General features: G+C 44.5%; 1 protein-coding gene across 1 annotated transcript; it reads right to left on the bottom strand.

The window, feature by feature from the left end:
* Positions 1-28340: 28340 nt before the first annotated feature.
* Positions 28341-121399, bottom strand: CDON (cell adhesion associated, oncogene regulated). The gene is made up of 20 exons (XM_036277028.1): positions 121315-121399; positions 86272-86408; positions 84495-84767; positions 83156-83302; positions 81925-82068; positions 80993-81280; positions 79027-79296; positions 74410-74763; positions 68641-68927; positions 67180-67354; positions 65301-65429; positions 61040-61243; positions 56946-57127; positions 56390-56495; positions 51919-52041; positions 47713-47934; positions 46346-46626; positions 43666-43745; positions 29419-29690; positions 28341-28835 (listed from the first exon to the last, which is right to left on the bottom strand). Exons 2-20 carry the CDS (start codon positions 86345-86347, stop codon positions 28672-28674), a joined length of 3777 nt encoding a protein of 1258 aa, XP_036132921.1. The 5' UTR covers positions 86348-86408; positions 121315-121399; the 3' UTR covers positions 28341-28671.
* Between the last annotated feature and the right edge of the window lie 12626 nt (positions 121400-134025).

Here is a 134025-nt window from a genome sequence, read left to right as displayed (position 1 = left end):
CTGCTGACCCCGAGGGCACTCGGCCCCAGTGGGTGGGCACATACCAGTGTTCCTGAGGAACTAACGGAAGAGTCGGGTCCTCTTAGATGGCACCCGCCTCACGCCGACCCTCCAGCACTTGGAGGGAACCGTGGAGTGTATTAAAGACCCTCCTGGCGTTGAGCCCGTGGACTAGGAGACACCACAGCCAGGCGCTAAGCTGCTTTTTTCCAACTTTCTGCTCCAGGAAGAGTCCAGAGAACTGAGCATTTTCTGTGCATTGTTTCAGCCACGGCTGGGAGCAGAGGGAACTTCCCCTCCCGCCCCTGTCTGCGCCTCCCTTTTCCCCCAGGGGTGCTGCGCACCTCCCCGGGCTAATGTTCCCATTTCCAGGCTCTGGGCCTCCGACTCCTCCCCAAGGGGGTGGGCAGGCCTGGCGCTGGCCTGAGGTGTGGCCGGAGCCTCTGTCTCCAGACACCGCCCTAGTGTCTCCGTCAGCTCTGGCTGCCATGACAAAATGTCACACACTGGGTGGCTCGACCAACAGAAGTTTATCTTCTCATAGTCCCGGAGGCTGGAAAGTCCAGATCAAGGTCCATCAGGGTTCGTTTCTCAGTGAGGACTCCTGCCTTCTCACTGCGTCCTCACGGGGCAGGGAGCCGACGCTCTCCCTGGTGCGCAGCCCTGTGATCCCACCACGCGGACCCACCCTCACGACCATCGCCCCCAAGTCCTCGCCTCCCAGTCCCATCTCCTGGGTGAGGACATATGCGTGTGGACATGCGCCCCGCCTGCCAAGTAACACTTTGCAAGCTATCATTTTAAGATCGGAGTGGGGCCGAAGTAACAGCATCCGTTTTTTAAAAAATGTTTTTTTAAATTAATTTTTAGACAGAGGAAGTGAGAGGAAGAGAGATAGAAACTTCAATGAGAGAGAACATCGATTGGCTGCCTCTTGCATGCCCCCCACTGGGGATCGGGCCCACAACCTGGGCATGTGCCCTGACCGGGAATCGAACCGGTGACCTCTTGGTGCACAAGTCAACGCTCAACCACTGCGCCACACCAGCTGGACAATAGTACCCATTTTTAATGTGGGTTTTCACCACCTTTAAACATGGAACCTTTAGACTCCCCTCTCTAAGGAAATACAGGAAATACACCCGATGTGGGTGATTCTTGGTTAAGATGCATGAAGGTGTCCTCAAAACCCACGCGAGTCCCACTGCCGTGCCCCCCCCCCCTTCAGCAGCTTACCAGCCTCTCGCTTCTGAGGTCTGAGACAACCAGAATCTCGGGTGTAATAAGAAAGATGAGCCCTGAAAAGATGGCTCTCCTCTCTTGTTCTCAGAGAACTGAAGGAATTTTCTAAAGGAGAATCTTCACAGTCTGCAGTCTCCCGTCTTCGGAGAAGCGTGGCCAGGCTCCCGCGGCATTTCTCTGGGAATTCACCTCTGCCCGTAATTGTTTTCAGTTCGGTAGAACAGCCTATCCAGAAGTGGGTTTCTACGTTCCTGTTTCTCGAATATATGTTTTTTGAATGGGGATCGTCTCTTACGTAGATATTTTTGGTTGGAAAGAGTAATGCAGTCTCACTCCAGTCCCTTCGTTTGTGATCTGTTGCTTGAAATGCCAAGGGAAGGCGGTGACTGACCGGGAAGCCCTGCTTTGTTGAGGTGCAGAGGCGTGATTTGGAAGGCAGAGCCTGAGAAGGCAGCTTTGTGAGGTGGTGAGCTCCCCGTCCATGGGCATAGTCAGGAGCAACCCTTGTACTCACTCACAACGGGTGCTGTAGTTCTCGTTCTTGAATTAGCTGGGAGCTTGGAATAAAACGATCTCTGAGACTCAGCCCATTCTACAGTACCATGTTTCCAAGACCCCACACACCACGGCCGCACACGTGGAAGAAGATGAGCCATAGCTTTGCACACGGGAAGTTCATTTTCTGCAAATGAAAAGAAAATGGGTGATTAGTTCCTAACTGCACCATCTTGACTTAGATTCCCTGGCTTCTTCCCCATGCGGCCACCTCTTTACATCCGTTTTCATCAGCTGATGCAGAAGGTGGATTATTTTTAATTTAATAGTGATGTTATAAAAGTAATAGAACAAGCAAACGTAGTAGTGGAAAATTGTCAAAAGTCTCCCTTCATTACAAGTATCATCTTGATATAGTCCTTTTCATCTTACTACGAACTATTTGTAGTTAAATGTAGTATATGTATATATCATTATGTCTTTTTATTTGAAACAGTCAAGTGTTTTTTCATGTCTTTAGTATTATTAAAAATAATAATTGACCAGATTATTCTACCAGGTAAATGTAACCAATGCATATTACTATCTTGGTTGAACATTTATGTGTTGCTCAGTTTTTCCACATTCTAATTATAAATAATACGGCAGCAAATCTTCTTGCTCATTATTTTGAATTATTTGTTAGAATTGCAGACCTATAGTTTGAGTAATGGTTAAAAAAAAGGAGCATTTTTATGTCTTTTGATGGAGAGCGCCAATTGCTTCCAAAGGCGCTGACTGCATCAGATGACAAACCGCCGATTCCCCCCACTGACCAGCGAAGGCGGCTTTCGTTTAACATGGCTGGGTAACCCGTTCCGGTGGGCATTTCTTTTGATAAAACAAGATTGAATTCTTTTTTCTTTTTTTATATATGGTTCATCCTTTGAAAAACATCTGTGGTGTGTTTTGCTTATTTGTCTTATGAGATCTTAATGTTGTCCTAAGCAAGTTGTGTGAAACACATATGTGAACTATTTTTGCCAAATAAAATATATTAACTTTTTATACTAGAAAACACGTTTTTCCAGTTTGCCTTTTTTATTTATATGTCTTTTACATACAAATTATCTAATCTTTGTAGGAACATATATCAGTAACTATGGGGGTTTTGTCTGCTAGTTCTAGAAGGTCAGCACTGTGCTAGACCACGTTTAACTTTATTCCAAGTATTGTGATTTTGTCTTTAAAAAGATATTTGGCTTGCCCTGGCCGGTTTGGCTCAGCGGTTAGAGCATCGGCCCATGGACCAGAGAGGCCCGGGTTCGGTTCCCGCTAAGGGCATGGACCTCAGTTGCAGTTTGTCCCCGACCCTGTTTGGGGTCATGTGGGTGGCAGCCACTCGATGTGTCTCTCTCATGTCGATGTTTCTCTCTCTTTCTTCTTCCCTCTCTCCCTCCCATTCCATCTCAAAATAAAAATGCAAAAACGTCCTCGGGTGAGGGTAAAAAAAATTTTTTTTAAAGATATTGACTTTAATCCATCAAAAATTTATTCTGCTGTAAGGTACATCACATTGATCACATTTTCTCTTTTAAAAAAGTTAATAATTATATGCCCTGGGTGGTTTGGGTCAGCAGAGTGTCGGCCCACGGACCAAAGAGTCCCGGGTTCGATTCCGGCCAAGGTTGCGGTTTGTCCACAGCCCCAGCTGGGGTCCTGCAAGAGGCAACCAGTCTATGTGTGTGTGTCTCTCACTCTCCCTCCTGCTCTATCTGAAGATAAACAGAAAAATATCCTTGGGTGAGGATTAAAAAATAAAAGTTAATAATTATAACACCATTTATTGAAAACTCTTTTTTTTCACTGTCTTCTGATATCTCCTCTATCATGTTAAGTTCCTCCACACCTAGGCACATGTAACAGGACTCGGGCTCTACCCAACCCCAGCTTGTTCTTGCTCCAGCACCAGGAGCGTAAGTGTCATTGTTACCTAATGCGTATTAAGGACTTCCTCCTCCTCTTGGCTACTTTAATTCTCTCTCGTTTTTTAAAAATTATTATTACCACTTTTATCTTTGTGGGTTTTTTAAAATGTTTTTATTGATTTTTTAGAGAGGAAGAGAGAGAGAAACATCAGTGTATGTCCCCCTCCCCCCTCCGCTGCCACCTCCCTCCTCCTTCCAGAGCTGTCGGGCTTCAGCAGTAGGGAGCAGGGCTTATCTTTAAATAGCCACATGTGGCCCGGCCGGCGTGGCTCAGTGGTTGAGCGTCGACCCATGCACCAAGAGGTCGCTGGTTCAATTCCCGGTCAGGACACATGCCCAGCTTGTGGGCCAAAACCCCAGTGGGGGGCATGCAGGAGGGGGCCAATCGATGTTCTCTCTCATTGATGTTTCTATCACTCTCTCCCTCTCCCTTCCTCTCTCTCTAAAATCAATAAAGTAAAAAAAAAAAATAGTAAAGCAACAATACCCATACATTAAAAATAAATAAATAAATAGTCACATGTGGCCAGGGGCTATCGTATTGGACCACATACATCGATCAGCTGCCTCCCGCACGCCCCGCACTGGGGATGGAGCCCACAACTCGGGCATGTGCCCTGACTGGGAATCGAACCGGGACTGGGACCTCTCAGTCCATGGGATGATGCTCAATCCACTGAGCCACACTGGCTGGGCTATCTTTCAAAGATTAATTTCAGATCCATTTGATCAACTTCCAAAAATCATCTGGCTTTTTACTTGACTGCATCTATTTGGCAGTAAGAATTTGTTCAGTCCGTACGTTGATTTGTGGGGAATTCATTTCTTTACAATATTTAATGACGTGGTAGGTCTCTCCTGACTCAGAAAAGTCAGGAGGCAGGCTGGGCGCAGAGACACGGGGGTAGGCGAGGCCCGGCCGTAGGCGGCGCTCGCTGAGGGGAGGTTTGTGGTAGGGGTCTTGGCTGGGTGCACCAGGTTGGGCCCTGCACACCAGACTCATGTACCAGAGGGAGGGGCAGTGGTGTGTCTTGGAGGGGTCAGGAGACCTGGGTTCCAGCCCCACCTGCGGTGTTGCCAGCCCGGTCTGTGCAGGAACAATGTCAATTCACCTGCCTCGACCTCGTCCCCCAAGGTCCCTTCCAGTTCTGAAATCTTTTTATCTCTGCTCCTTCTTGTGGAAGACACAGCTGCTCCTGCCTCACCTGTAAGGGACCCTGAGTTGGGGAGGCAGAGACCCTTCCTAAATCCTGCTCTCTGCCCCTCCGGCACCTGGCCAGGCCCCGCACCTCAGGTGTCCCCTGCCTGTGGGAAGCGGGCAGGCGGGAAGGAGCGTGAGCCCGGGGCGGAAGGGCTGTGTCCTGCCCTGCGGGTCAGGGCACCCGCCTCAGCCCCGCCTGTGCACAGAAGTGACCTGGGGGTCAAGTCAAACTGCAGCTTTGAGGGAACATGGGTGGCACAGGGCTCGGAGTTAGCAGACCACACTGGGAGCAGCAGTTTCAGAACAGATTCAGCTGAGACTTCTTGGCTGAAGAAAAAGGCAGCTCGGGGCACAGGGGCCAGTAGCGTCCTGGTCACAGTTATGCTCTAAAAGTATGTCCTAGACAAGAAACTCAGAGGCACAGAACCGCTGGACACATTGCAGAGAGTCAGGTGGGTAGAAGAACCGTTGGATACACGACAGAGTCAGCCGGGGTGACTTTCCTCTACTATTCCCTGCTTGACGGTATTTGCGAAGAGTAAACACGTTGAAGAAATGTCTTAGTGAAGGGAAAAAACAGACCCAGTTCTTGTCGGGCAGCCACACGGCTGTGCCACCCCCTCCCGGTCCCTTCTCTGAGGGACTCTGGTTTAGAAGCATCTGCACCCCGTGGTGCACATACCACCTTCAGAGATGTGAGAAAACCCCCGTTCCTCGCCCAGGGTCACCCACAGCCAGGCCAAATGGCCAGGGACGCCCTCCATACCCACCGACTGCACTAAGGAAAACCCCTAAGGTAAAAAGTTTGCCTTTCTTACTGGAAGAATTTTTATTAGGCCAAAGCGTTGACAAGTTTGTCATTCCCAGAATCTGCTAACACCCGCCCCCGCCCCCTCGGATTTTTAGTACTTTCCCCTCCTCGTTTGTCGAGGGGAAGAAAACGGTCCCGAACAGGCAGCGAGTTCTAGCCGAGGTGCTTGGCAGTGTCTGTGCCGAGGAGATTTATGTCCCTGCTCTCTGGCACTGCCTCGGGTGAGCTCACTTAAAACAACCGAATAAATGAGTTCACTTTATCCTGTCGAAATGGAACCGAGGGCGGCACAGTACCCAGCTGGGGTCCGGGGGGACCCTGCGCGGTGCTCATGTCTCCGTCACTTGTGCTGAGCTCAGCCGGTTTTATGTCTGTCTGAGGTCATTCTAACGAGGAGGGCAGGGAGCGGAGGCCCGGGGAGTGGATGTGCCATGGAAACACCGCGTGGAGCCCGCGTTCTCAGTGTGGCCCTGGGCTGCACCGAAAGGGGCCTCTCCCCGGGTTGTCTCTACCAGTCAGTCATCCTGTGGACACCTGCACATCTGGCCTGACCTCCTGGGGGCGGGGCTCTTCCAGACAGGTGCCCCAGGCCCAAGGTCATAGAATATTTGTTTTCCTTTCTGCTTAGGTATAGTTTGTCTCTCCTGCTGCCCCACAACCGTTAAGACAGGCCCATTAAGACAGGGCCTTACTGCTCCAGAAAAAAGAACATGGATTCTGTCCTGGATGGATTTTTCTGGGCCAGCCCGCTCACATGGGTTCGGTCTCAGGATTCACCCAGGCCCTTATTACCTGAAGCGGCATGGTTGGAAAAGTGACAGCACCCCAAGGCCCCAAAGGGAGGGACTGTGCTGCCTGGCGCAGAGCAGAGGGAAGACCTGCGCCTGCCCCCCCTCCCCCCCAGCTAGGACCTTCTTCCTCCTCACAGAGCCTTCGGGCTTCAGCAGCAGGGAGCGGGGATTTATCTTTAAATAGCCACGTGTGGCTGGGGCGACCACACTGAGCCACGTAGCTGTTACAGCACCAACGGCGTGGCCGTCGGCCAGGGTGCTGTTGAGGGAGAGGCTAGGTGGAGAGCGAGCATTCGAGTTTCGAGGACTCCGTAGCTCTAGGAAGAGTGCAGTTGTGGAGAGACGCCTTTTTTTCCTTTTAAATGGTGTCCAGAGGGCTTCTCGAGTAATGGCCGGGAGATGAAAGGAAGGGAAATCGAGGCTGAGCTTGGAGCTGGGGACAGGGAGCCGTGTCCTCTGCAGGGGTGTCTTTTAGAGGCTCGAAGACCAGACAGAGAGACGCGGCTGAGCAGACGAGTGGCCCTTACAGAGCTTACCCAGTCCCGCCTGCCTTCTCCCCTTAGTGTGAGAATGTCCCCCTCTGCCCAGGCTGTCTAAACACCCTTCTGGTCCCTTCGTCTCCCCAGCTCCTGGCCCCTTGCTCTCCAGCTCAGAAAAGACAATCTGATTGCCGGCGCAGGCCCTGCGGACAGTGAGGTCACAGGTCCTGAACCAGGAGGCGCTGGGGCCTGAGGGATGAGAAGCGGGGCTTCTCCCGTCAATGAAGTGTGCGCAGGGTACTGGGACCGCTGTGGGCTTGGCCGGCAGGGCCAGAGCTGTGGAGACCTGGGGTGTGGTGGAGCGAGCACCAGGGCAGGAATCTGAAGGTGCCACCCCACCCCCAAAGCCAAAGGCTGACAAAGCCTAGGAGCACAGTTCAGGGCTCCCTCCTGCCTGAGGCCTGGGCTTGAAGAGAGGGGCGCGCTCTGGGCCAGAGGCCTCGGGGTCACAGCCCAGGCCGGTCTGGGTTACCCAACAGACATTTATTTACATCCTGTCGCTGTTTCACACACACCACTCAGATTTCTCTGCAAATGGCTTTCTCACTTAACATTGTGACAATCCCTCCATTTTATTCTTTTTTCTTAAATTGTAGTAAAAGGTACATAACATAAAATGTACCATCTCAAGCACTTGGGAGTGTGCGGCCGGCAGTGTTCAGGTATCCCCAGAGCACTCTTCACCTTGCAGAATGAAGCTCTACCCACTGAGCCGCTCGGCCCCTGGCAGCCGGTATTCTGTGTCCCGGAGTTTGACTGCTATAGAGGTGTCCCAAGGGAAATCACACAGCCGTCTGCCTTTTTGTAATTTATTCTTTTTTTTTTTTTTTTTTTATCCTCACCTGAGGATATTTTTCCATTTTTTGTACAGGGAGAGAGAGAGGAAGGGAGAGAGAGAGAGAAACATCGACGTGAAGGAACACATCGAGTGGCTGCCACCCGCACGACCAACCAGGGCTGGGGACAAAGTGCAACCGAAGTACATGCCCTTAGCGGGAACTGAACCCGGGTCTCTCCGGACCGCAGGCCGACGCTCCAACCGCTGAGCCAAACCAGCCAGGGCTGTAATTTATTCTTTTTATATGTGCATAACATTATAGTATATATGGATATACGTGTAACATGCCACCCTTACTGGTATTTTTGCCACCACAGGAGAAAAAAAAAGCTATAAATTGTTTTGATGCATATTTTGCTGCTGTTTTGTTTTCTCCCTGACACAGCTGGGTCAAAGCAATGCAAATTCTTAGTTTTCACATGTTACCAGATTCCTTTCTTAAAAGTCCATGGTCATTTCTATATCCAACAGCTGTGATAAAAAGTGCCCCTTCTGCCGCATCTTCTCCATTCCCAGCGAGCATTACTCTTTTTAAGTTTTGCTATTCTGGTCAGTGAAAAGCGGCATCACACTTTATTTCTTTTTTTATCTTCACCCAAGGACATTTTTGCATTTACCTTCAGATAGAGCAGGAGAGAGAGAGGGAGGAAGAAAGAGAGAGAGAAACATCAATATGAGAGAGACACATCGAGTGGTTGCCATCCACACGACCCCAACCAGGGCCGGAGACAAAATACAACCGAGGCACGTGCCCTGAGCAGGAACCGAACCTGGGCCTCTCTAGTCTGCGGGCTGACTCTCTAACCGCTGAGCCAAGTTGGCCAGGGCAGCATCACACTTTCAAAATCTGCATTTCCTTGACAATCAGCGAGGCTGAGCATCTTTCTGTAAATGTATTGGCCGTTCGGGTTTTTCTCTTCCACGGTTCACCTGTTCACTTTTCTATCAGGTGATTTTTCTTACTGTGTGTGGCTGCTCTTCGTTGATGACAGACGTTAACTCTGTCAGTGGTGTGCATCAAAACATTTCCCCCGTCTACAATTTGTCTTTTGACTTTGTGCATGTTATCTTTCTCTTTTTTTTTTTTCTTTATTGATTTTAGAGAGAGAAAGGGAGAGGGAGAGGGGTATAGAAACATCAATGAGATAGAACATCGATTGGCTGCCTCCTGCACACCCCCCACTGGGGATCGGGCCCACAACCTGGGCATGTGCCCTGACCGGGAATCAAACCGGCGTCCTTTTGGTGCATGGGTCGATGCTCCACCACTGAGCAACACCAGCCAGGCTGTGCGTGTTATCTTTCATCTTTCTAAAATTTAAACATTTTCTATCTATCTTTTCCTCCAGGGCTTCTGGATTTTCTGTTTTGTTTAGAAAAATCTCCTCAAACCTAGGCTGTATAAATAGTCTCCTATTTTTTAAATTAAATTATTTTAAATATTTAAATTGTTTTAAATATTGTTTAAAATTGTTTTAAATAGTTCCTTATGAAAGTGTTTAAATATTTAAAACAATATTTAAATTGTTTTAAATATTTAAATTTAAATATATTTAAATCTTTCATCTATTTGAAATTTAGTTTTAATAACTTGTGAGGCGGAGAGCTTAACCTTGTTTTTTTCAGACCGAGAGCCAGTCATGCCTATACCATTTGTTAAATAAACTATTTGTTGAAATACCATTTGTTGAAATACGGCTCTTACTGTAGACTAGACTCCAATCCAATACTGGGATGTGTTTCTGGGCTTGGCTCTAATTCTGTCCCACAGATCTATTTATCTTGTCCTTTACCCTTAATATAGGATTTGATCACAATGATTCATAGTTTTCCTAAGGCCACTCTTACCTAAATATTTCTCCACTGCTATGTTTTCATCATTACCATGATACAAATTCCTTCCAGCTGCTAGGGCCTGGGATCTCCATAACCCTGCAAGAGAAGCCAGAGGAAGTTCGAGAAGGGCTGCCCATATGCTCTTTCAGGACCAACCAAGACAGAGGCTGGACGATGCTATTCGATGAGCACCTACTGTGTGCTGGGCCCAGCTCTTTCCCCGGGAGCTGGGCCTGAGGACAGGGACTAGTACTTTAAGGTTCTTGCTTCTCAGCTCCAGGCTGTCCTCTGCACTGCCTGGCCCTCCAGGTCCACTTTGTCATGTTTCCTACAGATGCTCCCAACAGGGGCCACTAGAGGGAGGCTGCAGGCCGCAGGGGACAGGCTTCTGTTGGCGTCTTTGGGCTCCCTGTGGCCAGCGTCGCCCCGCAGCAGCAGGCCCGCCTCTGAGCGGCAGCTGAATCCAGTTTGCAGTTTTTTCAACACTTGCAGCTTCATCCTCCACCGCCCACCCTCCACCCTGCCCCAGAGACCCCAGCACTGGCTGGCAGGTCTGGGACCAAGCCCTTGCTCAGAGCCTTCTCCTCAGAGGTCTGCGCTCCAGGCTCTGGGTCCCTCCTCAAAGTCCACGGTTGAGTCATCCCGCCCCTAGCGCTGTCTCCCCGGCCCTGGCCATGGGAGCTGCTTCTGCAGCTGTGGCCTCTATGACACCTCAGCTTGCTTCTGTTACCCTTCCCTCACCCGCTTCGCAACTTGATACCTGGTTGTCAATTCTTTATATGAAATTCTTTCTTTTCAAACCACGGGGCTGGTTCCCGTCTCCTGATCGGGCCCTGACTGACAGAGGTAATGAGGAATTACGGGGGCGGAGGGCAGCTTCTCTTGGCCGCCCTGCAGAGAGCTCCCCTCCCTCCTCCATTCCCAGAATTATTTGGCTGCTAGTCGCCAAGGAGACTGCTGACAATTTCCAGTTGCCAAGCCTCCCCCTGGAGCTCTACAGAGACATTCCGGAAACTCCCTACTCCTTCCTGCTCCCCAGCCAGGGAACTTGGAGAATCTAGCCAGGTCGGGGGTGGGGGCAAAGCATCAGGAGTGGGAGAGGGAAGCAGACCAGGCAGGAAGACAGAGAGAGAGACAAGAGGCTTCCCTGGGTCCCGGCCTCCTCCACAGACCCCAAGAGTCCAGCCTGGCTCCTGTCAGCCCTGGGCACAGACACCCATTGGGCCTAGCCCAGGCTGTTCTCCAAGCAGACCCTCCGCCGCAGAAAACCGTCCCGACACTGTCACCTGCACGTGGTGGAGCCCAGTGCCAGCTGGAGCAGGGAGGAGCCTGGGACCTATGCTGAGCGGGACCCCAGCCAGTCCCCAGCACGCCCTCACCCAGGCAGCCTTCCACACACCGAACCCTATCAGTGCCTGGTAGAAAGAACAACAGCACTAATGATAGTAATAGCGGTGTGCCCTGCGCGGTGTGGCGCAGTGGTAAGAGCGTCACCCGCGGACCCGAGAATCCTGGGTTCGATTCCGGCCAAGGGCATGTACCTCAGTTGCAGTTTGTCCCCGGCCCCGATAGGGGTTGTGCGGGTGGCAACCAATCGATGTTTCTCTCTCACACCAATGTTTCTCTCTCTCTCTCTCTCTTCCTCTTTCTTTCTCTCCCTCCAGCTCTATCTAAAGATTAATATAAAAATAACCTCAGGCGAGAATAAAAAATAAATAAAATAAAATAATAGCGGCGAGGCGAACTTCACGAACTCGGGGGTGTGTGTGCCTGCGCCTTGGTTTTCACTAAAATCAAAGTGGACTCCATTACTGGGCCTCTGCCCCTCCCAGGGTCCCAGCAGAATCCAGGAGGCTCATGAGACACCCAAACAGGGAGACGCTCTGACCGTCACACGGTTCGGGCCTTTGGGGGGTCTCTCCACTCCTCTGCCCCATGGGTCACGGGCCTGGCCTTTTGAGGTTCACCCTCTCCCAGGAACCCAGGGACCCGTGGCCCGTCCGCAGACTCGGGGACATCTCTCCCTCTCCACTCTGCCCCCAAAGGCACTCGCCGTTCTCCTGCTCCCTACTTCCACGGAGAACACCGAACACACGTTTCTGTGAGCTCCAGCTTTTACAAAAATGGGGAAATGTTAACTTTGGCGTGAAGCGGGTTCTGCCTCGCCCTGTAAAACCCCGAGGCACGGTGGGACTGAAGACCTGGCTAGAGCTTCCTCTATTTTATTTTGGCAGAACATTTCAAAGGAAAGATGCTGTTACATCGCATCCCTGAATACTGTAGTACTTATTTTAAAAAAATAGAAACATTGTCTTACATAATCTCAATACTATGATCACATAAAATTAACACGTTCCTGATATTATCGAATACAAATTTTGCCTCAATTTAGGGGGTAAAACAGACTTGGTGGGTAAGCAACTTGCTCTGGGCAGCAGAGCCAGGGCCTGAGGCCGATCTGACCCCAGGGTGCACTCTCCCCTCCCCCCTCTGTACAGTGGAATACGGTCCCGGCCCCTCCCACTCACCCCCTCCAGCTCTCACCGCAACCCTGGGAAGCCACGGGGCAGGCGTCACAGTCACCTCGGTAACTGACCGGAAAGCGGAGGCCCAGTGAGCGTCTTGCCCCAGAGCCTTGGAGCGGATGGAAGGAGGGCAGCTACCAGGCAGAGTTGGCACAGAAGCCTGGCCTCCTGCCCTGGGGCCCCAAAGGGGCTCCAGCCTCCACAGTCAGACCTTGGCCTCAGCCTCCCCAGGCTCCCCTCCCTTCCTTCCTCTCCTGATCCTCGGTCTCCCTTTCTTCACCCCTCCACCCAGGACCTCATTCATTTCCTCGCTTCCTCCGAGAGGCAGTTCGCAGAGTGACGCGCAGTGACCCTGCCGGCCCGGCCTCCCCTCCGCCCGCTGCTCCCGGCCAGGCACGCAGTGGGCGCCGGGGCACGGGCTGCGGGGCCTTTGGCCCGTGTCCTCCCGCCCGGCTCATCTCCTGCGGGGGGTCCCGAGGGCCTGTGGTTGGCCTCCAGCAAGGCGCACGTGGACACACGTGGAAAAGCCATTTACTTCCAGGAACATCTGCTTCCTGCGCCTGCCGGCTCCCTCTCCTTCCACACTCTGCTCCTCCCAAGGCCCGGGCGTCCAGAATCAGGACTCAAAATGGTCACCACCGGCCCGAGAGCTGGGGTGAACCACACAGCGTGAAAGGAGGGCCCTGCGGGGGGCTCAGAGAAGCGGGGGTGAGTGCCAGGCAGGAAGAGGCCAGGACAGTCGTTTGACGCCGTCGGCGGCGCCGCTGCCCACAGCCGAGCAGAAGGGTCCCAGACCCCTGGCATCGCTGCTGCCACATCACTACCTGGTGCAAAGACCAGGCCCTGGGCCCCCAGGGCCCCCAGAGCACTGAGGTCTGCCCGGCCTCCTCACCGCCGGCGTGAGGACCCCAGAAAGCAGCAGCAAAGTACCCAGGGGCCAGGAAACCAATGTTAACCAGTTGGATAAACAAACCTCTGACATAGCAGTACCCGAGAGAGTTCGAGCCTCGTCAGAGAGAAGGAGCTAAGCAGTTCTCGGCCCGGCCAGCCCGGAGTGGACACAGCCTCAGGCGGAAGGGGACAGCTGGAGAGTGGCCACGGGGTCAGGGGGGCGACATGCGTCCCTGGGGAGGAGTGCAGGGCTTTGAGCTTTGAGCCTGTGTCTAGCATGGAAGCAGCACCGTCTCGGGAGTGTTGCGTACACCTGGCTCATGTAGCAGGTGTCTGGCAAGAAGTGGCCAGTCACTACTGCCTAGGTGGCGAGGGAAGGGCTGGATCTGCCATTTAAAGTATGGGATGATTTTCCTTTGGAAGAGAGATGTGAATGATGTCATAAAGCTTCAGAAGAAGACTTCAACCCAAAGGGTAAGAGTGTTAGGGTAGCAGGTTCCAGAGAGACGTCAAGAGTGCACAGGGATTGGCCATGTAACAGGCGCTGGGTGCCTGCAAGGTGCTTGGTAGTGTGACTGCTTCCTGCCCGTCCAGTAACCTGATGAGGCAGCTGCTACAGGGAGGGCGATGAGGCTGAGGCGGGCGCTGCTTGCCCAGCCCCTGCAGCGCCCACCGAGCTGGTCCAGGGCAGAGCTGAAGGGCCATCGCTCCAGAAGGCGGCCGAGGGGCCTCCTGTGCCGCAGGGGATGTTCCACGGACCCATTCGGAGCCTCAGCCTGTTTCTCCAAAATGTCACCTCAAACCACTCAAGAAACTGGATCCTCAAGTCCATCCTTATAACCTCCTCTTTTCTGAGTTTAGCTGAGAGACCCCTCAGGGTTGACCCCACGTTGCTCCTGATTCCACACCATCTCCTCTCCCTCTTTCAGGTTTTGCAGAGGAATGAATGCAGGTGCTGACGCGAGCCCTTGGGACCCAGGTAGGCTATGGATGCAGGAGTTTGCGTGGCCTGAGCAGGACGATGAGAAGCACTGAGCATGCCCAGAGCAAAGTGCATTGCAGGTGGCCGACCTGGCTGATGCCCCTTGGGAAAGGGGAGGGGAGAAAGGGCGGTGCCCCACCACAGACAGCACAGTGCCTTGCACTTGGTAGATGCTCAAGAAATGTTTGTTGAATTAATTGCTCACATTCTTCAGGTCAAGGGGTACAAGTAATTTTAATAGGCAGGTGCTATAGATGCATAACCTCATTTATTCTTCTTAAAACAATTATATAAACGAAGAAACGAAAGCTCAGAGGGAACAAGTAACATGCTGAGCTCTCACGGTAATCAGGAGGCAAAGCTGTGTTCTGACCACTGTACTCTCGTGTCTCTCAAAGGTGAAGGACACTTACCTTGTCTCTCCGGCGCCTGAGCTCCCATGGCAGCAGAGCAGGGGCCCTGGGCCTGCCCCCGCCCAGGTCATGTCTCCTCTCCCTTCAAGTGCTGCAGCTCCGCCCAGCAGGGCCAGGCTGCGGGATGGGGGACACCCTCACCCCCAAGATGGTTTATTCATCTCACCTTCATGAGGCCACGGGGCCTGAGTATTTGGTCAAAGATGTGTCTGTTAGTGGGTTTGTGGATGAGATCAACTTTTGAATCCGTGGACCGAGTTAAGCAGATGGCCCCCACCCCACGTGGTGGGCCTCACCCTATTAGTGGAAGGCCTGGATAGAACAAAAAGGTCAACCTTCCCCCAAATAAAAGGAGCCGCCTCGTGCCTGAGCTAGGACGTTGGTGTTTCCCGCCTTTGGACTAGAACTGAAACATCACCTCTTCTTGGGTCTCAAGCTTGCCTGCTTTCGGACCGGAGTTTCCACCGTCGGCCCTCGTGGGCTCCCAGCGTGCCGCCTGCAGGTCAGGGAACCTGCCGGCCCTCTGAGCCGTGTGAGCGAGTCCTTCCAATATGTCTGTTCCTGTGCACACACACCCATCAGCTGTTTGTCTGGAGGATCCTTTCTGATACACCTCCCTCCCTGACTCTCCCGTCCAAGGTCCCCCTGGCTAAGGAGATGGCAGAGTGGGCAGAGAAGCACCTCGCAGGTCTGCTGTTCCCGGGTGGCCCTGGGAAGACGGGGCTAACTCCCCAACAGAAGACATTAGCCCAGGGCCAGCGCCCACGCTCGCCGCAAGCCGGGTGCCCTTCGGTTTCCCAGTTCTCCTGCCTGAACGCTCACACTTGCTCTGGAGACAGGGCTGCTGCACCCTGGGGCAGACGGCAGTGTCAAAGCCCATCTGTGCCCCCACAGGAACACCTAATGGAGTTCTGAAGGTACTCCCAGCTGAGGGCGCGGGATCAAAATAAGTGGGCCATATGGCCTGGACAGGAAGGTCAGTCGAAAGTGTCAGTCCCGCTTCACGGAGCCTGACTCCTAGGGACCATCTGCCATTCTGCGTAAAGCCAGATGGGGACTCAAGACCCTAAGGAGGGCATGGAGGTCCTTGGTCATGGGTTGAGTGACTGAGACGGAGGTCTTAGGGCAAGTGAGAGGCCGAGAATGCCGTGGTGAGCATCTCTGGGCACAGGAGGGGCCGCCTGGCACTCAGCTCTGAGGTCTCCTGTCCCTGCTGAGCCCCAATGAACCTGACACCAGACATCAGATCTCCAGTCTCATCGGGGTCTAGGATTCTCGCCCTCCCCGACCTGCACCCAGAGGATGGAAGACTCTGACCTCATCTCAAGCCATCATGCAAAGACCGCTCGGGACATCGGAGAGAGAGCGAGAGGGAGCGAGAGGGAGCTGGGGGTCTGGAGACCCTGGTCGGGAGGGTTCCAGCCCCAGGGCCCAGGTGGGATCCAGGCAGGAGCAGGCATGGCGTGTGCCAGCCGCATGCTGGTGCTATTCACGTGTGTGCCTGTGTGTGCTTTATCAAGCATATGTAAAAGTGTATAAAAAATAAATGTACAGTTTGGTGAACGGTAAGCCCTGCTCAAGTCAGGAAATAGGACATTACTCACAACCAAGAAGCGCCCCCTATGCTAATCTACATTTTCTCATTTGATATTCACAGTAATCTTTATCAGAAAGCAAGTGTTATTATCTCCGTTTCTCTGTGAAAAAACTAAAACTCCAAGAGGCTTGGAAATACCCTAAAGTTTTGCAGTTCACCCGTCAACCCCCCACTGGAGTTTCCTGATGGCAGAGCCCCTCCCACAGCTCGACCTGCTGCTCTGGACGATGAAGTGAGGCGGGGAAGGGGGAGGGCGCTCACGGGGTGCCAGCCTCGGGTCCCGGGGGCCCGGAGGGCTGCGCCCAGGGCTCTGCGCTGGGCAGGGGGTAGACTTGGTGATGGTGGGCCTTTTTCAAGTTGATCTCAGCAATTCTCTAATTTTGTCACATCGTAGCATAAAAACTTGGGAACCTGAGGTCCTCCCCTGGGTGCGCCTCAGCGAGGCCGTGCCCAGCGTTGCATTGTGGATGGAACCTCCGGCAAATAACTCCCCCATAATCCGAGCAGTGAGGGAACAGCAGGCAGGGCGAAGGGTTGGAAGGCCTGAGGCTGGCACCCTGGGTGGAACCCCGTCCTTCAGGGCTGGCTTTGCTCTGGCAGACAGAGCCCAAGGCAAGCAGGCTCCATCTCGGACAGGCAGCCACCCGGGAGTGGGGCCATGGGGAGGCCACCCAGCCTCCTGCTGCTGACACCCTGCTGTCCTGTATCTGGGGGTCTCAGAGGAGTGATACTCAACCACCACCCGCAGTAGCCCATTCGCGCTCACATCCCGTTACTTCTTCCCCTTCTTCCTCGGGATCCTACTTTCACGTGGCATCGGCCAGCACCAGCGACTGCGACTGTGCGGGGGAGGCGGGCCAGGCCACGCGCTCTGGGCTTCTCCCGAGGACCACCGCGGGCCAGCGCCGGCGATCCCCAGCCACTGACCGCTGCTGGGATCGGACAGGATCAGTTCCTGGTCCTCTTCCTTCTTGGCTAATTGAACTTCAGGATTTTGCCTTCGATCCCTCCCCCCGCTGTCTTTTCTTCTCTCTCTGGAGAACCCGACAGCCGTGGGCAGAGTCTCAGCCGGGGAGCTGGACAGGGCTCCACCGCAGCTCCGCCACCTGTGTGCTTTGGGGCGGTGACGGTGTGTTTTAGTCTCCGGGGATGTCATCACAACAACGATTAAGGTCCGGAGGTAGTGGCGTGGAGTGGGCTGGGCTCGCACTCAGCAGGTGCTCGCTGCTGTGACTTGGTCCTGGGCTTGCTTTCCTCGGAGGCACGGCTCCCGACCCCCACGCGCTGAGGCTGTCAGCACTGTGCAGTGAGCGGACCGCACGGGGCAGGAGAACACGGAGCCTGGCAGGTGCTGGGTTCGTGCCAGGCCTCGGGAGCCTTACCCTGCCACAACTACCTAATGTCTGACTCAGACAGACCGAAGGCTCCGTGGGAGTCACCACGGCGCAGCTCATTTGTCATTGTAATCCCGGTGCCTGGCACAAGGCAGGCACTCTATAATTTGAACAGCTGACAGGGGAAGAGATGCTGGATGGCGGGTGGCGGGCTGGTGCAGGCAGGCGGCGCCTGCCCTTTGCTGGTGGGCCTGGGACGCCCTGGAATTTGCACCGAGGTCTCCCGAGCGGATGGCCAGTGGCCACAGAGCCCTCCCGACTCTCCAGGCGTCATCTGACTGGTCATCAGACTGACTTCTGGCGCTTGTTACAAATACAGAGTGCTCAGCGCTGACGCCCTGGAGGTTCGGATTTAGGAGTCTGGAACAAGGCCCAGGAATCTGTGTTTTTATCAAGCTTTCCAGATGGTCTGATGACCCATGAGGAAGGGAGCCTCCGCTCCAGTCCATTTGCTGATCTCGGGGAGGGATTCCCCAGCCTGCCGCTCCGACAGCACAGCTGAGCAGGAGGCTGCAGGCTCCCCCAGAAACCATCTCTGCCCCCCAACTCCAGAAGGGCTTATGCTGTCTTATCAACCCTGCCCAGTCTGCCCCGACTGCAGGACGGGAACCAAGGCTCCGGGAAAGGGGGGAACAAAAGAACCCAGGACAGCTCAGATGTCCTGCATTGTCACTGTCCCCGGGGCAGCCCGATGAGGATATGGCATCCATCCAGGGAGTGAGGGTGGCTCTGTGGTAGGCCTGTGGCTTCCCGCCTGCCCCCTGGTGGTCTTCTGGAGTTTCACCCCCTGGGCTCGCTGATTCCCTGGCCCGTGGCTGTCACCAAAGGGGCAGAGTTCAAGGTGGAGACAGACCCTCGGCTCTGGGGACTATGAGCCTGTGGAGGAGCAGCCTGGTGCTGGGGGTGCTGCGGGAGGGTGCCCGCGGCCACTTCCTGTGCTAGGCCCTGCCACGACCGGAGGCTGGCTGCACACCGCCTACGCCCCCTTCAGCCTGGCCCAGCAGGGACCTCGGCTTGAGCTGCTGCGCTTCCGCTGTGCTCTGCAGGAAGCCTAGAATGTTCGGGAACCCAATGGGCAGGCCAGCCCCCAGCTAGCATGCGCTGGGCCCCCAGACATAGCCGGGCACGGCCTGGGTCTGCGATGACAAACACAGAGCCTCTTCTTTTCCAGCCAGAGCCTGCGTCGCAGCCTCAGGTGTGGCTGAGTGAGCCGTCCGCAGCGGAGGCGACGTCCGTGGTGTCCACGTGCGTGGCGCAGGAGGGCACGGAGCCCGTGATCTTTGCCTGGAAGCATCAGGCACCCTGAGGCCCGGGGGAGGCCCCGGAGGGGGTCACAGCGCGACTGCTGCAGCTGGACCCCGCCAGTCAGACACACTCGGACTGGTACGTGTGCAGTGCCCACGATGCCGTCAGCAGCTGAGCGCTGAGGAGCCTTCCTGGACAGCATGTGTGAGTCAGACAGCTTGGGGAGAGGTGGGCAGGGCTGGCACCGACCCACGCACTGGTGCGCAGCCTCCTGATGGCCTCAGGGCCCCAGCAGGGCCCCAGCCTCGGGCACTGCACCGCTGTGCCAGCCACGGCTCTAGTACAAGGGTTTTAACCTTGTCAAGGTCATGGGCCCTTCTTCCTAGGAAAATGTGCATAGATTCGTAGTCACAATTTTACCCACAACTCAGGGGTGGCCCAGACAGTGTGCCTTTGGGCTAAGGCTGGAGGAGCCTCCGGGATCACCTGACCATAAGAAAACAGGGAGCACACGGGGGAAGAGAGGCCAGCAAGTTGGTGCCAACAGGGACTTCTGAGGGCCAACAAAGGGTATTTCAGAATATCCAACACAGCCGGTGAGGAGGAAGTCACAGCAAGCTATTCAAAAGTGGGCAAGAGACCAGGATAGTTATTTCAGCCAAGAGGAGAACACCGAATGCTAATGAACTTCTGAAGATGAAGACCGGGATGGTCCAGCACAGCCCTGTCCAGCGTGGTGGCCACGCGTGGCCTCGAGCACTTGAGACGTGGCCGAACCTAATGGAGATGTGCTCGGAGCATAAGGTGCACACTGGGCTCTGAGGACTTAGTCCAAAGAAAGAGTAAAAATAGCTCATCGATAACTTTTATATTGATTATACTCAGACACGATAATATTCTGGATGTATTTGGTTAAATAAAAATACTAACATTATTAAAACCTAATGATGTTTTTTGCTTGGTTGAGTTTGGGCATTTTTTTTTTTTTTGAAGATCTGGCTACTGGAGATTTTAAGCATCTGTGGCTCACGCATGTCTGCTGGACGGGCCTAGAAGACATAGGAGCAGGGACTGCGGTGTCGTCGGGCTCAGGGCTCGTGGGAATTGTGAGTTGAGGACTGTGGAGGAGGTGGATGGACAGGTCTTGGGAAAGATGCGGAAGCAGAATGGGAGCAGGCAAACACGTCCATCCTGTGCAGGAGTCAGGGAGAAAGGACACGGGAGAGGGAAGGTGACAACCCAAGGAAGGGGAAAGAGCTGATCCTGGGACCCTGCTCGGGGCACCTTCCCCCCTGTTCTTGTGCCTCCCCAATCTGGAGGGACCAGCTGAACCGGTCCCAAGAGACCCCTCGATGCCAGGCAGCGTGGGAGGACTGGGGGCCCCACTCTCTTCTTCCTATCAACTCTCCCCTGTGGCCTCCCTCCACCCTGCTCCCCGGCCCTCAGGGAGGCCTCCAAGTGGCAGAGGCCTCCTGGCTGCCCCGGCCTGGGGCCCTGTCCACAGCCCCGGTCTCCTGCACTGGACGGCGTCTGAGACTCCGGGTTCCTTAGGGGCCTGTTGACACAGATGGTGCATCACACGTGGTTGTTGGTGGTGACCAGCTCGGCGATGAGGACACGAGTGGCTGGAGGGACGAAGGCCGGCAGCTCCTTTACCTCTCACTCCCTCGAGCTGTCTTCGCTCAGGTCTCTCTGCCTTCTCTGGCCCTGCCAGGCCCGTTTACTGCCGACTCAAGGAAAAGAGTTAAACGTCGAAGAAAAAACTGTACGAAGAGCAAGCAGAGGAGCCTTTATATATAATAATTGTCACCAAAATGAGTTGCACCTTAGTCTCCAAGGCTTGGGGACCAGCCTGTTTTCAGGGGCTAGGAAGTTCCTCAACCCGAAGCGTCTCCCTGGCTCATTACTCAGGCTCAGGGCTGCAGGGTCCATCGGGGCTCCACGGGCCCTGCCACTCCGGCCTTCAGGGCTCTGCCCACAAAACCGGGCACCTGCTAGGGCCGCCTGCGCCTGGGGGTGACTGAGGGCCCCCTGCAGAGCCAGCCTGGGGCTGGGCGGAGGGGAGCCTGGTGCCATACTGCTGTCATCACTGAACTTGGAGCGGATGAGAGGAGTCTGGCACAGGATGGAAGCCGGAAAGGAGGCAGACTGGCCCAAGACAAGCTTCACTGACAACACCACAGACCTGTCTCCTCTGTCTTCCCACCCCTCCCCCCGGCCAGCACCTTACCCTGGGCGTCCCTCTTGCCCGGCGCAGGGGACATCTCTCAGCCTCACTCTCTGTTCCTGCAGAAGCTCACAGCAGGTGGTGGCTATCCCCAGGTGTCAGTGCTGAGGCAGAAGGGGCCTGGCTGGGGTGCGCCCTCCTGGGGGCACACCGCCGGCTCACGTCTGGCTGGGACCCCAGTGACAGCCATTGGAACCAGGCACTTCCGGACTCATGCTGCACCCTGAGGGCACCGGCTCCGCCTTAGCGTCCGAGGCGCAGACCCAGCTCACCACGGGCACCTCCCAGCTGGCACGCCTGGGCAGCAGCAGTGGTGGCCCCCTGTTGGGGGTCCTGAGTGGGGGTGCGAGCGGGTGCGAGCGGGGTGACCCTCCAGCCCACACAGCCCCGCAGGCGAAGGCACGGACTTCCTGCTCCAGAGCTTGCACAGGTTCAATCCTCAGGCGCAGGCGGGTCCCCGAACACGGGCCCCTGACCGAGTCCACGCGCCCTGGAATACAGGGCTCCACGCGGCAGAATAGCCTCCTTCTCCTCTGTCTATAGATGAGGAGACCAAGGCCTCGCAATGGAAGTCTAGGGTGACACTGACCCCAACTACACAGCTGATCAAGTCTACACGTCTCAGTCCAGGGCCTTTTCCAGCTCCCAAGGAGATGGGGCAGACTTGGGCGCACAAGCACACGGGTGTGCCACACGGTTGTGGGCATGCACAGGCCTGCAGTGTTCCCGCCCTCAGCCCAGGGTCACCAGAGAGGTGCAGCAGCGACGGGCCGTGGCGGGCGGGACCGGGATGGGCTTCCTGGGGCAGCGGACGGCCGGGGCTCCGGGATCAGGAGCTGGAACTTGGGACACAGCAGCTGGTGAGGTCCAGCCAGAGAGCGGCGCTGGGGGCTCGGACCTGGTGCTTTCTGCCTTCCTACCCTGGCTCTGAACCGCACAGCTGGACGGGTGATGCTACCAGGTGCGGGCTAGTGCCAGGCAAGGCTCACCTGTTCCCCACAGAGCTGAGCCCTGGTTCATCTCATCACGGGCACCCCCACTCCACCCCTTTGCCTCCTTCCTGCTGAATTCCTCCATCCCCATCTCTCCTCTTCCCTACCTTCTCACCAGGCACTCTCTTCTCCACCCTGCCTTCCGTCCCTCCCTGGGAGGCCCAGCGCCCCAGGCGGGCGGCCGGGGCCACGGTTCAGCTTGAGTCGGAACAGGGAAGGGGAGGTGGGACAGGGCAAGGCCCAGCTCCGGGACACACAGGTGGGCTCTTGGCTCCGGCTGCTCTCTCCGTCCAGGGACACCCTCACTGTCGGGCCAGCTGCCTAGATCACTGGCCAGCTGCCTTCCGAGCCCAAACCAGGCCCTTGGCTGGGACTCAGACCTCAAGGCACACGGAGCACCTCGTTCCTGGCAGAGACCTGGTCTCCGGGTGCTCCGGGTCCTGCCCTGCTTTTGATCCCACGCAGGCGGGGAGCTGGATGAGCAGGGCCCTGCCTGCTGGGCACCCTGGCAGCCCACTGCTGCCCGCTCAGCCGCGGCTCTGACCTGCCCCGTGCAACCAGCGCGCTCCCCTCCTGGCGGACCCCCTTCAGCACCTTCCCGGCTGTGCTGGGCACTGTACCCCGTGCAACCAGCGCGCTCCCCTCCTGGCGGACCCCCTTCAGCACCTTCCCGGCTGTGCTGGGCACTGTACCCCGTGCAACCAGCGCGCTCCCCTCCTGGCGGACCCCCTTCAGCACCTTCCCAGCTGTGCTGAGCACTGTACCCCATGCAACCAGCATGCTCCCCTCCTGGCGGACCCCCTTCAGCACCTTCCCGGCTGTGCTGGGCGCTGTACCCCGTGCAACCAGCATGCTCCCCTCCTGGCGGACCCCCTTCAGCACCTTCCCAGCTGTGCTGAGCACTGTACCCCATGCAACCAGTGCGCTCCCCTCCTGGCGGACCCCCTTCAGCACCTTCCCAGCTGTGCTGAGCACTGTACCCCATGCAACCAGCATGCTCCCCTCCTGGCGGACCCCCTTCAGCACCTTCCCAGCTGTGCTGGGCGCTGTACCCCATGCAACCAGCGTGCTCCCCTCCTGGCGGACCCCCTTCAGCACCTTCCCAGCTGTGCTGAGCACTGTACCCCATGCAACCAGCATGCTCCCCTCCTGGCGGACCCCCTTCAGCACCTTCCCAGCTGTGCTGAGCACTGTACCCCATGCAACCAGTGCGCTCCCCTCCTGGCGGATCCCCTTCAGCACCTTCCCAGCTGTGCTGGGCACTGTACCCCATGCAACCAGTGCGCTCCCCTCCTGGCGGATCCCCTTCAGCACCTTCCCAGCTGTGCTGAGCACTGTACCCCATGCAACCAGCGTGCTCCCCTCCTGGCGGATCCCCTTCAGCACCTTCCCAGCTGTGCTGAGCACTGTACCCCATGCAACCAGTGCGCTCCCCTCCTGGCAGACCCCCTTCAGCACCTTCCCAGCTGTGCTGAGCGCTGTACCCCATGCAACCAGCGTGCTCCCCTCCTGGCGGACCCCCTTCAGCACCTTCCCGGCTGTGCTGGGCACTGCAGGCATGGAACGGTGGTGGTGGTGGCAACCGTGGCCTCTCTGCTGGTGTTCCAGCATGCTGCCCGGAGCCCGGAGACTTTCCCTCGTGATGGGAAATGGGGTGGTTGTTTGACCCTGGAAGGCAGTCAGCTCTCCACCTATGCCAGGGAGCTGCAGGGAACCCCCGGGCAGGAAATGGGCTCTTCTGTATGTGGCATCTCCTCAATGCAAGATATCCGTGGGGCTCCAACCCCTACCTCAGGCCCCGGGGGCACCCCCTCTGGGTTCCGAGTCACTAGTGCAGAGCCTACGGGCCAGGGCGGCTTCTCCTGTGACTTAGGCTGGGTGCCTCCAGTAACACACTTCCCCTTCTTTCTACGGGCCGGGCCGTGGTCGGCTGCTTGTTCCCACGTGCGCGTGGGGCTCGTCATCCCGGGGCAGGACTTTGCTCTCGCTGGGAGGGAAGGTGTGGCTGTCCCTAACCTCACTCTCTCCCACTTGGCCCTCGGGGAGCAAGGCCACCAGCACAGGCTCAGCGGAAGGCCCAGAGGCACAGGCGGGGAAGCATCTTGTAGCCCACAGGTGACTTGGGGGCAAGGAGAGCAGTCCCGAGTCTCACGCACGATGCTCGGCCTCTCCCGTCCTCTGATTGGGACACCCCCAAGGCCTCTCCTTCGCGCCTGTCGGCTCTTCAGGCACTGATGGTCACCCAACATCCCAGGTTCCGGTCCTGCACAGAATCCACGGGCACGCCAACAAACGTCACCACCACAGTGACGCAACACCGTGAGGCCCCAGGGGGACGGTGCTCAGGGGGGACAGGCGGGGTGGAAAGAGCCCCTCCGTCACGCTGGTCTTAAAAGTGAGGGAGCTAAGGCACCTCCCCTCCCCCACTCAATGCCCAGCCTTTACAACTGGTGCCAGGCTCAGCTGCCTCCAGATGCCTTGGTGAAGTCCCGGCCCCGCCGGGAGAGGTGGAAGGAGAGGACGCAGCTGGAGACAGACCAGCGGTTTCCGAGGGGTGCAGGAGACAGCGCCCTGTGAGCAAGCGCAGCTGCTTTTGACACGTCCAGGGGCCCAGCAACTCCTAAGTCACACTCGTCGCTCACACTAGGGAGGGTCATCGCAGCCCCAACTCCCACAGGGAAAGGCTGCTCCCGGGTTCAGGTGGGTCCCAGAAGGAAGGTAGGAGGGGGCGAGATGTGTAGACACGTTCTCTTCACTCAAACGTGGCGAGAGATGGGGTCTTCCAGCTCTTTCCTCCCCACACCTCAAATCCCCTCCCAAGGACACAAGCTTTCCTGTAGGACCAGCTTGTCAGAACTGGTGGCCGAGCCCGGTGCCAGCGCCAGGGACTTGGTCTCGCTCACCTTTGGGGGAGGAAGGTCACTGGAGTTGTCTGCTGCCAGGTCCAGGTGCCAACCAGGCAGAGCACAGGCAGTGCCGATGCAGCTCCTGCCACCAGCCTGGGCAGCTGGCCGAGAGGGGACCCAGGCTGTTCCAAAGTCACTGTCACCTGCCAGCATGACTCCCTGGCTCCGCGTGTGTGTGTGTGTGTGTGTGTGTGTGTGTGTGTGCACGTGTGTGTCTGAAATCCGGAGAAACACAGACAAATGCTTGTCCGACTGAAGAGTCTAGGCTGGGAGCTGGCTCTGCAGGGGACACAGCCAGAGGGCATCCAGCCGGTCTGCCAGGAATTGAGTAAGGAAAGTGGCACCCGAGGGGAGACGGAAAACGGACAGAACTCCAGCTGCTGCTTAGGTTCTCACAGATTTAGACTTTATTGGAAACAGGGTTTGGGTCCCTTCGGAGCTCTCAGGACTGGGACTAAGTTTTGGAGAAGCCTTATTTAAATACGGGGAATAAAATATAACAATGCCCCACCCCATGCAAAAGACCTTGTTGGCTTTTGGGTCAAAGCAGCTGAGGTACTGATTTTAGGCAGTTGAACAAAGCTGCGTGCGGAGGCCGGATTCTACCCCGGAGCTCCGGAGACACGTGGGGAGCCCACTCCTCCCCCTCCCCCGCACACTCCTCTCCCATGAGCCCCTCCGCCTCGCAAAGGGACACCGAGCTCCTCCGAGGGGGTCTGCTGCTTCCACGCGGCTGCACGGCTCGGGTATTTTCCTAGCCCCCACCCCGAACACATTTGTCCTGGATCCTGTTCCTTCGTGGCCTGGACCTCTGCAGTCAGAATAGTCGGACACACGCACAGGGCGGTTTCCACGGGAGGAAGGGTGAGGCTGCAAAGAATTTCAGAGTAAGACACACCCACCCCAGTCACAAGCTACAAGCAGCTTTCTACAAACCGGGAGTCGCCGAGACCCCCCCTCACTGCCAGTCTACATGAAAGCAGCATTCTCCTTTAATATAAAATCGTATCAACCAAATAAAACCTGTCAAAGCTACATCATTTAAAATATGTACAACTTCAAACATAATATTACAACTTTAAGGAAAACGAAACATACTTTTCAATATGATACAAACACATGCATCTCAAAGTCACTGCTTTAAAAGACAGCAACACAGGTGCAACCGGACGATCAGATTTCTCGGCAGTGCTGCCGCTGGAACGAGACGTGTCACGGCCGCTTGCTGGGGACACCCTGGCCGTCACTCGTGCAACAGAAACGAAGCCAGGACGAAACGCTAGAAAAGACCACTTCGCAAGGCTCAAAACCTTACATCCCGTACACCACCAGACTGTCACCTGTCACCAGATACCCAGTGCATGATCGAAAAAAGGAGACAGTGAAATGATGTAACAGGAATGGGGGAAGTTTAATGTTAAAACAAAGAATCACAGAGTTCTAAGGCAACAAGGAACATGAAGAGGCCTGACCATCTACAGCGTCACTAAGCCAAGCGAAGATCAGATTCTGGTTGTGGGGGTTAAAGGGAGAGATGTGGGCTCTGGGAAGCCCAAGGCACGGCACGGAGCCCTGCCCAGGGGGACAGAGGGCAGCTCTCCCGTCGTGAGTTCCCCAGCAGGAGTCCCGTGGCGGGGCGGGAGCTCTCGGAGCTGGGCCGGCTCATCAGAGTGAACCGCAGTGCCTTTGCAAAGCGCGTGGAAAAACAGAAGGAGCTCAGAGAAGGGCTCCACATCGACTGGGTTCAAAGCCAGGCTCTGCAGCTCAGGGCGGCACTGGTGGACTTCGGCACCTGCTCTGCAGGCTTGCCGAGTGCTGGCGGGACAGCGGCGGCCAGCTCTGAGCCCGCCGCACACACGCCAGCGCCTCGCCACAGTGCCATCAGGCGGAACTAGGTTTGGTGACTGTGCAGGGCGTGACAGTTAGAACATCTCATGGTTAGGAGAACTCATAACTCCTAAACAAAGGCAATCATATATATATTTATATTTATATATCTCCATATATAAAGGCATTTTTCATAAATAAAATACAATAAGAGGGATAACACTTAAAACAGCGTTACTAGTAACATAAATAAAGCAGTCCGCAATGAGGTTGCCCTGCAGTACAGTCGTCTTCTCTTCCTGGTGGGCAGACCCCATATTCAAACTCCATCTTCCGAAGCAGTTTATGACCTAGGCTCATGCTAACACACCTGTGTCCTGAGTCAAAATGGCATCTACACACGGACTCCCCAGTCCTCCAACGCGCGCTGTGACCTGACTGGCAGGCACGGGGTGTACTTGCTCATTCAGTGTCCCAGGACTCGGTCCTTGACAAGCCACAGAAGTCGGGGTGCCGCTATGCGCCTCCAGAGCTGACGGAAGCCACGCGGCACGAAGACGTCCTCCTCGCACAGGCGTGGGCACCTGGAACGGAGAGCCTGACTCTACAGCACCCCTAACTCCTGCCCGCGAAACTGTCTTCACTACACTCTACTTGGAGGGATCCTTGCACAGTGACTCAGCTTCAACAGCGCTTTTCACGAACAGTTCTGCTTATAAATTATATGAACGTGTGGGAATACGGATGCACTTATATAGACAGTTGATTAACATAGTATCCTAGTCTATTTCGCTATAATTTCTGGGAAACTGTAAAATTTCTCCATTTATGCCGAAACTGCTGGACTCTAGAGAGAATCATTTTCAGTTTCTTTCCCCAAAGGGACACACATTCCAAAAAGGAGCAATGACCCACTGGCGCTGGACTCGAGCTATCCACACAGTGCTTGGGGCTTTCAGGCGGAGAAAAGCCTTCCAAGGGCGGCTGCAGGTGCCGTCGCTCCGGGGCGGCGTGACTGTGATTTATGAGCTCTGTCAACCAAAGCTTCAGGTGCCTGTTTCCAGTGACAACGTTCTGAGTGAACGCCAGGAAATTGCAAAGCACACCCTGCTCGCCCTGCAAGCCCCTTTCCTCACAGTCACAATTCCCAGGTGCGGGCCACGCCGGGACTGGGAGAGGGTGACCTTCGGCTGCGGCACCGTGGGCACAGCCCTGCACTAACGCGGCCGCCCGGGGGCTCCCTGAAACCCTCCCCTGCCTCTCCCAGTGGAAACGTTCTCTACAGTCATCAGTTCAACGTCTCAGTTTGGTCCTACTCTTAGAAACAGCTACAGAGAGGCCCACGGTGACTATTTCATACACAAATGCCATTTTGGAACCACAGGACTGGAAGGCGTTCCCTGGCCTTGGCTGCCTTTCTGCAGACTGCGACCGCTCAGCCAGGCCTCAGCCACGCGAGTCATGCGTGTGACTGCGTGTGCCCACGTGCAGCCCGAGAGGGCGGCCACCTCTGTGGAAGGCTCTAGTCAACACCAGGAGCTCTGCGACTGGGAACAGCAGGTTCCGACCGCCTGGTGACAACAGCGAAAGGCAGCTCTCCATCTGCAAACCGCAAGGGCCTGACTCCCGCTTAGCCAGTGAGCCCGCAGGCGGGCGCTGCGGGAGGGCTCTCCCTGCCCCGAGCTCGGGGACATGCGATGCTGAGATGATGGAAGACTGTAAAACTCGGCTGTTTCCTGCTGAGGGGCAGGAAGAAACTGGGAGGAGAAATTTTAAGGCATAAATAATATAAAAGGGCACACATTTTAAGATACATTCATATGACATTACTACTACAAAAATAAATAATGCTTTTCCTCCGATTTGCATTAACGTCCTTCACACAGTCCATTCCCAGGCCTGTTCTGTGCGGTGACTGCTCCAAGTGGGACGTGACTAGTCATGTGCACGTCTCAGGTTTCCTGGGGTTGCTGAAGGACCCCCGAAGGGCTGGCTACAGGAATGCCAGGAGCAGACCAGGCCATCTTCTCAGTACAGTCCTTTGGAGCAGGTGGCAAAATAAGAGGATTCCAACTTAAAATTTTGTTCTCTGTTTCTGAGTGGACACAGCTGTCTCCTGAAAAACACAAACGTTTGGGCGCATTACGAAGTCGTAGGCTATTTCAACGCCTAAGCACATTCCTCCGAGCAGGAGAGAAAGAACCGCGAGTCAAAGCAGAGCCCAGGTACGTTCAGTTTGAATCTGAGGGAGACAAAAGGTAGAAAAGGTTTAAAATGAAGCTGAGCTCTGCTGAACAGTTACACAACTCATCTCAGGGTTGGAGCAAAACCCTTAAAAGCCCTAAAATAACCACTGTAAAGAAAGGCTACAACTCCAGAATCAACCCGAATGAAACAGGCCATGACCACAGAATGCATTCGTCAAGCAAGCCTGCTGTCCAGGTGCACGCTGAGTCTAAGCCTATTTGGATTTCTTTTCCAAGGTGTAATGGGATTCACAGCCTGAGAGGAAGAAGGTGAATAATGACAAAAATTCAAAATCTACCTAGTCAACTGTTAGTGAAGTATCCAACACCCCCACCCTGTCTCTTAAGAAGTATGTGAGTGGTCACAGAGAGAACACACCTGCGTCATCTTCCCTTCTCTCCAGCTAAACGAAGACTGTCTAGACACGCAAAGGTTACAACGTCTCCCTGTACCTCTGCTGCACTCTGCTGCATCTTCTGTGGAGCCAGGGTTGGCCTCATGCCTGTTGTCCTGACAGCAAGTATGTTGAGGTCTCGGTGCCACACCGTCCCTGATGCTCTCGTCAGGTAACTGGCGGCAGTCGGGGGTGGCGGAAGCCTGACACACAGGCACCTTCGTGTGACTGAGGGGCTTCATCTCCAAACCATCCCGAGGACAAGGTGCCACCACGGGGACCACCGAAAGGGGGCTGCTGCTGAAAGTGCCGTTGGTTTTCGTGAAACACCTACAAAGTGTGAACCAAAGGAAACAGTTTTGTCTCGAGGATCGATCATGAAAGTACACTGATTCTGAAATACCATTTGGTATTCTGTACCACTGACTTCTAAGAGAGACCGGTGCTTAAAAATAACGAAGTACTTCACTATGATTCGATACATCAAGAACTCAGAAATTCCAGTTACAGTGGAATACGACAGAAGAAGAAATCAAGAGGCAAAGCACTCAGGGATGACACCTATTCCCACACCCTTCCTTTGCCTTAGTCCATTGCCAAAAGGTGTTTGCTGTTACTAATTAACTGGCTCCTGCACACAGCATACAGAAGGAAAACGCCATTAGCCGTTTGAAGCAATAAGGTGGGGAAAGAGGACAAAGCTGAGACACTGATGTCCACATAAGAGCAACGACCTTATGAAAACCAAGGGAAACATACTTCACAATCAGATAAGAGGTTCCCTCTCACCTTTGGGAGAAACGCTACAAGGATTAGATGTTCAAAATCTAGGTTTTGTTCCTTTTTCAATTTTTTTCTTTGTAGAATTACCAGTATTAGCACTTAGCATTCGCTTTGATTCTGCCATTCTTTTATTGCTGGTCTTTACCTAAAATGTGTGATTTGTTTTTCTTTCCATTCTTCAGACTGCATAATTTTTTTTTTTTTTTTATCCTCACCCGAGGATATTTTTCCATTTTTTTTTTCTTTGTACAGATAGAGTGGGAGGGAGAGAGAGGAAGGGAGAGAGAGAGAGAAACATCGACATGAAGGGACACATCGAGTGGCTGCCACCCTCACGACCATCCAGGGCCGGGGACAAACTGCAACCGAAGTACGTGCCCCTAGCGGGGACCGAACCCGGGTCTCTCCGGACTGCAGGCCGACGCTCTAACCGCTGAGCCAAACCGGCCAGGGCCATAATTTTTTTTTTAAATCCTCACCCAAATTTTTCCATTGATTTTTAGATAAAGTGGGAGGGAGGAAGGGAGAGAAAGAGAGAGAGAGAGACATCAATGTGAGAGAGACACATCAACTGGTTGCCTTCTGTCCAACCCTGACAGGAGCCAGGGATCAAACCTGCAACCAAGGTACGTGCCCTTGACTGGGAATCAAACCCATGACTCTTCGGTCTATTGGCTGATACTCTATCTGCTGAGCAAAACCAGCCAAGGCAGACTGCATGACTTCTACTGATCTTCTAGTTTGTGAATCTTTCTTCTGTTGTTGTCTCCAGTCTGATGTCAAATCCAAATTCAGTAAATTTTCCATTCCAGTTATTGTAGTTTTCAGCTTTGGAATTTCTATTTGGCTTTTTTTTTTTACAGTTTCTATTTCTTAGCTGAAATTCCCCATATGTGAATTCAATGCGTGTATATCTTCCTTGAAATCCTTGAATATATTGTTAATAGCTGCTTTAAAGTCATTGTCTGCTTCTTGCGCCATCTGTTACCTCAGGGACTGCTTCTACTTTTCTCCCTCTTGAGGAAGTACTGCATTTTCCTATTTCTTCAGATGTACAGTAATTTTTTTCTACTGTTTTTTCCTCTCATTTTCTAGTTCTTCTGTTGGCTTTCAACTCCATCCTCCGACACATTCTGTTTGGGTCCTTTCTCCAAGACTGAAGAATGTTCTCAGACAAAACCCATAAATAAATGTCACCCATTGTCTTTGAAGGGTAGGCTTATTCTGCACCTGCCCACTTCTGGTTACTCTCCAATACTTTCAAATTGTCTGTATTTCACATTATTGCCTGTGGATGGTCAAGCTATTCCACCATTAACAAGCTAGAATCTCAGAAATATATTTTTTATTTCTAAAATTGAGAGTAAGAAAAGTTTGGAGAAGACATTTCATCTGGCTTTGATTTGGGCAGGTTAGGTAGGAAACACAGAGAGAGACAACATTAGGGAAGGAAGACAGGGATTCCTCGGATTTCCATCCTTTGAACGTGAGATGGTATGTCTCCAGGACATGCAAACCCGCAGAAGGAAGTCCACGCGACTGCCCCAGTAGCTCTGTGGGTTCAAGCTACTGGAAATGCCAAATGCTGAGCATGAAGGTCTGAACCTGAAAGAGAGCGAGATATCTGTCAGTTAACAAAATCCTTAATTTAAATAAGTCCAAGTTTAAATTAAATGGAGAAATAAACTCACATACATTTAGTGGAATTCAGATACCAGCCATTTGAAATAAAAGCAAAGTAGGTCAGGTATTTGTTCATACAGAATAATTTGAGTATTATCTAATGGGACTGTAATTTTAACCTTTAATACAGCAAAAATATCTACCTGATTCAAATAAAACCTAAGTCTTCCTGTGCACGTCGTAAGCCGATGACAGTAAAGGAAGCACTGCTACAAAATGAAGTGTGTTGGAACCAGAACCAGAGCCCTGGACTAGATGGATCATGAGTCCAGGAGAGTACTGTACTCCTTATTTGTTCTGTTGTACCTTTTACTCAACTCCAAACTTTATATTCAGAGACCCGGGCTATTGGCAAGGTGAGCACGAATCTCCTGATGGCCATTTCTAAATGTCCGTGTTATCCACGTTATCAGTCTCTTCCCTTCTGGTACGTTATCGTCAGTCTCTTCCACTGTCTCAGTACCCAGAGAACCCAAAAGTCCCCTGAATGCATTCACTTCATGGGAATCCAGGGACTCTAAATAGGTTACTCATCTAAAATGTGGGCAACGTCAGGGTGAAAAAAACCTTTCCGAAATCAAACTACTGCTAATGAGAGTTTAAAGGATATTATCCATCTGTGTTAGTAAACTTATCTACAAGAGCCCTTTATTCTAAAAACCTTTTCTAAATACCTTCTAAATGCGGCACTTTGAGGTAGACACTGAACATACGATAGCTATAGCAGAGGAGCTCCCAGTCTAGCAGAGGAGATGGAGAAGTCAACAAACGGTTACTACGTAAGGTAGGAAGTGTTACATACGAAGATATAAAAGACACCAGGAGCACTCAACCTGGAGAAGAGTTACAGATGTGTGGCCACATTACCAACTACAGACCAGTGTACATTCTTCTATTCCAGACTCAACGGTCTCATAATCTAGAAAATTCCACTACCTAGCAATTATGGAATTAGGGGATAAGAAGGATTCTGATTTTAAAATAACAGAAATACCTCTCTGGTCAGGAAAATGTATACGGCTGTCATGATTTCTTGGAAACAATTCTTAAAAATGAAATTCCTGGCTTCTGGCTTTGACTGATTAGTGTGTATCAGAACAACTCTCCTGCCAAGAACAACTCAAAAAGAGAGATTTCATTTTAAATGTGTTGAAGTCATCAAAAAGCTACCAAAGCTCTTCGGCGGCTGGGATTCCAGAGAGAAGGTCAAAGTAACTGAGTCTCCGCACCATTCTCCTTCTTGAAGCATCTGCCCAGTCCGGGCCAGGCCGAAACACTGCGTGTGAAGCGCAGAGCGGCAGGGAAGAAGCTAAGCGGAGCTTCTGCCAGTTTCACGGGGTGGGGAAGGGAGAAACTGGAATTCAGAGCTCACCAGAGAGAAAAGGCCCAGTAAACACTCAAGGCTTTTAACTGAGACCCTTGAAGGGTTATGGTTGTGAAGATAAAGGGGAAACAGGATTTTACAAAGACGGAGGCTCAGCATTAAATGAACTCAATGCCTGATTGGGTTAAAGTGATCTGCCCCTTACCTAACTGTCTGCCAAAAGCAAAATACATTATTTCTAGAAGAAAACATCTTCCAGAGCCCCTGTGAGTTTTTGTATACGATGTCCAGAATATAATAAAAAAAATTACCAGACATATCAGGTTACAGGAACAACAGAAAAAACTAGTAATACAGATACTGAGTTTAGGAGACACAGATTTTAAAATAACTATATGAATAGATTCAAGGAAACAGATGGCAAGATGGAGAATTTTAACCGAGAACTAGAATCTAGTAATAATAAGTTTGAATTTCTACACTAAAAAAGTAGAATAACTGAAATTAAGGACTCGGTTCATGGGGTTAGGAGCGAACTGGTCACGGATGGACGGGGTTGACCAACAGGAAGCACGTGACTGCAAAGCACTGAGACTGCAGCAGAGTCAAAAGGTGGAAAATATGTAAAGAAGCTAAGAGACATGAAGCAGAGTGAAAAGCTCAAATATATGTAAAACTGGAGTCTCTCTGAAGGAGAGAAAGGACGATGGGACTGAACCAAATTGAGAGAGATAAAAGCTAAGAATTTTCTAAAACTGAAGCCACAGATTCAAGAAGTTCTACGAACCCCAAGTAGAATAAATACAAAGAAAATTACACTTTGAATGTGAATAATTAACCTGCTGGAAACAGGTGAAAATCATCAGTCAGTAACCAACAGATGATTTGCCAACAGGAACGATGGAAGCAATAAAACAATGAACATTTTTAAAGTATAAAAAGAAAACTGCCAACCTAGAATTCAATTAACAGTAACAACTATCCATCAAAAAGGATGATGAATTAAAGAAATTTTCAGGCCCAAACCTGGGATAACTTGTCACCGTAAGAGCTGCACTAGAAGAAATACCGAAGAGAGTTCAAGTTGAAGGAAAATGAGCAGCAGTGGACAGAAGGAAAAAAACACAGAAAGGAGTAGCAACAAAAAAGGTAACGTCAGGAATTCTGAATAAATACTGACTGCAAAAAACAGTAAGTGTAATGCCTTGGAGGATTTCAAATATCTGTAGGTTAAAATGTAGGATGAAAACAGCATAAAACAATGGAGAAGAAAATGGAGCTAACAGTTCTAAAGTATTTTACTGCCTAGGAAGTGGTACAAGTACTAACATATATTAGACTCTAATTAAAGGCAGAAGGTCCAGCACCAAGGACATAGTTAGGAGCACACGGCAGGACCTCTAAAATGTTAAATAAAATAAACATTAGAATATCAGATATTTTTATATCCTTTTTCATAACCAAGTAAATTTATTAGAGAGCAACAATTATGCTAATTATTCAAAATACTGTATAACAGACCATACCCAATACTAAGATAAGACATGTTTATTAAAGCGAGAATGAACTGGTACTCTTACCCGTTTAGATTTTTATATTACAACAGTAGGTGTCTCTGTCCTTGTTCAACATGGGTTCTGGGTATCTGGTTTTTCTTGCATCCACTGCTTTCACTGCTGTCTGCCTTGAACCTCAGTCTCCCAGACGACAGGCAGTGACTGTCCTGTGCCCAAGAAGGCTCGCAGAACAGTGCGACGCGCAGCAAGGACAGACCCTTAATACAATCCCCGCGGCTGTAACAAACGAAGAGCTTCTCGTCCCGTTTCTCTGCAAGAACCTGTAAACAATGCAAAGGAACTTGAAACCTAAAAGCCAAGTATCGGGTCAGAAAGAAAAGTTTAGAAGTCAAGTTAGTCTGTAGAAAAAATTAATACTTGCCCGAATTTGAAAAACCGGGGCAGTTCCCTAAAAACAAAATAGTACAAATTAAGAATTTGTCTACATAAATCTCACATGAATAAAATTTCATCGTGTTGACATAAAATAATGAAGACTCACCAGATAAAAAGGAACTTTAAATTCTTCTGCTTCTTTCCTCTTTGCTTCTTTTCTCCCCTGCTCATTTCTTTAATTTAAAGCCAAGGATGAGGTTTTTAATGAAGTCTAAGGGTTTTGAGAGTGGCAGGGAAGGTGGGTTATCTGATGGGGCAGGACTGAAGGAGTGGGCAGGAACAGAAGGGCCACCTACACGGGTGACAACTGTGTGCTGATGCTGTCACCTGGTTTTACGTGTGAAGAGTAAACAAGCAGAGTAAATACAAGTAGGTGTGAAAAGAAATCGCAGGTGTTTGGCAAGAGAACAGTACAATGTCCTACAACCTACTCTTTACCATCCATTTTTCAGGCAAGTGAATCACGGCAACGCTTCTTTTATTCTGAAGTGTGACTCTCAATGAACACATTGGTGTGATAGTAAGATCATAATCCGAGTTAGACTGTTAAAGTAATTATAACCCAAATTCCAACATAATAAACCAAACTAATTAAAAATTTCTACTACACCAAATCCTAACTCATAACCATCAATATTGAACCACTTAGATAACCAAATGTAAATAATTCAGTCACATTACTTTTGAGTTCAATTTCAGAGGTCTACTTGTGTCAGCATAAAAATGGCTCTAACTTGGGGATACATGCTAAGAAATAAGCATAGTAGTCTGCAAAATAGGAATATAATACCTGTCCTGAAAATAATTAGGCATATAGCATTATAAAACACTTTTATTGATAATGCTTTAGTTAAAATATCTAAAGTAATCAGATAATCACAAAAGTAATATCTGTGTATAGTCATCCCTCACCACTTCAGCTTCGACTTTCGTGGCTTCACATTACACTATATTTGAAAAAACCGCGACAGAGTGAAGCCGCGAAGGTGGATGCGCGCAGTGGCGAGGGACCACCGTGTATAAAAAGAGAACCCTACTTCGCAGACATTCATTTATCGCAGTAGAGTCTGGAACTGGTTAACCGCGATAAACGAGGGCCGACTGTATACATAAACCTGAAAGACCCAAATCTACAAGGAGAGAAAACAGTAAGACAAACGACTATGTCTGCAAATATGTAACATTCATTAAGATGCTCTTGCAATACACATTACACAGTTTATAACTCGATACAAAGCGTTTAAATTCCAAACACTGTTTCAATTGCAGCTATTAATTGACTTAAGCTGGAGTGAAAGCTTTCACTGAGCTGCCTTTGGCTCAATGAAACTATGTTTCTTAATTTTAAGTTTAAGAAACATTGAGTAAATAGAACTAATTTTGTGCATCTTGTCACAGACAAAAAGCATACTGTTCGGCAAGAATTTGTTTACCAAGATATCTTTTAGTAAACAGAAGAGACTTTGACCAAACTGTAAGGTAGGAAAATGACTATTACAGTGTCATAAAAATATTAAAATATTTTTAAACCAATAATCTCAGTGACACAGAGTAGCAAATAGATTGCAATAGTAACAGAGGAGTAAGCTTGGAGGAATATGTTGCCTTAGTATCAGACTAAACATATTTTGGACATTCCAGTGAAACTATATAGTACCTCTGAAATATTTTCTGGAGAAGTATTCCATTTCTGATTACACAGCTGAATATTTGTTAAGCATAATTATATACAGAATTCCTCTGATTAGATGATTATACAAATTTTGCATTGTTTCCTCTTGATTATCCCTGGAGGGCAAGGACTAACCATCCATGAATCTCTTGGACATCTGATACTTATTTTCATGAATATGTTCTTGAGTCTTCTGAAGCAGTTGCATCTTGGTCATGATTTGTTTTCATATTCAGTTCACATCTGCTGTTTCCTTTTACCACTGTGTCTGTCATTTTGCTGACGTAGCCCTATTTGGGGGAGTTTGTCAGTTACTAAGCAACAGAACCCCAGTGACATTTCTCCAGGCCATAGCTGTCCGCCATTCCCCTTGGACACGTTGTCAGAGGCTTCAATGACCCCAGCCCCAGAGTGGTTTTCCTTTGGGGAGTTAGTTTATTGGTGACAATAAATGACTAAGTACATTACTGCACACACACACACACACACACACACACAACCTTTCAAATAAAAGACCAAAAGCACTATCCTAACCAGCTGACTCCCTGACAACAGGCCCTCACTCTCCATATTAGAAGCAGGAGACATATTATGTCCCCCAAAGGAAGGTACTGGTCATTAAAAAAATTAGACACAGTGCTTTGAATTTCTTCTTAGGTAATCAGGCAGATTACCACAGACGGAAGAGAAACCAAACCTTAGTTTTTGTGTTTGTTCCTCTGTTCTGCAGTAGTTACGTGGTCAGGACCACGAGAGGGGCCGACTCATAAATTAGCATGCCAGAGGAAAGGGGTCAGATATACTGAACAAGGAACTGCTTCGGACTCAACAAACCAACTGGGCAGGTTGAACCCTGGGCCGGGAAGGACTACTGCTGTCACAAAACGTTTTCAGATCCCTCGCTTCGCACTACTTTAATCTGAGGACATCTGACATCAGCGGAAGGCTCACAGTGGAGAAAGTGCATTCTCGGACCCAACAACACACTTGAAGTCACCATTATGTAAAAACGTGGAGATCATCTGTAATAGCTGTTTTCTAAAGCATACTCCCAACAGTTCACTTCTCCTCTTGACTATCAGACGTGTGTAGCTTGTGCTTTTTTCCCAGATGGCTTATAGACATTTTTCCAAGCTGATTTTTACTTGGCTACTTCCTGCCCATTTCCAATCTCTCTAGGACCCTTAAAGTTAATTTCTTGTTCCTTCCTGATGGGACCTCTCAGTTCATTCATCTGTGAATTCCATCAGTGTCCTCTCTAGCCTTGACAAATTATCAGGACGGTAAACAGACCAGATTTAACGTCAATCCCTTCCCATTAAACTCGCCAAGCAACTGACAAGCCCTGTTTGACTCCATGTCCGGAGCGGCACTGCTGCCTTTTGAATTGAGGAGAGGAGAAAAGGAGAGGAGAAAGCTTTGGTTTATTCTACTAACATCCGCTTAACTCTTGAAATACCCACATCGCACGAAGATCTCTCAACTAAGTCTTTAGTGTAAGGGACTATCTCAGAGAAGCTCACCAGGTCTGCTTCTTTCTAGCGGTTCACAGTGAACATTACATTACTCTGAAAACCCAGAAAGGGTTCGGATGAACTGGACACAGGGAGGCTGTCATTCCTACTGTGCACAGAAGCTCTAGAATCCGATTACAGCCCACAGACGGCTCCAGTGCACACTCCCCTCCCACCTGTTCTAAAATGTTCACGTCAACGCTCCAGTTTAGATAATAAAGGCCAAGTTTTCTCTCCAGATAGTTTATTACTAGAATAGAGGGATGATAAAGGGGCCTAAGGTTGGCAATGACTTTTTCTGAAAAGTTCACTCCAAGAAAAGCATTAAAGTTTAAACCTTGGACGGCAGGGAAGAAGGATGCGGAGGGGCCGGATACCGTGCAGGTTAAGACTCCACGTGGAAAAGGCTTCTCCAGGTCTCAGGCATCAGTGGACTCGGAGAGCTACCCTGAGTCAAGGTGAGTTGGGTGAGGCATGACAGGGGTCTAACAGGATGACTCCCAAAGGTGTGCTAAGGGGTAAACAGTCTCCCTTCATCTCCTACAGCGTTTCCCAGCTCAGCGACTGCACCGTTACCTGGACACCGTCCTTGACACCTCCTTCTCAGCCTGCCTCGTCAACCAATACTCATGTCTTTTTTTAAAAAAAAACCTCTCACCCAAGGATGTTCCCATTGATTCTAGAGAGACAGGAAGGGGGTGGGGGGGAGAGACATCGATGTGAGAGAGAAACACTGGTTGACCAGGGTACGCGCCTAGGTATGTGCCCTGATCAGGAATCCAACCTGAGACCTTCCGGTACACAGGACGACGCTCCATCAACTGAGCCACACCAGCCAGGACCCTTTTACGCTTGCCCCTCCGAAATCTCTCAAACCCATCGACTTCTCCGCACTTCTACGGCAACTACCCGAGTGCACTATTTCTCGGCCGGATCCCTGCAATCTCCATCTGACCGATTCCCTGCACCCTCACCAATGTCTTCTCCAAACTCTTTCCACAGTGTTAGTGTTTTTAAATTCCTCATCCAAGGATATGTTTTTTTATTTTTTATCTTTTTGAGAGAGAGAGAGAGGAAGAGAGAGAAAAACATTGACCTGCGAGGGAAACAGCGATTGGGCTGTCCCCTGCCCCCGCATGCACCCAACTGGGGATCAAACCCGCAACTCAGGTATGTGCCCTGCCCGAGAATCGAACCTGCACCCTTTTGATTTATGGGGCGACTCTCCAACCAACTGAACCACCGCCAGGGCTCTGTGTGGTGTTCTATCCCAATGCTGTCCCACTTAAAATCTTCCACTGCCCAGTTCTGCGTTATCTGGTTTCACTTTTGCTGGCCCCTTCACGGTAGCCCTCCTCCGTGGGAGCCGGCATTCTGCTTCGGACGTTCCGTAGGTGGTACCTTACCTCTGCCTGGGAGGCTCAGAACCTGTCTCCTCTTCCACCTCGCTTTAAAATTCTTCAGAACTTCAGGGTAAAATGTCACTTGCTTAGGAAGGTCTCTTCTTTCTAAGACATTCTTTACTCTTCCTTTAAAGCATCTAGTTTTAATCATATATTCATTTTATGATTTATTGAGTCATTTTTAAAAAGATATGTCTCTCCATCAAACGAGCTCAGTGAAGCAGGTACAAGTCCTGTGTCGCTCACTGCTCTATCCCCAGGACCTAGCCTGTGCTTGTCCCACCACAGAACTTCAATAAATGTTTGTTGAATGAATCAACGAACAATGAACAATGAAGGAATCCTTTCTCCTTCCCACTCTCCTTACTTTATCACAGCTCTTTCCTCGTCTCTCTGAAGATATAGCAAGGCAGTAAGCAAAAAATAATAAAACACAGGACATATTATGAAAACATCTAATCTCTTTAAATACTTAAGAAATACAGTAAATAAATCCCTTAGATATTAAGTACATAAAATATTCAGCAAGTCTGCTGCCTCCCTCGGCCATTCCCTCCTTCTTTAGAAGTTCTGTCACTTCGATGCAAATGACTCCTAAATACATACGAAGTTGCAATCTAGCCCCTGAACCCACGGCCAGCACGCCAATCTGTGTCCTTGACTTAGAGAGCCAACTGCGCTTGAAGCTCTGAACGCCCAAACCAAATTCATCACCCTTCCTCAACAGGTCACCGCATTACGTTTCCCATGCTGTGACACCACCACGGCCATTACCAGCTCATCCACGCTTGAAACTCTGCGCTCGCTGTGAGCTGTCTTCCTAGAGCCCTGTCTGTCAGTCAGCGGCCTGTTCTAACGATTCCAGCTCGAGGGCCACGTGTCTTCCTTTCTACCTGCATTCCGTGCACGGGATCTGTGATGCTTGGTACAGAAATGCTGTCTCACCCCAGCCCCACCTGTGTGCTGCCCCCATTGGTCAAGCCTCCACACACCTCTGAACAGACCACTCTCCTTCTGAAAATCTTCGAAAGAATTATGATGCTACCGGCCAGTGTTTCTCAACATTTAACTCATATCCTCCATCTCTTCTATTAATGCGAAAATCTCCTATCCCTTCTGTGTTCAACAGGGATTATTTCTACTCCTTAAAGATAAGACTGTAAGATCCAATGATCTTCTTCAAACTCTACTGACGAGATTTCAAGCTTGCTATTAGATTATGGGCTCTCTGTGACCTGGTTAGGCACTCAGTAAATGTTTATTAAATAAACTATTAAACCCTGATATTTGGGGTCATCCAGGATAAAAACTCAGTCCGTTTCCCAGTTTTATATCCTGCTACTGTCTACTTGCATTTCGCCAGCCGCTTATTCCAGTGGTTTTCAAGGCCTGGTCCCAGCACCAGCAGCAGCAGATCCCTGGGAACTCGTCAGAAGCGCCCGCTCTCAGCCCTGGCTCCAGACCTACGGAATCAGATTCCAGGAACGGAGCCTGCCGGCTGCATTTTCAAGCTCCGAGTCAGTCGAGTGCAAGCTTAAGTCGGATAACCAGTGGAGTAGACAATGCACTCACATGTAAACATCATCCTTCTGACTTTGACTTCTTGCAATTCCTTCTGCCTGGAAACACCCCCGAACCCATTCTGGTGCCTGGCCACTGCTCAGTGGTTTGTTTTGTTTTACTGCACAGCTAAAACCTCTAAAATGCCCACCTGGCAGTCCTCATCGAACTGAACTGAAATGCCTCTTATGTGTACACACTAGTTCAGTTGGCATTAGAAATGCAAATTGGTCCTTAGTAATAATGTTGATACTCTAAAAGTATACACTGGTTAACACTGAGCATATTCTGGAAGTAAATCATATATCATCTACCTCTCGGCATTTGAAGCATATTACAAAGTTTTCCATTTTGAGAAGAATTAACTTTAATTTCAAAGTTAAAAGAGTTAGAAGCTTTGAATGTAATGATTTCCGTTTTCCAGAGCTGAATGTAGATATCTGTTCATGTTTATCTGGCCAGTTATTAAGTATTCAATCACACAATGGCTCCTGCAAGCCAGAGCGACATGGCTAACCTTGGAGGTCACGCAGGCAAGCAAAGACACGCCCTGAACAGGTGCACCCTCAGGTAGGAAGAAGACTGAAGCCAGGGAGAAACAGAAACTGGTCTTTCCAGGCTGAAGGAATTCATCCTGTTTTCAGAAAAAATGTAAACTCCCCCCACATGAAATGCAAGAAGTCACCAATTTGAAAATTAATAGAAATATAATTGACTAATGTCTGAAAGGGAAAAATCATCTATAATACCCTCCCTACACTGTACCCCCCAACACTGTGCGCGCGCGCACACACACACACAAATGTCCATGAGTAATGGTGGTAAAAATTATTTAAAATCTTTTAAGGAAATAAAATGCTACCTCCTCATAGACACGATTAGCAGCAGGTGACCCAAATCCATAGTCAAAGCATTTTGCAGGTGATTTTACATCACGCTGGACAATTTTCCATTTTTCAGAGAAGGAAATAGCCTAGATAGATCATATAACTTCCCCAAGGTCACAGATTTGAGCAGTGGCAAAGCCTCCACGATTATTCTTAGACTAGAGGTCCTCTCATAGCATCACTCTGACGTCCACATTGAATCAAGACCTGCTGACGACCACAGGAACCACGGAGGAAAGCGTTATGTAGTTAGGCGATGCCATTTGTTTCCATGAGATCCGTCCGATTAGTTACCAGGTGTATGGAACAGCCTCACCAGTTCTTCAGCATGTTGCTAACAAATGTGATAAAGTCTATGAGAAGCTCAGGACAAAAATACGGCTTCAGTGTTATGGACAGCTTACCATTTAGCTAGGGGGCGTGTAGAACTGAACAATGTAACAAGCAAATCTTAGAACACAAGATAGAAAGATGGCTCTTGCTGATATATCACCCCTAAGATGGGTTACATAAAAGATAAAGAAAAATCTCCAGGAAGCTTTACTGCTTCTGTTCTGCGACTCTCAAAACTCTTGCTGAAACAATGGATCTTTAATTCTATGGTTGACCGAACCCTTCTTCAAGTTCTGGTTTTGGTAACTCCCAGACACAGCATTTAACTTTACAATTCATTTTTAAAATATGAGTTAAATTCCATTTCAATAATGCAATATCCAAACTCCACTCCAGACTCCGGTTACTTTATGTTCTACCTATGAGATCATTTTTTAATTGTAGAGTTTTAGAGATTAGAAAAACTTTTGAGACCATGCAAACCAATACTATCGTTACGTAAAAGAAAGAGCTAAGATTTCTGACAGACACAATATTAACACAACAAAAAATTAGATAATCCTTGACTTAAGAGGTAGTACAAACGTTTTCTAAATATCCCATCAAAACTTGAACACGTTACTCTACATATCTGTCTTACTTGAAATATTGTTATACATTTTACTTTCAATATCTTTTAAACAGAATTAAAATAAAGCAAGATTTTGCTACTTAATTATTTTAAGGTTTCAAAATTTTTCCAAAAAAAAAAAAACACTGAATAATCTGGTAAGAAAATTTCAGTAATATAATTATGAAAAAAACGTTGCTATACACACAGAGAGTTTTCTCTAATAACCAAGCACACTCTCACTCACAACACAGAGTTTAAACTTTATCCCATAACAGAGTAGAAAATAACAGGTGAGAAAAGATAAAGTCTGTACACAGAGAATGACTAATTTAAAGATGTCAAAAAGATCAAACCTTTTAATATCCTAGGAATAAAGTCTTTAATATTGTCAATATTGTGGAAGAAACCAAAGCACAGAAAGGTACAAATTTTAAAGCAGGGGCAAAAAGACTAGTAGCAGCCTCCCTTATGCAGAGTTTTAGAGCTTAGGTAAAATGTGAAGAACTGTTGCTAAAGGAAAAAGAAATAACAGGAGTCATACACCTACTCACAACCACCTGTGCACATATGTATGAACATACCTATTGTTGTTCCAACAATTCCGACAGGTGACGCACTCCGCTGGGTCAGTCTGAGGTACTGCCGTGTACACGCCACCGCCCTGGTCAGGTAGGAGGTCAGGGGAGAAAAGAAAGAGGGTTGTCGGTGCCAGAGGCCACTAACCAAATCCTCACAAACAGCAAAGCCGTGCCAGTGATCAACGGATGTGTGCTGCACTGTACCCTATCCCCTCGGCAACGCTACGCTCATTGTTCTTTACCTACATTCACAAATGAGTTCTGCACCATGTTAGCACTGAACTCCAGAACCTGAACTGCCATGTTTCCCATGAGTTTTTGTACTGGAAGGAGGCAAATAAATGGAGAAGGTTAGTCACTTCCCTTCAGTGTTTCGAACCGAACAGGCCCAAAATGCACTATACATTTTACCCCCTATTCGTTCCTCCTTTTCCAGCAGTCATGGAAGGATTTCCTGTGATGCCAGTTGGAGAAACAGGGTGGAAACGTCTGAATGATGTCATAAGATAAACCCATCTTCATTTTCCTGTAATTATTCTGAGCAGGTCTGTTCACTCGACTACACTAAGGTTTAAAGCATGTTATATTTTTCCAGATGGAGCATATTCTCAGCCAGCAATGACTTAGAGGGGACTATTAATATTTTGATGTTGCTTTTGGCGGGAACTGCCCAGCAATTAAGAAAAATGCCCAGATTAACACATACCTCATTGTAAAATGCTCACTTGACATATACAATGGCAAGAGTTCTTGAAAACTGAAGTTAATAACTGAACCGGCCTATGTCAGAGTCACAATTCTGCTCTCAAAGGAAAATCAGCAGAAACCAAAGTGATAAAGGGAGAGGCTGTCGCGCTGCGCCCGGGCTCGGAGCGGGCCATCCAGGTTGGAAAAAGTTCAGACAATTGTTTTTCCCAGAATACTTTCCATTTCCATTCATCTCATACCAACAGCCAGAATCTAAGCAAACCAAAAATACTGAAAATCTCTCTCTACATTCTTGATCCAACTAGCAACAGGAATTTTTAAGAAAACATTGGGAGAAAGAATATTCCTAGGCTATATTTGGGCCATGAGGGTTAACTTTAAAAGCTTCAGAAAATCAAGTTAATAATCTACAGGGTAATATACTAATTTGAATCACTAACCATGTTAAAGTTAGTTAATGATTTTTATGATGGCCATCAGTTTTTAAATTTCCAGATTTCCCCCGACCCAGAAGAGCAGAATAAGAAACCAAATGAGTTAAAATCACAGGTGATAACCTCTAAAATTTTACACCTAAGGGGGTGACTATTTTTTAAATTGCAATTCACTGTTCAAAGACCCAAAGTCGTGTGTGCAAATGCGAAAGCACACTTCAGGCGTTTCCTTCTGGGGAAACAGCATGTGCTCTGCAGACTCCAATGCTCTCTCCTTCAGTTTCTTGGATGATGTTCATAGTCTGGACTAGGAATGGTGACAAAAAAAAGTTTAGGAAGTCTGAATATAAGCCACGTCTTTCCACACAAAATAATGAAATCATTATTCTCTTTTGGTCATGAGATTCAGCAAAGCCAATACAGCACTTTTCCTACAACATACCAAGGCTAGGTCACACGACAGCCATGAGATTGCTAGCCTTAAGGTACAAACAGAGATCATCGTTTTGTTCTCCAACCATTTAATAAATCTTTTTTAAAGTCAAAGGTAAAAGAACTAAACTTCAAATTTTAGGACACTATGGGTTATGGCAAATTTATCTGTAATCAGAACAATGACAAAAGCTTAAATCTGATCAACCAAAAACAATTTGGTTGAAAATCATGTGGCTGCCTGTCCACACCATGTAATAAGTCCAGCTTCCTGGTGCAGAGAACCTCAACCGAAATGAATCTGAAATATTATGCTACTATCCTCTTCCCATTTCAAAAATTAAACTGAATCAGCTAGTTATTCCTGAATTGAAGTGGTTTTAGAAGTTTTGCTTAAGAATATTAATACTGTAAAATGCAAAAATCTTACAGGCAACACCACCACACATCGGGCAAAACAAACAAAAGAAATCACAATGTGTTAGAAGTCAGTTTGGTGGCCTGCAGACACGTTCCATGTGGCCGATGCACTGATTTCAAAAACTGGGATGAGTTTCCAACATGTAAAAGATCTGGCAATTTCACCTATATTTACAGTGCTTCGAAAAGGCAGGAACTCTGGCCACGCTGCGTCCTGCGTGCCAACAGCAGGAGCAGAGTTACAGCTGCTCCTTTAAGACAGCGCATGTGCTCTCCTGTCCGCGCCAGCCCCAACCCTAACTTGCTTCACTCAGGGCCCTGATTGGCGGGCCTCCTCCAGTGACAGACTTCATTCTAACTAAATCAGATCGGAAGTATTCGGTCTAGTCTTCACCCGATGGTTTTTCCATTTCATCTCAAGAGTAACTACCAGACTATTTGCTCCATGTCCTACTTTCAGTGTTAAATCATTAAAAAATATAAACCAAATTGACGAATATATCTATTACCTGATAATAGAAAGCTTACAAAGATTATGCTGGATCAAGGGGTTGCCAGGGATACACTCTAATTCCATTCCAGTGAACCAGTGAGGTCCCCACATTGAAAAGTGCAGCCTGCCCACCCTGCTCATGCACCTTGGCACCACGGGGCATATGGATGGTTTCATTTATAACTGGGTCTCTTACATTCACTAGATGACGAGGATGTTCAAAATCCACCCGTGTCCTGGTTAGAGAGCTTGTGTGCCCAGAGTAAAGCCCTCCACTTAAGCTCCCATTCACAAGTCCATTGACTCCACTGGGGACCTTATGGTGAAGGTGGGAGCAGCCGTTGCTGAGACCTCCGTTGCTTATGAAGCTTCTGTGAACATTTCCATTTATCTGGTTCCTGCTGGGCAGAGTGGTGTATTCCACCATCTGCCCGTTAACATCTGAACCTTGGTAGAGATATCCTGGTGGGTCATACTCTGTTAAGAGAGAACAAAAGAGAAAAAAGAAGATAATCTTCTTGCTTAGAAGTTGTTAATAAAACCACTAAGAAACTACAAACACACTAAAATAGAACACTCTAAAAGCGTTCAGTGGAAGCCTACTCGTGAGCTTCGCTTTAATCACGTGATTGCTGTTCTCTCCTTTTCCGCGTGCAGGTATCTAGGAACTCTGAGTTAATCATGACTCTGTTAATAGAAGAGAAATGAACCAGAGAGCAATTATTCAAAAGAGAATAAACTGAAACTGTCAAAGTACTGGCAACACCAGGTGTTTAAACTGCCCTACACTTCAAAGTGCTGAAAGACATGGAGTAAAACAACACCAAAAGACTACTCACAGGCAGGACACTTCGAATAGCAGTACGTAACCCTCTCAGGGAAAAGGATGGAAACGTGTACACACTTACTGACTACTCAGACAGTTCCTTGGTTACTATGGCCACTTTGGAAGTTGTGGGGTAGTAAGAAAAGGAAAAAGGTCTAATCGTGTGTTTTAATACAGTGCCATCACTGACCACGGAGCGCTCCTGCTACCAGATGCATCTGGGGGTGCGGGTGCCCCCTGAGTAGTTCTGGTGCGTCAGGCACTGAAATCAGGCACTGAAGCAGGACTGTGTCACCTTAATTTGTGTCATTCGGGGAGAGTAACTGAGAAAAGTCCTCACTACCTTCCTTTCCATCCTGGCGTTTCTATTCCTCGTTGACGGATTTGTACAGTCTGAAGGTACTCCTGCAGCCACTGCGAAGCTCATGACTCAAGCGCTTGTCCTCTTTGGTGGTCTGACAAAGCCAGCGTCTCCCAGTGTGAAGTCAGCTGTTTGCTTAGAGACCGGCCTAGCTTGGGCTTGGCTGTTTATTTCCACAGGGCAATTTAATCGGATGCTCTACTTACTTTGGTTGACAGCTAAAACAGCTTTAAAGTCACCTCCTCTGAATGAAGATTAGCTAATGTGTTTTATGCCCTGACACTAATACACAGACCCGTCAGAAATCAATATTTATTCAGACAATATTTTTCTACCCATCTTTCTCGAGAACAGGAGAAAGGATTGGGAGCCTTACTCTGTGTGGTGTGCTGCTGGCGGCTCTTCCACAGGCACATGGCGATGAAGACCATGAGGATGAGGACCATGACCCCCAGCACACAGCCCACCACCAGGTACAACATGTCGCTGCTTCTGGCAGGGCTGGCTGCGGGCCCCACGCTGCCTCCGCCTCCTGAGGGGCTGGGAGGGGTGCTCAGGTCCTGGACAGGATACTCGGAAGCTCCGGGAACACGCTTCACTAGTTGAGACAGAAAGGAAAACATGATGTCAGGGTGAATGCAGACTCTATGAAATGGTTTACTCTCTGAAGGAGGTCTGGTTAGGAATGTTAGCCGGTCTGTTTACACTTGTTACTGAGATGATCTGACCACCAATGAGTCACAAAGAGGGCTCAAGAGTTTCAAAGTCTGGGGTGCCAGAGTTTTAGTCTGCAGATTCTAGAGACAACAGAACATCAGACAAGCACATGCACTGGTCTAACCCAGCTGCTGACTTCTGCTCAATTCGTACGTGTAGAAGACTCCCACGGAGTGGAAACATTATTTCCACGCTGAAATAAAAGTATTTCAACTTATGGATGGGACAAAAACTCCTTTCTATCTGCTATACTTTGAGCGACTCAGAATTATATATTTATGCCTCTACCACATGATTAATATTAGAAGATATGACTTTGGACTATAAGAACAATTATATACAATCCCTGAAAGCTCACACATAATAAGCATTCCAAGAGCTAGTACATTTGGAGTTCACATAGATGAAGTACTTCTACCTAGTTCATTGATATAATAGTGATAACAAAAGCTGACAACAGGTGGGACTCAAAGCCCATTCACTCTGTCCCCTCAACAATGCCACAGAAAAGCAGTGGGGCATGGTGGCTGACGTCTGGTCTCTGGAGCAGACCACCTATGTTTATATCGCGCTCCACCCCTTATCCTCAGCGTCTTACTTGAGCCTCCATGAACCAGCTTCTGCATGTGGAAACTGGGGACAGTAAGAACAGCGCCATCGCAAGGTTGTAATGAGGAATGAAATAGTTTACCCACATAAAGCACATAGAATAGGGCCTCGCATGGGGCGGTGTTCGATTTTATTATGATTACTACTTATGATACTATATTTCGTATAATGGCACCTAAAACCCATATGAGCAAAGTGATCTTTTTAAAAATCTACTTCCACATTGGAAGTTCACAAAACTGAAGTTCAATATTTTAGCAACTTTAACTGTACAGAAGAGAGCTGGGGAAAGGAGAGGCACCTTCAAAGGGAAGAGCTCTCATTGTTGAAAGCTAGATAAATACTTGGCAGGGACTCCAAAGGAAATTATGGTATGTTGGATTAAACAATTCTCAGGTCCCTGCCAATTCTAAAGAAAACAAACAAGTTTCTGAGGCAAAATGGATGTTACAGATTATACAGTAAAGATCATAATTACTCATAGGGACGTCTTTCAGGTTTATTCACTCTTTATTTATCCTTCACTGATTCATAATTCTACCAAGCTTGATGATCTGCTTGCCAACCTCTTGCTCAAGTTAAAAGCTTTTGTAGTGGCGGGTGAGTCAGACAGACCCATTAACATCAAGAAGAGACAGTTCAGAATGTGAAATAAGGAAGGTGACATGAAACACATAAAGATACTGGAACACAGGCACACACGCACACATGTGCACACACACAAATGGAGAGACCGAGAAGCAAAGATAAACCAGCCAGTCTGTGAGCTTTGTGGGTGGGGGCAGGGCAGGCCCCCTGCACCTGCCATTCCTGAAACCTTCCCCACTTACTGAAGAGGGGATGGTCAGCGTTCATAGCGACCTTGAGTCCTTTCTTCAAAGGTGAATTTGTATAGAATACGTTCTCCTTAAACAGGCTAGGAACTGTGTGATACATTTTAGAAAGCCATTCAACATGAACAGTTAACATTCTGAAGAAGTCTTTCAGCCTGGCGGGAGTGGCTCAGTTGGCTGAGCAAGGTCGCCAGTTCGATCCCTGGTCAGGGTACGTGCAGAAGGCAACCAGTCCATGTCTGTCTCTCTGTCTCTCTCTCTTCCTTTCTCTGAGCATGTCCTCAGGTGGTAAGAATTAAAAACAAAACAAAACAAAAAACTTCACTTCAAAGAGAAGTTTTATCATTTTGCACTAATCTGAAAGTCTGTAGGTAGGACCATTTATCCTCCAGCAAAGTCAATTAAAGAGGCATACTATTTCAGACACACCTATGCTATAACACAGTCATTACATTGCTGTCTGTGTTTTACATTTTGTGTGGCTAGATTCTCAAATTTCTTGGGGACAGCGATGACAAATTTCATTTTTATTTAATTTTCCCCTGAGTATCATAGCATTCTAGAGGCAAATAAGAAATGCCATTAACACATCAGAGTGTCTGGCACAAAAAAGCACTTAAATACGTGCTACCCGGGCCCTGGCTGCGGGGCTCAGTTGGTTGAGCGTCATCCCATGCACCTAGAGGTTCGACTCCCGGTTGGAGCACATGCCTGGGTTGCAGCCTTGGTCCCTAGTGGGGTGTGTGTGTAGGGGTCAGCCAATCGATGTATCTCTCTCTCATGGATGTTTTTCTCTTCTTTCTCTTTCTCTCTCCCCCTCTCCCTTCCTCTCGCTCTAGAATCAATGGAAACATTTTGAGAAAAAAGAAAATTTGCTAACCAAATAAAATTCAAGTTAAGTCTAAAAGTCTATGTATGTATATGTTTAAACATTGATTCAATATGTGGGTTTTGCAGCAGAAAGACACACGATTTAGAATTAGAAGATGGAACTAAGGCAATCTTTTTTGACTCTGTTTCCTCATTTCAATCAGGATAAAATCACATGTAGCAGACGCTAAAGACTACCCAGCCTGTTCAACAGCCTCCTTCTCCCATGCTGGCAGGCCCCCAATTCTGTTTCAATGTTTACTGAACCCCACAGAACTCTGAAGTAGATCCTGCTCCATCATCCATTCCAGGAAGGCTGGGGCATGTGACTGAGTTCTGGCCAGTGAGACAGGGCAGAGGACTCTGAGAAGTCTTCCCTGGCTCATAAAAATAGACACAAAGATGCCCAATGGGGTGGCTCAGTTGGTTGGGCATCGTCCTCTACACCAAAAAGGTTGTGGGTTCAATTCCCAGTCAGGGCACACACCTAGGTTGCAGGTTTGATCCCTGGTCGGGGTGCACAAGGGAGGCAACTAATTGATGTTTCTCCCCCTCCCTTCTTCTATCTCTAAAATAAATGGAGCCCTGGCCGGTTTGGCTCAGCAGTTAGAGCGTCGACCTGCAGTCCCGAGAGACCCGGGTTCAGTTCCCGCTAAGGGCGCGTACCTTGGTTGCAGTTTGTCCCCAGCCCTGGTTGGTCGTGTGGGTGGCAGCCACTCAATGTGTCCCTTTCACGTCGATGTTTCTCTCTCTCTCTCTGTTCCTCTCTCTCCCTCCCACTCTACCTGAACAAAAAAAATGAAAAAATGACCTCAGGTGAGGATAATAAAAAAAATAATAATAAAATAAAATAAATGGAAAATATCCTTGGGTAAGGATAAAAAATAAATAAACAAGGAAAATGTTTCTTTTTCCGTCAGATTGAGACTGAACACGCGTGCTCTCAACTTGTAAATATCCACATTAGCTGTTTCTATTATATCTTCTATTTTTAAGAAAGGGAGTATTTCAGTTCATCTATGTATGTAGGTATGTTGAGAATTTCAGTACAGTCCTGGCCGGTTTGGCTCAGTGGTTAGAGCATCAGCCTGCGGTCCCGAGAATTTCAGTATAGAATTAATGTAGAACTAGAGACTACCAATTCATTCTGAACTTAACTACTAAACTCAATGAGACAAGTCACGTTACACATGTGTCATTCCAGAAACCACTTCAAACACGTGTTGCAGTTCTCCTTAGAAGTCTTACACGTTTTGCTCAGCATTCTAATGCGCATGGCAATCAGAAATCAGTCAGCAAACGTTCCCGTTCTCCTGATGGGGAAACAGAGACAGGACCTGCCTCAGAGTGACAGGGCAATGCAGCAACGACACTGGTGCTCATGGAGATGACTCTGAGACGAGGGCTCCGGCCAACAGAGCACACTTTCCGTCTGGACGGTCTAACTGCAGGCACCTGACAGAGGTCCCAAGCAGAAGTCTCCGTAGGTAACCGTGTCCACAGTCGGAGGAATAACCCAGAGTTCGGGCGAGCAGCAGCCCCACCCCTCCTACCTTTCGTCTCACAGATCATCACGTTGCTGAACTCGCTCTCCCCGCCCTCGTTGAAGCACTGCATCTTAATGTCATAGGAGGTTTCCGGCTGCAGGCGCCCAATCACGTGCCACTGCTTGGACCCTGGAAGGGAAGATACACGATGAGCTTTACACAGCACACAATCTGAACGATGCTGTCATTATAATTACTTAATAATAACTTCACACGGAGGCTGGAGCAGCATCCATTACCACAAAGTTTGTGCAGTAAAAATGTACTTAATACGAGTGTTTCATTAATGCACCACAGATAAATTGCACTTCTATTACGTGGCATGATAAAAAGATAAACTGAATTAAAGATATACCTGTGTTGGTAGTAATGCTTTGTTTCATTACAAATAATTACTGGCGAGTCTTTGTGAAATACACGTTAACTTTATACACAGGTGAAAAACACCCTCGAGGCCTCTGAGCCTCCTTTTCAGCCCAGCAAGTCAATCCGCTCTGTCCTCCCACCAGAAAGCCATACTGTATGTGAGATTAAAAATGGTGCCTTTCCCGAACAAGTGACCATTTACAAGACAGGCCTCGGCCAACTCTAGTTCCATTGCAACGAACGTGACATGGACTGACAAGTCAACAGATGCCTGAGTCAATGGTTGAGAATAATCAAAAAGCAAAATCCACCATGGCTGCCGCTCCACTCTTTCTTTTCTTTCGGGTCAGGATCTCCAAACCACACAAGTATCTCTAACAGAATGATTCTGTTACCCGTGGCACACAGCCAACATTTCATTTAGAAACACTCCCCAACCCAACACTCCAGTGTAAACCACTCTCCATTCTTACTTCCATGGACCTGAGACCAACTTTAATAAACAGGACACGTCTGCCAAATTTAATTAACTCTTCAAGCACCTTTAATCCCTCTTAGAAAACACCTCTTCAAACTGTTTCCACTGTTTCTTAGGCACTCAACTCTACCACCAGCTGATTCTGGAATTAATTAAAGGAGGAGAAAATAACCCAAACCGTACACACAAGTCACATCTATTTGGCTGATAGGATGGACGGATAGCACCAGGTTCCTTTCTAATTCAACACCGACAGAAATATTTCAGTCTGAAAGCACAACCCCGTTCCCAGGTCACCCATACAAAAGCCCTCATTTATAAAGACCCATATTTATAAGATGAAGAACCTGTTTGTTTTAGGATCAAGGGGTCTGAAAGGCTCAGTAAATGAGGAGAGCTATGCCCTGTTCATAAACGTAAAGAGAACTTTAAAAGAAACTTGACTCAAAATCTGGTTGAGACTAGACCAGACCTATTTCTAAATTCCAAAATCTTTCTTTTATTTTTTTTAATCCTCACCCAAGGATATGTTTTACTGATTTTAGAGAGAGAGGAAGGGAGAGGAAGAGAGGGAGGGAGGGAAACACGGATCAGTTGCCTCCAGCACATGACCCAACCAGGGATGGAACCTGCCACCCAGGCATGTGTCCTGATGGGACATGGAACCGGCAACCTTTTGGCGCACAGGACAATGCTCCAAACCCACTTGAGCCACACTGGCCAGGGCAAAATTCCAAACTCTTTCTAAAAAACTTCTATTTTTTCCCTCTGCCCTTAGGTCTTTCCTAGCCCAGCCCTACACTCACCTAAGTATAAACATTCTCTTAAATATTTACTACACTAGATTTGAAGTTTTCCTTTTATAGCAGTAGCAAAAATGGAATGAAATGAAAGCTTCTGATATGTTACTAACAAGAGGAAACAGTTAAGATAATAGATTAATATCCCATTGTTATGGTAATTATTCCAATGGCTAAAATGACAGGAAACATGGGTGGAGAGGATGAGATTTTACTGAACACCCATGAGTAAGACACTAAGTCCATTATAAGGTTTAAAATCAACAGGCAGTTTTTTCCTGAAAGGAAACTAGAAGCACCAACTTAAAGATCAGACGCCTGATTACTCTGATTGATCTGGAACTCAACTTAACTTTGTAAGATAAAAATATCCAGCGAAAAACATCGGCAGGCTAGACACGTGTGCAGCTTATCTAGACGCAGGGCTCAGTGCAGAAACAGGATGACTTAACAGCGTTGTCCTCTTGCTGTATTCCTTAACAATGTGTGTCATCTTTTTTTCAAAAGCTTGAACGAGTTTGAGTCAAGATACATAGTAATCTAAAACCTTACTTTAAAAACAGCTTTACATACAGCGGATAAACACTTTTGTTCCTCGGTTCGGGAGTGCAGGCCAATAGTGTCTAACTGCCACAAAGGAATTTCGAACGCATAAACTTGAAAATAAGAAATAAGCAAATTACACAGCACAGTGCAGCCCACTTAAACATCGCGCTGCTCCGCCGGCTCCGCCTGTAAACAGTGCTCTGGGCCCGCGAGGCAGGACTCACCGCGGACTCTACCCCGGGTACAAAGTCGCCTGCAGAGTAACTGCCCAGTTCCACACTCAACACGCACATGGCACCGGTCTGTCAAAGTGCAGAGATTCAACCACAGAAGAGAGTTGAAAACTGTTTACCAGGGGCTACTTCTAGAGAGGAGAACTAGAAAGGGATAGGCAAGACAGTGAGAGAGACAGACAGACAGAGAGGGATGTTCATTTCATTTACATTTGCCTTGTTTAAAACTATTTTATAATAAATGTTTAACCTCTGTCAAAAGATTTTAAAAATAAAAATCTGACAGTCCACTCTCCTAACCCGCTAACTAAACTGATGACCTAGCTAGGACTAGAACGCGGAACAGTCACTAACAATTCTTTCCATTTCTTTTTAAAGGGCCTTTTTATGCAGTAAAACGTGCGGACTACTTATAACAAAAACTATATGCAATATTAGATGCCAAGAGGTCATATGAAAATAAGCTTGGCATAGGGCAATTTTCTGACACGGTCCATTAGGACATTAATATTTCAAAGAATCAGACTCTTGGAGTGAAAAAAGACCTTGAAAGAAGCCTCCCTCCCAAAGAAAGAATCCCTTCCAAGACATTACTGAGAGCACTTCCAAAACCAGGGAGTTTATTAGTTTACGAGACCACCTATGTTAGAAATGCTATGTTAGAGAATTCTCCTTTTATACAATTTCCTTTTAACTGGCCCTCCCTGAAATGACTGAGTTCCTTTTCCATATAACAGTCCTTAAACATCTGAAGACAGCAGTCATGTTGCTTACTAGTCATCTTTTTTCCACCCGATCATCCCAGGCATCCTGCTGTTCTTTTTGGACTCCATTAATTCATTCACTTCACCACTGTATGAACTGCGAACACAGCACTGGCAAAAGGCCCCTTACCCACAGGAAGTTAACATTTAGTAGAGGGACAAGCTTTAAGCAAATAATTTCATACACACATGTGCGCACACACATACACACACGCACGCACATCTATGATAAATTTCTATGAAATATGCATAAAGGGTTTAATTAGAAATTAAGTTGGAGGAGATTATCTGAGAAAGAAATATTTAAGCAGACAACAGAGAAAAATAGAGTACCTAGATAAAGCCTCGGGAGGGGAGCACAATAGGGAGCAGGAAGTGCATGTGCCAAGGTCCTGAGGCAAGCAAGATCTCGGTGCACACAGGAACTGAAAGGCCAGGGTGTGACAGCAGACACAATGAGAAAGAAGAGGTGCGTGAGACGTGGCCGAAGGTGCGGGCAGGGGCCAGCCAGACCACGTGGTGTCTTCGGGCCACGTGCAAAGCTCTGAATTACATTCTAAATGCAGTAGAAAGGCAGTTTCAACACACTTCGCCATCTTGGCTGGTTTTTCCTCTACATATGCTCAGCATCTCTCAAAGTGGGTAACATGCTGAAGAAGTGATCTTTCTAGTACAAACGTCAACGAAATTGTTGACTAAGACATTATTTTTAAAACACAGCTAGAAGCTGCAGTTTTTTATATACAGGTTACTATTTATTTAAACAAAACAGAAAACAATTATTTTCAGATGAATGACTGGCATATCATATCTCTCCCAAGCTTTTGTTTTGTTTGTTTGTTTCCCAATTTTTATTAATTTATTTTTGTTACAGATATTTCTCCTTTTTTCCCTCAGACACCTTTCTCCCATCCCGTCCCCACAACCCCCCAGCATTGTTGTCTATGTCCACTGGTCATACATACATGCACATAAGTTCTTTGGTTCATCTCATCCATCCCCCCTGGCCCCCTACCCTGAGGTTTGTCAGTCTGAACTATACTCCTTTGTATGTCTCTGGGTCTATTTCGTACATCAGCCCACCTTCCCCCATGCTTTTGTAACTGACAGTTTTACAATCAAAGTGTAAGCTAAAGTATATATTAAGTTGGAAAAATTCAAAATAATAGTACATATACCATTTCAATTTTTTACTCTATCTTAACCTGGGGCTATGTTTTTCATAATATCTATAAACCCTCTCCTTCCAAAACTCCTTTATTGGGACCCCAGCTTGTCAATGGATCTTACCTTCTACAATATCCCTCTTGTAATCACTGTCATTGTCGCTATCTGTTGGCCGGTAATAAATATAAAATCCTTGAATGGGAGTGTTATTGTTAATTGATGGAATGTACTAAAAAACAGAAGCAAAAACTTGTCAAACACAAAAATCAATTTAACTTTCAAATCCATTAAGATTTATTTATCTCGAATTATTTTGCAAATGTCTGTGATGGCCATTTTAAATTTAATTCAAAGGAATTTAAAGGTATTAAGAGCATTTAGCTTACTGCAGGGCCAACCAGAAATAAAGCAATATACTTCACAAGTTTCAAAGGCATGAAAGCGCATTTGATTCAAAATGAATAAATCCTAAAATGGCATTAAGTGAACACTTGGATGAGAGCTGAGGCAACAATAATTTCATTTTTATAACATGCGCTTTTAGACAAAAATCTGTGCCCTCCTATTTCCTCACTTAAAAGTTCAGAAATCTGCTGCTCACTGTCTCGTGTCACGAGAACATTAAACTGTTAACGTGGTCAAGCCAGAAAACCTTCTCTAGAGAAGGCGTGTTACTTACCGTCCACTTGAGCATGATCTGCGTGTCACTGACAGCTTCCGTGTGCACAATGTGAGGTCCAGCTACTGGACGGTTAGAATAACGATTGGGGAACCCAGCCACCTGATAAGGACGAGATGCCGAACTCCGAAAACTCTCGCCATAATGGTTGATAGCAATGACCCTAAATTTGTATGTTGAACCTTTTGAGGAGAGAAAAAAAACAACAGAATTTTTAGAAAGCTGTAAGACAACTGAAGCACAATACTCAAGATATGACAACTGTGCTGTAACAATAACATAGCCCAAGGCCTGTATGGTGAACAGATTTCAACCCACTTGCCAAATTCTATCAACTGGTAGTGGTTGCTCAGTGCACCGTGCTCACAATCCCAGGACCTAAGCATCACGAGATGAATGATGTCTGTCACGGAGGGGTGGGCAGGACACGGAAGAGCAACTGGCTCCTTGTATCACCCGGTTCTCAAGTCACACCATCAAATACACTAGTAGTGGGGGTCTACACAGCCCACATAAGGGGGTGCACCTGGAATGCCAGGCTTGAGTGACCAGGAAGGCTGCACCACTGGGCACTATAGGACACCTACTACATAAGGCCACCCTACCAAGACTGGGAGAGATATAGATATATGTCTAATATATAGAAACAAACAGAGAGGCAGCCAAAATGAGAAGAAAGAAAAACATGTCCCAAAAGAAAGAATAGGAGAAATCTCCATAAAAAGAGCTAAATGAAATGGAGGCAAGTAATCTAACAGATACAGAGTTCAAAACAATAGTTATAAGGAAGCTTGAGGAACTTAGTGAGAACTTCAACAGCATAAAGAAAGGACAAAGAAACCACAAAAAAGAACCAGTTAGAAATGAAGAATACACTAGAAGGAATCAAGATCAGAGTAGATGAAGCACAGGAATGAATCAGCAATTTGGAAGACAAGGTAACAGAAAACACCCAATCAGAGTAGCAATGGGACACAAGAATTTTTAAAATGAGAATAGTTTAAGGAATCTCTGGGATAACATAAAGCATAACAACATCTGCATTATAAGGGCACCAGAAGGGGGAGAGAGAGCAAGGTATTGAGAACCTATATAAAGAAATAATGACTAAAAACTCATAAGTGGTGCAGGAAAAAGACACACAAGTCCAGGAAGTACAGAGTTCCAAACAAGATGAACTCAAAGAGGCACATACTAAGACACATCTTAATTAAAATGCCAGAGGTTAAAGACAAAGACAGAATCTTAAAAGCAGCAAGAGAAAAGCAGTTAGTTACCTACAGTAGAGCTCCCAGAACACTCTTAGCTGATTTCTCAACAGAAACTTTGCAGGCCAGATGGGATTGGCATGAAATGTTCAAAGTGATGAAAATGAAGGACCTACAACTGAGATTATTCTACCAGCAAAGCTATCATTTAGAATGGAAGGATAGATAAAGAGTTTCCCAGACAAGAAAAAGCTAAAGGAGTTTATTACCACCACACCAGTATTACAAGAAATGTTGAAGGTTCATTTTCAGGAATAAAATAATAAAAATAAAAATATAAATAATAAAGTGGCAATAAATACATATTTATCAACAATTACTTTTAATCATCATCATTATTATGACTATTATTATTATTTAATTCTTACCCAAGGACATGTTTTTCATTGATTCTACAGAGAGAGGAAAGGAGAGGGATATATATAGAGAGATAGAAACATCGATGTGAGAAACATCAATTGGCTGCCTCCCATATGTGCCCCAAAAGGGATTGAACCCGCAACTTGGGTACGTGCCCTGATCGGAAATTGAACCCATGACACTTCAGTGCACGGGAGGATGATGCTCCAACCCACTGAGTCACACCAGCCAGGGCTCGACAATTACTTCTAATGAAAATGAATTAAATTATCCAATCAAAAGACCTATGGTGAATGAATGGGTAACAAAACAAGGCCCTTACATATATGCTATCTACAAGAGACTCACTTCAAATCAAGACACACACAGGCTAAAAATAAAGAGATGAAAAAATATTTCATGAAAATGGAAACAAAGAAAAACCAAGGTAGTAATACTTGTACCAGACAAAACAGACTTTAAAACAAAGGATACAGTTATATCAAAAGACAAAGAAGGACCTAGCGATTCCACTTCTGGATATTTATCCAAAGAAACCCAAAACACTAAATCAAAAAGACATATGTACCATATATCCATTGCAACATTATTTACAATAGCCAAGATATGGAAACAACTTAAGTGTCCATCAAGAGATGAATGGATATAGAAGTGGTACATTATCCAATGGAAGATGACTCAGACATAAAAAAGAATGAAATTTTGCCATCTGCAACTACATAGATGGACATGAGGATATTGTGCTGAGTTAAATAAATCAGACAGAAGAAGACAAACATGATTTCACTTATATGAATAACTTAAAAAACAAAATAAATGAACAAGAAGAATAGAAACAGACTCATTGATACAGAAAACATTTTGATGGTTGCCAGATGGGGCCTGGGTTGGGGGGATGGGTGAAAAGGTGACGGAATTGAGAAGTACAGATTGGCAGTCACAGAATAACCATGGGGATGTAAAGTACAGCATAAGAAATATAGTCAATAACATTGTCAGATGGGTACTAGATTTATTAGGATGATCACTTCGTAAATTACATAAATGTCTAATCCCTGGGGTGTAGACCTGAAATTAATATAATATTGTTTGTCAGCTACCGTTGAAAATAAAAAATTATTAAAATAAAAATCTGCCACCTTCTCCCAACCATACCTACATCATGTTCCCAGGTTCTCACATCTCCTGTTTAGACAAACACAGGTATTTGCTACTAAAGTACACTCAAAAGTCCATAAACAAAACTGGCCATAAAACCTAAACAGATAAAAGAGAATGTATTGTCTCTTTTATGGTTTAATTTTTTCATCTACAGGGGGCAGAGAGAGTTCCTCTGCTAAACAAAACTCACAGAGCAAAGTGTTAGGTGTTGTCTCATTTCCATAAGACTAAGCACTAGGAATAACTATGCTAAGATGAATCCCATCAACAGATCAAACAACTTTCCTCTTAAAATATTCATTTACGCCCTGGCTGGTTTGGCTCAGTGGTTGGAGCATTGGCCTGCAGACCAATGAGTCGCAGGTTCAATTCCAGTCAAGGTCATGTACTTCGGTTGCAGTTTGTCTCCAGCCCTGGTCAGGTCACGTGGGAGGCAACCAGTCGATGTGGCTCTATCACATCAATGTTTCTCTCTGTCTCTCTCTCTCCCTCTCTCCCACTCTATCTGATGATAAGTAGAAAAGTATCCTCAGGTGAGGAATAAAACAAACAAACAAAAAATATTCATCCACTCCCTGGCTGGTGTGGCTCAGTGGATAGAGTGTCAGCCCATGAACCAAAGGGTCATGGGTTCGATTTCCAGTCAAGGGCACATACCTGGGTTGCAGGTTCCATCCCCAGCCCAGTTGGGCATGCAGGAGACAACCAATCATTATGTCTCTCTCACATCTCTCTCTCTCTCTCTCCGTCCCTTCACTCTCTCTAAAAATCAATGGAAAAAAAAAAATATATCCCCAGGTGAGGACTAACAACAACAAATATATATATTTTTTCATTCATACCATATTACATACATACATGCAAAGATGTTACCACAACATTTTCTACTCATTTGCAATTAGATATAAAAAACTGGTTAAGTAAATTATGGTATACTTATATGGTAGATGCACAGTTATTAAAAGTTGAGTTTTTGAAGAATTTTTAATGACCCTGGAAGATGCATATGATATAATATGGGGAAAATGGAGTCATAAAACAATGTATATGGCATGGTCCCAATTTGTATTAAAAAAAGAAAAAAGGTCAGAAAGAGATATACCAAAATGTAAACAATGGCTATCTCTGGATAGGTGGGTTTCAGGGAACTTGCTCTCTTTATATTTTCTTTATTTTCAAGTTTTTATGCAATAAGCTTATATTACTTAAACAATTAAAACTATATGGTTATTAAAACTATGCATCTAAAGTCAGCAGTGATAGTAAAATTAAAAAAAAAAAAAGGAAATGTTTGAATATTACTACCTGGCTCTAAACTACGAACTTCCACAGAGAGTCTGGAAGGAGGGATGTCTTCAGCTGCCACCAGCCAATCACTACTCCTCATCCGTTTATACTCGACCTTGAAGGCAGTGATTGGAGAGCCCCCATTGGCCCGAGGGATCCAAGTGACGTAGACGGACGTCTCTGATGCAGTGGAGATGGTAGGCCGATCAGGGGCCTCTGGAACTACAAACAAACAGTCACTTCAATAACCCACCGTGTCAGAGACAAGAATAACTCCAATAAACTGAAAGGGATAAGTGCCAAATATCATTTAATTAAAGCTTCTTCAAACTTTGCCAGAGTTAATATATCTTCCTGTTAAAAGGCAATGAAATAGCCAAATACAGGAAATGAAAGGAAGGAAAGCAAAAATAGCCTACAAACTTGACAGTTGTCTCCGGAAAACTGAATGTTAGTGAGTATGATAATTGTGACCATGCTAATTTGGACTCGTGGATAAACAGTGTGTAAGTAATTATTACTGGGTGCTTCAAGCCTGACTGAATTTATTTATAGTAAATTTTCACAATTACGTATTATCTTATTTAAATGTTTTCTTTATCCGTCCAAGCTGCATAAAACACATTCAGCAATCGACAGATTATTCTATTAGCTGTTACTGTCCTATCTTAAGACACCTCAAGGCTACAGGACTGCTATTGTTCAACACAGACTGCAAAGCGAATACAGATCAAATTTGACTAATAAAATCAGCACTGATAATGATGGAAAGAGAGAATGCTGCTCAGGATGAAAGCAGGAAGACAGGCTATGTTGTCAAAGTGCTGCAGAAGAGCCCTGGGCGGTTTGGCTCAGCAGTTAGAGAATCAGCCCACAGACCGAAGGGTTGCAGGTTCGATCCCTGGCCCCATTTGGGGTCGTGCAGGAGGCAACCAATTGATGTGTCTCTCTCACAGTGATGTTTCTCTCTCCCCTCCTTCCCACTCTATCTAAAAATTAATGGAAAAATATCCTCAGGTGAGGATTAACACACACACACACACACACACACACACACACAAAGTATTACAGGAGAAATTAGTGGGCCAGATTTCCCCATTGTTCATGAGAGTGGGGTTCTTGGGGTACCACTGAAATAAACATTTTTCAGAAGCCCCAATGGGAGAATGAGATGTAGTTCCATTCCTGGGTTTTTTTTTTTGGTTGTTTTTTATCCTCACTCGAGGACACTTTTTGCATTTATCCTCAGATAGAGCGGGAGGGAGAGAGAAAGAAAGAGAGAGAGAAACATCGATGTGAGAGAGACACATCAACTGGTTGCCACCTGCACAACCTCACCTGGGGCTGGGGACAAACCACAACTGAGGTACGTGCCCTCAGCAGGAACCAAACCCGAGACTCTCTGGTTTGCAGGCCGATGCCCTAGCCGCTGAGCCAAACTGGCCAGGGCCATTCCCAGGGTTTTAAAATCTCATGTCCCTTAAGTCAAACTCCCTTAGTGTCCAGCCCTGGAAGGGGGCAGCTGTCAATTCAGTGGAGCTAGAAGCGGGGCCAGTGTCCAGGGTTTTTGTTCCATGAACTGGGTCCAACAGAATACTGGGCTGGACTCAGTCCTGCAAGCCAGGAGTCCAGCGTGGGCAGCAAGACAAAGAACCAAGAGCGGCAGAAAGTGAACTTCGTTTGTTCAGAAATTTAAATATTCAGGTTTCACACCCTTGCAGGGGCCATGCCTGCTCTGGCCACTGACTTGTTCCCAGGTATGACAGACAGGTAACCACCTTTCCATGTCACTTAGACTTGACTGGGCATGCGTCTAAACTGCCTTTGTCCAGTCCACTCCCCCCACCCCATCCATCTGTGGGGAAAAGGCCTGGCGTATTGAACTGCAGGTTTCTGGCAAAGCTGTATAAATGGCATGCCTGTATTATCTGGTCTTCCCTTTATTCTTTTCCTGTTAAATATAGCCAGGTTATTAAAATGGTATCAAAAGAAAAGCGCTATGAGAAAGTAGATGATCCACATGAACATGCAGAAAAAGGGGGTCAGAGTGCTAATGTCTAGTAGTTTTCAGTTTGAACTGCCAAGGAAGAGGGGATGTCCTAACCCTCAGATTAGACAGTCTAGATTCTGTGGCAGGTGGAAACGTCAGCCATTTAAACCAGGTACCTAACCCTTCTTGTTGACCAAGCAATTGGGTGGTCCTGAATGGCTCCGCACTTCATTCCTACAAGGACAAGATGCGGACAGAAACCGCTGGTCTGAAGGACAGTTACATCACAAGTTAGTATACTGCCACTCAGCTGTGAATTCTGTAAAAGTGACCTAGTTTTCAAGAGACTGGCTTTCTTTCATCAAGTTTCTGGAGCTGGAACAAGAAGGACCCACTCTGGGCATGGTCACATTACTTAGATGAAGTCACCAGAGGAGCCCTGTCTGTCTAGCCTGTGCCACACTCCTCAAGCAACACCCTCTGTCTCAACACCTCTTCAAGCCAGATACTAATACTGCTGCACAGGGTACTTGTGTGGAGACAACTGTGGCATTTTAAAAGCAAACTGCTTAATAGATGAGAATAGAAATATATTCAAAGCAGGCAACTTTGAGTGATACTTACTGTATTCCTTTCAAGTTAGAAAGCAATGGAAACAGAATGAATAAAACTGTTAGTGAATCTCTTTTTAAATACTACATAACCAAACAACTTCCTTATGTTGATTCATACGAGGTTAAAACGCATCAGAGGACGGCACAGTGTGAACAGAAAAAGAAAGTTATTAGGGAAAAAAGTCTCACAGAGAAGAGTGTCTTCAATATCTAAAAGAAACAGCATGTGACAGTTAAAGGACAAAAGAAAGAACACTGCATTGGAGCTAAACATTCCGACTTCGAGTAGCAGTTCTTCCGGATGATCTCAGGCTGCGGAACTGCTTGAGTCTGTTTCCTGTTTTGTAAAACAGATTTGCTACCTTCTCCATAGGGTTGTTGTGACAATTAAATAAATCACTTCTTCTGATGATGTCTGCTTGGATAACTCCAAACTCATGATTTCCAAAACCAAACCCATAATCTGCACCTGAACATTCTTACTGCCTCTGTTGATAAATGGGCCCTAGTTGCCCAAGCCCAAGTCACCGTGTTTCTCCTTCTCATTCAGCGTAGATTCAGTCGCCTTAATCTGCCATGTGTGTTCTCCTTCTCCATTCTCACCATCACTATCCTCGTTATTTCTCTAGCCTCATCTTTTGCCATGCCTGCCTTCCTCTTTAAAATCCTTGAGTTCTTTATAGCTTTCAGGGAAAGATGGCATTTTTAAGTACATTATCCAAGGCACCCACCTGCTTCCTTCCCTTCCCCTCTCCCATCATTCTCAAAGCAACCAGTCATACTAATAAAATCTCTAACCTCTAAATCTCTAAATGAATACAGAACACGTCAATCAGATGTGTCTTTGCACAAAGAGCTGCCTTGGCCTTGAACCTCTTTTTCTGTCTCTTCGTCCAGCTACGGCGCTGTCTGTGAGGCTGAGCCCAGGGAGACTCTCTTTCCACCGCTGGGCCTCCTCTCTATCAGACGGGTGATTCGCTATTTCTCTGTACTCTCACAGTACCAGGTGTAGAATCTCGGACACAGTGAATCAGAATCATCGTTATGAGTTAACTAGTCCCTACTACCCACTACATTGTTATTGGTTTAGTTGTCTGTATCATCTTGCAAAATTTATTTTATCTCTGAAGCTCCAGCATTTAGTAGAGTGTCTACCACTGTAGCTGCAGAATTGATAACTGTAAAATTTAAATATGAAAACGATGCCTTTTGAAGATTTTGCTGCTATAATATCTAAAAACTGTAAGATTGACAAGAGACAGCAATGAAACTGAGTGTGACTTGTAATCATTTAAGTTTAAAAAACCTAAATCTTACTATAGGTACCACCGTATATTTTGATTAATCATCAACAAAAAAGACAGACTTTTAGAGTTCAAAATATAAATCTGGTTTCCTTGCCAACTCCCTTTCATGAGTTATAAAAACTTAGTACCAGATGTTTTGAATCTCAGTGTATTATCTTAAACACCAATCATGACACTGGGTCACCAAGATTTGATACTACAGGACATTCAAGAAAATGGTCGAAAGAGGACCTAGAAGAGTACATGGTACGATGTAACCTGAATAATAAACAAACACCCTGCCCCACTCTGCACCCCAAAGAATCTGAAAGGAGTCAGTTACATTTATACACAAACAAAATAATTAACATGAAGACTCTTCTCTTTACCTCCGCTGTGCCTGGAGGGGTCGGTCAGAACCACCCCAAAGTGGTCTGCAGCCTCTGAAACCGCGGGGCGCTTAGGAACTCCCGCCGGAGGGGAGGATGCCTGGGTGTTTTTCGATGAGGTTGTTTTCTCTAGAAAGGTTAAAAAACATATACGGTAACATAAGCTTCTGTGTATACCCAAAGTAAGAAAAGATACCATGAAATTCAGCTGGCACACAGATGTAAATATCTGAGCTTCTCTGTTACAGTATCTAAATTTAAGACCTACGTTGTAAATACTTAGCTACTCTGAAGCGTTGACTTTAAAAACTACTTAATTCTTTCTAATACCTTAAAGGGAAACTAAAATGTGTCTTTCTTCACAGGCTGACTTTAATTTACACGTAGAAAAAAAACCACACATGAAAAAGTCAAATAACCAGGGTGAAGGTTTTCAAATTATTTGTCCAATTTTTCTTTTTACTGTACATATTTCTTAATTCTAAAACAAAAAATTCATTATTAAAGAGCTTCTGTTAAGTTTCTTCACAGGAAAATTGTCATGTTAAGTTTTAAAATTTCAAGAGGCAAAAAGTGAAATTGGATGATTATTTAAAACTAAAATACATGCTTATTATTCAGTATTTATAGGTCAAACTCTATAAAAAAACCTAAGGACTAATTATAAAAATTAACTCAAAATACATTTCAAATGAGAAATACTCATTATTTTTCTGGCCAGTCTCAGTAATTACATGAAAGGGTCTTTTTCAAAAGTCAATTAATCATTTCTTCTCAATCATCATACTTCCTTTTATTATTGTGCCATAATAAAACACTCTCCCACCCAACCCCCATCTCCACTCCTTGAGGTCTTCTTGATAATCTATGGCCAAGCTATGATGGCACTGTTTCTATCAAGCCTACTCTCACAGGCTATCCACAGAAAGAATATCCTTTCTCTGTACACTTCTGGCATTTTCTCTGTAAGCCTTTCCTAGTACTTATCATAGTCTGGCCTCTACCTATACCCTTGCCCTACTCCTTACCCTACAGTCAGAAATGTCCCTTGAAACATGCAGCAGATGGCATCACAACTCTGCTCAAATTCCTGCAATGCTTCCAGCTCACTCAAAGTCAATGTCGACAAGGTGTTGTGTGATTTGGCCACTCTGTCACCTCCCTGAGTGTTCTCGCTTACTCTGCTTCCATCACAGAGGCTCCCTCAATGTTCCAAGGATACACCAAGCACACCCACCCCAGGGCCTTTGCACTTGCTATTCTCACTACTGAGATGTTCTTTTCCCAATAGCCACATGGCTTTCTATTTTGCTTCCTTAATGTTCTGTTCTGCTGTCGACTGTTTACTGAAGAATTCTCTGGCCACCTCCCTAAACTATGACAACTGCTACCCCATACACTTCCTACATCTGTCCCCGAATTTATTTTTCTTGTTAACATTCACCACCTTCTAATATACTTATAACTTGGGTCTAAGTCTCTCCAACTAGAATGTAAGCTCCATGAGAATAAGGGGTTTTGCCTGCTTTGTTACCAGGCACACAGGAGGCATTCAGTAAATATTAGCTGAACTGAAATTGTGCCTGATAGTTGATGTTTCAGCATATATCTTACCTTCTTAGCAAAGTAAAAGCTCCACTAGGATGTCTTGATCACCTCTGTTCTCCCTGCATCACCTCCCCTAAGGCCTTACATATCTCTCAGAAATATTTGTGGACTATGGGGTGGAACGGAATAATATAACCATCCAATGTGGCCCCAAAGGGTACCATTGTGGGCTTAGTTAATGAATTTATACATAAGAATCTCTATTACCCAAAAAGATACTTATAATAAAGTGACATCACCCAGTTCATTCCTCTTTGGAAGACGGACTCACCTTTGCTCGTCCGGAAGGTCAGCATGGCAGGCTGGCCTTCCCCTGCCGCGCTCCTGGCCACCATCAGGACTTCGTAGAGACTAGACGGCTCCAGCTCCGACAGGTGCAGCTCGTTCTCGCTGCCTGGGACGCGGACTGTGTGCCAGCTTCCCACCACGCCCACACCATCGTCCAGCTGCTCGAGAGGAGACGGAGGTGAGCGGCAGAAACAGCTTCCATTCAAATCTGATACAAACTAGAAGTTATTCCGTTCAGGGTGAATTTGGGGAAGTGATGTACCGTTTTAAATAAAAGACACCCTACTTCTTCATCTTGAGAGATTTAAGGACTATTAGGAGACTTGCAGCGGGAACTTGGGGATTCTCACTGCAGACTCCTGGCTCTGCCGCTTCCCACTGACTGTGGCCTCAGGCAAGTCCCTTCATCTCCTGAGTTTGTTCCCTTCACTTGTAATGGAAACATACTCTTTTCTTACTGGGTTAACTGGAGAATAAAATAAGTATCTAATAATGTGTATTAACGATAATGCATACTATACATAATATGATAAATTAGAATATATATATTTGTGTATATATGGATTATATAATTATGTCTTATCTATTTCTAGCATTCTTGCTTCAGTATGTGTTGGACGAAATGAATTTAAAAGAGATCCAATCCATTGCATCTTCATTAATGGAACCAATAGACAACATTATACAAAAGTTTCCATGTGGATAAGAGGATCAGTGAAACTCCCCTCATCTAGAATCATCAGGTTAGAAACAGTAAATAAACATTCAAATCTCATGATGTTAATTTTTCCAGATATTAAAACTATCTTATGGCTACCAAATGTCTTGAACAAAGAAAATGATTTTTAAACATGAGCGCATCCCTTTCCATTTCACTCATCTGCTAGTCTCATTAAACAGAGGGGCTTTTTTTCATTTAGCTTTAATACAAGCCCCTGGATGGAAAACATCAGCAAAATCAACGGAGGATCAAAGTTTACCATAATAAATAACCAAACAACATAAAATTCTAATACAATTAAGAAGACGACTCGAAATGCAAACAGTTGTCAGAGATTATGCGAGAGGACTTTGTTCAAGAAGTTGCTTTCAATAAGAAAATGCTGTATTTGGTGAATAAACTGTATACTACTATGTTAGAGAAAGGGGAATGACTTTTTTAAAAGTGATTTATAGCATTTCATACTCAAGGGGTTACAATGTTTGGTAAAAAACGTTGAGAAGTTACTAGGTTCTTAGAATCTCAATTTGGGGGGAAATGTTTATACCTCATTCTTACTACTTTTATAAGCTGGTAAATCCAGCTGGGATGTTTCTCCTAAACTCCTTCTCCTAGAACATCTTGTTCTCCTTCCTGCCACTCCCCAAAAGTAAAAGAGAGTAAGTCTATGCTGTACACACAGTGTTCGGGTGTGAGAAAAGATGATACACGAGCAGACATTACCTTTCGATACTTCACAAAATAGGCATTGATGGGCAGCCCCCCATCCTTCCCCGCCCTCCAGACCAGGCTGTATGTATCCGGGGTGTGGGTCTGTGGGGGGCTCAGAATGATGGGGGCATCTGGGACTGAAGCACCACTGGCATTTTTCTCTGATGGCGATTCCACTGCACTGGAATGTTCCTTCGCTGGAAATGAGCTCACGAATCCAGTTTCCAAACCATCTCTCTCATCATTCCGAGTGGCATCGGCTGTGACTGTTCCTGCCTCTGTATTTGTTTCCAAAGGGGCTGCAGAGAAAGGGAGGCAGGGAGAGAGAGAAACAGGGGAGGCAGCTTGAAGAAACGCATTGTTTCAGTGTCTTCTATGCAGCGATCTAATGCCTGCCCTCACTGATACAGTTTGAGCCCTGGAAGTTAAAGCAAGTAACATTTCAATGTATAATTCATGGGAACATCTAACCATCCAACCTCCAGTAAGCTACCTCTTATTCATGAAGGAGCAAATTAATTGTTTGAAAGTTCAATGACACGATGCAGTATTTAGTGGTTTAAAGGATGCTATTTCTTCCGTGCTCTACACCAGCACCCCACTCTTTTCCAACAATCTGCTACCTTCACTTCAGAAGATTGTATGTAGAGAACATGGAGCTTTGACTCTAGTTGGTAAATGGAGCACGAGGAGCTGCATTCCTTGGGAGCAAGGAAATGGTAGGTGTTACGCTATGGTCTGCCAGGCAGCCAGCCTCCAAAGAGCCCGGCGGTCCCCTCCGGCGCTGGATGCGGCTGGCCCTGTGACCGGCGGTAACCAATGGGAGAGGAGTGAGACCGTGCGCCCCCAGGCAAACGCATTCAGGAGGCCTGGCCCTTTCAGTTTCGTGCTGCCACATACAGATGCCCACGCCAGCCCTGCGGAGGGACCACCACGTGGAGAGAGACAGAGAAAGAAGTTGGGGATGGTCCCGGCCCTCACGAAAGTGCCACGTATGTGCGTGAAGCCACTTTGAAGGTCCCAGCCCCAGTGCCATCTGATCCCAGCAGCTAAGAGACCCGAGGAAGGCCGGCAGAGCGCCCCGCTGCCTCCGGGTAACCCACAGAATTGTAGGAGCGAGTACGGGGCAGCTGTTCTGAGTCATGAATCTTTAGGCCAAATGACTAAAATACGCACTGTGCGCACAGAAAACAAACTACCTTCAAGAGGAGGGAAGATACGAAACAAACCGAGCAGAGAAAAAGGAATCTACTTATTTCCAAACAAGCCCGGTATCTGGACAAAACTGAAGGAGGTTTAAAATCACAGCCAATCTAAAGAAAGATAAAATCGCCCTGGCCAGTTTGGCTCAGCGGTTAGAGCGTGGGCCCATGAACCGGCGAGTCGTGGGTTCGATTCCGGTCAAGGGCACGTACCTCCGCTGCAGTTCCTCCTGGCCCTGGTCGGGTTGTGCGGGAAGCAACCAGTTGAGATGATAGAGACCTCAATTTTTCTCTCTCTTCCCCCTGCCCTCCCTCCCACTCTATCTAACGATAAATAGAAAAGTATCCTCAGGAATTAAAAATAAAGACAGCTAAAATGGCAGACAGCCTGACTGCTAGAGGCATGCAGCACACGGAGGAAGGTGGAAATAAGTCACGTGTGCCACAGTAGGCTGGGTGCGTCAAAAACGCAGAGCACGTGTTACACACCGATGTCGATAAACATAATCTCATTTAATTCTCAAAACAACATCCTTAGATAGTAATACTCCCACTTTACAGATGAAGAAATGAGGGTTCTGAGAGATTAACAGCTGGCTGAGGCATGTTAGTATATACCGCATGACAAAGTGAGAAGGCAATGTATGAAAACAAATATATTGCCAACACAATAAAACTTCAGGATTGACAGCCTGGGTTCTCTAAAGGGCTATTAATACTGTCCAAAAAAAAAGTCTCCTTTTTTTGACTACTTTTGTGGAGGAAGGGAGCACAGGAAACAACGTTAGAGTTTCTTTTCCACAATGAAGTCAGACTTCTGGGAACAGGAGGGTATGTTTTTAGGAGAACTACGGCAGTCTAGGAGCGGGACTAACAGTGTAAGGTCAGTTCTCTGTTTGTTTACAAGAGAGGAAAGGTGTCCCAGAAGCATCCTCTGTCAAAGAAAACAAGAAGCTAGTGAGAAAATAACAGAGAAGAAAACTAATTACGTTCACGGAGACTTCAAAATATTGCTCCTGGAACAGCGTGTTTACCCAGTGAGTCAGAACGTGGGCTGAGTCGGGGGTCTGTGCTGCTGATGCAGGGACGGGCTCAGCAGTGGAGGGCACTAGTGGTGGCTCAGGGCCGTGGAGGACCTTTTTATCAACAGTAGCTCCAAGGATCCTCTGGGCAGGTTACCACTGGGAAGCGGTATTTGGCTGTGGAAGAGTTTAAATACCATGTGCCTCAGTTTATACAGAGGCATGAGGAACACTAAGCTACAGCCTGTGTGTCAAGACTCGACTTCTGTTATTCCGGATGCAATGAGACTTTTCCATGACTGCTGTTATAAACAGGACTCCATTAATCTTCATTTACTATTCCCAATAACATCATTTGAGCACTCACAAGATTCTAGATACAATTTATATGGTCTTAACAGCACTTTCAAAATTTTTTCACATACATGATTTCCATTTATCTTCAAAACAACTCTGTGAAATAGTCAGAAGAGATATCTAGCATTTTGTAAGGTGGAATAATTTTTTGATTTGGAAAATAGATGGATAAAACTGGTTTTCTAAATACTGTAACTATGGCAGTGAATCTAAAGATTCTGAATTTACAGTAACTGAGCAGGGAATATAACCATATCGGTCAAAGTTGTCCCCACTGTGACCACTTACAGCAGCGACCCCCACCCAAAACTCTTTAGGAAGTCCAGGCCAACTCCTATTACAGTTTGGAAGAGGCACAACTCACTCTACAAATATTTGCACATCCAGGTCTCGGGGAAGAAAAGAACCAGGGGTGTGGGGGATAGTCCTCGCTCTCTCCTTGACCTTGCCTACTCCCCTGTTCACCATCGACAAAGGACAAGGCTGTCAGCGCACTGGGATTTAACAAGGCTCAGGTTCCATAGTGTTCTGAGCATTAATGAACTCAGCTGGGTGTTAATAATTATTACAGAGCATGTAAAAGAGGCAATGAGGGACCACTTAAGTAGGATGTAGGTGATGGAGTTACCATACATAAAAGTGGTATTTATCAAGACATAAAATCCTGAAGGGGGCCATCTCAAAGGTCTAAGAAGATCTCATCTAAACAAGGTAGTTTATGTACCTTCTAAGGGCTTCTGATCATATTTAAAGTGAGGCACTTAGAATAGCTGGTTTCATCAGCTATGTCTATGACCTCTACAGTTCGCTCTACCCTACATTTACAAAAAATAATCACTTCAGCTAAATGCTACCCAAGCAGCACCTGCATTGCACCTGTCTTACAGTTTTGTTTAGCAGAACAGATATGTGAACACACATGCATGCATATTCATATGTATGTATAAACGTATATAGCACTCAATACCTTCTTTAGTTAAGGATTTTTAAGGTTACCAAAATCAGTAACTATGTCTTTCTTCCTTAATCACCACATGGGCAATTATAATTTAATAATAAGTAGCTAGTAATAACCGTAACCTAATACTTAGTATTTATGAAGGATTTCTGTTGCTAGGCACCATTCTAAGCACTTCACACGTTATTGACTCCTTGATTTCTCACATCGAGCCTATGAGTGGCACGTCACTATACCTGTTATGCAGACCAGGAAACAAGCACAGACGAGTTCAGTGCCCCGGGGACAAAGCTCCTAAGTAGCAGAGCCAGAATTCTAACAGCCTGCATGCTGAAACCACATCAGGCCCACCTCCAGCACTCAGACAGTAAGCAGCACAAGAGTAGAAATGGAGTCCTGGCCTTCCCTTCTCTGTCTACCCTCAGCCTCATCAGAGCCAGGTCCTTTTGTGCATGCAAATGGAAAGACCAGTGCACACGTCCACCTCCGTCTACTTCACCACCAGTCATCTGCGAAGACCAGCGCCTGGCCACTCCTCTGGTTGGAGGGTACCTGCCTCCACTCTGGTGGACGGACCGGGGGAAAGACCTGTGTGGAATCAGACTGTAAACTAATTAAAACAGAGTATTCTGAAGCCCCAGGCCTGTTGTGCAGAAGGAGAAATATGAGCATCACTCTCCAGGTAAGCACAGCCCCTTGACCCCACGGACTCTGACCTGTGGGACCTGAGGACCAGGCAGAAGAGGGCCGCACGAAGCCCTGTAAAGCAGAGGCCCAGGGCAGGAACCTCAGCCGCCAAGACTAAGGACGGCACTACTCTATGATACTCCCACTCTCCTCGCACGGCAATCTCCACTCTGACTGCTTGCTGGGAATGATGCTCTGAGCACCTACTGCCGGGTAGCTCAGCTGGTTAGAGTGCTGTCCCAGCACACCAAGGTCGCGGGTTCCATCTCTGGTCAGGGCACATACAAGAAGTAGCCAATGGATGCAGAGGTGGGTGGAACAACAAATCGATGTCTCTCTCTCTCACTCTCCCCCTTCCTCTCTCTCTCTAAAATCAATAAATAAAAATTTAAATACCTACTGATGTAAAGTTTGAACTTGAATTTAGTCAAATTTGAATTAATTTAATAATACTGATATTCTATTACCAGTACTTCAAAAACCATATAATGATTATAAGTCATCATCACCAAAAAAAAATCGGTAAAATATACAGAGTTAATATTATACACCCCATTAGAAAAATAACTGAATACGATGGGGGAAATACACAGGCAGGTGTCGTCTGACAGTACCATGACTCTACTTTCTATCTGAAAGCCAACCCTTTAGACTTACATTCATTCAAAGCTTCGCAGGTGTACTTTAGACTGTGGATACTGTACTGATCAAGGGCTCACCTTAAAAATGTCTGCAATGACATTTTCAGTAGCTTAGAAAACCAAAAGCGTTAAACACAAGAAGAGGTCTGTGGGATTCCAGAATGAGTCTCTCCAAGATGTGTCTCTGGTATGCAGATTGCTTTGAGCTAAAGGCAACTTTAGCTGCAGGCTCTCAAGAGAAACTTCTGCCCCCACCTTAACTACTAGAAGACCTTGAATTAGAAGACTTGCCCATAGGAGATGACCAGAAAGAACTTCTGTCCTATCTACAGGGCAGGGCAAACCTCTGTTTACTCAAGGTCTGCTCTTATCGTCCCGCAATGACTTTTGGAAGCCCCAAGGCACCTTCCCACATCCCGAGCTCAGGGTGTCTTGTGTACTCATGTTCCCTTTCCATCTCAGAACCTCCCCAACATGTGGGGTCTCTGACTCTCTCATATGTGTGGGGTTCCCATACATATGCATGTTATTAAATTTGCTTATTTCCTCTTGCTAACCTGTCTCAGGTCTATTTGATTATTAAACCAGAAGAACCTTGAGGGTACAGGAAAATTTGCTTCTCCCCCATGGGTCATACCTTGGGCTTCCCAAACGAGAGCTTCTACATGACAATTACAAGCTCAGCAAACACATCAGAAATGGAGACCAAAGTTTGTTCAGTTCATGTTAAGACCAAATGCCAAAAACTACATTTCTACGTGTCACTGTCATTGAAAAAATATATATATCTTTAGGATTGCTGGATTCATTAAAATAATACTTAAAAGCACTTTATCCCCTAATATCAAAGAAAACTATTCACCTGGAAGAAATACTAAGAAATACTAAAAAAAGATACATAGCTGGCAACTCACCAACTGTGAGGACAGCTTCCGACCGCGCAGTGCCCTGCTCATTCGAAGCTTCGCAGGTATACTTCCCAGCATGCTCCTGAGTGATGGCCTGGATGTACAGAGAGCTGGAGCCAGCTCGGGACATGACAAAGTACACAGGCTCCAGGTCAACGCCCCCAGGTCTTAGGAAGTGTGACTTCCGGGACTTAGCTCTGAGGACTTGAGACGGATGGCTGGTTATCAATCCATGCCTGTCATACCAACGAATGACCGGAACTGGGACTCCAGTGGCATTACAGGACAAAGTAACAAAGTCTCCTTCTACTGCCTTTGTACTTGCTGGTGCTGTAATTATAACTGGCTTGAGTCCACTGTCTGTTAAAAAAGTCATTCACATACAAAAAAGTTAAGAACACTACAGTATCCACAATGCAAAACAATTTCATCCTATTGTGTAAATGTTCTCAATGTCGTGCACAGGTAGCAGTCAGAAACACTTTTTTATACACGTTTCTAAACAGTGTTTTACGCGCAAAACACAATCATTCACTGAAACAGCAGAGCAGTGTTCACAGTGCCACCCGAAAATAGTGATGTTATGATAATGATAGAACCAAGACGACTCCTTTCTTCCTAGTTCTCTTCTCAACTTGCACCAAGTAAAACTGTCCATAAAAAGTAGGACTGTTCATAGTTTCGAGCTCCCAGACCATCTCCTATATAGATCTCCCGTCCTTCAGAAAGAAAGGAATGCACACGATCTTTTGAGAGCTTTCCAATAGATATTCGATACAATCTGCCCACTATAAATACAGATCACATAAAGCCCGAACCTCAGACTTTAACATGAAAAAGGGGTCAAGTAGTAAAAAACCCGAAATATTCCTTCATGAAAAGTCAATTCCTGGGAAAGTAGGGGGTGGGTTGGGAAATCTGATTATAAAAAGCCTGTGAGCCCTGGCCAGGTGGCTCAACTGGTTAGAGCATCGTCCTGTATACCAAAAGGGTGCAGGTTCAATTCCTAGTCAGGGCACATACCTAGGTTGCAGGTTCTATCCCTGGTCAGGGCATGTACTGGAGGCAACTGATCAATGTTTCTCTCTCACATCAATGTTCCTCTCTCTCCCCCACCCCTTCCTCTCTCTCTAAAAAAAAAATCAAAAAATCGATGAAAATATATCCTTGGGTGAAGATTTAAAATAAAATAAAAAATTCTGGGAGAAAACCCTGTTCTGAGTAAAAGTTGATAAACATACTTCCTACCATATACACAAACAAGGTTTTTCTTTCTAAAAGTGGCACCAACTCTTTGCCTCTGGTCCCAGGTATTCTCTGGGTCTATTTTTAAGTACGCCTTCAATGGAATGCTGATGACAAATGACATTTTCACCAGCATATCTTTCTCTTTCTCCAGTCCAATGTCCTACATTTGAGAAACCAACCAATGCTTGGTACTAGCAGACTTCTGAATTTGGCCAATCTCTTATGTGTTAAATAAATGCTCTTTCACTAGTCATAACCTGCACTTCCCTGAGTACAAACAACACTGAACATCCTTTCACGTGTTCACGTGTCCTTTGTGAAATGCCTTCTGTCCGTTTTTCTATTGGATTATCTTTTTTGTTTTTTTTTTTATTTTTTTTATTTTTTTATCCTCACCCGAGGATATTTTTCCATTTTTTGTACAGATAGAGTGGGAGGGAGAGAGAGGAAGGGAGAGAGAGAGAGAATCATCGACGTGAAGGGACACATCGAGTGGCTGCCACCCACACGACCAACCAGGGCCGGGGACAAACTGCAACCGAGGTAAGCGCCCTTAGCGGGAACCGAACCCGGGTCTCTCTGGACCGCAGGCCGACGCTCTAACCGCTGAGCCAAACTGGCCAGGGCTGGATTATCTTTTTTGTAATGGTTTCCGAGTTCTCTGTATATACCAGATACTGTTCTTTTGTTAGTTATATATGTTACTAGTATTTTTTCCCAGTTTATTTCTTTTCATTTTTAATGGTATTTTTTTAAAAACTGGAATATTTTAATCTCAAGTCAGATCAATCTTTTGTTAAAATTACCCTAAAATATCTTGTTAAAAAGTTTTACCTAGATCATATAGATATTCTCCTATGTTTTCTTCAAAAACTTTGCCGTTTTGCCTTTCTATGTAAGTCTTAAACCCACTGGGAATTTCTCTGTATCCAATACAAGTTAAGAGATTTACTTTCTTCTTTTCCTCCACTTAGATAACCAATTATTTCACATCCAAACCTGACATGGATATCTCCCCTTGGTGATCTGCTATGCCACCTGAGTCAAATCTTTAAGTGCAAGTGTCTTTCTGACTATCTCTGTCTTGTTTCAAGAGTCTATTTTTCTGTTCCTGCACCAATATAACTGTCTTAATTACTACAGATTTTTGTATATGTTTTAATATCTGTTAAAGCAAGTCCCCCATGTTTTTTCTTCTTTTAGAGTGTCTTATCTATTCTTGGGCCTTTGATCATCCATATAAATTTTGGAATTGGTTTGTCAAGGTCCTCAAAATATTCTGACAGAATTTTAATTGAAATTGCAAGAATCTACAAAAAGATTTTGGAAAGATCTGGCAACTGTGTAATACCAAATGTTGGTATTATTTTGTAAATAAATAACAATTTGGTTTCTTTCTTATTCTTACATAATTTTATTTCTTTTTCTTATTATTCTGTGCTGGTTAGAACCTCAAGTATTATGATAAATAAAAGAGTTTTTTTTTTTTAAGAAAAGCTAACACCAAGAAAACATTTTAATTGAACTACAGAAACAATGGTTATAGTACATAATAAATAAAAGAGATTTTATAGGGAATGCTTCTAACATTTCACCATTAAAAGTGATGTTTCCTATTTTGTTAGATTCTTCTAAGCAAGTTTTAAAAGTTCTACTCTATTTCTATTTTTCTAAGAGTGTCTAACATGGATACTGAATTATGTCAAATGTTTTTCTGCTTCTTTTTGAGATAATCACATAGTTTTTCTCCTTTATTCCATAAATAGGATGAATGACACTAAGTTTTCTGATTGACTTCCAGGATAACTCCTCAGTCAAGACGTATTTCCTTTTATATATATCGATGGCTGGCTAATATTTTATATAAGATTTCTGCACTAAAAAAATTTTTTGCATCTATGTTCATAAATGAGACTGGCTTTAACTTGTACTTCTCATACCATTCTTGTGACGCACAATAAGGCGAAACAGAATAAAACCAGGTATGCCTCTACTGATGCTCTCTATTTTATCTTCATGTTTCATTTATTTGCTTTCTGCCCTTATCTTTATCTCCTTTCTTTAAATCTATTCTAGTGTTTTACTTATCTCAGTAATCTTCAATCATACTAATTTTCTTTTATAAGCATTTAGGCTATAAATTACTTTCTAAGTTCCAATTTTACTACATCGCACACTGTTTGATCTGTGACATTTTCATTATCATTCAAAATATTTTAAATTTCCATTATATTTTTGACCCAGCTATAGAGAAGTATAATTTTAAACTTCCAAATATATGCCCATCAAAATTTATTTTTTAACTAACATCGAAATTAAATGCACAAATGTCAGAACTTGTTTGTATCATACTGACTCTTTGAAATTCCAACTATTTATAACTTGTAGATAAAATACTAATTTCCCTAATATATAAAGAGCTCCTATTAATCAATAAAACCAAACTAATTTTTTTAATGGATAAAAGACAATAAAGAATCAATACACAATTCAAATGGCTCAAAACACAGGAAAGGATGCCCAATTTCACTGACAATAAAATATAGATCAAAAGGCACTTCTTTTTAGACCTATCAGATTGCGAAGATTACAAAATACCGACAACACCCTGCCTCGGCGAGGACATGAGGAAACGGGCCATTACACATTGCTGGTGGGAATGTAAACTGCTAACAGTTTTAGAGGCAACTCTGGGATCGCTATCAAAATTACCAATGCATATATGCTTTTATTCAGCCAGTTCATTTCTACGAATTTATTTTATAGTATTCACACAAGTGCAAAATAATCTATGTAAAAGGACGTTCATTGTAGAACTCCTTATAAGAGCAAAAGATTAGAAACAGCCACTAATAAGGTACTAATCAAATCATTCCAACTATACAATAGAATACTAATAAGCAGTCATTTTTATAAAGGAATGAAAACACTGTTTATGTACAATATGGAAGATATCCAAGATATAAGTGAAAAATTCAAAGTAAAGAATGCTACTACCATTTATGTAAAAAAACAACAAAAACTGATATTGTTACTAAATGCACACACACGTTGTGTGTGACATTTACAAAAACTGATAAAACTCATTAGTTCTAAAGAGAAATCTAGCTGGCTGGGAACAGTATATTTTACCATATACTTTATAAACTACATAGAATCTGTTGAAAAACAGATTTTTTTACATTTTTAATGAGCTTGATTAAGTAAAACTGCTTCTTCATGGAAATGCCTATCTGCAACTAGAAAGAGCCAGGGAACATGAAGACAGTTCTGTTACAATGATAGGGTCACTCCCTTCAGGTAAATGTCAACCACAACAAAAACCTATATAAGAAGAAAAATTTCCTACAATTAATTTTATGACCTAAAGACTACCTTTTTCGATTTCAAGTCTCCCAGTAGACTGCATAAATCCAATGCCATTATCTGCTACACACTGATACAGCCCTGAGTCTTCCATGGTAACACCACTGATTTTCAATGCATTTTCTGCAGTGAGATGTCGTGGGGAAGGATGAATAGGCTGAGCATTATGAAACCAGGTGCGGTTGGGGGATGGGTTCCCATGAACTTCACAAGTGAATTGTACGGTGGCACCCAGAGACACTGTCTGATCCTGCAGTCCTTTAGAAATTGAAGCATGTTCTGAAAACAAAACATAAATTATCACGAGTTATATAAAATCTTCCCTACCAATAACTAGTTAAAACCAAACTGTATCGTTTCTTCACATTCTCCCCATCTGGTGTGGTCAAGAAAAAAATTCAGAAATGTATTTCAACTTTCCTTTAATAGGATAAACCATATGTTACTAATATGTTATAATCTCTTTTATAGATCTCTCCACCCACTTAACTCCCTCAACACACACACACACACACACACACACACACACACACACACAAAGGGTTTCTAATTTGGGGCTTCTTTAGCATTAGTTTTAGGTGATTTGTTTGAAATAAAGTAATAGATTCCCTGAATTTCACACTAAACAAGATCCAAAAGAGAAAAACTCTTATTCAGAAGTTAAATTCTTTTTATGGCCAATTATGCTTTGAGGTTAGGTGTACACTGGGCAAAAAACTTCCTTTAATATCCATCAAGTGAGTTTTTACCTAAACAAAGTAAATCACTTACCGACATTTCTAGTATATGCCCAAATTAAATGATTATGCATATTACTCTAGTCCTAGTGATCAAACGTGAAAGCGCATTTGCCATACATACACATTCATTCCCGTGTAACCTACATCAGGCCATATTTGCAATTACACACGTGCAGATTTACAAAAACAATATTAACTATGAAACCATTTCCTACCTATTTTTTCCGGTTTTCATAAAAACCTGTTTGTTTGTTTGTTTCCTTTATTGATTTTAGAGAGAAAGGAAGGGAGAGGAAGAGAGAGATAGAAACATTGATGAGAGAGAACATCGACTGGCCGCCTTCTGCATGCCCCCTACTGGGGATCGGGCCCACAACCTGGGCATGTGCCCTGACCGGGAATCGAACCTGCGACTTCTTGGTGCATGAGTCGACCCTCAACCAGTGAGCCACACCAGCCGGGCCTGAAAATCTGTTTTGATAAAGGAAAATGTTTTCTGCTACTACATGGTAGTGAGATAGGGAGCTGAAAGAAAGGAATAGCTTTGAGATAAAGAGTAGATATAGACATGCAGGTGAAACTAACCCAAATTTTATAAGCCAGATATACTGAAAGCATTCCAAAGAGAAAATAAAAGAAAATAGATTTCTTTTTGAGATGCTATTTTCTAGTTACTATTACTGGACAGTACTAGACAACAGCCCAGAATCTTCCATCCTCCTGAATCCCAACCTCCTTCTTCCACGTCATTAGGAAAAGCAAGCTCTACGCTATGTAACCAGGTTGGGGTGAGGTTCCCAAGACCGTCCCAGGTGAAATGTTCTGCGACTCCCAGAAATACTGCCTAATTCAGGAGTCCATTGGGAAAATGAAGCTTGTCTTTCTACTGATATAGATATTTCTTTTATTTTCTTCAGATATAGTGGGAGGGAGAGAAGGAGGAAGAGAGAGAGAAACATCGATGTGACAGAGACACATTGAGTGGTTGCCACCCACACGACCCCAACCGGGACTGGGGACAAACTGCAACCGAGGTACATGCCCTTAGCAGGAATCGAACCCGGGTCTCTCTGGTCCATGGGCCGATGCTCTAACAGCTGAGCCAAACCAGCCAGGGCGATATTTCTTGATAGTCCTCATTTCATTTATAGTTTGCAAACAGATCTTTCATTCAAACATCAGTGAGATCAGAAAAATAGCCTGACTGGAAGAAAATGTACTAAGTAACATCTTACCGAGTACGCTAATCATGTAAGTCACATGCTTCACATCTCCAGACGTGCCTCCCACCATGCAGGAGTAGTTCCCAGCATCCACCGGGTCGATGCTATCTGTGGCAAGGTGAGAATACAACCTCCTCCAATTGCTCCCCGCCACAGCGTCCTGACCGTCCTTCAGCCAGTGCACTTGAGAAGTGGGGACCCCACTCACCACACACTCGAGGGTTATAGGGCTATGAGAAAGCACAGCTAATGCCTGGGAAAGAGTGGGGTGAAGAATGTGAAAACCATCGGAAGAAGTGCCTAGGGAAAGAGGAGAAACAAAACATTACCATCACGTCCACTCTCTTCCTTAGCAGATCTGTGGGCTTTCTATCTTCCCAGTTCTCCTTCTTTACACTACAAGGTCCTATCTGGTAGCAAAATCATTTTTAGTAGAGAATTAAAATTAAGAGTTTGTGATCCTTCAGGGCTACTTCCGAATGAGCAGTTTAGAAATGTAGAATTCTCAGCAAGGACAGCTGGCATCACTACTTCACTAAGCTGTGGCTATTGGTGCTACCTCAACTGATCTACCATATTCTAAAAATCAGGTATGAAAGAGAACAAATAACTATTTTTTCATAACCCACAGTTAGCCACACACTCGATCACCACTAATATCAAGTTATATTTTCTTGAAAATTTATTTTTATTTGAACAAAGGGCATAGTTCTCCAAATGGATTATACTCTGCCATCTTGAACAAAATTCCCCTCTAATGAATCATTACAGTTTAAGACATGTACAGTACTATTCTATAATACCCTTATGTATTTAATTGTTATAAGACTTCCTTAGGATAAGCAAACATGATCTAAAAGAAAAATGAACTCTCATTTCCCAACTTTTTATGAGAAATGCTTCCAGGGACTCTTCCTAGTTACCGTATTCTCCCAAATACTTACGACTCACAAGGAGCTTTTGGCCAATGGGCTCGACTTTTAATTCATGTGTGACAGGGTTAAAAGCTGCACACTTATATGATCCCTTGTCCTCTAAGGATACATTCAAAATCTGAAGATTCCCCGATGGCAGGATTAAGTAATTCTCTAAGGAGGGAAAGGAATGCAGTTAGGCCTCGGTCTGTACAAAGGACACCAATTAAAACTAATCAATTTTGATAGTTATGCTTTAAATTTAGACATCAGACCAGCAGCAAGTAAGCAATTGAGGAAAATTCTTTCAATGAAGGAAAGAGAAAGTCAAGGCAAAAAAGAAAACGTCAGGAGCAGTCCACGAGTAACACCGTCAAGCCCACTGAAACATGACAGAGCTCACTGGTGAGAACACCGGCAGAAGCATAGCTAGACAACGTACAGTGACCAGATACAGCTACACCTTGGGTACCCACAGTGCTGATCACCCCATATTCAGTCATGTCTATGCATACATTTTTTTCTCAACCAACATGTACTGAGGGCCTGTTTTCTGCCAACAATGTCTCAGGCACAAGTAATAAAGCAATGAAGAAAGGGTAAATAACTAACCAGCAGACAAAAATACACACTGAGCTATGGGAAAACACAATGCTATCGGGGAAAAACGAAGCTGAATAGGGAGGATAGAGAGCAGCAGGGAACATTACTTTAGAAAGGGCCCTGAGAGCCCTGGCCGGCTTGCTCCGTGGTTAGAGCGTCAGCCTGCGGTCCAGAGAGACCCAGGTTCGGTTCCCGCTAAGGGCACGTACCTCGGTTGCAGTTTGTCCCCGTCCCTGGTTGGTCGTGCAGGTGGCAGCCACTCGATGTGTCCCTTTCACGTCGATGTCTCTCTCTCTCTCTCTCTCTCTCTCTCTCTCTTTCTTCCTCTCTCTCCCTCCCACTCTATCTGAACAAAAAATGGAAAAATGTCCTCGGGTGAGGATAAAAATAAATAAATGAATAAAAGAAAGGGCCCTGAGGGTGGTCTTCTCAGAGGAAGGTCTGAGTAGAGACCTGGATGAGTTGAGAAGGTGAGCACTGGGAATGTAGATTGTAATAATTTCCATAGTGTAACCATTTCTTCTATTCCCCTCCCCTTGACTTCTGAGAGTGGAGAATCTTGTGCACTTTTGTACCCACAATCCCCAGCACAGAGCCTAATGGCAGGCTCTTCGTGAGCATTCGCCCTGTGGGAGCGGCGGGCTGGCCGTGCTCTCACCTGTAGAATGCCGCAGCCATTTCCCCCGGACTTTATAGCGCACCTCCGCTTTGGGGTTGCTGTCTGGCACCTTGCAGCCAATGAAACCAGTACTTTTTTCTTCTGCTGTAATAACATGCTTTGTGGATGAGTCAAAATCACCAAGAACTAAAATAAACAAACAGAATAATGAATAAACGGAAATGTGAACTCTCTTTCCCCAAGGAAATTTAAACCTACAAACAGCATCTGTACCTGTGTGTAGCGGCTAATCCCAGTCCACAGGCTAGCGGGATCTTTCTGTCTCAAGGGGGGTGGGGTGGAGGGGCACGGTTGAGTGCTGAGGCTGAGCCCTGGCACCCTTTCCCAGAAGACCATGAGAAAAGCAAACTGCTCTTACAACATCAGTGAGAAGTAGAGAGCACAACTGTTCCCGTTCTGTCAAGACAGATCCTTTTCAGTCCAGTCCCTCAGCAAACTGACCTTCCTATGCACCAGCATTCTGTGTAGCCACTCACACTCAAAGGGAATGATTCAGGAGAGTGAACCTAGCACACCGGAAGCCGAAGCTGCACAGGGCCACCTGAACGAGCTGCCCGGGCTCGGCCCTCGGGGGAGCGGACTGCAGAGGCCGCCTGTGGAAGGGCTGAGAGCACTCTGCAGCCCACACGGAATCCAGTTGTGCCCCGGAGCTGCCCAAGGGTCACAGCTCTACGCAAACATTTACTCTTCTCAGCTAGGACAAGCTCACGCTCCTGGGGAGTCCGATGGGTTCTGTAACAGGGGGGCCCTGACAAAGGGTTTCCACTCCTGGGAGCCATCGCCGACCGAAAGGCAGGTGGTCGGACTGACCGAGGAAACCACGAGTCCCACATTGCCCTAAGTTCAATGCTTGGCTTTCCTTTCTTTACAGTTAGTTCACATTGGCCTGTTTCTTTAGCCTGGTTTCAATTAAATGAATTAAAATCATGCCGTAATGAGGCAACTAAAACAATCAGATGTGAAACAAAGATAAAGAACTGCATAAAATAACTGAGTGTCAAAGTAGAAAATAGCTTTTTTGTTGTTGCTCATAGTAAGAACTTTAAACACAGAGAAATTCAGAATTCGCTGTAGAAAACCACCCTACCTGTGTCAAATATCACGGCCATGCCCTTGTTACGGCTGAAGACGACTCGGCTAGGCTCACGGAGGTTCAAGTACATTTCCCCAAGTTAAACACACAGCACCAGCCGAGGCTGGGATGAGAACTCCTGCGTGTCTTCCTCCAACACCCACGCTCTTCCCACTCTCCCAAAATGCAAGTACTAACAGTAATTTCAGGAAAACCCATATAGAACAGGGAGAAGATTAAACTCACCTGCAATGGATACTGTTGCAGGACCACTCACAACTGCGCCGACGCTATTGTTGGCAACACACTGGTAGTGACCCAAAAGGGAGGGGTTGAGAGAAAGAAGGGTCAAGGTCCCCTGATGAATGTTAATCTGCTCCACGTTTCGATCCAGTCTTTTTCCATTGTGCAGCCATGTGATGCGAGCGGTCACGGGCTTCGCAGAACAATGTAGAGCTACAGGTCCACCAAGTTTCTGGACAGCAGACAGCGGCTCAGAAACAAAATAAGGTGCCACGTCTACAGGGAACATTCCCCGTGTGCAAAGGAAGGGCAGAATAAGAAAGAAAGTACATCAAATGCATTTCATCTCGACCTATGTAACCACAGGCAATCCCTACTCTATCTACACATGTTATGGTTCTTAATACTCGCAAAAGTTCTAGGAAGTCTTAAAAGCCCGGTTTTGGAAGAAATAAAAGCAACATGTTAACCTACAACTTAACAATTAGGGTACAATAGATAAGAATCCTTATGAGAAACAGCAAATTGCTCATTTAAGGAAGGAGCTTTTAAAAAATGAAAGTTAATTATCTGAAAAAAATGAAGATGAGTTTCAAACAAAAAAGAATTCCCTCCCATATTACCAACAGGATTTGACTCTTAGGAGCAAGTTATTTTATAAATAAGGCGATGGTACTTCCTTACCACTTGCCTTTAATATAAAATAATGTTCAACTTTTAAGAAAGCAGAAGTACAAAGTTAGGAAGCCACATGGAACTACACAGTCTATCCTTTTTTTGGATAGAGGGCTCAGTGGAGTAACCTTACTATTTTTATTTGGTGTTTGGAATGGTCTCATTTGTTGTGTCTACTCCCCAGGCCTCGGAGTGGGGGCAGGTCCATGCGCTCGGTGTGGACACAGAGCTCTCCTCCACCCAGAAAAGAGGGCAGAGGGCAGGGGTGCTCTTACTCTGGCAGAATAAAACACTTGTCTTTTGTTTTCTTTTAATCAATACATGATCGATTCTACTTTTACAGGATGTTTTATCAGAAATGAAGATTAAGGAAAGTGCCTCTTGATGAAATCTGAGGTTGTCCTTTAGCCACACAAAAAAAGTGATAAATCACTTAATCAGATTTCCCTTACTAAATCTAATATAGTTGTACAGTATAATAAACAGAGGAAAATAAATATTCCTTAATGAGTAAACATCAATGTTTAACATAATACATCTTTACACAAACCTAAAATAAAAAGGAATGCCTGTGGGCCATTGTGGGCCCAGGCTTACCAACACATTTAACAGTAAATACATTTAAGCTTTTCAGTAACCTACAGAGTTAGGTAATAAATTAGACAAGGTCACGAGAGACCTAAGATTCAAACCAAATTCTCTCACTACAAGTTGAACAGTATTACATGCTGATTCTAAAATTTTTCTTTGGTTGTATGTAGTCAGCATTTTATTCCTGTTATAATTTCCAAATTCAGAAATTTAAAACTTATCTTCTTACTGAAAAAGGGACAATTGAAAATATTTATTTTTAAGGCAACAAAAGGAATAAATTACCAGCACAATGATGGGAAGGCCTGTTAATGCCCAAGAATCACTACTAAGAGATTCTTAAATTGCTAAATTAATCAAAGTTTTTAAATCGTTCAGCTGGTCAAACAAACTTTACAAAGGTCTTTGGAATCCATTAATTACCACCAGCAAAATACTGAAGTCGAGGTGGTTTTTTTTAAGATTAAGAACAGGAGGAGCTTCAGCTAAAACAATGCCATTCTTCTACTCTTACCTGAACGCGCAGAAGAGCACAGAATCAAAGGAATAACATACAGCAGTGTCTGTAAGGGTCCAGGGTCTGGATGCATAGCGTCAGTTTACAGATGAGGGCAGGACAGATCTCCAGAGCAGAATCCAGGCCTTGGCTCACTGCAAGATATTCAAAGAAAAGAAAGCCTAAACCACAAAAACTGTTGACCTCGTTAATCCAAACAGTCGATAGAGCTGTGAGCACGATCCATATCTTCCTAATTCACAAACCAATCTCTAGACACTAAATTACAGTTAGTTTTGCTCATTCTTCCAAGGTACTAGGATACCTCTTATTACACAGAATCCATCATTCCAAATGAACCCATTCACAGCCTGTTGTGCATTTGTTATATGCCTCACAAGCATCTACAACTCGACACAATCAAAATGCATTCCTCCTCTGCCGCCCTTGAAACAGAAATCACAAAAACAAAATGCCAGCTAACACAGCTACAGAGCTTAGTATGTGCCAGGCACCATTTCGGTGCTTTTACTACATTAACTTCATCTTCACAACAACCCTGTGAGGTAGGAACTACTGGTTTTCTTCCCCTTTTTCCGATGGCGGCTCAGGCTCACGGCTTGTGCAAACAGAACACCCAGTGCAGGCACATGTTGGGATGCAGCTTAGTCAGCATGTCTTGCAGAACATCCGAAGGCCACTGAGGTGAGCGCGGATGAGCCGGGAGGGCACCGAGCAAAGCGGGTCCAGGTCCCGTCCATGTGAGCCTTTGGAAGCCATGGTAAAGATGTTGCAGTTGGGCGGGAAAGGGGAAATGGATTAAGAAGTACAAATTGTTAGTTATAAAAACAGTCACAAGAATGTGATGTACAGCATAAGGAATATAGTAAAAAATATTGTAATAACTACGTATGCTGTCTGATGGGTAACAGACTTAATAGGGTGATCACTTTGTAAGGAATATAAGTGTCTAATCACTATGTTGTACACCTAAAACTAATATAATATTGTATGTCAACTCTAATTGAAAAATAAATTGTAAAAAAGATTGTGGAATTTGTTCCCAGTGTGACGGCAAGCCCTTAGAGTACTTCAGAGAGCTGGCTGGCCGGGCCCAGACTGAAGTGGGGCAGGGATGGAAGAGGAGGCCAGGTAGGTAAAGTAATCACTCCGGAGAGATAAGACCGCGGTGGGTGGAACAGTGAGACGTGGTGGGTGGAACAGTGAGTCAACTTCGGAAGTGGTGAAAAGTAACTGGATTCAGAACGTCGTCTAAAGATAGAACCAACAAACTTTGCTGAAGGCTTGAATACAGAGTGTGGGCTTAAGGGATGTGCCAAGGATAACTTAGTTCTGATTTAGCAGAACAAGGAATAGCTGTTTACTGAAATGGGGAAGACTGGAGAGAGGGAGACGAGAGAGAGGGGGTTAGTTGACAGTGCTGGTGGAGCCAAGTCTGAGATCTATCAGGAGTCCCAGCACTACTGTCCGTCGACAGTTCCACGCAGGAGCCTGGAGCGGTGGCTGAGGCAGAGCCGGAAATGCAGATGGTGGCACTGTGTAAGCGCTCTCTTGGGAAAAGGGGAGGAGGGTGACCAGGTGGGAGCCTTGGGACATTCCAATCTTGAGATTGAATAGGGGAGAAGAAAGGAGCAATGGAGACTGAGAAGGAGCCATCAATGAAACTGGAAGAAATCTAGGAGAACGTTGTATCTAGGGAGGGAAATGGGGAAGAAAGTTTCTAGAGGGGTCGCTAGCTCTCTCAAACACCGCTGAGAAGTAGAGGAAGACGGGACACATCGGAAAGGTATAACAGATCACCGGCGACACTGGCAGTGGTCTCAGTAGAGAAGGGACGAAGACTGACGGGGGGGTTCACAACAGGATGGGGAGGGAGGAAACGGGAACTCAGGCACAGAGGACTCCTCAGAGTTCTGCTATAAAGGGGCAGCAGAAAAACGGGGAGAACTGCTGGAGATGAATGGCAGGCAAGGGAAGGTCTGCTTGTGTGGGGTTTTCTGCTATGCAGGTAGTATAGCTAGTTAGCAGAGCTGAAAATGCTTATTTCTCCACGTGCTCCAAAATCTACAAGTAGCAAATTCAACTTTACCCCGATCATGGACTATCAGTTCATGGGTTGCCTTTTCAATATTTTTCTTGCTAACCTCTTTTTAAAAATGGAAGAGGATATTTTGGTACCACTCGTGGAAAGAAGGGGCCATCTGTGTGAAAACCTTGTTTGGTTTATTTGAACTCTCACTTGGTTCAAGGGTAAGAACTGACACACCACTGCTAAGCAGTCAAGGCAAAGTAAACATTCCAATAACTTGTTAACAGGAGCCACTTTCCTGAGAGAATGAGGGCAAGGAGAAGTGTTTCTTCCTTTTGCCAAATCTTTCCTCAACTATTTATTTATTGAAAAGCAATGAAAAAAATTCTTGAGTCAACTTTAACCCAAGCACATGATCTACTGAGTTACTTTACAGCTGTCCTTTAAAATTCCACAGCTCATTGTTGCTACCTAAATAATAGCACGCAGGAATATCCTTTATTAATTCTATCTTTCTATTAAGTTACTCATAACATGCTGTTTTTATTTGTTTTTATTTTTCAATTACAGATGATGTATATTATATTAATTTCAGGTATACAACATAGTAATTAATTAGACATTATATAACTAAGTGGTCACCCTGATAAATCTAGTACCCATCTGACACCATACATAGTTATTAGAATATTATTGACTATTCCCTATGCTGTACTTTATATCCCCATGACTATTCTATACTAATAGTACTTCTTAATCCCTTCACCTTTTTCACTCACCACCTCCCCAACTCCCTGTCATCTGGAAACTGTCAAAAAGTTCTCCATATCTATGAGTCTGTTTCTGTTGGGCTTATTGGTTTATTTTGTTCTTTAGATTCTACATATAAGTAAAATCACCTGACATTTGTCTTTCTCTTATTTCACTCAGCATAATATCCTCTATGTCCATCCATATTGTTGCAGATGCAAGATTTCATTCTTTTTTATGGCTGAGTAATATTCCGTTGTATATGTGCAATTCTTTATCTATTCATCTCTTGATGGACACTTAGGTTGCTTCTATATCTTGGCTACTGTAAATAATACTGCAACAGATATATGGTACATGTCTTTTCAAGTTAGTGTTTTGGTTTTCTTCAGATTAATACCCAGAAGTGAAATTACTGGGTATTTCTTCATCTCTTGTTATAGCCTTTGTTTTAAAGTCTATTTTGTCTTGTATAAGTATTGCTACCCCAGTTTTTTTTTTTTTCCATTTTCATAAAATATCTTTTTCCATCTCTTTACTTACAGTCTCTATGTGTCTTTCAATCTGAAGTCTTTTGTAGAAAGCATAGGTAAGGGTCTTATTTTGTTATCCATTCAGCCACCATATGTCTTTTGATAGGACCATTTAATCTACTTGCATTTAAAGTAATTGTTGACAGATATGTATTTATTATTTTATCATTCATATTTTTTATCATTTTCTTCTTAAAAAGGATCCTTTAACATTCTTGTAATATTGGTTTTGTGGTGATGAACTCCTTTAGCTTTTTCTTGTCTAAGAAGCTTTTTATCTGACCTTGAATTCTAAATTACATCTTTGCTGGGTAGAATAATCTCAGTTGTAGGTCCCTGCTTTTCATCGCTTTGAACATTTCATGCCAATCCCATCTGACCTGCAAAGTTTCTGTTGAGAAATCAGCTAAGAGTGTTCTGGGAGCTCCACTGTAGGTAACTAACTGCTTTTCAAATTCTGTCTTTGTCTTTAACATTTTGCATTTTAATTATGATGTGTCTCGATGTGTGGACTTCTTTGGGTTCCTTTTGTTTGGGACTCTCTGTGCTTCCTGGACTTGTATGTCTATTTCCTTCACCAAGATAGGAAATTTTCTGTCATTATTTTTTCAAATAGGTTTTTGATTCCATGCTCTCCTTCCAGCACTCCCATGATGTGAATGTCGCTATGCTTAAAAGTTGTCCCAGAGGGTCTTTAAACTATCTTCACTTTTTGGATTCCTTTTTCTTTTTGCTGTTATTGGGTGTTTTCTGCTTCCTTGCCTTCCAATTTGCTGATCTGATCCTCTGCTTCATCTACTCTACTGTTAATTCCCTGTAATGGAGTCTTCATTTCAGTATTGCATTCTTCATTTCTGATAGGTTCTCTTTTATGTTTTATAACTCCATTTTCATGTTTTTGATCTTTGTTAAAGTTCTCACTGAGATCACTGAGAATCCTTATAACCAGTGTTTTGAACTCTGCATTTGGTAGATTGCTTTTCTCCATTTTGTTTAGTTATTTTCCTGGTGTTTTGTTCTGTTCATTCATTTGGGACATTTGTCTCCTCATTTTGGCTGCCTCCATATGTTTGATTCTATATATTAGGCAGAGCTGTTACATCTCCTGGTCTTATGGAATGCCTTATGTAGTAGGTATCCTGGAGAGCCCAGTGGTGCAGCCTCCCTGGTAACCCAATCTGTGTATTTCAAGTGCACCCCCAATTTGAACTGTGTACACCTTCCTACTGTAGTTGAGTCTTGATTGCTGTTGGCATGTTAACATTTTTAACTGCCACACGTGGGTTTGGGACCAGTCCATTCTGTATCTCTGCCCCTCCTACCAGTCTCAATGTGGCCTCTTCTTTATATCCTTTGTTATAGGACTTCTGTTCAGCTAGATTTCAGGTAGTTTTCAATGATGGTTGTTGTGTAATTTTGATGTGGTTATAGGCGTGCTGAGTACTGTGTTTACCTAGCCTCCATCTTGACAGGAACTCCAACACGCTTTGTGTTGATTGTGGAAGTTGGAAAGAGCTTATGACCATAACAGTCATTTACTAAATATTTGTTGGCTTGGTTTATGTTTATCCATGGCAAGCTTACTCAGTCTGTTAGATAATTATGATCATGAGAGCAAGGCCCTGGATTCTATTGCTTTATGGGTCAGGTAGCCTGAAATTATATTCAACAGCTACCAACAGCAACCTAGGTCCAACCTCCTAAATAAACACCACTGACTACAAGGAGGGTTAGATGATGTATAAATCAGGGTATGTCCATTAGCACTTCTGGAAAATTGCCCAATGCTGTCATTTTAAAAAGTACTCTTTGTCAAAAAAGGAAACTCAATACTGTTAGTGTTAATGCTATTTGACTAGTAAGTTGTTAAAACACACACACACACACACACACACACACAAAACACCTATGTATAAATATATAGTTACATAGAAGTATATATATATGTTTTATATATTTGTTTTATATATGTTTTATATATGTAAGTATATATGTCCTGCAATGCTCTGCTAAACGAACAATTTGTTTGGCCAAGTTTACCACAACTGAGCAAGACTCCTGCCATTTTCTTACACACAGATCAGGGGCCTTAACATGTCTGTCGCCTTTCTTACCCATAAAAATGTACCTTGGCAAGGGAAACAACAGCCCTAATTTCCTCTGCATATAAGTTATCCCATACTTCTCTTATTCTCCTTTCTGATTAGGAAACAGTGGCTAGCAGAGAAAAGGTCCATGGTAAGTGAACCCCAGCCCACTCCACCACTCATCACTTTAGCACACATCTTGCTGTTTGACCTCTGTTCTAGTGCACTTAACATGCAAATATTCTCATGCAAAAATTAAAACTTAATTCTGACTTCAATCATTATCAGATGGAATAGAATCCTGATTTAAATCACACTGTCATTATTTTAGACCTCAGTGTTTTTCTTACTTAGAATTTTTTTAAAGCACCCAGTGTGGTTAACATGACGCCAGGTGATATTTCAAACAAAATATTCAAGTGTTTTCATATATTCTACAATGAATATGTTACTTTTACAAGCAGAAAGTTGTTAACATGTTTCTACAAATACTCATTGACCAAAAAACACATTCAGCATAAAAAATGTGGAATACATAAATATACAAAAAAAGTAAACATCACAATTCCATCACCTAAAGATAACACATCGATATTTTGTTGCTTTTCCTCCTAATCCTTTCCATGTGTGTGTATTTACACAACTGAGATCATAACATATATGCAATAGCTTTAAATCCTGCTTTATTCATTTATCTTATTCATAAACATAATTTGTAATAGCTGTAGATACTTTATTGAATGTGCTTTAATTTACTTAGCCATTCCCTTTTGGATAGTTACACTACATTTTTTAATATATATATGTATATGTATATATATTTTTTGTTATTACAGATAATGTTACTATGGATATCTTTGTCCATAAGTCTTTAACCACTCTAATTATGTGCTTAGAATAGATTATTTTTAAGTGGAATTACTGGATCAAGGAGTACAAACATTGTTAAGACTCTTTATATACAGTCAAATTGTTTTCCAAAAAGAAGATGGCAACAATGTACAACCCTGTCCCCTAAAACCACCATCAGCACTGTGTGGGGGGACTCCCACTCACCCACATATGGTTTAGATCCTTACACTATGCTAAGCAAACAGTGACTATAAAACACGAATTTGAGCAATTAATTAAAATATTTGCTCAGCCATAAAGTAACATTCACTGACTAATCTAGCAAGGGTTTTTTCTACCAATATTCTAAGTTTACATAAAAGTAATGCAAGGCCCTGGCCAGGTAGCTCAGTTGGTTAGAGCATTGTCCCAACATGCCAAGGTTGTGGGTTCAATCACCAGCGGGGGCACATACAAGAATAAACCAATGAATGCATGGATAGATGGAACAGCAAGTCTCTCTCTCTCTCTCTCTTCCCTCCCTCTCTAAAATCAATACATAAAGTTTAAAATATTTTTTAAAGTAACGCAAAAAGAAAGAAAATCAGCACCGTCCATGGCACATTTATCAAACCTTTTCAATCTGAACATTCAATTACAAAAAAATATCATGGATAAAAAAAAAAAAATCTCTCCTTTTTGCCCAAATTTCATTTTAGAGGAGGATAAGGGATCAATCACTGTTATATTATGATTTTAATTTATATCATGTATTTCTCTAAAGAAAACGTGAGTGCAAAAACTGCTACAACTTTTGGCAATATTTGCTGGCATTCAAAATAGTAAATTACCATTCATTTAAAAACTGTATTCTCCCTTTCTTAATGATTTTGTCCATAAAGCACATACATACCTCTACTCCCCTAAACTACTGGAGTTAGTAAATAACTCAAGGGGTTGGATTTAAATTGGTTCATCATGCCCTTACTGTTGGACTTTGGCAAAGACCCAATCAATTCCCCATGTGAAAAACGAAACTGTTAAGGTTTCTCCAACTCACTGGTCTCAGAAGAAATTAACATGACCACAAGGAAGTTCTACCTCCTTCATATCTTCAGAGGAAATTAACAGCCAACATAATCCTATTATTTTCACTGCAGTTCTGAGTGGCTGATTAAAGTGTCTGAGAAGATGCTTAGGGGTCACTTTGCTCCCAAGAAAGTATCTGGCACTACAGTCTCTCCAGAAAAAAGACTGGGGTACAAAAAAATAACAGCAAAATAGAACAGCTAAGTGTAGCATGCCATCAAACCGACAAATCAGGGGACAACTCCATCCTGCGTGCTGTAAAAAATGTTTGGAGGACTCCCTACCTTCATATGCCCCAAGTACTGCTCCTTGAGTCCTGGCCCGAGGTTCCTAAGAACAGCTAGCATTTCCTAAATTACAGCGCTTTCTTTACCTTTTCCCTTCACATCTACCCAGAAGGCAATTTGTCTTATATAACAAACTGTACTTTTATGCCATTCCAGGCTCAGAAACATTTCTGTTGGCAAAGGGAAGCTAAAGGTAATAAGAAAGGAAATACTTCCCTAACATTTACTTAACTTATTGTTCAGGTGGTGAACTTGATGCTTTTATAACCTTTTTTCAACATGCTGCCAGAATAATCCTTTGGGAAAAGTCTTTCCTGAATTTCTAGATTTGATTCCTTTGTTTTCGAAGCAACGCCTTCGCTTTCCTGAGGATGGTCAAAGCTGTCTCTGAATTATCCCCTCTCTACGCTCCGATAGCAGACTTTCTGAAAGCTTTCTTTCGGGCTTAGGGAATAACTGTGATTAATTTGTGAACAAAAACTCAGCTCGGGGGTCGGTGCTGTTCTTCAAAATAGAAACTTCTTCAAGTTAGTTTCCTTTTATAAAGGCATCTTATTCTGCATAAAACAGTAATTCCTTCTTTAAAAGACCTGATCCTTATTTTCAAACATGCTACTTCTCAACTGTTGAAAAAATATGAGTTTTCTGTAGTAACTACAGAAGAAAAAATAAAACATGCCTACTTAAAAATGTTTGATTAAGTACTGATTAATTCAGCACAATTTCAATTAGGGAAGCCAAACATGCAATACACTTTTAAAACCCACTGAACAACTTGATCTTAATTACATCCAACTTTAAATCGCCTGTCGAAGTTTTCTTCATTCTGAATATTTGAACAATTTAGTAAAGAGGCTAATATTTCCTGCAGACTTCTCCAAGAACCCTAAATTTCCCAGTAAATATTCACTCAATCAATCAATTCCATACACAGGGCATCAACTTTGGGCAAGATCCTGTGAGGGGTACAAAGATAAGGGAGACGAAGAAGTCATAATTCTTGAACTTGAAGCTACTGCAGCCTAATTGAGAAAAGAGGGTGTGAACATAATTAACACTGGAATAGAAAATGTCCTAAGTGCAATGAGAGGGTAAAAAGCACCAAGAGTCTAAAGCAGAGGAATTCATCTTCTATTCTACAAACTGTATGTAGTGCGTGCCTACTGTGTGTCAGGCACTGTGCAAGGCTGGGGACTCAGCCATGAACCGATCACACAGGACATCTGCCTTCCTGAGGCTTAAAGTCACGCGAGGAAAGGCGACCTTCACACTCTCAGTTATCTGACCGAACCAGACTTTTTGCCATAAGGGCTCCTGCCAAGTTATCCCCCTTTTTGGATGGCTTCTTTTCATTCAGCACAACAACTGTTTCAATCAGAAACTAAAAAGTGGTACTTTGCTATTACAGCTTCGGACAAAGGTACACCCACCGGTTTACGTGACCCCATGGTGTTTGGCCAGAAAACGCAGACGAATTTGACTGGCCCGCTATCGGTGGGTGAGCCCAAACCTGGTGCTTTGCATACAGGGGTGGAGCAGGGAGCATGTTCTCCTGCGCAGCATCTCCACCCGTCGTGAAGCACTCCCAACGCTTAGCCTTTATTCTGCCACAAAGGTGTTTTCTGCACCGTAACTTTGTTTTTAGGTGCAATGTGGAGGCAGGATAACTGGGTGCCTTAAGAGGACTTCCTGTCTGCAGGTCAATCTCCTGCCTCCCCCACCTTGGAGGGACTTCACCCACAGCCCTCCTTGGCCGGTCTCCCCCCTCACGTCTTCTCTCTCCTTTGCTGAGCACACTGAAGTCATTGAAACGTAGTTAGGAACAAACTGTACCTATTTACTTTCAAAATATTGCTCATCACCTACACAAATTTGTTTTTATAGCTTAGTGGATTTCTTTTTCTATCTGCGAAACTGTTTCACGTTCTTGGATTGGGACAGAACACACCCGGACTTTTTCCATCAAAATCCATGGAAATGGTTTTTGCGAAGAGGCAATGCTCTCAGGAAACAGAGCTTTTCAGGAATTAAAGTAGTTACACGAGGAAGGGCGAGGTAACAACTGGACACGGCAAGTACAGGTGCTGCAGGAGGACAGGGGGTCGCTTACCCCAGATCTAGAGGACGGAAGACTTCTGAGGAAACACTTAGGTGCACCAAACGGGGAAGTCTGGGGCACGGGGGATGAGGAGGGGGGAAAGCAAGGGGGCGGGTATCCAAGCTGGAGTCTGAGGTAGACAGCAAGGAGACACGGCCTGCAACATGGTGTAAGAACAGGAGGGGTAAGTAGTGAGAGTTAAGGTCATAGTGGTGAGTGAAAGCTTGAGTATAAAAACATCATAAATCAGGTGACGGGGTTTGGTTTTCATCCTCAGGGGAGTGCTGATGGCTTCCAAGCAGGCAAAGGACAAGATCAGACTTGTGCCTTCAAAAGTCGTGGACGCTGCAGTGTGGAGAACAGCGGAGGAGGGGAAGAGAGGGTCGAAGGCTGCGGGTCGAGAGGATGGGGACCTGGACCAGAGAAGTATCAGGGGAAACATTTTAGACATGGACGTATTTGAAAGATAGTTAAGAGGTAGAACTGCAGAACTGGGATAGTGAGTGACTTGGACAGGGAAGGAATGTCTCTCTGAGAGGCCTTTGGAATCCATTATCTGCCCACCTCTCGGTTCCCCCATTGCTTCTGCACGAGTGAAGGAATCGGGCTGCGTCCAGATTGCTGACCGCCCCAGGGAGCCAGGGAATGCCCGTTTCCTAAGCAGGAAGTGCATGAGGAGCGGCAGGTTTCTCCGTGGTCTGCTGTCCGGTCTGGGTGTGGAGGGATGGAGAGAGTGCATCGGAAGGTGTGGAGCTCGTGAGCTGGGCTGGACAGAAGCGGAACACAGAGAAGGACATCTGGCAGGCAGCAGCAGAAGCCCGAGCTGCTGCAGAGAGATGCGGGAAGCAAAGCAGACACACAGGACTGACACTCCCCCCGGAGAAGGGGCCTTCAGGCTGAATCCTAAACACACCACATTTGAAGGGGCAGCAATTCTTCATTCAAAATCATTCCCATTATCAACACTACTAAAATATTTTTTAAAATTTTAAACACAAAAGAAAAAGACAAAAAATGATATCCCAGGAATGGAATCAAACAGACTTTTTACAAATGAGTTTCAAAATGCCACTGAATTTCACACACGTCTACCTTTCAAGAGCACTACAGTTCAGGGTAATCAGACACATTCCTCAACTGCTGGCTCCTTCACGATCACTGGAGCCTTTGATCAGTGACAGTCGTCATGCTGTCCACATGGGGTCTTGAAAAATGAGAGCAGCAGCTGGCATCCATCCTTCAGTGATTTGACTGGGGAGCGGGTGGGGGCGGAGGAGGGTGAGGAGAGGCAAAGGAAGTGCTACCATAAATCTAGTTGCAACAAAGATACCATCCAAAGTCAGCATATTAATCTCGGGGTTCTTCCCAGTTCTTCCAGAAACGGAAGGATCCCTTAAAGCCGTCCTGGGGACAGACAGGGATCCCTCTCTGCCGCGCCCGGAGCCCAGAGGCCACGGAGGTTCACCCAGAGTGGAGCGGCAGGGCCCCAAACGCCCAGGCCCACATCAGTAACCTGCGGTACACTCTTCTTAACAGAACCAAACCCCTCAGTAAGAGAAGCGGCTCTTCCCAGGGCCCACGTTGTGAGCACTAATGATCGTGCAACCATTCAGATCAACTGGGTAAAAAATGTTGACACCTACGGCTTTCACAGCCCTTCCCCCGCTGCAGAGTCTCAATAGGTCAGTCAAGCGTACAAACCGATCCGCTGGCGCAACAGCACTTCCCTTCACTGCGCGGCGTCAACAGTAGAGAACAAAATGGAAGTGACTGGGAGTTACGGCACCAAAAAGGCCAAATGAGCAAAGAAATAATCAACTCCACATGAGCCACTTCAGCTCCGACACAATGAAGGGCCTAGGACTAACCCCAGGAAAGGTCACTGAGATCAGAGGTCACGAGCAGAAAAAGGCAGCAGTGCAGGGCTGCCAGCTGCAACAGGAGTCAATGTGGTCCCAATTACACACCAAAAGGGAAGGGGTCTGGGCGAGAGCGGTTAGGTCGATTCACAGGACTTGCATGTTGAACGAAAAAGTCAAGTGTTCCTGTTCCACTCTCTTTCAAGGAGATTATTTCCTCCTGCTTCTAGAGCACCGGAAACCAAGAACAGTGGACATAATAATTCTGGCATCTACAGTGAGCCGCACAGGAGCCTGACAAATATGTAAAAGCACAGCCGCACACAAACAGTGACATTCGAAAAAGTGATTTGGGAGCAATTATTAAAAAGACAAAATACAGCAAGTTTCAAGGGGATTACCCTGCAAGCATCAGAGTCAACACTTGCCACAAATCCAACACTCAGCAGATTTTCCAGTTTGTCATTGGAATTGGTTTCATGGGGGGAAAATAAGAGTTATGGTAACCACAAAACAAATGCTAAAAGCAAAAATTTTAAGCTTGCTAAGAACTAGCTAAACTTGAACAGACATATAAAGATCCAGACAGACATTTGGCTAAGCTGCTTTGATGGCGAATGAAAAGGAGGAATATGAAAACATGTGAAAAAGAGCTCCAGATAAGTGCGAGGTTGTAACATTAATACAGCTGTTGGGCAGGCCAGCGCTTTCGGACCAAATGAAACACGTTTCCCCGGGCAGTTACAACACACTCACCCTCATGGGGTTTGGTTTAGATTTCGTTTTAATAACAAGGAAATAAAACCTCAAGGAGAAACTCATTTCCATGAAGTATATTCTAATATATACAGTCAAACATTTAGGAAAAAGCAAAGAAAGAAAAAATTAGACATTTAAGAAGAAAATCTCTGCTGCGGATGAACTTGAAGCCACGCTGGTTGGACAGTGGACTCCCCATCACAAGGACTTTTACGTTACCTGCTGAGTTGTAAGTTCCCTAGAGACCTGAAACATGGTGACACTCGTTTCCAAGTACCTGATTCCACCTTTAAACCTGGCTGCATGAAAATCATTGAAAGCATCTAGATTTCATAGGAGTCCCTGCTTTGCTCAAACTGGTGACGGGTACCAATGAGGTCAGACACAGCTTCCGCAACACTGGACCGCCCCCTGGAAGAGTGGTCCCGCCCTGACAGGGGGACTCCAAGCACATTTATGAGCTGACATACAAATCAACCACGGATCACGAGAGTCAGTACATAATCACCATAAATGGATGGATAAGTCTGAAGATAAGTAAAAACACACACATTGACCTGTATGAAGAAAATCTGCATCCCAAAAAATGTTGACAGGAAGTTAAAAATCAAAGAAATGATCAAGATACAATGTCCTGATGGACTAGAAAACAGAAGAACAAATCAATTAAGATCACAGCAGCTCTGTAAACAGCACCATTTTCGTACAAGTGGGAGAGCCTTAGGTCTAGCCTGTCTCCCAGGAATGAAGAAAGCTCGCGGGAACGACTCTGCTGGGCAGCTTATGTGCCAAACAACAGCTGCTGCATTGGGACATTACACTGGAGCACAGTCAACAGGATGGCCAGAGAAATGATTCAAAGACACACTGGTCCGGAAGACACACCTGTACATACACCATATACAAATACACTACAGGAAAACCACAGCAGCAGACAGACCCAACCAAGAAGAGGTTCATTATTCCACTGATGCTCCTCTGTGCAAAACTTTTCTGAAAATCCTTTGTTAATTATTCTCAGTGTCCATGTACAAACCAGGCATAAAGCTCGTTCTCATTATGTTACGGCGACACCTGATTTTTAATCCCATATAGTTAGTCTTAACTCCAACATTATCACCCAATTTACTCAGTAATGGCTATTTCAAAAAAAAAAAAAAAAAATCAAGAAAACAAAAGTTTTAAATGCCATAAAATAATCCCAAAAGAACTCCAAATTTCTTGGCACAATAGCAGCGATGTGAGATTAACCACATAGCTTCCCAAGGTGACAGACTTCTTGAAAGACACGATTCTCATTTAGATATAGTCCTGGTATATTTCTTAAATTTTTCACAGTACACTATACTCGTGTTTCCTCCGTACAGAACACTAGCCATCCATGACGCCTGTAAAATCCACCGCCATGTGCTGATGGGTCTCGATACCCTCGTGGCCAGACTCTTCCTCCAAGGCCTTGGCATTGGCCTCCACGCACAGTGTGAGGGTGTTCTGTTTTGTTCTGTTTCTCAGTGAGATTTAGAGGACAGTGTAACTGTATTCTTTACATAATGTCATAAAATTTGGGTCTTAGAATTGTAAGAATGCTGTGGATCGGATCCTTTGCTTAATTTTCAAGTGTCTCTTTCCTCGACCCGTTTTCAGATTTTGAGTAGAGTTGGAACCTGCAGCCTAGTAACACAGAAAGCAGTTTCTCATACAACTCACACACGAAAATGTACTGAGTGGACATAAAGTGAAATGAGACATGAGAGACCTTGACTTCATTTCCTAAATCTCTGGCCTCTTAACCTCTTGGATTACACATATATTTAGAATTTTAAACTTTTTTGAGGTGTAAAATAGTTTCAAAAAGTGACAGGGATCCTAATTTTTAAAATATTTCAACACATTATATTTAAATATCTATTTAATAATTAAATATATTTAAAATGTATTTTTAAAAATTAATAGTTGGTGGTCTAAATTTATTTGTTTTGGTGGTCTAAACTGATGTATTTCTTTCTCCCAGAGACTGTCATGGAGAACACTTGCTAATTTAGTGTGGCTTAGGGTCTGTCTGTCTGTAAGGGGAAAAAAAAAACTCTACAATTTTTTCCAACTTTAGAATTCTATGACAAACGTTTTACAAGTGCTGTGTTTAAATGAAAACAACACTTAAAAGCTTGCATGTGCCTCTTCTCCTAGTTTTGCCTCATCTTTGGCAGACTCCAAAAAATGACTGTACTAATGAAAGAGGAAAGTTTGGGGGTGAGGGGGCCAGCAAAGGTATCCAAAATCAACAAAAAAATTCAGCTCTAAGAATTAAGTCAAAAGCATATAGTTCAGCACTTCAGTTTTCAAGCATTAAAAAAGTGTTCTCTCCAAAAAAAAATTTAAAAACCCAGTTGTAAAGAACAAAAAGTAGGAGACCAGTTGATAATGTCACTGTAAGAACTTGGAGAGGCGGCCCCTGTACTTTATACTGTTACAGGACCTGAGAAATCTCCCTAGCAAACTCTCTCGCTTTGTGAAAGCCACAGTCAAATTATGTGTAGGATACTCACAGAATTCTGGAAACACTGTTAGAAACGCAGAACAATAGAAAAGATAGGTCTTCTCATGAAAACTCAGTGTTTATCATAAAAAAAGAACCATTGCTTATAAAGTAATCAGCATTACCAATTTGAGAATCAGGTATAAGGCTTTCCAAGAATACGTGTGCAATACATTTCATAACTGCACATACTCATCCCCCCTTTCTCTCCCTCGCTTCCTGCCTGTGGAAGTCGGGACACCTTAGAGTAAAGGTTCTGGGGGCAGGTGGCAGTATTCCGAAACAGCAGGTATTAGTTTGTTTCTCTGAATTACATTCTTTGCTTGAACAGCCTTGGGGTGCAAATGACACAGATTACTAACGAAAATAACCAAGAGCAGTACTAATAAAACACCTAAAAAGAGCTTTTATAGAGAGAGAGACTCTAGGTGCTGGCCTCCCGACCTCAGCCCATGGAGGCATTTCCAGTTCCTCGGGAGAAGATGAAAAGCCAACTTAGGTCTGTAGCATAGAGAGAAGCCTAATTGATACGGTGCTTCATAAATCCTTCAGATGGAGAAACATCTAGCATGAGAAACAGCAAAGAAGCCATACCCTAATGTGGATATTCGTACACCAACAGTTCACTAAATTTAATCTACAGCAATGCTTCCCAGACTTTTGGATTTCAGTAACAAGTAATACTTTAAAATGAAGCTAGCCCTGGCCAGTGTGGCTCAGTTGGTTGTGCATCATCTGAGCACCAAAAGGTCACCGGTTCGATTCCTGGTCAGGGTGCATGCCCAGGTTGCAGGTTTGGTCCCCAATTGGGGTGCATACGGGAGGCAACAAATCGATGTTTCTTTCTCACATTGATATTTCACTCTCTCCCTCTCCCTTCCTCTCTCTAAAAAAATCAATAAAAATAGTGTGTGTTTTTTTTTTAAAAATGGGGCAAAACACCTATGTAGTCCATGTAAGAGTTGCCAACAATTTGCCAAGTAAGAATATTAACGACAAAATAAGAACTGTCATCTACTACCTCTGTTCCGTCAGCACAGAACAAATGAGTAGGCAAAAATGATTTCAAAGTAAATTCAGCTTCAAGGAAACAAGTACTAAGTGTCTTTTGGTTGGTTACTTCTCATTTTACTCCAAACAAATATAAAACCTTCATTATAAACCATGCTACTTAAAGATCAATGTTGAGAAACAACTAATCTAAAGATTTAAGTTTTCACTGTCTTAACTCAGTAGATTATAATAGCTCAATACCAACATTTGGGTATAAAATAGGCTGAATCGTGTGTCCCCTAGTGGAGCATTAAACACAGACATCCTGTGGCCTTTCTTCCTGAATGTCAAGTCACAAACCTCCCTCAGGCAGCATTTTCACTCTTCTTAGGTTTCCGCCGCTCAAAAAGACCCAACTGGACCCGGACTGCCATCCCTACTTTTCCTTATGAAGATTCCTCTCCAAGAGGCCAAACTTTTTATTTATTTATTTAAATAAATTTTTATTGATTTTTTAGAGAAAGAGGAAGGGAGAGAGAGATAGAAACATCAACGTAAGAGAGAAACATTGATCGGCTGCCTCCTGCACGCCCCCTACTGGGGATCAAGCCCGCAACTTGGGCATGTGCCTTGACTGGGAATCGAACCAGGACCTCTCAGTCCATGGAATGATACTCAATCTACTGAGCTACACTGGCTGGGCCAAGTAGCCAAACTTTTCAGATGTTGCTGGTAAACTAGTGTTTCAGAGGCAGGAACCTTGTCATTTATTTCCCTGCATTCAATTCAAAAAATTCCCACTACCCCCTTGATCTCTCTGCACACTCTGGAACTTTATGTTTTAAAGCTTCTTTCCTTCTTCAGCAATAGCCTTGATTTTCATTTTAATCTGATTCCCCTAGGTAAAAACTGCAGTCATGAAGGGCAAGTGCAGAATTTGATTTTACCTGACTCATTATATTGTAAAAAAAAAAAACTAGACTAGATATTTAGAGGTCATATAAATATAAAATTCTACCAGACCTAGATCAAACTCTAGTTTGTGGAAAAAAAAGGGGGAAGGGGAAAGGGAAGGGGAAGAGAAGGGAACCATCTCTGTTTTATATATCAAACACCTGGGAAGTATCTTGCACAAGATGTGTGCTTAAGGCCTGGCAGGTTTTGCTCAGCGGTTAGAGCGTTGGCCCGTGGACCCAAGAGTCCTGGGCTCAGTTCCCACCAAGGGCATGTACCTCGGTTGCAGTTTGTTCCCAGCCCCAGTTGGGGTCGTGTGGGTAGCAACCAGTCAATGTGTCTCTCTCACATCAATGTTTTTCTCTCTCTCTTCCTCCCGCTCTCCCTCCTGCTCTGAAGATAAATGCAAAAATGTCCTTGGGTGAGGATTAAAAAAAAAAAGATGTATACAGTAGACCCAGACACATGGAAGTAGGGCACAGACTGACATCCCTCAGAAGAGGGGATGGGGGGTGGGGGGGTGGGAAGAGATAAACCACAGAACTTATATGCATGTGTGCATGACCAATGGACATGGACAACTAAGCCGGGGACAGGGTGGAGGGGGAGTGGGGTGGGGGGTGCCAATGGGGTAAAAAGGTAAAATATCTGTAACAAAAAAATAAATATTCATAAAAATAAAAATAAAAAAATAAAAAAAAGATGTGTACTTAATAAATGTTGATAAATGAATAAATGCACACCGAGAGTAACCCAACAATGTTTCCTAGGAATCATGAAGTTACTTAGAAAACGATTAATTTAATAAGTTTAAAAACATTCTAGTAAAACAAAAGAAAAATTATAACAATGATCAAACATTATTATTTATTTATTTATTTTTATCCTCACCAGAGGACATTTTTGCATTTATCTTCAGATAGAACAGAAAGGAGAGGGAGGAAGAGAGAGAGAAACATCAATGTGAGACACATCGAGTGGTTGCCACCTCCACAACCCCAATGGGAGCCGGGGACAAACTGCAACTGAGGTATGTGCCCTTAGCGGGAACCGAACCCGGGACTCTCTGGTCTGTGGGCCGACGCTCTAGCCGTTAAGCCAAACCGGTCAGGGCTGATCAAACATTATTAAAGAGCTGTTTGAGAATCAGCACTACTGCTTTATAACATATTCACTGAGTTAATTTGGTATTATATGCACCCCTGTGTTCACTGCAGCACTATTTATAATAGCCAAGATCTGGAAGCATCCCAAGTGTCCATCAGTAGAAGAGCGGATAAAACAGCTATGGTACAGTATCACAATGGATACCGCTCGGCTGCGAAAAAGAAGGAAATCTTACTCTTTGCAACAGCATGGATGGACCTGGAGAGTATTATGCTAAGTGAAATAAGCCAGTCATGGAAAGACAAATACCATATGATTTCACTTATATGTGGAATCTAATGAATAAAATAAACTAACAAACAAAACAGAAACAGACACATAGAACCTGAGAACAGACTGACAGCTGTCAGAGGGGAGGGGAGAAGAGGAAGGGGGACTGGGTAGAAAGGTGAAGGGATTAGGCGCGCGCGCGCGCGCACACACACACACACACACAGCCCTCATAGACAACAGTATGGTGACTACCAGAGGGTAAGGGGGTAAGGGGACTGGGACAAGGTAGGAGAGGGTAAAAATGAGACAAAAGGTGATGGAAGAAGACTTGACTTGGGGTGGTGAACACACAACACAAAATACAGATGATGAATCATAGAATTGTACACCTGAAACCTACATAATTTTATGAACCAATGTCACCCAAATAAATTCCATTTAAAATAAATAAATAAGTAAAATATCAGGGTTTTATTGTACATAGTCACGTTTCCTGGAACATGATAGGAAGTCTGTGGGGTCAAAATCATGTCATAGCTGTGTTCAAACAAAATTCCACCACATAATGCTATTATTAAGTGGGAAGATAACTCTCTACGAGGAATTGTTAATATTCACTGGCCAAATTAACTGGTAAATAGTTTTATAAATGTCGTTAACCATCAAGTCATCTGTCCCACCTCTTGCCAATACTTTTTTTTTAAGTCCTGAATTTGGTAAATAAAATATCTAAAAAAAAATCAAGTATATTTTTTAAGCAATCGGCCACAATGTTAATTTAATTTATACATACACCTGAGGTAAATCAATCACTTCCTGTGTATATCAGGCAATATACATTTGCTAATTAATTGGATAAATAGGTAAGTTCATCTTTATGACAAGTAAACATAAAGTTAAAACCTTAAAATATCATACAAGTATTTAAATCCGAGCTCCCAGAGAAAGACTCAGATGGTTTGGTCAGTAGGTCTCCGTCACCTTCCTGCCTCCGCACGAGGGCTGACAATGCCCAGTGGTGACCGGGGGTCACGCGGAAATGATTTGAGGGGGCAGGACTCCACATGCAGCATGCAAACCCTTGCCAAGTAGCTGACCCTCTTGCTTCCACTCAGCAGAGAATAACTGGTTTGTGTGGAAACATATATACGTATTTTATGCATCTTACCAAACATCTGTCTTACGAGTTTAATTATTCCAGAGAATAACAATAGCTACCAATTATTAAGTGTACGGTTAAAGATTTACATATATTACTACCAAGCCTCACAACCTTAAAGATAGGTATTATTTCCATTTTACCAATGAGGACACAGAAATGCAGAAAACTCTGACCGCCTCCCCAAGACTACACAGCTAATAAACGACGGGGGGGGGGGGGGATGTAAACACACAGAATCCCCATCGTACACACCTTTCTAAGAAAAGGCCTTTCCGGGGCGTTTACAGCTTTATGTCCATTTACTTCAGTGTGAATCCACAGCCACTTCCCACTCAGGTTTTTGTTCTTTGTCTCTATTTTAGTCTGCAGATGGACTTTCAGAGGTATGAGAGGCATTTTTTTCAAAATTTCTGTGTTCCTGCACTGCTAAAACTCAAATTATTGTAAGCTTACTCTGAATTACCAGCCAATCTGCATTTGTGTTTTTGGATCATATCTACGACATATGGCGGTCTGTGATGTTACAGGATATTGTACAAGGAAAGTTTTAAAACAGGTAAAAAGACACAGGTAGGAGACGTGAGTTACCTTCTAGTTCACAGCAGCACAAGTGTGCCAGATTTGAACAGCATGTGACACCGCAGATGGTGGAACCCACATTAGGAACACATGTACTGCGAAGATCGCACAGTGCTACGGTTCACCAATAACACGTAAAGATTGATACCTACATGCGTTGCATTGCACGGTTTTAATTTTCAGTATTATATATCTGGGTGTACTTCTAAAGGGATTGGCCCACAAAACATTGGACCGGTAGTCAAAAACAAATTCATTGTTAAAAAGGAAAAGTGTTAATCATGCTTAAAATCAAAAGAATCAAAGAGATCAGTGAAATATAAAATAAGCAAAAGTAGCTTCCTAATATTACGCTCAACACTGATAATCTACAATATTTGTTAAGATTATTAAAAGGTTGCATCTAGCCTGGCCAGTGTAGCTCAGTTGGTTGAGTGTCATTCCATGCACCAGGAGGTCGCTGGTTCGATTCCCAGGTCAGGGCATGTTCATTAAACACAGCTATTTCCTTGACTGCATATATTTGCAAATCTGGGCTCAGAATGGGGTTGGGATGATAGGGCAGAAATTACAGTTTCAAATACAAGATTCATATTCCCCCAAATCAAAAGGCTAAACAAATCTTATAAATGCTACCCAACTCTACAGCCACCGGGCCCATGATCATAAGAAAACTATAAATGTAACACAACCAAACTTTATCTTCTGTTGTATAGGCCCCAAACGGAGGCTCTCACAAGTCTGTGCAGTTGTAGAGTTGTGGTACAATGTTTCCTCCTGCAAAGATGTTCAGCATTACCACCAAACTTACCACACTTCCCTGAAAACCCAGGTTCCAGTAATAAAAATACAGTAATTAGGCCAATCCAGGGGAAAGAAGGAAGGAATTCTCAACACTTACCTAAAAAAAAAAATTTTTAAACAAAAAAAAATGTAAGACGAGCATATTCTTGAAGCATTATTACTATCACTGCAGACTAAAGGCAACTACAGGACAGAGTCAATGGTCAGCTGAAAAGGGAGGACCACAATGAACCATACGCAAGCCCTCCCTCCCCCCGCCACAAGGTAGGAAATTTGAAAGAACAAACACAAGACTCAAAGTTACTGAAGCACACATATAAAAGTCCTGGAACGCACTGAGATTTCCCATGGATGACAACACATACTTTTGGAGGGAAAATCATCAACAGAAAGGAGAGCAAAGGGTTCCAACAATGGTTATCCCTTGCTTTTAAGAACATGTCAACAAGGTGAGGTAGAAAGTATACCTCTTCTAAACTAAATTTTATTTTCCTGGTATTAAACTGAAATATGTTTACACTGAGTTTGGGGAGATGACAAGGAGAAAGGGGAGATCTCAGAGTAACCGAAATAAAATTTCAGGCGAAGAAGTTTCAGATGGTGTTTAGTTGTTTGGGGATACGAGAATGTATCCAGAAGTTCACCATCAGCTATTACATACAGTATTCAACCTAAATGCTCTCTTTGCTAGGAGACATGCCCCAACCAACCTAAGAACAAAAACACATACTCAGTTCTAGCATATTCCCACGTATATTGCTCCTCCAAAGCTGAACCCCTCCTCCTTTCAATGCGACAGTCTCTAATTCAGCTGTATCACAATAATGTGTTGTCAATGCCAGCCATCTCATAGATAGCAGTAACAACAGCAGCAACTGCGAACCTTCCAGAAGCATCTACCAAGTGCCAATCACTCTATTTGTGGGGACTAGGCGAGATGATCCACCAGCCCGATGAGTGACATCCCCATCATACAGATGCAGAAACTAACGGGTACAGAGGCTGCATCACCAGAATATGATGGAGTCTGAGTCTGACCCTAGGCACTGTGACTCCAAAGCTTACCCTCACCGACATCCTTGAGATACCCTGCCTGGAAACGCCCAGGTTAACAAAATTCCATTTACAGAAACCCAATTTATTCTCAATTCAATCTCTTCATTAATCAGAAAATTCCATATGCTAAATTTATTTCAAATGTAGGAGAGCATGGTCTTCCAGTCCTATACCCACTTCTACTAAGCAGCATGTGAATAATAAAAAAAACAAGAAATGGTCTTCTTTAGTTGGACTCAGCCCTGTATATAGACTACTGATTCAAAGTGCTGCCAAGGACATTTGGCACATTCCAGTCACACACGGTTTCAATCTGTGAGAAAGATAAGAAATAATATAGCAAAGTGGTCAGCAGCAACACTCAATGGCCCAGATTTGCTATTACAATTGTCCAAATCATTTTCATAAAGTTAGAAAGCAAGGGGTTAAAAATGCCTTAAATTAAAGCCTAGGACTTCCAAATAAATCAATTTCATTAGAGAATGAAGAGGAAAATTCTTCACAGGTTAAAATTTCTACTTTAGCCTGGTTGGTGTGACTCAGTGGTTGAGCATCAGCCCATGCACCAAGAGGTCGCTGGTTCGATTTCCAGTCAGGGCACATGCCCAGGTTGTAGGCCAAATCCCCAGTGAGGGGACATGCAGGTGGTGGTCAATCGATGTTCTGTCATCGATGTTTCTATCTCTCTTTCCCTCTCCCTTCCTCTCTCTAAAATCAATAAAGAAAAAAAAAATTTTTTTTAATTCTACTATACTAAAAATAGAATATCAAAGAAAACCAAGTATAAAAAGATGTTAAAATATGAAACAAGATCTCTACAATTTCAAAAATTTAATTATGTTAAAGCAAAATTAACCTGTTGGCACGGAAATATTATTTTAAAGCCATTTAATTGTAACCTAAAAAACAGCATACATATTAATACATATTAATCACTATAGATAAAACTATATTACAGACTTGGTTTATACTTGGCATTTAGAGATCTGAACAAGTATTCATTCTTGTACAGATTTTCTCCTTTCAAATTGAAAAAAAAAAAAAAAAACCTTATAGACAAGGCTCATCAATCATTAAGAGGGCCTGGTTCTGATATTATACGAGCTCTGTCAACCTTAATCAAATTGCCTGCCAAGTCGTAGATAAGTAATGATTTGCTTAGGCTTAGCAAGGCCCGAGTTTTCCTTCTGTAGTATATACATCTCCAGAGTGAAAATAAACAGCCTCACACCTCTTACTGGGAGCTGGACTCTGTTGCTATTACAACTCAGTCTTCACTCCAACAAAAGAGGAGGAGCAAAACTTGCCTTAAGAATATCTATTTTTCTTCCTCTCCTTCTCCATCTGGCCATCAAACTGGTCATGAAACCACTTTTAAACTATTTCGCTAAATTGTTAACAATAACCAAAAAAGAAATAACAAATTAGCTATCATTACAAGCTGTAGAATTGCCATTTGTTTTATCCAACATCATATAGTGATATAAAACAAAAGAGAAATAGCTAACAGTCGACAAAGCGATACTAAAGGAACCACTGAAAGCTGCAAACCTTGCATTCATTTTCTAACACCTCCAAGAAATGTAAAACCAGCCTGTGTTTCCACATCTCCAGTCGTGTTTTGGATACAAGGGTACCATGGAGCAACTGTTAAGACAAAGAGCATATCAATTTAGATTTTAGATTCACTTCACAACTAGAGACACAAAGGTAAAATGAGATTTACTTCTAAAAATCCACCTTTGCTATTTTCCTTACTTTACATATAACTAGAAAGAAATTTCAAACTTCATTTTTAGCTGGAATATACTATTAATTTCTAGGCACCCAAATACCTGCTGTGGAGAAATGTGTTAGAAATCAAGGATTCCTGTAGCTAGGAAAAAGTAAAGAAATGGTCTCTTTAGAGGAAAGAGATTTAAAATACAAGACACCAAGGGGTCAAGGTCAATTTTACCTTAGGCAACATTCACTTTAATATCTTCCATTAGGTCAGTAGAATCTGGAATGCAGTTGTGATTTACAAATGTCAATGACCAAAAAAAAAAAAACCCACATAGAATTTAACTATTTTATTCTATTTCTAAGCACAGAATATATAATTATATTATAACCTAATATGTAACTATACATATTAGGACAAATATGTAATCATAACCTAAATTAAGTTTTAAAAGACTACCATTTCAAATAGCCTCCTTTTCCGATCTTAGAGAGATTTTTAACGATTACCTAATTTTGAATCACATTAAAACTCTTGTATCTAATATCAAAATCCTCAATCACTTATCATCTTCATGATTCCCATTTTCATGAAAATGTTACTATCTCATACATGTACGGTCAAGAGCAAAAGAAAAACCCAGTAAAACACCCTGTGACATATAACAGGCTCTATAAAAGTTACTTAAGAAATGATCACCATCAGAAACAGAGAGGAGGAAATTATCCTGTGTGGAATAAAAGGAACCACGAGACAGGAGATGTAACTGGACTCATAGTAACTCCTCAGCAAGGAGCTGAACGAGCACAGGGGCCGTTCAGGTCGCCCAGTGCCCGTCCTGCATGCCATGCGGACCAGGACAGGGCACGCCTCTCCAGTCCTCCAGGGGCACTATCTTGTACATCCGAAGGGCACCCTCATGGGCAAGAGCCCTGCTCTGTAAAACAATGAATACTTCCCTCCTTCGTCACCATACTTATTCATTCAATTGCCCAAGAATACCTGTAGCACAATCACTCTAGGTACTAGCATCAGATACAAAAGATGCTAGAATTTCTCAGTGAATTAGAAAGAACGTTTACAAGTAAATGGGGACTTTGCCCACTAAATGTCACATGAAAAGATTTCCCCCCCCAGAAAACTCACATTTCAACATGAAGGGGGGAAAATCCTTAATTGCAAATAAAAAATTCAAGACTCAGGTTCTCATTCTTGGTTGTTGAAGGCCTTGGAAGGTTGATATGTGGTACCTGTTAATTTGATTCCATGATCAGCTGACATCTATAACCACAACTGATTAAGTATTCTGTACACAGTCTAACTAGCTAAGAAAACATGAATCTGATCAAGCATTAAAGTCTTTGTTCTGCAGTTAATCATGTCCTTACCTTTTCCCTAACAATCTACTTATCTGAAAGAGAATCCCAAAATAAGTAAAACGTTGACAATTTTCCTTTAAATACTAAATTCTATTGTTGTTTTTCATGTGGAATGGGATATAGCCTCAACTTGTAAGATTCACGTTTATAAACCTACTTTGGGAGTTAGCTATAAGACTCTCGCTAACAATAGTAAGATGTATGTAGTCAAATCCCTGAGCTAAAATGTATTTGATGTCACAAAGCATGATTTCAAATCTCTGTACAAGCTGTACTGTATGATTAAAAACTCCCCTGTGGCTGCTGTCATAGTAACAAATGTGAAATTATTTTAAGACCTAACCACTACGACAATAGCTCTTTTAAAATGCATCCTCAAACACAAAAGAAATAACAAATAATGATAAGTGTGTTTGCTAGCCTAATAACAGGAGACCACAGTTAACAACCCAGCTAGTAATAACTCAAAATCGGCTTCAGTTAGCCGTGGGATGAGAAATACTTTAGCTATGAAATGCATGATGAAAACCATATAGGCATATAGGCTGCAGTCAAAACGTGAGGACTGCAATTTCTTTTAAAAGACAAGTCCAACTAAAATACAAAATAATTGGAAGCATGATGACTAGAGCTTGGAATTGGGAACTCGGGGCACAAGTTTGATCTGTTCTGTTTTCATTTCAAAAGGGACTTGACCATAAAAAAGAAAGTATGCTCAATTTTCAATAAATAGGAAATGAACCGATTAAGAGATCGGAACTTTCTCCTCAGATTATGACTTGAAAATATGTTCTTAAGTAGAAGTATAAATTTAGAATTTGGTTTAAAATAATCTTCTTTACTGTAGAACAAAACTTGTAATTTTGTTTTGGATGAACATCCAAGATTTAACGGAAGAAACAATCAAATGACCTCGTTTAAGATGATCGCAGTAAGATGGACCCCCGAGGTAAATCATGCACACACCATTACAGTAAGAATTTAGTGCAGTTCTAATTAAAAGTTTGGTAATCTATTAATTACGAAAATATCTTCTCAGCATTCATTAGTCCCAGGATCTGCTCTACTGCTCAGATGCTTGGACACCAAACTGAAATCCTGATATGAGTTGTCATTAAAATATGCTAACATCTAAAAATCTAATTTCACAGCAAAAGTGAACAGTGATTTGATTGGTAATACGATGTTATTTCACAGAAGTTTAGAAAGAGGCATAAACAGCACGTCTTCTACAAAACTGCACTGTTACATTTAGACATTCATCCTCGCCTGGCCATCTGTAAGCCAATCCTCCAACGTTTTCAATATATTGCAAGCTATGTAATATCAAGCCAAATAATAAACTTTAACTCCATTTTACAGATAAGGATTCTTCACACCCACTCTTATACTCTCGTAGGCGACGATCTGAGAGGGGCAGTTCACAAGATTGAAAGAGGTAAGTGATAAACGGCGTGCCCACTCCAGCTGAAACTGTCCACTCTCTAATTCTTATTGCCTGTTATTCCCTGTGTTATTTTGTTATACACCCACCCTGAGGCCAAAACCATGAAAATAAGCCAAAATAAATGGGCAAGAAAAATGTCTTATCCCTAGCTTATGATGCTATTTTTCTTTTTATTGGAATAAAAGAGGCTGCCAAGTTCTGATGTCACTGCAGTAATTTTATGGCCTGATAAATGTAGTATTTTAACCATTATACATTCGTCCCTTTTGCCAATTTTACCTCCAACCGGGCCGTGTGTACAATTACTCACTGAACAGATATCAAATTAGAATAAAATAGAGAATAATTACTTTTACTCTGATACCATAAAAAGCCAACAACTGTCAGAAATGTCCCTGGCAAGTGACAGAAGCCAGAAAGTACTTTTTAGTCCCTACATATCCAGGAGAACTCCTGTAACACTGAGTGTTTGAAAACAAACACACTAAACATGACATCAGCCCTGTAGAGACATTTAATGTTGCACAGAACCAAAATACACATTTTAAATATATAAATTGTTGAAATATTAGACAAGTGTTCCAGTAATAATGTGACAATAGATGTCATGGTATCTGTAACAGTTAACTATTTTTTTCTTTATAGTTTTCTTTAATCTTCATTTGCAGCTGTGGTATACCTGAGCTTGACATGGAGAGTCACTGATCTTACTGGGTTTTGTCATTTTTCTGTTTTGTTTTTTTTTTAATCCTTTATTAGGATATTTTTCCATTAATTTTCAGATACAGTGGGAAGGAGGGAGAGGGAGAGGAAGAGAGACATCGATGTGAGAGAGACACATCCCAACCAGATCAAACCGAAACCAAGGTACATGCCTATGACTGGAATCAAACCTGCAACTCTTTAGTCTTTGGGCCGATGCTCTAACTGCTGAGCCAAACCAGCCAGGACTTCACTGGATTTTTAAGAATAAAACTGTATGTTGAAATCACCCATAGATCTAAAGTAGACAGTTCAGCATCTTCCTACTACTCAGTGTGTGCTACCCAGTCATTAATATCGTCAGCAACTTGTTAGAATGGGAGAATCTTGGGATTCATCCTGGACCAACCAAATCAACATCTGCATTTTAACATCTCCCAAGACATCCAAATACACCTGAAAGTTTGAGAAGCGCGAGGAAAGGGGAGGGGTGATCGCATATGGGGGAAGATCACATTGTCTGGCGTTAAGGAGTAAGATGCGCCCAGACAGACACAATGCCCACCTGAGGTGAGAAAGCAAGGCTTATTCAAGGAAGAAATGCACACCAGCTGAGGAGGGCAGACGCACCAGGTAGGTAAGGAACGCTGCATGCCCTAGTGAAGACCTGGGCTTTAATCAGGGAACCATCCAGGGGTCTTTGGAGAAATCAGTTGTAAGAGCAGTCACATGATCAGATTTATGCTTTAGGAAGATCATTATTCTGGCAAAATGTAGAAGAAATGATGACTTGGAAGGGAGAACACCAAGACTGGGGACAGAAAAAAGGTAGAAGTTGAAGCAGGAGCTACAACAATTGGTTTGTCTTACATTGTGAATGTCCTCTCATCTCTTTCCCAAATTGTGAAAGAAGTCTCGAGGGGTAAGACAATGGTAACAGAGAAGAGATGAGAGAGATCTTATAGATTACAGGGAGGGTACACATAAATAAAGAACAGTAAAAACTCAGCACATTTTTCTGCTTTATAAAATAGAGAAAATATTATTTTGGTGATTTGGGATTCTATACTCCTTTCAATCATTCTAAATACCAATTATTAACATAAATTCTTAACACACATATACAGAAACAAAACGTGTATGTGGTTAGATTAAATAACGATGGTCTCATTGCTTGAATAAGTCACTGATATATAGGCCTTTCTCCCTCCACATGAGTTATTTCTCGCTCTTGAAATTGACGTGCAGAAAAGTGTGGATGGAGGAAAAAAGGTAAAGACAAGAGGTACACTTATTAATTTTAACTTTATATAGAATTTATTATAGGAATAAATAAATAACTAGGCCAACACATGGCTTCAAATAAAGTCTCAGATGTGTACCTATATAGGAAGGGAGCAAATACTATACTTATAAAGTATTATCATTTCTGATACCAGTGTGCTTAGAATATTGGAAAAAGATAAAATCTTTGACATTTACTTATCAGTGAAAAACTAAGAATCACGTTAAATGAAGGAGCCAGCAAGCAGAAGCAGTCCTCAGCTTTATGCTAGGGTTGTTTTGAGAAAATTATTTATCCAAAGGCTATCTGGAACTTTTAAAGCATTTCCTCCCTCCGAAATTATATATGCGGTGGTTATGTAGACTCCAATAAAGCCTATTTCAGACAGTCTTAGTACTGCAAAGGCCCTTACAGGTCATGTGGTCCAGTCTGTCACCCAAGGAAGTGATCCTTTCCACAGTATCTTTTGCAAACGCCACTAGAACATGTCTAGTAATAAGGAGCTCACGCCGCTTCAAAAGAGCATTTGCTATCATGAGGCAGCTCTATTTGTCAGACAGTTCTTCCTTCTTTTGAAACAAAATCTGCATCTTTTGAGTGGCCCTATGGAACAAAAGATGCATCATATATCACTATCTCAACTCTCCCCACCCTCATTGAAATCTTGGCCACTGGTGGTCTGAGTTAAGAAGAAAAGGGGATAACTTTGCCCCTCTGGAGTGCAGGGGAACCCATCCCCGCACATGGCTGTAAGTGAAGAATGACTCTGTGTCAAGGAACTATGAATAATAGATTTAATAAAATTACAAATGCTGAAAATACAATGTCTCCTGAGAGAGAAGTGGCTTGTGTTCAAGCAGAACATCCAGAAAATCTTTCGACATTTCCAAGAACAGAAATATTATTAATCTCAACCATGGCTCCCTCCAAAATTTAAATAAAAACAAAAACTGATTCATCAACATCATCTTGCATTTTTGTTTCACTGTTTCGGGAAATCAATTTCATTTGGCATATAAGGGAATTCCAACACTCCAAACAGAAATTCTAAACAGAAAGGCACAACCTGAGAGCAACTGTTAAGGTCACATAGCCAATAGAAATGACCAGTCCCGTTCTTTATAAACTCTTCCCGTAGTGTAACGTCCCAGCTCCATTTTCTTCCATGTTTGGTGGATTTTTTCCCCCAAAGTCATGTTCTGTTTTTGGTTTTCTTCTAAGAGAATATTACACTAATACTGGGGTAATGGTCACTTCTATACAATTCTAAGTATTGATTGTTGCATTAAATCCTAGAAATGAAGGACATAAGATGTCTGAGATGGTCCTCTATTTTGAGGCTCCATCCATTCCCTTCTAAAAACAGAAAATAAAATAAATGCAGCTGTCAAAGAATTTGATTTATGGCATTGAAATCGTAGGTTATTATATTACCTTCAACCCATTTATATGTATAGAAATAAGGTCACAGTTATTCCCCTAAGCTAGCCACTGGGATCTGATTTTCTAATAATTTAGGAAGAAGTATTGTTATTTTTTCTCCAATGATCATGTGCCCAATGTGCCAATAAAATGAGCTACTGCGAATTAAAACACACAAAAGATGCTACGACAATTTAAAATGCAAGTATCACTACCAAACACTACAAATGAATCTCACAGACATAATGAGCAGTGCAAGGAACCAAATACAAAAGAGTAAATACTGTGAGTTCATATTTATAAAGTTCGAGAACTGGCAAAACTAACCTATGGTAAAAACCAACCTGTAGTCAGAATAGTTGTTGCTTGTTGGGGGTCATGGCGTTGTCTGGGGAGGGGCACCAGGAGGTCTGAGGTAAAGGAAAGCTGCTACATCTTGATCTGGGCACTGATTACCACAGGTGGGTATGTCTGTAAAACTTCATCTAGCTGTTCACTTAGTGTACCTTCAATGTATGCTTATGTACATTTCTATATTATACCTCAATTGGAAAAAAATGCAACACATTGTTTCCAAGTGTCTTTCAAGTTTCAATTGCATAATGAAGAAAACGGAAGCACACTGAAACTACAGCAGTTACATGTGTCCACACTATTCCTCACTTCTGAGAATTCCTCATTATTTAGTACTTTGAAGAAATCACTTCTGGATCAAAGTAACAGACTAATGTACAGGATGAATTACTAAAATACCTGCAGCTAACATTCACAGAGGTTTTTCCATATGCCAAGCGCTTTACTTACATTATCTCTTGTAATCCCTAAACAGTGGTAAGAGATACTATTGTTATTATCCCCATTTTGTAGAGCAGAAAACCAAAGCTTAGGTCAAGATCACTGTGCAGGCTCACATAATAAAGAGGTGAGCCAGTCTGTAATAAGAATAGCTGAGGAGCAAGCTAGATGTCAACTTCTTAATTCCCTTTTTGTATTAGGGTAATATAAAAACTCAAGCACACGGTTACAAGCAACAAAACAGGAGCAGAATGCATAACCTGTATTTTTTTTGTCCTCTCAAGTAAGGTTCCTTAATTCTATGATTAGAGATGCATCACTGGCTCTCACAAACTGAAGTCCCTACTCACATTCCAACTGATATGTAGGAAAAAATACTCTTTGGGGTAGTTTTTTTTTATTATCTGTGGCTATCAAAATACATCACACAGCAAAGCAACTGAACAACTATGAACCAAGACAGGCACAATGCTAACTTCAGTGTTTACTCCAATTCATTCAGGAGTCCTTTCAAGTTGGCCATACTAGTAGAAGACATGCCCAGGATTAAAGTGGGGGGAAAAAATTAAACATATTCTCTAAAAGGTTTCTTTATTTTCTAAACACTCTTTATTGTGAGAAGAATTTGGTAAGACTACATGATAATAGCATGGAAAAGAACTGTGATCTACAACATGATTTTAATCGGGAACAAAATATCAAATTAACCATCAAAGAAGCTACTGCATTCTTCTGCATTACTTGAAGTTTACAAGCACTGAAATTCGGACTCATGTTCAACTATTCTCAAAAGATGAAAATCAATTAACTACACCATCCAAGATTCAGAACTACTCTTCCTTGAAAAGTACACAAGAAATAAACTGGGCTAATACTGTGAAAAATGTATCCAAAAATTATTTGGGTTAGGGGAGGAGGGGCAAATGGAGGAAGATACACTAATATTTCCCAAAAATTTTGCTCCAAAAATTCTTACAGAATATTTCTAGTAGATATATTTTCATTTACTTGCAGCTGCTAGCAAGTCTGCAAAGCAATTCCTTAAAAATATATTAGAAATCAGAAAGAAATTCTTTAAAAGACAACAGAAGACAGACACAACCTGAATGGATTTAAATTCTGTAACATAACAAAAACACAATAAAACCATATAAAAACAAAAGAGCAAACTAAAATATGCCTGTTGAAAAGCATTTCACCTCTGCAAAAACGATTTGCTTCATACAAAAGTCAGATTTGGCTCTCAGATTAAAAAGTGACTGAAACAATACATCCACCCTTCCAGGCAAGACCAAACTGTAACCCAATTTTACATATGTATCAATAGATCACAATCAGAGAAAACTTACCAAATCTGCAACGTGTATATGCTTGTGCTTCGGAGGAGAAGAGAAGTGACTTTCTGTGCTTTACAGTGGCGTTCACTTCAGTGCTAAAAACACACCACCAGAGTCCTGCTCGAAAGAGTCCTGACCAGCAATCTGCTTTTGGGTTGGGCTCTTCTCTCATGAGATAAACTGTTAAGTCATGCCTTGATTTTAGATCTGCTAACATATGGAGTCTTCTAATGTAGCCTCTCTCCGCCCCCTCCTCCACTCCCCCCTCATCACTCTGCTCCACTCCCTCTGCACACACACACATACACACATACAAAAAAGGCACTGCAGGGCAGAAATTCCTCAGGTGCTCGCTAATGGAATTCCCAGGGTCTTGGAGCCGCTTCGGGGATCAAGAGATCTCATAGCCCCTGCTGGGGTAAGGAGCAGCGAGTCTGTTCCATTTAATCAAATACAGAATGAATTTTCAGCTCTATTCACTAGCTTGTCTCCAGGGCTCTCAAAAGGCACCAGGCAGCTAGAATCACACACATGTGGCTCTTTTAGGCAAGTATAATTAGTTTGATTTTAAAAAGCCACATTAATAATATCACCTCAGGACCATTATTCAGGGGACAGATGATGATGATACTGTATGTTTTAAGCCTGACAATGGGGGAAAGAGCACAAACAACGAGGGAAAACTTGAAGGATTAAAAAAAAAAAAAAAACTAACATGCCAGTTTTTTTATTTAATTGTAATCCAATACTTTTAAAGTGACATTAAGTATATTCCATACACTTAATTTTAGTTGAAAAGAATCAAGTAAAGCCCTTCTCCCTATTCTCTTGAAAGTGAATTAGTGCCATATATACAAAATTTATAAATGAAATGTTTATAAATAGAATGTTTACACACAATATACAATTTTAAATAAAAACAGTAGTTTTACTGTTTCTCTAATTCAATCCAAGTAAACAAAAATTTCTTGGCTTAAAGCACCAATCAAAAAACTATAAATCAAGTTCTTCAAAGCAATCCATTTAGCAACCAGACTCCAAATTCCCTTTCTAATCTAATTAGTTGCTATTAAGTGGTAAGATCATCTGTCTAAATACTACCTGGTGGACAACTCATCTACTCTTCTGATGTGTTCTTACCTACACGTCTACGTAGTACAAATGCTAATAACAGGGCAAAATCTAATGTAATTAAGTGTTATAAATGACAAATTTTTTAATTAGTTATTTTTAATTTCCTATCCCCAGACTGATTTCACTAAGATAATGTTGAATTGCTGAAACCATTTCCCCGGGATTTTACTTAGAAACAATCACCAAATTTTGGTCTAATGTCTGCGAAAGAAAGATTTCTAGAGAAGGAAAATTTTATTTCAACTTTTATTTTGACAAAACCATGAATGAAATAGTCTAGAAAGTCGTAAGGGCAAAGGGAAAAACAATAGGCAAGCACAAGAACTAGTCAACAAGTTTTACCTGACCTCTTTAGAGTCCTAAGACAGAAGCTGCCATTCCCACACAAAGCCTTCCATCTATCTATTCCTTGAAGATGGGGGGGGGGGGGGGTGCTATTTTAAAGTGAGCTCAATTTCTTTCATGCAAAGCCAAACCACCTGCAAAGCAAGTAAGGAGTAAGAATGATACAGAACCCAACCTACACAGGTTAGATCAGTGTGCTCCAAGTCCCAGTAGTTCTTTATACCTCCTGACTTGAAGTAGAGCTATTTAAGTACTGTCCACGGAAAAGGAGGTTGATGAGAACCATAGCAATCAATCAAAGCAGCCCAAGTGAGTTACTGCACAAGCACAGTACCTCTAGTAACTGATTTTCCTGGTTGACTACACTATTCAAACAATGTCAGATTTCCCAAATACTATATCCGAGTTTTTGCATGAAAGTTAAACAATATGCAGTTGTGTTTTTTATAGAAATATAAACGTTTCTGTTCTATATACTGCCAAACACATAGCTAGGGCAGGTCTTCACAAAATGAAACAGGTTTTCACTCCATTCTTCTCATATAACTTAAAGTATGAGGCAGTTTATTTCAACATGTGCATAACAGAAACTACAGTATTTGGTGCCTCTCTGGGTTCCTAAGAATGCTTTCTAGTTAAGCACTAATTTAAAATTTCCAGAAATTTTCTGAAGTTTCCTTTCATCTTGTTCTAAAAGTTGAACTACCCCCTCCCATTTTCAGCTAAAATAGACTACTCAACAAAAATGAGCTCTAAAATGCAATCGAATGTTTAGAATTATACTAAGAACAAACCCATTTCATTTCCACCCCTCTACCCCCTCCTCCTCCCAGACCCTGTCCACTTGGTAACGCCAAGTGTCAGCTGAGAGTCTGAGGGCTATGGTATGAGTGAGGATGGAATCAGAGTTGACCTCTTTCATCTTTACTGGCCACTGGACTGAGAATAAATCTCACGTTACTTTTTAGTCCAACCTTCTGTTTCTCAAGGTGTCTGATTTAGGGCACCGAGGCTGCCTTTCCGTTAATGAGGGTCTCTAAATTCTAGATCTCAGCTGGAAAACAGCCTGCCCTTAAAGCACCTGCCACCCTCTGTAGTCCCGGCCAGGAAAGACAGGCATTCTGGAGAAGGGCTCCTTTTGGGCAGCCTCCCACCTGACGTGCTGGGGTTCGGAGGAACAATGAAGGGAAGACAGAGTCCCTCGACCCCCCTCAGTGATTTATGGCTGAAATTCCTAGATGTGGAGAGAAAGCAACAAAGGTCTGGAAGCTGCAGGCTGAAATAAATAGCCAGCTGCAGTGTACTGAGAAATGATCATGCAACCCACAGAAAGCTTATGGAGAAGGAAAATGAACTCCCGGGGCTGGGAAGTCAGGGCGTCGGTGACAGCACAGAAAGATACATTGTCCAGGGCATTTCTCCTGCTCACCCCACAGAAATCGCCGTCCCGCGGGCGCCCTGCCGGTGGAAGCTGAGGGGCGGGGACCCCCGTTCCCTGGGGAGCGCGGGCGTCCCTGCTCTCCGCCAGGTTCGTCCCACCTGCCCAGCGCGTCCCTGTCACTGACACCCCGCCCTCCACCGCGGGGCGGCCCAGCGTCCCCGGACCCCGCCTGAGCCCCGGACCCCGCGCCCCCAGCCCAACGCGACCGCCCGTCTCCCGACCCCGCGGCGGGACCACCCCGCACCTCTCGGCGGGCCGGCGGAGCCCCCAGATCTCTCGCGGCAGCCGGCTCCCAGAGCCGCCCCAGGTCATCCCGCGCGGGCGGCTACGGCGGCGACAGCGATCCGAGCGGCCTCCACGCGCCAGGCGGGGGCGGGGCGGGGGCGCGGGTCCCCGCTCTCTTTGCGCCAAGCCGCGCACCCGGGACTCGGGGGAGGGGGCGGGGCGGAGTCACGGGGCGCGCTCCCGTGGCTGCGCCTGCCCGCCCAGGCCTAGGCGCGCGGACGCGTAACCCGGCGGAACGGGAACGCGCCACGAGGCCGCCCCGCCCCGCCCCGCCTGAGGGTGCGCGCGCAGCCGCCAGTCCCACGGCGGGGGGGACGGGACGTACCAATCTGCGAGGGAGGGGGCACCATGTGCAGGGCCGTCTCCAGTCCCCTTCCTGCTTGTCTACAGGGACGCCACTCCAGAGAAGCAGAGTGAAGTCTCTGCTCTGGTTTAGGGTAGGTGAGGAGGAGCTGCCTTTGCAACTCACGGAGATTGCCACAGGCCTGCACTTACTCTCTCCTCCCCTAAAGGTCCCCGGAGAGGCGGCAGTTCCAGCCGTCCACAAAGGTCCGCACGTCCCCCGGCGTCCCGCCCAAGTCCCGCCCCTAAGTTTTCGGAGACGCTCAAGACCTGTCCTCCACTCTGTTTTTTCCTTGACACTATTACAGATGTCCCCCACTCTCCCCGCCCCCCTTTCTGCTCCCCTCCACCCAGCTCCCGCCCCACCCCAGGCCTTCACTACACTACTGTCTGTGTCCATGGGCTATGCATATATGTTCCTTGATTGTCTCTTACAGACCCCCTCGCAACCCTTCCCTCTGAGATCTGTCTGTCTCCACTCCTACCTGGTGGATGTCTCTGGGTTCTAGCTTCCTGGCCGCTATGGTTCCTTCGCCTTTTCATTCCTTTCAGTGGTCAGTTTCTTCCGCAGTTGCACCTGGTTCCACAACCTACCCTCCTGCATTCACAGTCAGGCCAGCGGACAACAAGACAGACTGGGAGAGAGCCTCGGTCCTGGGGAAACCAGCGTGGCCTTTGGCCCCAGTCTAACCAACTGGTCCTTGGACCTGCCCCAAGTTATTTGACTTCACGGAACTTCAGTTATTCAAACAGAAAAAGAAAGAAAGAAAAAAAAAGATTTCTATTTAAAAGGTGGTCGTGAAGCATAAGTATGATACGGTGAGGGGTGCTGAAAAAACTTTCTTCCCACCTAAGTTCTCCAACCTGGGCTAATAAATGTAACAGACAGATCAACAGGAGAAATGTCCAAAGTTTACTAGGAATGTACATGCAGGGGTGCTATGAGATATGAGACCCGAAGATACATTAGGCAATTGAGGTTTTATGTGCCCTTTTGGGCAAAGGAGGTGGGGCAGGAGTCTGGGATTCTAAAAGGAAAGCAGGTAATTCACAGGTGGACATGTTGGTAAACAAGTTCTTTCGGGGCAACCCAGAACAATGGCATACACAAGGAAGTTCAACAAACAGACTTTGCTAGATTTCTTCCTATCTGCCACATTTAATTCATAGGTGCCAAGGTGAATCTGCTAAGGTGACATTACTAAGGTTCCCTTCCTGAAGCATGTTGTTCTATCTGAATTCCTTTAGGCAGAAAGGAGGATGGTCAAGGGTTCTAAGTCTTTTTTTCTTCTTTTCTTAATAACCAGCTTAAAATCAATATCCCAAAAGGCACATTTTGGGGTGGCAAAACTTCTATCCCCCTCAATACTTAGTGTAAAGAACCTGCCACTGAGTAACCATTTGAGTACTGTGACTTCTAGCTAATAATAATTACTATTAGCTGTTAGCTCGTTTTTAAAATCAACATCCTTACTTATTATCAGTTTAACTACAAAAGGGACCCTGATGATATCTGAAATTAAAAAACACTCAGTGCTGAATTTCCTTTTTACTTGATTTTCACAAAGAAATGCCTTGAAAGTGTAGTAGTGTTCAAACAGCTTAGCTTTCTGCTTTAGCTGGAACCAGGATCTTGGTGAAAGCATTAGGTCCTTAAAAAGTCAGTATGGGATCAGGGAGAAAATAACTTAATTCTAGTTTGTTCTCCATTGTTCCATTTTTTACTTATTCAAACCAAGAATCCATATGTTCTTAACAAATTATAATAAATGATTTTTCATTCAGCAAACCCTCCATGTCCTGTCAACGTGGAGGGTTTCACTGAAATGAGGGTTTTGTGTGAATGGAATGGAAGCCTTGCAGGTTTCTGTGGCACTCTGCAAGCATCCTAGCTGTCCCCTACCACAGCAGCACCACTGCAGACACGTCCAGATTCCACTCTTAGGTCCCCACTGATTCTGGGCACCCCCAAATCTCACAGTGCCATTTGAATATCACTATGTCTATTGTTTGTAATCAAACGAGAAATAATCACGATGTTTGTTAATACCAATTATTCCTTTGTAAAGTGTAAGAGTCATTTCAGGTGTAAAATAATTTTTCATTAGTAAATCATTTATTTGCTCAACATGTACTCTATTACAAGTATTTATGGAGCACCTGTTCTATTCCACTGCTGGGAAAGAGATACACAGAGAAATACCACACAGTCCCAAGCTTCGAAGAGTCCACAATCTAACTGTGAAACAGACACACAAATGGATAAGTACATTGAGACATCTGCACAATGAAGGGGGGCCATGGGAGTACAAGGGCACTGTTGCTAATCCTGTCTGGAGTTTTATTTTTTTATTTATTTATTTATTTTTTATCCTCACCCGAGGACATTTTTCCATTTTTGTTCAGGTAGAGTGGGAGGGGAAGAGAGGAACAGAGAGAGAGAGAGAGAGAGAGAAACATCGACGTGAAAGGAACACATCGAGTGGCTGCCACCCACACAACCGACCAGGGCCGGGGACAAACTGCAACCGAGGTATGTGCCCTTAGCGGGAACCGAACCCGGGTCTCTCAGGACCGCAGGCCGACGCTCTAACCGCTGAGCCAAACCGGCCAGGGCCTGTCTGGAGTTTTAGGGTTGGGGAGAGCAGCTTGTCACGAAAGTCTTCCCCAAAAAGTTGAGCCATGAACATAGCCTTAAAGGACAGTAGGAGCTGGCCAAGTCAAGGTGAAGCAGTGGAAGGAAGGTCAAGGCAAAGGGGACATTATGAATAAAGACATGGAAGCAAGACACAACAAGGCAGTTCTAAGGAACGACAAGCTTTCCCTGATGGTTGAAGTATAAGGAGCCAAGTAGGGGTTGGTAAATGAAGGCGCTGCAGAAGGAAACTGAATTCAGATCACCGACGGTCATGCATGTCATGCCAAGAAGCTGGGGCTTTATCTTGTAGGCAATGGGGAGCCAGTGCACAGTTTTAAGTGTAAGTGTGGTATGGTCAGATTTGTGTTTAAAATGATCACCTAGCAGCAGTGATGAGAATAGGGAACCAACCCTAAGGTAAAAAAAATCTGGAAGCTTCTAAAACAGTCCTGGCAGTCCAGTTGGATCAAGAGACTGAACTGGGACAGTAGTAGTAAGGACCGAGAAGAGAAGGGAAATTCCAGAAACAAGAGGCTATTGGACTTGGAAATTGATTGCATGTGAAGGTAAAGAAGGGGGGGGGGGGACTCAAGGATGACATCAGCCTTCTAGCCTGAATAGATGGCGGTCATGCTGTCTACCCTTTTAGTACCTGGGAAAAGAGTAATGCTCCGCAGGAGATACAGGTTTTAGGGGAACAATGACGTGCTCAATCTTGAACCTTTTGAATTTGAGATGTCCGTGGAACCTCCAAGTACAGGTTTCCACTAGACAGATAAGTCCAGGCTGAGATATAGATTGGAAAGCCATCAGCACAGAGTAGAAGTGAAAGTACAAGTAATCCCTCAGGAAAAATATGGAACTCTAGAAAGTTGTGGCCAAGGCTGGATCTCTAAAACTGCAATAATAAAGCCCTCGATTATCCTGATGAATTTAGAGAGAATGCTGTTCACTGAACTTAAGATGTGGGACTTGAAAAGGATGCTTGAGTAAGGTGGTGAAGGTTTGGAATAGTCATTAGGAAAGATGAACTTTGGAAGTTGAAAATTAAACACAGGATTTCTGAGTGATGCTGAGAACCTGGCCGAGGTTAGAAGTTAGAGATCACGGATTTGTAATAATGGAGTCTGCAGGATTATGTGATCTTCTCCATCAACATTTAACCCCTCAAGTGTAGGGGGGGGGGGACATAACACAGGTCCAAATTTGGAGTTTTGCTGAGAAATGTGCAAGGAGAATAATACATCATAGAATAATAATATATCATAGAATAATCATCAATCATAGAAACCAGACTGTGAGTTTGAAAAGAATGATAGACTGGCCCTGGCTGGTTTGGCTCAGTGATTAGAGCGTCGGCCCGAGGACCAATGAGTCGCGGGTTTGATTCCAGTCAAAGGCACGTACCTTGGTTATGGTTCGTCCCTGACCCTAATCAGGTCGTGCAGGAGGCAACCAGTCAGTGTGGCTCTATCACATTGATGTTTCTCTCTCTCTCCCTCCCTCCCACTCTATCTGATAAATAAAAAAGTATCCTTGGGTGAGGAATAAAAAAAAAAAAAAAAGAATAGACTGGATTAAGATGACAGATGAAAGAGGAGCGATATAGGAGATTAAAGATCAGTGGTTATAGGATCAAGGAGTGAAAAAGCCAAGAGGCCTTTGGTTATGATTATTTCCAAAGTGAAATGGTTCCAGGTAACAATTAAATCTAGCATGCCAATGGACACTGGTGGGCAAAGCGGTGCAGAGATTTAAGGTCATCGGAATTTATGGGGTCAGGGGACACTGAGGCCTAAGAGATATGTGTCCATTGAAGGGACTGAGAGGAAGTTAAGAGAAAAACGTGAGCCAAGTGCCCAAGCAAGCCTGGCTCCACAGTAACCAGGTGGAAAGGTTGATAAGATGCTAAGTGACAAGGAATGTTCATTCCATGAATTTTCGCCCTGAATTGGTGCCTTTGTAATACCAACTGTATGTTAAACTGGTTCTCCAAGAATAACATGATAGACTGAGCAGAGTCGAGGAGACCTGTATCAGATTCTCACTCTACCTCATATGACTCCGTCAAGTTACTTAAACTCTTAGAGTGTTGAGTTCATCATTTGTAAAATAAGGATGATACTAATAATTTATAGGGGTGATAATATGACCTATTTTCATAGGGCTGCTGGGAGAAATAATTGAGATGTTACATATGCAGCACTTAATACAGTGCTTGGCATATAGCAAATACTGGATAAAAGTCAGATATAATAATAATAATAATAAATGCTCATATAGTACTTGCTATATGCCAAGTATTATATTAAGTTGTGGTCCCCTGTTACAAATGAGAAAACTGAGGTCCAGCAAGGTGAGGTGTCCTGGTGAGGATCACACAGCTGGTCAGTCTCAGAGCTGGTGTTCAAACCCATGGAGTCTGGCTCTAGAAGCTGGACTGTTAATTACTACATATTAATGTCTCCTGACAATTAAAATAGTTATTTTTATTAATATCACTTCAAATTAATGTATCAGTTAAAAACTTTATTGAGCATCTTTTAGGTATAAAGCACTAATATAGGTATAAATGCCTGGATTAAACACATTTGTGGGCCTCCCCGGGATCCTTTGGTCTTGCCTGTCTCTAGATCCCTCAGCTACCACAACAGCCCATTCAGTGCTCCTCCCACCATTCCTGGACACTGAAAAGGTTGGGATCTGGCTTCCCCAGCATTTGTTGAGAGGGCCAAGTAACCAGACCCGAAAGTGCAGGTTCGAATCCCCTGTGGGTGTGAGAAGGGCATGTGAGGAGCTCAACAGATAGATCCCTTTCCTCCTCCCTCCAGAGGCCTGTCCTGGGGCGTGGTTTTCCAGTACATCTTATCTAAAGACATCTCTCGTGGCCAAGCAAGAACACCTGTTGAGTGAGCAGCTGTGTGTCTGTGACTTGTCAAAAAGCAGTGGCCAGCATGGTAACGTGCCACCTAGCATTTGTTTCCCAACTTTTCCTCCCGTTTCCTTATTCCTTCCCTCTCACCTAAGACGGACTTAATTGCCTCGATCTCTCTTTGCTAGAAAGTCTCTGAACCTAAGTTTATATAAAACTTTAGAAGGATCAGACCTATGTCTCTATATAATAAGTAACAATAAAAAGGACTATTTGACAGCTACTGAATGAATAGGAGATGGCAGAGCACAGCTCTGAGTCTCGGCCTGAATGTTATTAACTACGTGATGTTGTATTTTCCATGCGTCAGTTTGCTCCTATATAAAACGGAGACAGTGATACCTATGCTGCACTTTCATACATTGCTGGTGAGAATAAAAATTGGTACAACCTTCAGGGGAGAAAATTTGACAATAATTATCAAAATTTAGCATGCTTTTACTCTTTGATCCAGTAGTCCCAGTCTTGAAATTTTTCCTACAGACATTCTTGCACCCATATGAATTGTTGGATATAAAAGTCCATTCACTGCAACATTGTTTGTAAGAGATTAAAACTAACCCAGGTGTCCATCATTAGGAACTATATCCACAAAATGGAATACTATGCAGCTGAAAAAAAGAAACAAGATGCTCTCAGAGAACTGCTACAGAAAGTACTGTAGCACACACTGTCAAATGGGGAGGGTGGAAGAGGGGAGAGAGAGCTGTGGATGCAGAATGGTGTATATAGTGTTATGTTCTATTTTCTAAGGGGAAGCAACTAAAACTATATTTTTGTATTTGCTGATCTTTTGCATAAAGAACCATGGAAAGGATCCCAAGAATAACTTTAAAAATGGTTACTTCTTATGGAGGGTGGATAATAGGCTTGACAAGAACAGAGATAAGAATGAGACCTCTCAATGTCTAGCTTTTTATAATATTCTGATTTTTGAACCATGTTAATAAATGGGTTACTTACCCTAAACAAAACAAAATGAAAAATAAAAGGAGACTAATAGCCCCCTCTCAAGGTGTAAATGCGATAACGTGAGTCGATCTCTAGCATTCCTAGCACCTGACACAGCAGGATGTCAGTAAACAGAAACTACAAAAATAACCTCCAGTGAAGTGGAAGAAGGAAGGAAAACTTAACTTTAGCCTAAAGACTCAAAGAGAAGTAGAGAAATGCGGGCCCTTCGGAACGAGGGACTGGGAGGGATGATGGGAGCAAAGTTGTGAAGGCAGGATCGCAGGTGGAAGGCTCTGGACAGCCAATGGCCCCTGGGTTGGGAACAAGGAGCGAAGAGGAGCTGATGGCGATGAAGTCAGTGAGATAAATTGGGGCCACATAGGGGAGGGTTCGAATTGTCAATAAGAACTTGGGATTTTATTTTTGGGGCCATAATAATAATAACAACTAATTTTTATATTTGTATGGTGTCTTACGGTAGGAACTCCAATCTTATTGTCTGGATCTGATACCAACCCAAATTAATGCTATGAGCCTCTAAAATATTTTTGGGCTCGTGTCGGAAAGTGGCCCTTTTAGTAACAGCAAGGATGGTCAGAGCGGATCATCATCAAACTGGCTCAGTCATATTGAAGGTGTTCCAGCTAAACAGTGATTTCACATGTTTTGCTTTTGGTTGTGGCTTTGAATTTTATTGGATCTTATTTACTTAGGAAAAACAATCAATTTAAAACTAAAAAAGGGAAGGGAAAATGACCATCAAAAGGTCAATTGGTTTAGGGCCCTTGTTTTTACTCTGCTAAAGATTCCAAAGTTCAAACCAACAACTACCCCCACAATAAGTTGGACCCAAAGGGTTAAACAATAACAGAAGTCATTCATCTTCATTTGGATGTTTTCCAAATTGATACATCAAAGTTCCCATCAAATATGCAGGAAGTTCTGATTATTTATGATGTAATTTAATATTGACACATCATTAAATACCCTGACCCTCCTCCAAGCATTTGGAATTGTACATCTAATGACTACAGGATAACTCTCCTTCCAAGGCTAGAAGGGTGGTAATCAACAGTTTTTCTCCGCAAGCTTTATTTCCTTCAAAAAGAAATTCTAATAGGTTGACTGCATTCTCACTGTCTTGTACATTTCCTGAATTGCGTGCAAGAGGGTTTCACGGAGAGGGAGATTTCTATGGCGTTTTTCATGAGGAGCAGGCTAAGCTCCGGAGACGTGCTGCCTAAACCCATTACACACAGATCGCCTAACTCTGTGACTGCGTTTGTGATGCTAGATTAATTTACCCACACGCCAGGTCAGGAGAAAATGACTTTACACATCTCCTTTGCACTAGCAAAGAATGTGGAGATCATTTTACAGGAAAGAGAAAGACAGGTCTGTAATGGAGAGCAGCACTGAACAGATGCGGATGCCACCTTCCCTGTCATTCAGGAGCCCCTGTCTGAGACATGAAAGGAAGCCAAAGGCCTGAAAGAGAAGGATGAGGAGCTGGGGATATTTGCCAAGGGCAGCAGCTAACGAATGAGTAATTTGAGGCTGGATGGTCTCACAGAGAAAGCATTGAAGTGAGGATTGGGAACCCTGTCCAGTATAATTCATTCCCAGATCCCTCATTCTCCTGCTGTCTGCTGTGTGAACTTGGGCCAATCACTTAGTCCTGACGGTAGAATTTCCCTCCTTCCAAGAGGAAAAATGAGTGACAGTGTGTCAAGATCTCTAAGGGGCTGGCATTGTTAGAGCACGTTCTGGCAACTTCCACAGCTTTAGCATAGGTTGGAACAAAAATATTTTGCCATAATGCTTTAGCTGTTTCTTGAAAGACTTGGTTTTAAGTCCTGAGGACATCCAACACCAAAGGCAGCTCTGACCAGGCCAGCCTCTGGTGCAGGAGGTCTTCTGTTTGGTCCTATTGTCCATGAGGCGTATGAACTTGGGTGAGTTTCCTCCTCATCAAAACGGGTATAAATGCCTATAGGTTGCCAGGTTGTTTTGAGAATTTAAGGTGTATAGGGCTCCTTGTATAGTGGCCAACAGAGTAGGCATACCATACACGGTCGTTCTGACCTTATATCGGCTTAGGTTAGACAACCACCATTCCTGGTCATGTGCATTGTTCTTATATCCACAGTAAAGGATGTTATGGAAACGAACTTGCATCTTGAACAAATTGCTTAACATGCTTTATGCATCAATCTTCTCATCTTGTGAAACAGTAACAGTAACCTGATTCTATGACTATTGTAAGATAAGTGAAATCATGCACGTGAAGAACTTTGCCCAGAGACAAGGACGTAATCAATAACAAAAATGAACTTCTATTAGTGTTGTTATCATCACCCTCATCATCATGGTAAGAATCCTTGTGAATTCTCCTCCTACAGACCAAAGTTTTCTCTAATTGTTTTCGTTGTGAACAACTATCCTACTGCATGAGCAATGGAAGACTGAGTGCACGTGAATCATTGGTTTGTGTTATAATCTTTCACACACTAGTAATAAAGATAATACCTGCTCTACAGGTTGCTATTTACCCATCGATGACATGAATTTAGAACACTGTTGTGAGGATTAGGTATAAGCTGGGCACATGGTAAGCATTATATTGTACTTATTAACAAAACAAATACATCATATACACAAAAGATAAATCTAATGAATTGTGATTCTTAGTCTTTCTTTTACATTATCTAACCACGTGTTTCCTCTTCTCTTTATTAGTTAAAACCCCTATAAAGGGCATCAATGATGGCACCCTTTAAGACAATGGTTCTGAACAGGGCCCTGTAAAATTCCTTGTGTCTCCCCCAGTCTCGTGCCCTGTGCTAGCCGCCATGCTTCCCAGTTTTCCATCTTTTGTGCCCCATCCTTTTCCCTCGACCACGTCCTTCACCAGCTCACTGACCACCTGCCTGTTCCCCAGGTACTGTCTGTCCAGTGCTGGGGGTTCTGAGTACCAAATTTCTTTGGAAAAGGAAACTCTTTGTTACTGACTCTGCATCGGTATGTCAGCCCTATCACGTCCCTGGGAACAAGTGACCCAGGGCCAGGGCCCAGGAAGGGAGAGGGTGCCAGGGAAAGAGACCTGAACTCTGGCATCTTGGGGCAGAGGCAGCAGCCTAGAGGAGCTGGTGGCTTGAGCCTTGGGCTACTCTCCTCACAACGGTTCTGGATGACGCTTTTATATTCACACTTATGTTGGAAGAGGAGAGGACATAAGTAGGGAGAGAGCACCTGGGAGCTGGATACCTGATAGAAGGAAGTTAGATAAAATATACACTTGTATAGTACCTATTAAGTGCCAGGCACACGGAGTTCTGAGCACTTTCTATAAGCACTCATTCAACATTCCTGTGACATAGGCTAATGCCACTTTACACGAGGATGAGGAAACGGAGGCTCAGAGAGGCTGAGTAACTTGCCCAAAGTAACACAGCTAAAGACCACAGACTGGGATTCAAACCTGAGCAGGTGAACTTCAGCATCCACACTTAACTTCTATGTGACAAATCCCTTCAGATGTGTCCCCGCAACAATGAGAAAGCCATGCAAAGCAGTATCTAAACAAACACTCATTTTGTTATGGTGTAGACTGAGGTTATGGGCTTAAAAAGCAAGGAGGAAATGGTTTGTGGGGAAAGATGCACAGAAAGAGTTGGGTTGGACTATTTCAAAGCTAACAGAAGATATTCTTTCCATGCAGAATGAGGGGACAACCTGGACATACAAAGAGAAGCTAAAGAATGGGGGGGGGGGAGCCTTGCCTGACTTAAGAATAAGGAAAACAGGCCCAGCCAGTATGGCTCAGTTGGTTGGGCATCGCCCTGTGCACCAAGGAGTCACCAGTTTGATTCCTGGTCAGGGCACGTGCCTGGGTTTTGAGCTCGATCCCCAGTAGGGTGCATGCAGGAGGCAGCTGATCAATGTTCCTCTCTCTCTCTCCCTCTCTAAAATCAACACAAACTTTTAAGAAGAAGAAGAAGGAAGACCTAAAAAAAAAGAAATAAGGAAAACAGGAAAGTTCCTCTATGCAAAATAGTCATAGTAGCTCCCTCTTGGTTCTGTGAGGATTTGAACAATGCCTTGCATGTAGTAAGCTCGGCATAAATGTTAGCTATACCGTTATTATTATTGTTCTTGGATGAACTTTTACTGCAGGACTCGCTAGAGTTGGGGAGAGGGGAGCCTGACATATTACGGTGTCTTAGGTTGGTGACTGAAACACACTGAAAACCTTTGTTCCTGGCCAAGCAACACGATGCTCTCATTTCAAACCCACTTATAAATTCTGCAATGGAAAAAACGGGGCTGGCCCTTAGGGAACTCGCTGTTAGGGCCTGAGACTCGGGCCACAGTCTTACTAAATCTGCTGGCAGAAGACTGTCAGGCCACCCAGCCCCACTTGAAGGTGGAAGGCACTTAAGTGGGTGATCTCACCGGGTCCCTTTTGACCAAGGAGAGGGCTTGAGTCTGTGACCCTGTAAACAGACTCCGATGCATTGCAAACCATGGGCGTTTTGTGGATTGTTCTTTGTTCAGCAAAAGCCAGAGCCATTTTGAGAAGTCTGCAGAATGTTACAGCTGTCACTTCTAAAGTAACGTAACCGTGTCTGTTACCCCGCAGATCAGCAAGGCAGAGCAAGGTATACGTCTGCATGAGTCAGGGTTTATTTAATAGTCACAACCCTGGCAGTTTTTTGACTGATGAAAATGTTTTTTGCAAACAGAGCCCGGTCCTGTTTTACTCCACGCTCCTTCCCCTGCCAAGTGTGGAGTGAGGGGTTGGCAGAGGCAGCCCTGAGCTCGTCGGGCTGATGAGATACTATCTCCATCTCCTTGTAACACAAAACATTTATTTTGCAGCAAGTGAACGCAGACTTGAAAGGGGTCCAAGTTTTCCGGGAGCAAGAGGCTTGATCTCTCCTTTGCTGGACTGCCCAGTGGGTTCGCTTCTGCCTCTGGTGTGCCCCACAGCAGTGCCCGTCCTCCATCTGAGACAGGTGCCATCATGAAGGCAGTTCTGGAAGCACCGAGCCCCCCCCCCCCCCACCTCGGCCTCAGAAGTTAGGAAAACTGTCTGGGCAGCGAGAGGGCGAGCCAGCATTCAGCACATGAGACCGACTCGGACGGGCAAAGCCAGGTTTCCTGACTCCATCCCTGCCCTTGCCTTTGCCCTCTAGGTGTTTGTCAGGGGACCCAAAATCCCCAAGTACAGACTCGGCTCACACCACAGCCTCCAAGGGCACATGGGGCACTTCAGTGCAGGCCCGACTCCCAAGCAGCAAGACCGTGACACCTCAAGACCTGTGACCGCTGAGGAAGTCTCAGCGCAGACTGAGTTCCTGGCTGCACTGGCCTCGGACCTTGGTGCGACCAGGCTCTTACAGATCTGTGTCCTGGGCAAGGTATTTCATTTCAATACCTGCAAAATGGGGATAATAGTAGCGCCGACCCCCTAGGCTTTGGTGAGAATTAAAACAGTAAGCTCAATGCAAGTGTCATGATCATGTGACTATTGTTGTCAAAGGTAAGATGCGGGAATAGTTCCCAGGAGTCACTGGCCCTTGCCCCCCGCTGCTCGCGTGCCCAAGGCTGGGCCCAGGTGCCCCCCTTCCGCTCACGGCAGAGCTGGTTTGGGCTGTCTCTGAAGCTCCTGGGATTGATAACCCCTTTCTTTGGTCCTGCCTCTTGCACAGGGACCCCTCAGCCTCAGTCTGTCTGTTCGGTTATTTAAAACACAGTTATTGTCCAAACTTTTTCTTTTAAAAACCCTTAACAACCACTGT

The sequence above is a fragment of the Molossus molossus genome, unplaced genomic scaffold (assembly GCF_014108415.1).
Source record: "Molossus molossus isolate mMolMol1 unplaced genomic scaffold, mMolMol1.p scaffold_m16_p_22, whole genome shotgun sequence".
NCBI lineage: Eukaryota > Metazoa > Chordata > Mammalia > Chiroptera > Molossidae > Molossus > Molossus molossus.
This window is presented reverse-complemented; position numbering and strand designations above follow the sequence as displayed.

Bases quoted from the DNA above. Each gene is read 5' to 3' on its own strand.
- CDON (XM_036277028.1), bottom strand. From the start codon at position 86,347: ATGCATCCAGACCCTGGACCCTTACAGACACTGCTGTATGTTATTCCT. The intron at 82,069-83,155 runs GTGAGAGCACGG...TTCCCTCCTTAG, and splicing joins ATGGCTGCGGCATTCTACAG to AGAATTACTTAATCCTGCCA. The intron at 61,244-65,300 runs GTAAAGAGAAGA...GTTTGTTTGTAG, and splicing joins CCCCTCCAGGCACAGCGGAG to TTCCAGAGGCCCCTGATCGG.